General features: G+C 45.6%; 5 protein-coding genes, 1 long non-coding RNA gene and 1 pseudogene across 10 annotated transcripts; 6 read left to right on the top strand and 1 right to left on the bottom strand.

Moving 5' to 3' along the window:
- Positions 1-9,254: 9,254 nt before the first annotated feature.
- MLEC (malectin) lies at positions 9,255-25,379 on the top strand. Its single transcript, XM_035098401.3, has 5 exons — positions 9,255-9,615; positions 16,494-16,672; positions 18,180-18,356; positions 21,340-21,397; positions 22,832-25,379. Exons 1-5 carry the CDS (start codon positions 9,378-9,380, stop codon positions 23,059-23,061), a joined length of 882 nt encoding a protein of 293 aa, XP_034954292.1. The 5' UTR covers positions 9,255-9,377; the 3' UTR covers positions 23,062-25,379.
- A 7,365-nt stretch (positions 25,380-32,744) lies between these two features.
- On the top strand, positions 32,745-44,102 carry UNC119B (unc-119 lipid binding chaperone B). Of its 2 annotated transcripts, XM_035098075.3 has the most exons (6): positions 32,745-33,027; positions 34,083-34,242; positions 35,435-35,548; positions 36,495-36,603; positions 38,783-38,955; positions 40,126-44,102. In XM_035098075.3, exons 2-6 carry the CDS (start codon positions 34,170-34,172, stop codon positions 40,236-40,238), a joined length of 582 nt encoding a protein of 193 aa, XP_034953966.3. In that variant the 5' UTR covers positions 32,745-33,027; positions 34,083-34,169; the 3' UTR covers positions 40,239-44,102. The 2 variants fall into 2 exon arrangements, with proteins under 2 accessions (XP_034953966.3, XP_034953964.1); XM_035098073.3 differs by lacking the exon at positions 34,083-34,242.
- Positions 44,103-45,501: 1,399 nt separating this feature from the next.
- On the top strand, positions 45,502-58,467 carry ACADS (acyl-CoA dehydrogenase short chain). Its single transcript, XM_035098072.3, has 10 exons — positions 45,502-45,586; positions 47,974-48,137; positions 49,522-49,671; positions 51,038-51,149; positions 52,339-52,490; positions 53,829-53,999; positions 55,900-56,037; positions 56,987-57,082; positions 57,335-57,391; positions 57,741-58,467. Exons 1-10 carry the CDS (start codon positions 45,538-45,540, stop codon positions 57,891-57,893), a joined length of 1,242 nt encoding a protein of 413 aa, XP_034953963.1. The 5' UTR covers positions 45,502-45,537; the 3' UTR covers positions 57,894-58,467.
- Positions 58,468-64,447: 5,980 nt separating this feature from the next.
- On the bottom strand, positions 64,448-126,290 carry SPPL3 (signal peptide peptidase like 3). 3 transcript variants are annotated; one of them, XM_035099420.3, is made up of 11 exons: positions 125,893-126,290; positions 80,951-81,028; positions 78,144-78,232; positions 76,707-76,826; positions 74,619-74,697; positions 73,353-73,465; positions 71,223-71,329; positions 69,175-69,338; positions 68,751-68,950; positions 67,526-67,635; positions 64,448-66,331 (listed from the first exon to the last, which is right to left on the bottom strand). In XM_035099420.3, the coding sequence occupies exons 3-11, from the start codon at positions 78,220-78,222 to the stop codon at positions 66,260-66,262; spliced, it is 1,044 nt and encodes a 347-aa protein (XP_034955311.1). In that variant the 5' UTR covers positions 78,223-78,232; positions 80,951-81,028; positions 125,893-126,290; the 3' UTR covers positions 64,448-66,259. The 3 variants fall into 3 exon arrangements, with proteins under 3 accessions (XP_034955311.1, XP_088515915.1, XP_034955309.1); XM_088659789.1 differs by lacking the exon at positions 125,893-126,290 and adding an exon at positions 120,442-120,673; XM_035099418.3 differs by lacking the exon at positions 125,893-126,290 and adding an exon at positions 101,686-102,084.
- On the top strand, positions 78,642-80,867 carry LOC118076570 (UPF0449 protein C19orf25 pseudogene; annotated as a pseudogene). The gene has a single exon (XR_015947516.1). The product of XR_015947516.1 is annotated as a UPF0449 protein C19orf25 pseudogene (transcript).
- On the top strand, positions 102,138-108,985 carry LOC118076571 (uncharacterized). The gene is made up of 3 exons (XR_015947517.1): positions 102,138-102,242; positions 105,236-105,343; positions 108,525-108,985. It is a non-coding gene; the product is annotated as an uncharacterized LOC118076571 (long non-coding RNA).
- HNF1A (HNF1 homeobox A) lies at positions 118,567-140,793 on the top strand. The gene is made up of 10 exons (XM_035099417.3): positions 118,567-119,052; positions 128,632-128,831; positions 130,582-130,768; positions 133,201-133,430; positions 134,216-134,439; positions 134,770-134,968; positions 135,231-135,422; positions 136,530-136,651; positions 137,175-137,316; positions 138,203-140,793. The coding sequence occupies exons 1-10, from the start codon at positions 118,715-118,717 to the stop codon at positions 138,328-138,330; spliced, it is 1,962 nt and encodes a 653-aa protein (XP_034955308.1). The 5' UTR covers positions 118,567-118,714; the 3' UTR covers positions 138,331-140,793.
- The last annotated feature ends 1,105 nt before the right edge of the window (positions 140,794-141,898 follow it).

The following is a 141,898-nucleotide window of genomic DNA, read 5'->3' as shown; positions in this document are numbered from 1 at the left end:
CCATAAAATGCTGTTATTTGGGCTGTCATTTGTGTAGGGGCTGGGCTGTGGGTCCATGGATGCCTGGTACCTGGAAGATCATTTTTTTAAATAAAAAAACACACCCTACAACTCTGCCACCTTCACTGGGGTCCTAAATCTGCCTCGCTGTAGGTCTCCCTCCTTCTGGGGATGAGTGTGCTTTGACTAACTTTGTACCAGGATCTGAGCAAACCTGGAGGGGCTTGCTTCTGCGAACTTGAGCCATTTCCCACATCCCAATATGACATGGGTTTTGCTGCACATACTATGCTATGCAAGACTTTGTAATGGTCCTAAAGCAGGAGGAGGCCGCTTGCTGGCTTGATTAAAAACAACAACACGCCTTGAACAAGTGATTACTAAAGCCTTTCTTCAGAAATCTGCAGAGGGCATGGAGCGATTGAGCGGGATTTGTAACTCCACAGCACCACCAAGCACCCAATCTGTGCATTACAAGTACCGGCTGCCCAAATTGAATGAAAAGGTACATTAGGGAACACTCTCTTGCCCAACTTGTGCCTGTCTAGGCAGCTTCATTACAAATGCTTTGGCTCTTGTGGAGGCTTCCTTGCACTAAAGCGGCTCAGCTTTTAGGGCATTCCCCGCAGACTTTGGAAATGCTGCTGAATAATTTGCTGGAGAGTCTGGAAAGTCAAAGATCAAACACCTATTTGAAACCAGAATGTCACTGAAGGAAGCATTAAGTGCACTGCTTCACTTTCCACTCTCACCTCCCAACTTCCCTTCCCTCTTAATTGGCTCCCCACCACCACCAAAAGAACCGAATAAGTTCACCAGAAGAGGAGCCTGATTGGGCTTGAGTTAGCCTATGAATCAGCTTGTCTGTTGAAGCAGGGAGAGAAGTGCATTGTTTGAAAGTACCTGCCACAGCAACACCTTCGCTGATGCTAAGCAGGTCTGGGTCTGATCAGTGCCTGGATGGGAGACCTGTCTGGGGACCCTATGTGAGGCTGCCTTGAATTCCGCTGCAGAAAGATAGGGTGCAAATAAATTAAAAGACATCACAAGGCACCATTTCCCTAATATGGAACTCCCTCCTCATAGAGGTGCACCTGACACCTTCGTTATGCAGCTTCCAGTGGATGTTGAATATGCTTTTGGCACATGAGCTGCATATTTTTAGGACCCACCTTAGTTTTGTTATTTTGAGTTGTTTTAAACGTTTTTTGAAATTGTGTTTTAATGTTGTAACCAGTCCTAGGACCTTAGGGTGAAGGGTGGTTAATTAATCATAATCCTCTTGATGTACAATATATTTTATCCTGATCTTTTCACAGTGGCAGGAACATTTAGGGGGGGGTGTCTTATCACTGAGTAAACATGTACAGTCAAACCTTGGTTTGCGACCGCCTCCGTTTGCAACCGCTTTGGTTTCCAACCATCGTGCACCCGGAAGTGTTTACATCCGGGTTCCGCAGCGCTCGGATGTGCAGAAGCGATCTGTGCAGTGTGTGCGTGCGCAGAAGCGCTCTGTTATGTATTAGTGTATATAGTTTTCCCTCAGGTCCTTGACAGTTGTTTTAGGAGGGAACTTTAGGAGGGAACTTTGAATTATGTTTGATACATTGTTTGAGCCAGCCTCTATAAAAGCAGGCCAGCTCGGCAATGCAGTTCAGTTCTGTTCTGGCTTCCGAATAAAGAGCTTCTTGAAGAATCGCTGTTTTGTCTACCCACTATTTAATATGCTCTATCGGCACTTCGTGCACGCGCAGAAGCGTGCCTTCGGCGAGCGACCGATTTGGGGAGCAACCAGCTCCACGGAACGGATTGCGGTCGCAAACCAAGGTACCACTGTATAGGATTGCAGTGTCATCCCACTGCTACCCACTGTTTAATAGCTGTAAAAATAGAGACTCCATCCAGGAGTTTTAAGCATATGTGGCGCTGGGGTGCAAAGATCTGCCCGGAGACCCCCCCCCGGTTGCCCAGTCCCAGGCGCGCAGGAGGGTGGAGCTGGCCGGCTGCTTCAGTGTCTTGCTGGCTCGGTCGCCCCCGAACCCGCAGCAGAAGAGCCCGCTGCGGCATTGACCAATGGGCGTGCTCTTCCCCGGACTCAACTCTCGGGCCCTGGACTCTCGGCCTGGTGCCCCTGAGAGCCTGTCGCCCGAGTACCCCGCACTCCTAGCACCTATGGGTAAGACGGCCCATCTTCCACACGCCTAAAGACTACAACCTGTCGTTGAAATTCTATATTGATCCAGAGCAGAACTCCAATATATAGTTAGCAGAGTAAAAACTTAAACACGTTGCTTAGTTCCCCCAAAAAATAGACCAGAGGCAATTGTATTTCATCCAGGAGAGGTTTACTGCTACTGAAGGCAAATTAGCATAATGGTCACAAATCCAGTACATTCAGGATTGGCACTGTCCATAAGAAATCCAGTTGCAGCAGACTTAGCTTAAACTTGCAATAGCTTATAATAAGTCAAAACCTTAACACTGTTCACAGAACACCACACCAGAAGGGAAAGAAATAGAAAGTAAAACCCAGGCTTCTTCTGGCCTTGCTATTATAGTCTCTGTGATTATAAATAAAGATAGTTCCTTTTCACTATATAACCATATTCAGTATTAATAATTCCTTTAGAAGCTTTCTATGTTAAGAGTATTTTAGAACAAGTACCATGTAAGTTTGTTGTATTTTACTACTGAAAGTGTCTTTTGACACGCCCTAAGACAATTAGTCGCTTCTAGCCCTTTAAGAAATGGAGCACCACTCAGTATATAAGCCAGCAATCAGAAACACCCTTCAGCAGTCTTAGCAATGGCGTTATAACATCACAGCTAGGAGAACTTTTACAGCCCTCTACCTAATCTTTTTCAAATAGCTATGATATTTATTATTTGAACTGTCTCATAGGATTAGCTAACCTTTGGTTTAAACAAAACTTGAGTCTTATTTTGGGGGTTTTTACCCCAGACTGCGGTGTAGCTTTCAGTTCTTTTCAGAGTCTCCAGTTCCTGTCTAGTTTTTGATAAAAAAAACCTCAGCCCTTAAACAATTTTCCTAGAGATTTTTCCAGTGAAACGAGTCACTCAGCCGGCACCTCGTCAAGGTTTACTTTATTTAGAGGTTTCTTTGAGAAATTTATGTTTTTTCTATATCAAGGTTTATTTTGGGAGATTTAAGCTAATTTTGGTTTTTTGAACAATTATCAGTTTAGTTTTATTATTATTCACTTTATCAATATCTCGTTTCAGGGATTTATCACGGTATAGTTTTGTTTTTGCGCTGATTATTATTATAGTCAGCATGACCTTGACAGAAAAAGATAACAGAACCAGTTTAAGCCAGCTGAACTCAGCTTCTCTGAAGGAATAACCCAAACATCATGAACCTTCTGCTTGTTTCTTTCTCACTGAGAAGTTTCCAGAACTCCCTTTAATTAATTAGAATAGGAAACAAATCCACACATCAGATCAATACTTTCTGCACTAAGTCTGTGTTGTAAAATTTAAGCTGGTTCCTATGAACCCAGAGAAATGGATCTTGACCCAGGGAGAGCCCAAGGATCCAGGCAAGCAGACGAATTTAAGCGTCTCCTGCTCACCAAATAACAGAGACCAAACCAGGACGTACGAAGCAAGGCACTTTTATTTTTGCTGTTGCAACAGGGTCCTTCCTCTCACTCAGGAGAACAAGGAAGGAACCCCAAACAAAGATGTCTTGCCCTTAAAAAGAGATTTGAAATTGGTTTCAGCCCACCCCCCAGAAGCATCATCCATATGTCACAGAAGGGGTGTAGCCCAAGACCCCTCTCCCTAGATTCATCATAGGTACATCATGAAAGGGGAGGTCTGGTGGCAGTAATCTGAGCATCCTGGACCCTGCCCCCTGCCCCCAAAACCTAATCAACAAAATTGAGAGATATTTACATTTCCCTGTTTCCCAGCCAAGTTAATCACACCCTTTTGTCTGGCAGTCAGGTATCAGGATGCCAGGGATTATCACTTTAATTCCTGAGACAATGAGAAGGTTCCCCCCACCCCACTTCTTCCTTGCAGAGGAACACCTGGTCAGAGAGAGTCAAAATGGTGTCAGTCAGGCCTGTTTTCCTGTGCTGCTTCAGACAAGTTTCTGTACATTCATGTACATGTTTTATGAACAATTATTATATATATATATATATATATATATATATATATGACCTCAAAATTCTTATAACATCTGCAAACTGACATCTTAATTTAACAAGAGTTTGCAGATTGCAAAGTGGCTGTAGAGCTATCAAGAAAGGCAGGAGAGAGATCACCTTGATGTGAATCAGTAGGGGGCTTTTCCAATCCCTCTCCAGGGTTTCGGTTTTCCGGCAATTTAATTTTTATGAACTTTGTGTCAGAAGCTACAGTAGCAAATACTTTTTCCTCTGGCTATTAACTAGTGACGCACAAACTAAAAAAACCCAAACTTAAACAGAGGGGAAATCCAGACCCAGCCTGTCAATTTGCTATACAGCTTTTCTACTTATTCAGAGATGGTGGAAATGATTTTGTCACCTGAGAAAAAATACTATCATAAATGGGGGCTTATGTTTTCCTCTGAGCTTGCTTAAATCTGTGTTTGAACTATAATAATAACTATTGGAATATATTTATTTATATCCTGCATTTTACTGATAAGAACAGCTAAAAACATAGTGGGGGGCAACAATCATTGAAAAACAATTAAGTATTAATAAAATTAAAACTGTATAAGATCTATTTAAAACATACAGAAAATCACAACGAAAACAGCAAGGCACCAGCCTCCTCGTTAAAAGCAGTCAGCTCCCCAAAGCCTGTTGAAACAGGAAGATCTGTTGCTGCTAGCAGAAGGACAACAAGGAGGGAGCCAGTCTGTCTAACAAATCTAGGGATTTGCCAAGTCTGGAAGCAGCCACAGAGAAGGCTCTCTCCCGCATCCCTACCAAATGTGCCTGTGAGAAGGGACTCCCCCCAAAATCTCTGAGTCTCAGCATGTTTTTATGAAGGAATATGGTCATTCAAATAGCTTGGACCAAAGTCATCAGGGCTTTACAGGTCATAACCAGCATTTTGAATTGTGCCATAAAACAGACCAGTAGGCAGTGGAGCTGTTGTAACCAGTGCCAGTGAATAATCTGTCTACAGCAGGCATCCCCAAACTTCGGCCCTCCAGATGTTTTGGACTACAATTCCCATCATCCCTGACCACTGGTCCTGTTAGCTAAGGATCATGGGAGTTGTAGGCCAAAACATCTGGAGGGCTGCAGTTTGAGGATGCCTGGTCTACAGCTCTCTGAGCCAATTTGAAGTTTCTGAGCACTTTTTAAAGGCAGGCCCACATTACAGCAATCCAAATGGGATGGAACTAAGGTGTGTGTCACTGTGGCCATATCAGACATCTGGAGAAACAGGCGCAGCTGGCGCACTAGCTTTAAATGTGCACATGCACTCCGGGCCAACACAGCGACCTGGGCATCCAGGCTTCGAACTGAGTCCAACACACCTAAACTGCAAGCCTGTGTTTTCAGGGGGAACACTACCCCACCTAGCACAGTCTGAATCCCTATTCCCTGGTCTGCCTTCCGAACGACCAAGAGCACCCCTGTCTTGTCTGGATTAAGTTTAAATTTGTTTACCCCCATCCAAGCCATTATTGATAGCAGACACTGGTTTAGAACTGAGACAGCTTCCTTGTATTTAAAGCAGGGTGACATTAGCACACTGGTGACACCGAACCCCGAAACTCCAGACCATCTCTCCCAGTGGTTTTATGTAGATGTTAAATAGCATGGGGGACTGAACACAACCCTGAGGGACCACGCAAGGAAGCTACCAAGATGTCAAACAGGAGTCCCCCAGCACCATTTTCTGGGTTCACCCCTCCAAGAAGGAATGGAGCCACTGTAAAACAGTGCCTCCAAGTGCCATTCCAGCAAGGTGGCCCAGAAGGACACAATGCTCAATGGAATTGAAGGCCACTGAGAGATCCAGCAGAACCAACAGGGACATCCTCTGTCCAGTTCCCAGTATGTCATTCACCAAGGTGATGAAAGCAATCTCGTCTCATAACAAGGCCTGAAATCAGATTGAAGTGGATCTAGATACGTAATCTGTCTCCTTGAGAAACCCCTAAAGCTGAGATGCCACCGCACCTAGCCCTGAAATGAAATGTTGGAAATTGGCTGATAATTATCTAATATGGCGGGATTCAAGGCAAATCACAGGTATGTAACATTATGGAGCTCAGTCTGGTTGTGAAAATGTGCAACTGTTTCTGCCCTCAGATTTCTGTTGTTGTTGCTCTGGGGCAAATTGAAATTGATGTCTCTCCTCCCCACTGAGTCCTACTGAGCAGCATTACTTGCACACTGAAAGATCTAGAGTTGCCTCGGATATGATTCTTACAATTCCATTCTTGATGTCCTTTGCTACTTCATGTCACCCCCCCCCCCTTTGAATTGCATCAATGGGTCCATGTGGTTAATGGAGATCAGATCAGACAGGCTCTTCTCAGCTTGGAATTCGGAGTTCTACCTAGCCTACAAGCTGTCACAGTACCTCCTCCTCCTCCTCCAAAAATACTGGCAGTGCTTGTCCCTAGCCTAGGGCATTCACACACAGCTGAGGCAGAATCTCAGCATTTTTGCGCTCCCAGCGGCTCCTCAATTTACTTCCACCTGCCCTGCAGCTCTGCTTCCCAGTTTGTAAAAGGGGGCCCTATCTGTGACTATGCACAGCCCATTTACCAAACTATTGTGACATTCCTGTGTGTTGCCAGTGACCAGCCATTCCTGTTCAGCTGCTCCATTCCCTATTGTTCTCCTCTAAGTACACTGCTGCATACAAATTGCTTGGAATTGCAAGTGGGGAGAGGGCTGTTGTATTTTATTATTTATTTTAATTATGTATGGACTATATTTATTAATAATGGATTTTATACTTCAAAACTGTGTAGAAACCATTTTGGCATGCAAGAGGTACATAATGATTCAGGTGCTGCTTGTGGGCTTCCCTTTGGTGAATCTGGTTGGCCACTATAACAGGCACGTGCAACAGGTAGATCGTGATCTACTGGTAGATCATGGGGTGTTCCTGGTAGATCTCTAGCCCCTCAGTGATCTATACCCCCCCCCAAAAAAGCTCTACAACGTTGGCTTTCCTAAAAAAGCTCAGCAACTTTTGCTTCCTAGCAAAAAAGTGGGCCATCAGATTAAGTTCCACTATCCGACTGGGGATTCAGGACCATCAACTGTGTTTTATATACCGTAATCAACTTTTGATTACATTCTGTGTATATCGCAATGCTCATTCAATTCCATTCATTCATATATTCAGTTCCATTCATTCATTTGCTCCCAAAAGAAAAGCTCAACCACCTTGGCTTCCCCAAAAAAGCTCAACAACTTTGATCCATCCAACAACAATGGGTAGATCACTGCCAGTTTTTTTACACTGTGAGTAGATCACAGTCTACTGGGAGTTGGCCACCCCTGCACTATAAAAACAGGGTGCTGGACTAGCCCCCCCCCCCATCCCCTTCCTGCTTTGACCTCATTCAGAGGGCCTTTCTTGTTCTCCTGTTCTGGACCTGCTATTATAAAATGATAGCGGCAAGGCCTTTTCCATGGCGACACTTATGCTGTGAAATACCTCCCTTGGGACATGCAAATGGCCTTCAGACAAGCCCCCAGCTCAGTTCCTGTCTTTCCGGAGGCCTAATCCCATATCTGCATTCTTTGGCTAAGGGATGCGGGTAGCACTGTGGTCTAAACTACTGAGCCTCTTGGGCTTGCCGATCAGGTCAGTGATTCGAATCCCCGCGACAGGGTGAGACCCCATTGGTCTGTCCCAACTCCTGCCAACCTAACAATTCGAAAGCACACCAGTGCAAGTAGATAAATAGGTACCGCTGCAACGGGAAGGTAAACGGCATTTCTCGTTGCGCCGAAGTGGTTTAGTCCTGCTGGCCACATGACCTGGAAAGCTGTTTGTGGACAAACACCGGCTCCCTCGGCCTGAAAGCAAGATGAGCACCACATCCCAGTCACCAACAGTCCAGGGGTCCTTTACTTTTACTTATTTGGCTATTTTGCACACCGATCCCACATGAAGCTTCAACGGGGCTTACTCCTGTCCTAACAGTGCAAGTTTGTGCATGGATACTTGGAAGCCCCCCTGAGTTCAATGAAACTTCCTCCTATTAACTTCTAACCACCCTTGCTCAGAAGTCCCATTGAATTCAATCAGGTTTATTCCCAAGTATATTGAGTTAGGGGCTGCAGCTGGTTTAGTCTGTACAGTATACTTTTAAAAATAGTTCTAAGGTATAATAGTTCTTACAATTTTTCTCTCAACTTTCTGAGATCAATTCTAAGAGCCCTGTCATCTGTTGTTGTTGTTTAGTCGTGTCCGACTCTTCGTGACCCCATGGACCAGAGCACGCCAGGCACTCCTGTCTTCCACTGCCTCCCGCAGTTTGGCCAAACTCATGTCAGTCAAGAAGAGTCTAACGCTCAAGAGTCTACAGGACTATAAAAACTGGCTGGAGGAGGAGTGGAGTCGGTTGCCATGACTACAACTAGGCCTCCGAGGGCCCAAGCGCCAGCTTCCGGCTTCCTTCTGGCGCTAATTCCCCATCATTACCTGCGCTCAGCAGCCGCGCTGTAGCTTTGTGATTGGTCGATCTTGGGGTTTACCAACACGTTCAGAGGAAGGGGGGGTGAATTCCTAAGGGACCGTTCGAGCCAAATGGGTTGCCAGGAAAAAGGCAATGCCATTTCCCCTCCTCCCCTATCATGGTTTATTTTTATACAAACGCCCAGAAACAGTTTAGGCATTCCGAAGTAGAAAGCGAATTGTTTCCACCGCGTTAATAAAACGGATCACACCACATGGAACGCGCCACTCACTCTGAGAATGGAAGGCGGGAAGCGCGCGCGCGCTGTGACGATTGAAACGCTATCTCTCTTCCCCCCTCGAGTCATTGACCAAATGGTACACCCCAACCGCCCCGTCCTGCTCCTCCAGAGTTGCCAGTCCGCCAGCCCGTCTCCACTTCCCACGGCTGGTGCGCTCTCAACGCAACTTGCTTCTTCTTCTTTTTCCCTCCCGCGCGCGCTCTGCCGATATGCAAATAGTGGGGCTCCGGCAGCCAACGGGAAGAAGAGGGCCCGCCATGCCGCGCGGCTATTGGCCGGCGTCGCGGGCAGCCGGCAAAGGCTAGCGGGTTAGGGTGCCCCCTTGCGGCTGAGGCCGAAGCGGCGGTGTCGGTGTGAGGCGCGGGCGGCATGAGCAGGAGGCACCGCGGCAGCGGCTGAGGCCGCGGCGGGGCGGGACCGTTGCCGAGCTGAGGAGCCAGGAAGGAGCCAGAGATGGCGGTGGTGGCGGCGGTTCCGGTGGCGGGTTCAAGCGGGCCGCCGCTCCTGGCCGCTTCCGTCCTCCTGCCGGCGCTGATGCTCTTGCTGCTCCCGCCGCAGCCGCCTCACGCCGTGGAAGGCGCCGGCCTGGCGGAGAACGTGATCTGGGCGGTCAACGCGGGCGGGGAGGCCCATGTGGACGTCCACGGCATCCACTTCCGGAAGGACCCCCTCGAAGGACGGGTGGGACGAGGTGAGAACGTCCAGACGGGCCTGGTGAGCCTGTGGAACTCACTGCCACAGGAGTTGAGGGGGGATGGGGGACACGTAGTTCAATATCTCCCATCACCACCACCAGGAATAATACACCTACACGTGAAGGACTGTGCCTAGCAATCATAGTCTCTACGCCCACTTTTTAAAAAAGGACCTAAGCAGCCAACTGACCTGAGCAGGGAAAGGGGTTCCCCCATAGGTTTTGCATTACTGCCCCAAAATGGGGAATTGTAGCCCAAAACATCTGGACTAACTCACCCCTTCCCACCCCTTTCCTGGAAAAAGGTTGCCTTAGGTGGCTTCTGTTAGAAGCAGCAGGGAGAGATGGGGTGGTTTGTTGGGTGTAATAGCAAAATGCAGCTTTCATGCGCAGGGGTAGGATGTCTGATGTGGTAGCGGTGAGAACAACTATGGCGTCCTGCATACCAGCTCTTGGAGCATTTGTTGCAGACACTGGATGCTAGGTAGTCATCAACGTTTTTTTGACTCTGCGCCCACCTTTAATCTGGACATGTGTTTGGGGGCCCATTTCTTAATTTTCTACTGTATATTTCTATGGTGGAAGTGCTGCTGCTGTGACTCACCTTGGATCAGACTGTGACCAGGTAGGGTCACAATCCACCAGTTGAAGACAGATGAGGGTAGAGACTTATAAAGTTGTGCATGGTGCATATAGTTGTTTTTCTTGTTTGGTGCTAGAATTCAGAGTGGTCAATGGGGGCTGTTGGCAGATAAGTTCAGAATTCGAAGGAGCGCTTCTTCATATAACACGTGATGTAGACTTTGACAATCTGGTGCCCTCCAGCTGTTTGGGACTACAATGCCCATCAACCCCAATGAGCACATCTATGTATGATGCTGAAGCTGGTAGAAGTTTTAGTTTAAAACGACTAGGTTGAGGAAGGCTGCTATAATGGAACTTGCAGCTGCTAGAAGGCATGGCATAGCCAGCCACTAGGTGGTTTTGTGTAGGCAACTTCATGGATTAAGATAAATCTTATCAACTGCTGCTTGCCATGTTATAACTACGTGGAACTGTATGCAGAGGCAGGACAGCTGTGAATGTGATGCAACCAGAGTGGCTCTTACAATGGCTCCGTTGGAGGCAGAATACTGAACTAAGGGGGCTTTGGTCTGGTTCAGCAGGGCAGTTCTTTATATTATTACCCCAGCAAGTCTGCTCTGCTTCCTTTCCTAAGAGTTTTTTCCATTGGAATTATAAAGCCATGCTCTTGTTTAGCTCCAGATTGACTGAGCTGGATTAATGTCATTAGTAGCAGTAAGGTGCCATGTGGAACGTTCATGCTTGCTAACATGAATTGGAAGCACTAACTGAGGAAGAAACTACCCTGCTCTTAACAACAAAAACTCGGGCTAAATGGGGCTGTGTGACCCAATCGTTACTGTATGATGCAATGGTGGTTAATAATAGTTTAAAGCTGGTGTAGCAGCTGAGATGGTAGCCTGGAAAGTGCCTAGTTCAAATGTTACCCCAGCAGTGAACTCCCTGGGTTGCTTTAGGCAAGCTATTCTCTGATGCACAGCCAGTCTCTTACCCCACCCACCGAGGTGCAAACTTTGGACAATGGCCTGCCTTGCACAGTTGTTCTGAGGGTTCTGAGAGAATGTAGGCAAAATGCTTAGAACACTCCAAAACACTTGAGTCAATTGCAAAAAAAATCATATCACTTGCCATATAAATTCTAGTTTACTTTATGCTAGAATAAAGTATTGTCCCTGCTTTTATTTTTTTACTTGTTGAAAGCATTCTTACCCCCAATCCCCCAATTTGCAGCTTTAAAAAGCCCTCAGAGCAGCTTACAAATCAGTTTTAAAAAAGAGAGAATCCTTGTCCTCAGGGTTTTTTTTCCCCTCTGGGCTCCTGCCCTGTCTCCTAGGCAAGATGTCTTTTTGTCCCACATTCCACTTCTCCTGCACCCATATTTGCATTCACAGAACCCCACCATATTTCCTATGCTGTCATGATGTGAATTCCAACTCTCCTTTCTTTAGAAGTAGAAATTCAAAGCAGCACAATTTTATTCCAGCTTGCCACTCTTGAGCTATGAAATGAAGGGAGTGAACAGATATTTAGGGTAACCCATCTCCTGTGACCTTGAAAGGCTGCTCCCACTGTCCCTCCTGTTTGCTGCAATGGCTTGCCTCCCTTCGTTCTGCTCTTCCTTCACCCAGGACTGAGCCAGCTTCTGTCTCTTTTGCTCCACACAACCCCTCCATTTGCGTCCTCTTTTCATCCAGATCCCTTTCTAAACTCTCACTGCATTGGCCTCTCTTGCGGCTGGACTTTGTCCCTTCAAGGGCTGTCCCCTTTTCCCTTATAATCTGCATGGCCAGCTTATGAACGGGGAACAGCAAACATGGGGACTGGATACTTAATGAGCATGTGGTCTGCTCCCATTTTAGTTGGTGCACGACAGGGTGGGGTGGGTTTCCGTAGAGATGGGTGGGGTGACTGCTGACTCTTGCTAAAATGAGTTCCACGAAGGTTCCAGGTGCTTTTCTTGGGAACCGTTTGTGGTTACTGTAAGCCGGAAGCTACTCATTATCAGACTCATAGCTGCTTGTGTTACAAGACAGGCCCAACCATTCCCCCCCCTTTTTTATTTACATATTCACTGTTAACCACCTCCTTCCTTCTGTGCTATGCTGATCCTTTCAGGTGTTGGAGGACAGCATATGTTAAACCATTGCTCAGCTTCTTAAAGAGAGCCCCTTGTGTTCACTGTCATTTTCCCAGAAGTTCACTATCCTTCCCAGCTAATTTCACCAAGGTGCATGTGTGTGTTGCTTTCTCGCTTGGCTGCAGTTTTTCTTCTTACATCTAATCCAAACTCTTGGCTTACGCTGGCTCCTGGCGTCTTTGCCTGCTAATTGTCAGGTAGCCAGCCAAATCTAGGCTGAGAGACAAACTTCTGCAAGGAGATTTCAAGTGTACAGAGGACTTTGCCACAACACTGCAGTGCACAGTTGTACACTTCCGTCTCATTGGGGTGGGGAGGCATAATGGGGAAAAATTCTTAACAGACTCCATGATTGTGCAATACAGGTTGTAAACTGCAATCATGTTTCTAGTCTACCATGCATTCTAGTCTTGCTCAATACTGTATCTTGCTTGGCAGAGGTGGAAATTTCAAGGAAGCACATTTGGGTGAAATGTTAGGAAACACTTGCTAATGGTTAGAGCTGTTTGACAATTTAATAGGCTGCCTTGGCAGATGGCAGGCTCTCATTTGCTAGAAGTCTTGTAAGCAGAGGCGGGATGGTTCTCTGAGGTGTTGTAAGATTCCTATAGTGGGGTTGGACTAGATTACCTTTATAATTACTTTCCAAATTTAAAGTTCTAGGATGTGGTTTTGAAGTTTATCCTTTTCTTGTAATCATGTTGCAGAAGCTTCCTATCTTCTTGTTTCATATATTCTTAGCACCATTGTACCAAGTAAAATCCAGATTTCTCACTCAGAGCCATGCCAAGTTGGTACAGATATTGCTTAACTTCAGTACTGTAGTTACGTGTCACTGCACTGAAGCTTTGCTCAAGATTTATTTTTTCTGCAAGTACAACCTGCCTCCTCCCTTTCAAATTGCTCCGTTTGGCAAGAAATGAGGACTAGAAACAAGCAAAAGCAATTATTTACAAGCAAAAGCAATTATGATTGCTGCACCTCAAAAGTTATTGCAGGACTGGAATATGTTCAGAAAAGAGAAAACAAAATGATCAAGGCTGGAACAACTCCTCCAACATGAGGAATGTTACATTGGTTGGAGCATTAACTTTAGAAAGAAAGTATAGTGGGGGCTTTAAAAAGTTTTGCATGGTATGGAGAAAGTGGATAAGGATGACTTTGCTCCCCACTCTTATAATACTAGAACTCAGAGCCATCCACTGAAGCTGAATGTTGAAAGCTTCAGGACAGAGAAAGGAAAGTACTTCTTCACACAGTGCATAGTTAAACTCTGGGATTCGCTCTCACTAGATGTAGTGATGGCCACCAACTTGGATGGCTTTGAAAGGGTTTTAGACGAAGTCATGGAGGATAAAGGCTATCCGTGGGTACTGGCCACAATGCCAATGCTCTGCCTCCAGTGCTGCTGGAAGTCACAAGTAGGTAGAGTGCTCCTACACTCATATCCTGATTGTGAGCTTTCCAGAGGAGGCATGTGTTTGGCCAATGTGGGAACAGAGTGATGAACTCGGTAGGCCTTTGGTCTGATCCACCGGGCACTCTTTATGTTCATTGGAGTAAAGTAGTCCCTTGCTTAACTTTTAGCGTGGGTCTGTGACAAATGTCACACACACACTCTCTTTAGGCTTTTGATAGGGACTCTTCTTTTACTCTTTAGATCAGGGTGTGTATGTACTATAAAATTTGCTGCTTGCTTATATTGTAACTTTGCTGTCTGAAGCAGCATCTGTATATTCTGCAACGTTCATTTCATGCAATAAGCCAGTGTTTCTCAACCAGTGTGCCTCCAGATGTTTTGGGACTACAACTCCCATCATCCCTAGCTAGCAAGACCAGTGGTCAGGAATGATGGGGGTTGTAGTCCCAAAACATCTGGAGGCACACTGGTTGAGAAACACTGCAATAAGCCAAACTGCCTTTATTCCTTTTGCGAGATAACTTCTTGTGGGTATAAGGTTATGGGTAAACACATATTCATAACAAACACACATTGTAACTATAGCAAAAGGTCCTAAACCTCTTGGTAGTGTTTGCAGGAATACACATGAGTGCAGGACATTCATGTGGGTTCAGACACACCTTGTCACACTGGTTCTGAGCACAGCCTTCCTGGTAGCTAAAATAGCCAAACCAGCAATACATCTATTTCCAAAGTGCTATGAGGTGGGTGGGAAGGAAGGAACAGACTGTCAGTGAACTCAGAACCGTTGGTGTCACTGTGCTCAGGCAGGTGTTTGAAGTGGCATAGGGCTAGACTGCATGTAAGCCTCCTTCAAAGCTCCATCGAAGGTGGGGCTAGCGGCAGTTTCCTCCTGTATTTACAGCTGCAGAGAGGGGTTTGACTCTGTACTCAAATCTGTAGCCCAGTAGAAACACAGATCTCATACATCAGCCAGTCTTTATTCTGAAAGAAAAGTCGAGAGAGAAGAATTGGGCTGTTTTTCTTGTGGGTGATCCACTCACCCCCACCGTTTGCAGTTTGACCATTTCCCCCTCCCCAAACTATGCTACTCATGGCTAACAAAAGCAAGGAGGTGGTGGGTGGTTTTAATTTTCTATCATTCATACAGGCTTTCTTTGGAAGAGCTATGTCTGGCTGCTTCTAGAGGTATTTCTCTATGAGTCCACAGCTGTTCTAGCTGCTCGGCTTGTATGCACACTGCAGTTCGCAGCAGGCCTTTCTCAAACTGCTGAAAGCTGAGGTATCCCCCCACCCCCACCCTAGAAAGCATTACTTTTAGAAGGAAACAATACACACTTTCATAACCCTCAGAAGAGCCCAAGCTCTGTGTTACTTGGCTCATGCAGAGGTGCAGTGGACAGCCTCCCCTGAAGGAGTTGTTTGTGGTGTTTCTGCACTCGGGAGTCTTTGGATTATTCAGTTGCTCCCATATAGCTGAGTGGTCCATCCCTCAGAAGAGGCTAAAGGAAAGGAGAGCAGATTGGAGCAGCTGATCTGGCAGGTGCCCAGCAATAACCTCTACTGGTAGGGTGTTGGTGGCCCTTAAATTTGATCATGAAAATTGCAAAGACTTCTGTGGGAGCATAACAAACTTCAGGCTTCTGCTTGTTCGTGGTAACGTAGGCCCAGGTATCCGATAATGAAAACGTGGGTAGTCCAATATCATTTCTTCAAGGTACATGGAATTCCCCTAAAGTACAGCTACCTGGGGCCCCGTAACACTGTGCATAAAAGCTTTTACTTCCTGGTTCTTCTCCCCACACCCTGCCCCAAATTCAATGAGAGAGACTAGTTGCTTCTGGCATGTAGAGAAAGACTCCAATGCCCTGCAAAACTATGAAGTGACTCTGTGGTCTTGTGTCAGAGGTCTGGTTGGAAAACAAAAGCTGCTCAAAGATCATCTTTTTGAAAGAGGAACATGTAGAGGGGATTATCATTTCTGACTCAGACCCAACTGAAAGCTCAGCAAGTGGTCCCCAAAGAGGACCAGTTCACCTATGTGTTTGTCACTTGTGGATTGCAGCATCAAGAGTGTCTTTCATGTGAGGGTTTGTCAGAGCTTCCACCCAAGGAGTTCATTTGTGTTCATCTCTTTTTCAGATAGTGACATCTAGTAATGAGAAATTAAGGCATAAATGTGCATGTGTGACATAGTTCAGGGGTGGGGATCTCTTTTGAATGTCATGGTCCAGGGCCAAATTTCTTTGTGAGCAAACTTGGTGCGGGGGGGATATGCCAGTGGTGGGCAGAACCAGAGGCAAAAGTGGGCAGGCTGTATTCCATCCATGCAAAAGTCAATGGTTTCTACACACTTACACCTCCACATCCAGGTAAGCAAGAGGCATTGTTAGAGCACAAGGATACATTCCACCCAGGTAAAAACCCTGAAGTTGCAGAGCAGGGCATGGAGAGAGCCCTGAGGGCCAGGCAGAGAGACACAGAGGGCCACATTTAGCCAATGGGCCTGAGGTTCCCCATCCCTGCTGTAGTCTTTCTCACAGAGTGTTCTAGCCACCCGATCTGCCCTCTGATCTAGGACTTTTCCCTTAAAATGCTGAGTTTGGGTGGGGAGCTCTTGGTAGGGACAGGTGAGTAGCCAGAAGTTTGGGAAGGGGGGGAGGGATTACAGGATAGAGGTAAATTCTAGCATGTATTTTGAGAGTGTTGCCATTTATTTTTGGAATCCAGCCTCCGATTATGGCATGAAACTGCCGATCTTGCGATCCAACCCAGAGGATCAGATTCTCTACCAGACGGAACGCTACAATGAGGAAACCTTTGGCTATGAGGTCCCCATCAAGGAGGAAGGAGACTACGTTCTTGTGCTAAAGTTTGCTGAAGTCTATTTTGCACAGTCCCAGCAGAAGGTAAAAATAAAGTACAGGTACTGTGTTCTGGAAGGACTTCCTTGAGTAACACCCACCAGTGGTTGGGTCAGGTGCCAGAGGCCTGCTGGTATACTATTGCCATATGCTTGTGGGACTCAAGTATGCACACCTTTTGCGGCGTGGGGGTGCTTGCCTTCACTCTTCCAGCATACAACAAAACTCATGTTCCCCCCCCCCCCGAAATGAAGTATCCTGGAGTCACACACACAGATGCACTTTCGGGGGGGACTATCACCACCATTTCTGCTGGTGGAAGTCACTTACCAGTTGGTTAACTGACCTTTGTCATGGGAATATAGGAAGTTACTTTCTTATGACCCAGCCCATTTAGTTCATTAGCGTGTACGCTGATTTGCCACAGCTCTCCTGAGCTTCAGACAGGGGTCTCTCCCAGACCACCCTGGAGGCACCATAGATTGAACCAGGAATTTCTACATTCAAAGCAGATGCTCTACCACTGAGCCAAGACCCTTCCTATGCAGTATCATCTATTGCACTTGAGATCAAAAGACAACCGTGTGTCCTTCCAGCTATGAAATATGTTTTTGCTGCTGCTCTTTCCAGTCAGTTGTATTGACAGGTCATGCTTATAGAATTGTAGAGTTGGAAGGGACAACAAGGATCATCTAGTCCAGCCCCCTGAAATGCAGGAATCTTTTGGTGACTTGAACCCACAACCCTGAGATTAAGAGTCTCTTACTCTGGGGCAGCCCTCTCACCAAACCTCCCTGGCTCTGCTAGAGGCCCTACCCTTTCCCATCCTGTCCAAACTTGAGAGACCTATTTTACAAGCAAAACCCAAAGTTGCTTGTCTTCTTTATTTGGCCAGCTAAGGAAATTGCTTTTCTGCCAATCTATGAGTTCCAGGTCTTGGCACAAACACACTCCTCCAGCTTAGATACAAAATCAGTCAGGCAGCATCTCTCTTAGTTCAATGACTGTCAGTAGCATCACATCCAGGGTTTTTGAGTTACAGTACACAGGATTTTTCACTGGGCAGTATGGAAAGGCGGCTGCTTCCATTCTCCCTAAGGAGTTTGTGTAAACTTGAAAATTTGCATGCTTCTACACCCAGTTCGAAAGCACATCAAAGTGCAAGTAGATAAATAGGACCACTCCGGCGGGAAGGTAAATGGCGTTTCCGTACACTGCTCTGGTTCGCCAGAAGCAGCTTTGTCATGCTAGCCACATGACCCGGAAGCTGTCTGCGGACAAACGCCGGCTCCTTCGGCCTATAGAGCGAGATGAGCGCCGCAACCCCAGAGTCAGACACAACTGGACCAGATGGTCAAGGGCCCCTTTACCTTTACACCCATGAAAGGTGTCAGTTAGGCTGCTCTCCTGGTCGTGTACAGTAGCAAGGTCAGGATGATGTTCCTGCATTGACGTTCCTCCAATCCATAACTTGTTTTCCTCCCATCTTTGCTCCTGATCTGACTTCTACTCTGCAAGAGGCCTCATTCCTTTACCATATTTCTTTCCAAAGGTTTTTGATGTGCGCTTGAATGGCCACGTGGTGGTGAAGGACTTGGACATTTTTGACCGAGTTGGGCACAGCACAGCGCATGATGAGATTATTCCAATTGGCATCAAGAAAGGGAAGCTGAGCGTCCAGGGAGAGGTCTCAACTTTCACAGGGAAACTCAACATTGAGTTTGTCAAGGTAAGAAAGCGCCATTGTTCACAAGTGGCTTCTCTCTCTTCTCTCTCTCTCTCTCTTCTCTCTCTCTCTCTCTCTCTCTCTCTCTCTCGCTTACAGGGTGTGGATTAGGAAGGTTCACTCATTCATTATATATTGCTAAGCCCCCTGGCCCAACTATCCCCAGGAGGAGGCTTAGGCAAGAGCAGGTTTGATTCTCAGTGATGATGGGTTTTGTCACGTTCTTGATCCGGCCTCTTTTTATTCAGGTAAAGGGCTACCATTCATGCCTTTTGAGAAAGGTTAAGTGTTGAACATGGAGAAATATTTGTAGCGAGGTCAGATCTGATGCAGCCTCTGCTGGCAAAGGTCCTAAACATTAGAAGAGCCTGCTCAGTAAGGCCAAGGGCCCATGTAGTCCAGCATCCTATTCTCACAGTGGCCAACCTATGTTAAACCCCCTATGTCTATGTTAAACCCCCAAGCAGGATTTGAAACAAGGGCTGCAATAGGACTGCACCCCCAAGCTGTGTGGGCAAGCTTTCCCTTGACACACATGCACACACAGGTTTGAGATGGGCATTTTACAACATCATACTTCCCTTCCTATGTCTGTGATTCAGGAGGAGAAAAATATTCCTCTTTTAAAAGATCAGAAATCCTATTGACGATGGCATGATGTTAGTGAATAAGCAAGATTCCACAACATTTGGACTATCCAAAGTAGTCTTCCAGGGCCATATTAACAGAGATTTAAGGAATTTCACTCCTTCCCTTTCCCAGATGGATTAAAAAGAAAACAAAACAAAAATGTAAAATGTCTTAATAAAATGTGTTGACATTAAGTGACCTTACATAATTTGGTTTACAATTATATCTACATGGAATACAAGCATGACATGGAAGTAAATCTTCCTTTTGTTTGCTTGGAGTATTTATGCTCATCTACTAACCAGAGTTCTCAAGGTGGCTTTCAATATGTTTTTTTAAATACAACTCAACAAGCAAGAGGTACAGAGATGTGTACAGGTTTTGCTCTCGGATATTCCACTTTCTGCTTTGCTGAATTATTTTGGGCCACAGCAGATATCAGATGAAATGGCTACTCTATTTACTTCCATGCTGTGGAAATGGCCTGTCCTGCTCAGTAACTGCCAGCTTGTGTGTTAGGAGTTTCTGAGTACTGAGCCTTCATGGCACTTTCTTCAGAGCCTCACATGTACATAGAGAACTGAATAGTTGCCCTGAGGCTGCGGAAACCAACCCATGACTGCAGCTGTTAGGCAGTACAGGGACCTAGGACTACTGGAAAGTTCTGTGTGTGTGTGTGTGTGTGTCCACACACAGACCATATCTGGCTCCTAGATAGAGCATCACAAGGGGGAAACAATTCAACCATTCTGGCTCCATTCCACTAGCCAGAGAAGCAACAACAGAATGGAGCATGTCCCATTTCCCACTCACCCCCACCCACCGCTGCCAAAAAGAAAACACTGCCAGTAATATTGCAAAAATGAAGAGAAACATGCTCTTGCCTCTGGGACCATCAGGAACCACAGCACCCCTTTCAGCACCCATCAGCAAAGGAGAGATCAGCCTGGCTATAAATGCCTGCCTGCATCTCATCACTTTGTTCTGACATTGTCCAGCTGGTCTCCATCCTCTATCTTTCCCCTCCACATCCCTTTCCTTGGATGTCTTGTCTCCCCCACCCCCTGTAAACCCATGTTGACAAAAGCTTCTGTATATTACAGAAAGCACGTGGATTGCATGCCCAGAGGTTTTTGGCTCTGCTTAGCTGCAAATAGAAACATTTTATGTGTATCTAGTAATCAACTAATATACATGAATTTGTCTGTTAAATCTATGAATAAGTTGATAACTGGATATAAATCAATGTGTTTTTTTATTACAGTGGTACCTTGGTTTTCAAACTTAATCCATTCCAGAAGTCTGTTCCAGAACCACACAAAACAATCTCTGCTCCAGACACACAATTCCCTCTGCTCCAGACACACAAAACAATTCCTAAAACAGCAATTTAACATGAATTTTACTATCCAACAAGACCATTGATCCATAAAATGAAAGCAATAATCAATGTACTATACTATAAAATAAATAAGACAGTATTATGCATGATAAAAATGAAAATAAATTTTTTTCTTACCAGCACTGATGATAGTCATTGTTTGGATGGGGGGCTTTTATCCATTTCCGCAGTCACACAATCAATCATAAAATGAAGAACAAGCCACAGTCACAAAAACACAAAAGCCACACAAAAGCAAAAACAAAAGCACCAAATATAAGCTCCAAATATCACCTCAGAACACTGCAGTTGGAAATGGAATGCTTTGATTACAATGGGGGGGGGGGTGCAAATTAGCAGTGCAACAGTGAAAACAGGAGGAAAAAGGCTTTTACAATGAGGAAGGATGCAAATTAGCAGCGCAACAGTAAAAACCAGAGGAAAAAGGCTTTGATTACAATGGGGGGACACAAATTAGCACAACAGTGAAAACGGAAGCTCAGGAGCACATTCTGCTTCTGAAGCAAAGTTCGCAAACCAGAACATTCAAGTTCCAAGTTGGTCAAGAACTGAGCTGTTCAAAAACCAAGGTACCACTGTACTTTAAACCAGTGGTTTAAGCTGCCTTTATTGGAAGTTTTACTGAATTTGGGAACCCTTGCCTTCCTCAGTTTTGAATATTCCTCTAATATTCAAACTTGGATTCCCCCTCCCTTTTTTGCCATTCAGACCCATAGATTTCAAAGGCTTTAAACTTAACTTTGTTTTGGTTCTAAATAAAGGTCTTAATTTTTAAAGGAACTGACGACTTCAAACTATTTTTTTTATCTATTTAGTCATTCATTTCAAGTATTTATATACCACTCAATATTCAGAATTTCTAAAACCTGTATGGTTTATATGAATCAGCATTGCAGACAATTTTGGAGTAGCTGACAGAATGAAGCTCATCTCTGCTTCCTTCTTTCTTTACAGGGGTACTATGATAATCCAAAAGTCTGTGCACTATACGTCCTCCGGGGAACAGTGGACGGTAAGTTTATTTCTTATAACCCCTCTGATTTCAACCTCCTCCTGGTCACCAGTTGTCTTTTCTGTTACTGCAGTCAAAAAGTTTGCTCAAGTAAGACCAGGCGTCGGCAACATTTTCTGCCCGTGGGCCGGAGGATTCCCACGGACTATCGCCCGTGGGCCGGACATGGGCCGCACAGGCGCAGAAGCGATTTCCAGTGCCGCGCTGCCCATGTCCCAAACACTGGAAATGGCTTCTGCACATGTCCGCAGCTGCGCAGAAGCGATTTCCGGTGCTGGCTGCCCATTTCCAAAATGTCCAAAGCGCCAGAAATCACTATTGTGGCTGCATAGACGCGATTTCCGGCGCCACTCGGCGAGTCGCCACGCTGCGCCAGTTTACCACAGCGTGGGGGGGGGGGACTTGCCAAGCGGGTGGCTCAGTTCACGGGCGGCCCGTGGGCCAGATAAACGGCCTCCATGGGCCGGAGGTTGCTGATGCCTGAGTAAGACCCTATCCCTCCCTTAGACCCCATTCCGTGACACCCTCATAGGAACAAAGGAAAGCTTCAACTTGCCTCTGCTAGAGGTTCTCAATATTCTGAGTATCGGTGTCTGGGGAGCAACAGTGGGAGAGAGCTTTTGCTATTGGGCTTCCCAATCTGGGTGGCTGTTGTTGAGCAAATTAGTCTGGCATCTGGTGGGCCTTTTGATGTGGTCTAGCATGGCTCTTCTGCATCCTTGTGGATCTTGCAGGACATTCTCTGATTTGGACCAATTTCCATCTGTGCATCTTTGTACAGACACCCACATTAGACAAATGTTGCACCAACAAACACAGATTCCTCTGCTTAGAATAAATGATGTGTGGCAACATTTCCACTACATGTGGATTTATTTGACAGCATTCATGAATATTTGGTATGTTTGGTACATATATGAACCTTGAATTCTACTGTGGAATATATTTTACACCACTCATTCTTTAATCTTTCTGTGATTTTTATTTTATTGTCTTGTGGTTTTATTCTTCTTGTTTCTAAGACTTTTTTTTAAGCAAGCGATAAACTTAAGACCAAATGTTTTTAGGAAAAAAATTAAAAGATAGCTAATTAATTTTCAGGATTTACATGCAAAGTCAGTCTCGGGCAGTAATTAATCCCCAATAAGCATTTTGCTCGCTATATGAAGAGTCTCAAAAGTCTCTCCTGCTAATTATGTGTTCTTTTAATGTTTTAAAAAGTATTAAACTTCAAAAAAGAGAAAAGAATAAATGATATGGTTCGGTGTTAACCAGTTTGGAGGGCAAAACTTCAGTTTTTGCCAAATTTGGAATAATTTTGGGAAACAGAGTGGTTTTCCCAAAGTCAGAGAAGGTTTTTCTAGGACACTCCAGTTGGCTTTGTTTTGCATACATCACAGACCCTGGCATTTCTCCTTCTCTTCCCTCCTGCAGACGTCCCAAAGCTACAGCCCCACCCTGGCCTGGAGAAGAAAGAGGAGGAGGAGGACGAAGAGGAGTATGAAGAAGGCTCCAGCACTAAAAAGCAGACCAATAAGAACCGGGTCCAGTCAGGCCCCCGCACACCAAACCCCTATGCCTCGGACAACAGCAGCCTCATGTTCCCTATATTAGTGGCCTTTGGTGTCTTCATTCCTACCCTCTTCTGCCTGTGCAGGTTGTGAAGGACGAGACTGCAAGGCCAGTGGCAGGCCAGAGGGGAGGAGTTGGACCAAGCGTGGAGGCTGTTTCGGTTTCTCATAATTTAAGGAAAATTTAAAACGGTTTGTTAAGGAGCAGCAGGTACAATAAAGGGCAAGTTTGCATCAGCCTCTTTGAGGAAGGCAGCCTTCACCCACCCACCCTCGCAGCAACTGAGCCACCCAGCTGCACCATGAGCCGCTACCTTTCTGGTCCAGAGAATCTTGAAAGCAAGGAAGGCCTGGATAGTTCTGGCTCTTAAGATGCAGATGAACTATCTTCCCAGCGAACAGCAGGATGGAGGGTCAAGGGCGAGCAGCGGGGAGAACGAACAGGGAGGGGGACGTCTCCAAATGTTGGCATGAAGAAGCAGACTTTGCCATCGCACAGCCTTGGCTGGAATAATCCACGTTTGTGCTAGGACTGCTTGCGGGGGTGGGGAAAATAGGCTGGCTTTTTGACACCTGCTAAAATGTTTGTAACTCAACCCATGGTACTTCTTTTCTTTTCTGAAAGAGAGAGAGGCTTGCCCTTGCTGTTTGGGTAGAAAGTCTTTTGGTGACTGGAGCAGGATGAACAGGTTGGTCTTGTTCAGCTGCCCTGCCTGGGAGAAATGTTTTTTTCCATGGTCACTGCAGCATCTGACCAGCCACTCTGGAAAGGCTTAAGCCGCCGGAGGGCAGTTTCTTTTCTCGACACAGAACCCTTTGTTTGTCCCAGAATGGTTCCCACTTCCCATTTGCTTGTCCTTGGGGGATTTCCTCTAATGCCCCATCAATTGTTGCTTTAAATGTCCCTCTGTTCTAACACACGTGCGTGCACACACGCGTACACACCCACACCCACACCTACACCTGTTTGACACTCAGGACCCCTTTCCATCCTGCATGCCCCTGATGATAACCTGGTACGTAAAGATTGGAGCTCTGGCAAAGATTTAGGATCTTTTTTATTTCCCTGGTGGCCTTTTAATCTCTCTTGTTCCAGGAGACCTGCCACCTTTTGAGCTGAAGAAGGCATTTTTTTCATTTGTTTTTAGGAGCACCAGCGCAGGGAGACCTCTGTCACAACTTGTCTCCATGCCCTTGGACCTCCTTGAAATGCTTCAGTTGTGTTATGTTTGTGTCTTTGTGTCTTTAAATGGACTTGAAAAACCAAGTGCCAGTGTGTTGTTTGAATTATCAGGTGTGTTTCACTTTCACTGGTTTGCTGGCCACCAGTTTCTGGTTGTTTCTCTCCCCCCCCCCTTTCTGGGAGATTAACATTAACAGTCTGAAATAGCCCTTAAAAGAAAGGAGTACCATCCCGAGAACTGCAGATTGTATAGTGGCAATTCCTGTGCCGCCAGAATATTTGTGATGCACAGTGAAAGGATGAGTCAAGTAGGCATCTTCTCCTTTCCTCGTTTTGGGGAGGCGGTTTCAGAATATGACCAAGAGAGATGCCCACTTTAACCTTTTGTGGTATAGGAGAGAGCTGTTATATTGACCTGGATTGTGGTCAATTTTCAATGACACCTACATCGCAGGGCCTGTCCGATTCCCAGCTCCTGGTGAAAACAGGGAGAATTGTTTTAAATCTGTACATTGTGTTCTTATGGCTTTCTGGTTTTCCATTGCTGTGACAAGAGAGTTATAATTGGCAATCCAGTTCAGAGACAAAACACCATGGAGCAAGGCCTTTCACGAGGAAACTAAACAGAGGGCGCATCTCCAGATGTTGGCTTAAAGAAGCAGATTTCACTTTTTGTTTTGTCTTCTGCACAGTGAAGATTCTTTCATGATTGTGAACTGGGCATTAGTTGGCACTTGGTTGAATAACTGGCAAGGCTGGAGCCCCCCTTGCACCCTTTTTTAGCAGGCAGTCTTTCTCCTCATGTCACCAGCCAGGGTGGTCTTGCCTAGACCGACCATTGTGGCTGATCCAGACTATCACCTCTTCATTGTGCTCCTTCTCTGTACCCTTATTTCCCTCTGCTCCAGACACACACACAATAAACTTCCTGCCATTTCCTTACACAGTCACTTGAGGATGTCTTAGTATGTGGCTGGCAGCTTTTTTGTGTCCTCTGTCCTGCAGTCCTTGGCAAGACTGGCCTAGTTTGGGAGCCCTGAGTCCTTCACCCCTTCTTCAGAGTGCAGACGTTTGCAGTTTGTTACTATAAGTTGTCCTGCGTTAACAGTTGGGGCATATGCGCCCCTTGAGGTCCTCTGCTGATTTCCTCCCAGGTACAGTCTCGATGGGGAAATTGTATCAGAAAGGGGCCTTTGTTTCACATTGCCAATAAATGCATTAAACTCAACCAGATACTTCTTTTCCTCCACCCAACCCTTAGTTGCTTGGCTTAAAGGAGAGCCTGCCCAGATTCAGCCTCCTGCTGTGTCTTTGGCCCCGGTGAATGCTGCTTCTCCTCCTCCACCACCTGTCTGTCCAGTATTTGTTCTCCATGGTTGTTGAGCCTCATCTAAACACACAACTCAAGATGCTGGCAGAGATATGGAATAATCCCTGGGCTTGGAGGCCTGGTGTCCCATTGCACTGCCATCCTGCTGTTTACTCCTTCCATCTGCCCCTTCTCCCAGCACTAAAGCTTGCTTTACGGAGCAGGGAAGCAGCGCTGTGTCTTTTCAATCCAAGCTCTTTTCCAAGGGGTTTGATTTAAACTCAGCCACAGTTAGGTCTGGCTGGCTTAATCTCTTCACAGCAGGAAGGTGGGATGTGAGCTAAGGTACATGTCCTTGAGTGTGGGTGGCTGCTTTTGTCTTCATACTATTCGTGAGTATACCATCCTGCATATTTAACTTCCTTTTTGACAGCTGCTTATTTCTGGGCCCATTTGGGACTGACAGATAAACAGAGCCGCTAGTATGTCACGAAAGGCAGCCTGATTTCTTTAGAATTGCAGGATTCCATCCCAGGCAGGGCATCTTATGTCCTCTGAGGGTCAAAGCAGGGTGAAGTGCAGATTTAACCTCTCCCATAACAAGCCTAGAGTTTAAGAAACACTGCAGCTAGTACCGGGTTCAAGCAAAATGGTGCCACAGGAGAAGAGGACCATGCAGCAAGTCCTCTGCCTGCCAGGTAACTCATTCCTAGTGTTGGGTGCTACACTAGCCTCCCCCCACTCCCATCAGACCCAGCATCCTACGACTAATGGCTGAGGCTGATGGAAGTGGGAGTCCAGAACATCTGGAGGGCACCAGTTTAGGGCCAAGTTCCTACTACCCAATAGGAACTTACAAGCCCACTTTCATCTCCTTTTCTCTCCAGCCCTGTACCTTCTTGCTTCGAGGACACTGATGGGTACTAACTGCCTCCCTGAATGTGTCTGTGTTCCCATGTTTCATTAAGAGGGAAAGAGGCCATTTGCTGTAAGGCAGGACCTGAAATAAATGTATGCAGTGTGGTTGAGCAGGATTTGGTGAGGTCAGAAATTGGTCCCTGCTGCAAGAGCACTTGTACACAGTGAGGAAATGAGGTGATTTTGTTTCTCTCCCCTATATTCTTGAAGGTTCTCAAAGACCATAGAGCACTGGCTGTTTCAAAAGCTCTCCCACTAGAAAAAGAGGGCTGAGATTGTCTTGAGAGGGCAGTGAGAAGGCTGAGATTGTCTTGAGAGTCCCATGCTTGGGATATAAAAAATGATCTGGTCACTTTGCATACAAAGACACCCTCAGCTCCAGTTGCTGTCCAATGAAAAGTTTGGGTTTGCCAAATGCTGCCCTTGCTTTGAGAGATCTGAGAAAGAGCTCCTCTGATAAGCCTGCTCTTTTTGAATTAAGTTGCGAGAAGACAACTTGGGCACTTTCTTCCTTTCCTAATGTTTAGCATCTAAGAGGTAGCAGTGAGCTGCACTATTTTATTTTATTTTATTTTATTTTGGAGGATGTTGCAAGTAGAAACCGAAGGAATGCCAAAGTTGAATCTTACGTCTCTCCGTCTTTTTTGTGCCTTCTTTATTTTCCAGGTAGTGAAATGACAACAGGTTCTGCTTGTAAGGAAGCTTCTGTTCTAAGGAACTTCTGTTTCCTCTTTTTCAAACAGACAAATGTGTGTGGGATGGGTGGGAAAGCTGTCTCCTGTGAACCAGACATTCCTCATTTGCAAATGCAAAAACCGCAGGGAAGTTCAGGCTCTGTGCATCTTACTCCATGCATTGTCGGGAAATGCTGGTGAGCTAGGAAGAGCTTCCATTCTTACAGTTCAAGTTTAGTTGTGCTTCAGAGAAGGAAACTGGCAGGTGCCACGAAGCACATCTAAACCTGAACTGTAGAATGGAAGCTTAATTCCTCAGCAATTCCAAATGTCTTCTCAGTAGAACCCTCTGGACCAGCCTTCGCCAACCTGGTGCACTTCACACACGTTGAAATACATCTTGCATCAGTCCCCAATGGGAACTCGTGCTCCAAAACATCTGATGGGCACCAGTTAGCAAAGGTTCCCATAATATAATCCCTAACTATTGGGCAATCTGGTTGGGACTGATGGGAATTACAGTTCAGAACACCTAGAAGATATCACTTTGGGAAAGGCTGATCTGAACGGTCATTGATCGACACTCCTGATCTACAACCGGGACTTGGCATCAGTTCAGAGCATGCATATTTATATTCAGTGCCTGTCAATGGTTGGGCTTTCAGAATTGTTCTACCCCAATGTTGGATTCTTGTGTTGCAGGTACTGGGTTTGAGCAAAACGGCAGAAGAGGAAGCATGGGGCCAGCCTTCTGCCTCCCAGATGATTTGATGTTAATGTCCAGTTCTACAAGGCACTGGGATTTGCTAGCACTCCATGCTGTGACAGCAGGCAAGACTTCCTCCCCAGCACCTTGCATTGTCTTAGCACTAATACATGCCCAAACTGCGGGAGGCAGTGCAAGACAGGAGTGCCTGGCGTGCTATGGTCCATGGGGTCACGAAGAGTCGGACACGACTAAACGACTAAACAACAACAACAACAATACATGCCCTCCTGGCAGGTAGAGCGGGTTGGCGCAAATGCCCTTTCCTATGCTGGGACACAGCTATGAGAGTTTGCTGTTGTGTGAGGCAGTTTCAGACTCCTCCTGATAGGCACCATCTCTCACAGCATGTTGGGAGCATGTTGTTCCCATATCATCCTGAGATCACGGTGCAGTCATATGATTGGGTTGAAACAGAATCCTCTTTAAGCGCACCATGAATCAAAGCATCCAGAAAACGAGATGAAGCTGCTGGATCAGGCAGCCTGGCTTTATATATGCTGAAGAGAAAATGAGGGTCAGAACTTGGGAATGAAACCAGTCGCAAAAGTGTTAGGGCAAATCCACCATTTGAAGCACATGACTTCCTCCAAAAGGTCCTGAGAACTAGTCCCCCCCCCCCGAGAGCTACACGTCCCAGCACCTTTAAAGTCATGTGCTTTAAATATGTATTAGAGGTCCTTTAAATGTATGATATGCATCTGTTCTTGGTCTCCGAGACATCCATAAGGGTAAAACCCAACTGTGAGCCTCTGAGCCTAAGCTTCTTCCAAGGATAGCATTGGATGCAGATTAAAACATTGCTTCTTTCTTCAATAATGACTGTTCAACATAAGCTTGCAGGGTCAAAATACTGTCTGAACTTGCAAATGTTCTCTCCCCCCCCCCAATGGGGAACAAGAGGAAGTTTTAGTCAATAGACTATTGTCTTGGGGTCTGGCACTTCCTGATCTTAGCTTAAGGAAGAAGGAGTGTGTGTTTAAAGGCCACTGGAACTCATGACCATTGCAGCAGCAGCACCAAAACACTTTCATCATGAGCGCAACTACTGGCATTAGCATAGAGCAGTCTTCACCAACCTGGTGCCCGCCCTTCAGATGTTTGGGGCTATATCCCCCATCAGCACAGCTGTGCTAGCTTGAAGCCGATGGGAGTTTTAGTCTGAAAATCTGGAGGACAGCAGGTTGGGTAAGCTGCTGTAGAAAGGATCTCTGCCAGAGCTGGGGAGATACTTAGAGCTAAACATTAGAGAAATGGTTTTGAAGAGGTGGGATTCTTTTATGGGGTGTTGCGTATGCCTTGTCCGTTCAGAAAGGGCCAGTGTTGATCAAATGCTTTATCCCCCCCCCTTTTTTATTGCTGTCCCTTCCCACCTGTCTTGGGCAGATGTTTTATATATATTTAGTCCAACAAACTGAAGTGCTTTCCACCCTCCCATGGATGCTTTTATGTTCTGGTACCTTGACTATCTTGCAAAAGATCTCTCTCCTGAGGAGGAAATTGTGGGTATGTCAGTGTTGTCTGCAGTTAAGGAAAGGTTGTACAGAAGCAGTCTGCCTGCAGCCTGTTCCCTTAGAGGCTGACTGTTTTGCAGGGGTCTAGAAACACAGAAAATATCAGACCCAGAATTCTTAAGGTATCCTTAACCGCAGCCTCTTTCCAGAACTCGTGGGGCCAGTTGCCCCAGTCTTTGAGGTTCATCACCCGCTCCCCCACAAAGCTTCCTGGCTGCCCAGGGAAACCTGGTGTCTGAAGGACTGATGGGAGGGGAGAAAAGCAGGAAAGAAGACTAATAGTCTGTAGGGCCAGCTGGGGAGGCTTTAAAAGGCTATGCATGCCTTCTTTCACTGGATGTTAAATGCTGTTGGTGCTACTTATGTCTGAAAAAATGAGTAACTTGTGTCATGAGTGCAGTGAAGATCCAGGAGCAGGTTAGTGGCCTCTGACAGGGACTATTTTTGTCCTCCTTTATGGAACACTTCCTGGGATGCTCCTCTGCCTTTCACATTTACATGGGGTGATCTTTGGGGTGCCTTTAGGGAGTGCCTTCTGTTACTCTAGAGGAAAGGCCATTCCCCCCCTTACTTCCTAAGCAGGTACAGTAGTTTCAAAGTTAGACCCCTGTCCTGTCCATCAGTTGTTCAGCAAGATTATAATTTTTATCACTGTTAAAGCAGGTGGGAACTTAGAACTCCTGCAGTTTTCAGATGATTGTGGCCCATCTTGCTTTACCGTGCTGGGATCCTATTAATCTCCCCCGCACCACACATGAAGCTTGGATCTGTGCCCCTGCTTACTTATGAGGCATTGATGTACTTTCAGGCAGCTGGTCTCCTGGGCTCTTAGGACCAGCCAGATGTAAGCTTGAATGTTACAAACCTAAGCTGCGTGGAATCAGTTTCTGTACTGGTAGTTCTGTAACGTCGAAGTTAATTCCTGATTTTGAAGGAGGGATGTGTCTTTAACCATCTCTTGCTTTCTATGTCTAATCATCTGCACTTTTCTTTATCTTATTGGTGTGTGCTTTGTTTTTTAATAACTTTGGGCAAAGGGTAAAAAGCACAGGTGTGTGTGTGTGACTGGCTTTGCAAAAGGACAACCCCCCAAAAAAAAATTCCTGGGGAAGTGGAACAGTATGAGTGAATTATTCTTGCTTTATTTCTCTTCTCCCCATTTTCACCAGATACATTTAGCTGGCTGGGTTTTTTTAACAAATAAAATTTTTCTTGGGTTTTCTTTTCTTTCTCCCAGGATGTCTGGTTTGAGGGGAAATGTTCAGAAATCTACTGGCTGGCAGTTTTAACCAGCAGTGTGTTAAAAAATAAATAAAAACAAAATTATATTGTCACTCAAAGGAACTGGTGTTTTTCTTACAAATAAATAAATAAATAAATGAGGGACATATTCATCAGAGAAAATTTTCATAGCTCTCAGCTGTATGGAGCCAGAGGCTTAAACCGCACTGCAGCAGCTATTGCAGGCTGCCAAAGAGACTTAATTTTTAAAACCCCATCACAACTCAGAATTCTTACAGCATCCAAGCAACTCTGCTCCTGCCTCTACTGAAAACTGCCCTGTTGCTCATCCCTGTGGGTGGTGGTATCTAATTTCTCTCTATTCTATTGGCTTGTGCATTTAAACTTTCATGATCCTGAGTGGCTCATGTGTGAGTTGGGAGTTGCTGTTTAGTCGTGTCCGACTCTTTGTGACCCCATGGACCAGAGCACGCCAGGCACTCCTGTCTTCCACTGCCTCCCGCAGTTTGGTCAAACTCATGTTGGTAGCTTCAAGAACACTGTCCAACCATCTTGTCCTCTGCATAGCTGCCAAGTTATCCCTTTTTTACAGGGATTTTCCCTTATGCTGAATAGGCTTCCTCGCGAGAAAAGGGAAAACTTGGCAGCTATGGTCCTCTGTCGTCCCCTTCTCCTTGTCTTTCCCAACATCAGGGTCTTTTCCAGGGTTTGGAGTTGCCTTAGCCAAGTCCTATTCCTCCACATCAAATCCTGTTCTGTGAATGGGTGCAAGCATACATTTAATAGATAGTGTCCAATTTTTAAAAATGGGAAATGTATTTTGTAGAGGGTATGTGATAATAAAGCCGCAAATGGCTGAAATCTGTTGTGTCGCCTTAGATTGGGAAATGGATTAGACAGTACCCCAAGCATAGATAGGATTGGCAGAGAAGCATTCCTACCTGTCCCTTAAATCTTGAATTAGCCCAGTGGCTGGGCCTTGTCCAAGTCTCTCTCCTGTCTTGTGGCAAGGCCCTGGGCATGATCAATCTGTGATTCATCATCCCCTCTTCAGAAAATATTTATTGTGTTATGCACTAGAGTGGAATATTCACATAATAGAGGCTGATTCAAAGTGGGCTTCACCTGCACCTTAATTTTATTTCTAGCTTCATTTTTTAAGAAGAGAAAAAGCAAAAGACGGACGGTGAAACATTTATTCTTTTTTTTAAAGAAAACAACACCAAAACCGCCCCTGGCTGCCATGTCGTAAGGAGGGTGAGAGGTGAGTGCCCAGTCCGCAGTGACTGAAAGCCTGTGCTGGTATAGTGTGCAGAGTTTTGTTACTTCAGCCGTAATACCACATGGAGAAGAGAAATTTGCTGCTGCCGTAGATGACTGTCGTCGGTTCTTGCTAGTGGCCCAGAAGCAGCCTGCCTTGTCTGACAGAGCTGTGCCGCATTGCCTTGCCAGGCAGAGTAGCCGGCGGAAAAGGACACAAAAATGTGCATAAAGTTTGCACGTGCTGATTTGCATGTATGGACGCGAACATAGAAGCAATGACTCACAAACAATGAAATAGATCTCATCCTAGTGGGGAAGACACCTAATCCGTCTTGCCATAGCAAAAGAAAAAAAAGATGATTATGATGATGGTAATAGTTGTATTATTTATACTCCGCCCATCAGGCTGGGTTTCTCCTGCCACTCTGGGCGCCTTCCAGCACAGATAAAAATATAATAAAAAGTCAAACTAATTAATTTAATTAATAGCAACTGAATGGGTAGTTCCAAGGCCCCTTTCTGGTCCGCCTTTTTCTGGAAAGGACCCGGCAGCCTTTCAGAACAGAGGACTGTCCTCTACGCGCGGCTATGTTTCCCTATGAAGCATTCAGCTGCGGAGGAGGAGATTCCTGCAACGTTTCGGTTTCTCTGCCTAAAATCCGTCTTACGGAGATTTGCCTGCCCTGTCCAGATGCGCCCCAAACCGCTTTGCACCACCACGACTCCCTTCCAAAACCGCAGCAGCCCCGCCGAGGTCGGAGGAGGAGCTTCCTTCCAGAGTGCGCGTGCGCGCGGCGTTCTTCGCCCCCCCCCCATCCCTACCTCCCACCAACGTGCCTCCTTTGGCTCCGCCTTCCTCGACTTCCGTCAGGGGTCATCCTGGCCACGCCCGCTCGCTCCCATAGCTACGAAAGGAGGCGGCGGCAGCGGCGGCGGAGGTGGTAGCCATCTTGGCGGCGGCGGCGGCGGCGGCGGGCCCGACGGGGCGATGAGCGGCTCGAAGCCCAGGGTGGCGTCGGGGTCCGGCGGGGCGCTGAGCCGCCTGCGAGGCCGGAGAGGCTCCGGAGACGCGTCGCCCGCGGTCGTGGCTCCGCTGAGGGCCGCCGTCTTGCCCCGCACCGAGGCGGAGCTGCTGGCGCTGGACGCGGTCCGGCCCGAGCACGTCCTGGGGCTCAGCCGCGTCACTGAGAGTGAGTAGCAGGGGCGCCCCCGGAGGGGGGCGAGGAGGAAGAGGAAGAAGGAGCCCCCCGGGCGCTGAGGAGGGAGCGAACCCCGACATTGTGCCAAGCCCGCTCTGCGCCCCGGTATCGACTCCCCAGAGCCCCCGCCCCACCCCAGTTGGTGGATTCACTTAGGTGGGCACCCACTTAGGTGGGCACCCGTAGGCCAGGGGAATTGGGAGGGGAGGGCTCCCCCAAAATCTTCTGTTGCCTCTGAAGGTTGCCCCTTTTATGGACTCTCCTGGGCACCCCAACATCGATTATGGTTTTGCTCCAAGTAGGCATGTTCTTTTTCCAATCAGGGCGCAGGAAATTGGGAGCGGCGGAACGCATTCTCTCTTTACACGCCCGCTAGCATTTTGCTCGGAAGAAACATCCCTTTAATGGCCCCACCGGCTAGACCCATAAACGTGGGCCCCCAAGTACAGTATCTATTAGGTTTCCATTTCTGTCCCGTCCCTGAGCGCAGGAAATTTGTGGGAGACAGAGAGTATGCACCCTGCTTTCTTGTTTCACCTGCTGAAGAGCCAAAACATCTATCCCCCTATTTGCAACTAAGGGAAACTCAGAATATATATATTTAACTACTCAGGGCTTTGTCTAGCCCTGGCTGTAAGGCTGACTCAAATAATGATTCATTCATTCATTTAAAGAATTGATATGGATAACTTCTCACTCCTGGTACCCCTGAAACTGGGAAAACCTGAGTACACCAGTATCAGCTTGTATGTGTTGCTGCTGCCCCTCACTTCATGTGCACAACCTCTCTGCTTACTTAGCAACTAGCTAGTCCCTTTTTCTGTCAGAATAACTCCACCAAGGATGCAAAAATCTGGGAGCCCCAAGGCACCCTAGCACCACCCTGCCGCATATTAGTGTATCAGGGGTACTCTGAAGAGCAATTCCATTCTCTCCCCCCCCTTTGAATAGCTCATTCTGAGCAGTCTCTTTACTCCCTCCTAACTTAATACAGTCCTCTCAATTAACAAGATGGTAATAGCTTCCCTATGCTTTTCTCCTTTCAGAACTCTGAGCACACCTGAAAGTCTTCACTGCAGTCATAATTCTGAATTACTTCTTTTCTTTCTGCCGTCTGTCCTTTCTGGCTTAGAATGACTTTCTCTCTGCAGTCTGCCTACAATCGTGGAAATACAGGGTTGCCCAGGCTTGTATTTAACAATTCATGTAATAACCATAGGGTGTTCCAGTGTAACACTAAGCAATGTGTTCTGTCAGTGCAAGAATTTCCACTTGTGCATCAGAACTTCCCTGCTTCTCTCCTCCGCGCCACCCCCCTGGCACCCCCCCTAAATCTGTTCCTTCGGAGCAGATATAGTGAAAGCATAGGGAGATGGAGAGGGAAGTCTGTGGTGTAAACAGAAATCCTTGTGTTGATGTAATGCATTCAATGGATTCCACTCCATACCAGGAATTCCCTGCAGGCCAATGACCAGCCCATTCCTCCTCTGAGTCCTTTTATTTATTTATTGCATTTATGCCCCACCTTTCCTTCAAGGAGCTCAAGGTGACATTTTATCCTCGCAACAATCCTAGAGGTAGGTTAGGCTGAGAGTGAGTTATTGGCCAAAGGTGAGCTTCACGGCTGAGTGGGGATTTGAATCCTGGTCTCCCAGATCCTAGTCCAACACCCTAACCACAACACCACACACTGGCTCTCTGTGTCTTACACTTTTCTCCACATCCAGTATGATAAGACAGAGGGCTGGTGGAGAAGGGACATTGGAAGCTCCTCGGTCAGACAATTGGTCCATCTAACTCATTATTGTGCACACTGACAGCTTGCTCTATCCTTCCTTCTTCAGTAAGCCTGGGCAAGGAAAGGCAGTACTAGCTTGTCAAGTGGCTAGAAGCCTGTGTTTTTGTGCATGCTTTATAGGAAGCTAGTACTTGGGGGGTGGGGTGGGCAAGGAGTAGGCTAGTAACATTTGTGGGCTTATTTGCAGTGTTGCCGCAATATCTGCTCGCCTTTCTTTTATATACAGGCAGCAACCATTTCATGCAGGTGTTCCATTCCTGGCCCCACACTCGTCGATGGAGCACATTTAAGTGCGCCCCAATCCTGTTCTGCCTTCTTGCGGGTCCAAAAGGACCTGCATGTCAGCGATCATGCGTCAGTTGGACTCACCTAAAATGGCGACTGCCTGTATATAAAAATGAGGTCCTTGGGTTTATGTATGCGTGAAGCTTTATTTCTAGCAGGACTGACCCATCAGATTGGCAGTAGTACTCCCAAGGCTTTGGGCTGCAATGGCTCTTCCCAGCCCTGAAGCCCGAGATCCCTTTACCTGTCTTGTCTTTCCCAAATGGTAATCCCCCACAAGGGACTTCTCAGGCTTCCTTTTCCTTTGTCTCCTAGACTATCTCTGCCGACCAGAGGACAACTTTTACAATATTGATTTCACCAAGTTCAAGATCAGGGACCTGGAGACAGGGACGGTACTATTTGAAATTGCCAAACCTTCAGCTTTAGGTAAGTGGGCCGTGAAGAAGAAAAAATAGAGAAAGTGAGAGCTTGTACATCTAGAAATTGCTGGGATTTCAGAATCTAAATAGTTTCTTCTAAAGAATTGAATGATTTCTGCAATTCTGCCTCTTTTTCTCCTTCCCTCCCCCCTTCTGACATTCAAGTTCCCAACAAATATTTTAAAGGAGAAGTTTGCAAATTTTCCACAGGGATTAGGAAGGCAACTTAATAACTTTTATATAAGCTACTCTGCGTGATATATTGCTCACCACTAATATAGACAAGCTGGTGGGAGTTGTAGTCCAAAGCATCTGGCGGGCACCAGGTTGGGGAAAGGCTTCATTACATTTTCTCTTGCATGCAGTATACGGCACAATAGGGCCCTGATACTGTTGTATCTAAACCCCACCAGCCTTGCCCACCCTGCAGTTCAGCCCAGCTGGACTAAATCTGTCTGTAACATGACTCAGTCACCAGCTTAGCACATCACCAGCAGATAGAGAACTGATTATCACTGTCATTGTTATTATTAATTTCATTTATAGACCATCTTATCTCCATGACTTCCAGAGTGGTTTAAAATACATAAAGAATACTAAAATGCAAACGATTCCTGTTACAATCAATAACGCACAAAACATTAACACCAGTAGTGACCGTAGCGCAGCAAAAACAAACAAACAAAGACACCATAATGTGATGGATTCAGCATGCAAAATGTCACCAACCTGGGTAAATTAAACCTGTTCAACTGATGTTGGGGGCTCTGCATCAAAAGTCTTTGGTGCAGTTCTGGGAGTAGCAAGGTGCTGCCACAAGGCTCAAAGATGAGCTTGGGTGGCAGGCCATAAATTATGAGTGGCCTGATGGGAGAATCTGCTGAGGGAGTGCCAGCAGAAGGTGTGCATGATATCTCACGGATGACTCGCTTCTTAAATGTCGCTTCTTGCAGAGCAAGAGGATGATGATGGCGACGTCGGGGAGGTGGACACCAGCGCAGGGCGCTTTGTCCGCTATCAGTTCACGCCTGCCTTCCTGCGCCTCCGGACAGTTGGTGCAACGTGAGTAGGAGTTTGTGGGGTGATGGGGAAAGGGGGCTACCGTGCTAACCCTGTGGTTGCAGTCAAATGATTCTGAGATTGTATGAAGCAGGTTCATCAGCTCACAAATAATATATATTGAAGAAGCGGCTATGCCTGAGGCTCAGTGTAATCTGTGATTCATAATAAAAAAAATAATTTAAAAAAGGAATGGGTTGTATACGGCTAAGTCCTACTCGGTAGGCCCATTAAAGGACTTACATTAAGTCTGGTTCATTAATTTCATTGGGTCTACACGGAGGAAAACCAACGCTGGGTACAACCCGATATCTCTGCAACACGAGAAGTTGCAGTGTGCAAATTGTAAAAATTCACAACATGCTTGATTTCACTTCCTTGTCACAACCCAGCCATCTTCATTATTTTGCACAATTTATTTGGCTAGTTATGGATAGGAGCAAGGTGTCGGGTCAGCCGGGGGCAGGAACGATCCACAGGCACAATGCAGGAACGAATCCAGCCCGTCTCTCCCATCAGCGTTGGCCGTGCAGCCCTAGGGGGTCCGACAGCCCTTCCCGACGATTTATTACGACTCACATCTTGGAGACACTGAGCACATATTCAGAGTCCAGCAGAGATAAAACGCAGACGGAGTCAGGCTGAGGTTGTGTACTAAAAGCTACTTTATTAAGCATAAGGCAGAACAAAAGAAAAGCATGTCTCTTCTCGCTAAGTCCGAAAAGAAAAAACAAACAGAAACAGAATACAGCAAACATCCGCTCCCGTGATTCCAACAGTCTTTGCTGGTATGCATAACACAGGCATGTGACCTGCACAGTGAGAGGAATAGAAACCTAACATCCTCCCCCTTTCTATATCACTGGGCAGTGTGTTAGTACAGCCCCAGCTTCTGTACATAGGTAAAGTGTCGTTCCCTGGGAATGACCTTGGACAACAAATCTGCTGGAATCTCAGTTCCTGGCGTATAGGACACCGTTACAGGTCCATTCTGAACACATTCCCTTGCACGTCGTAATTTTAACTGCAAGTGCTTTGTGCTTTGCTTACAACTCTCAGACGTTAGCAAAGCCAAACATGCTTTGTTGTCCTGATAAACCTGTATAGGACACTCTACATGAATTCTCATGTCTTTACACAATTGCAACAACCATTCACAAAGTGAATATGACAAAGCATTGAGTTCAGCTTCACAAGAACGTAGGCTCACTGTTGTTTGCTTCTTGCACGACCAGTCAAACAGACTCTGGTTGTACATGTAGCAAACCCCAGATGTGCTTTTACCATCTGTGGTATCACTTCCAAAACTTGCATCTCTGCAAATATTTCAAGACCTCCAGATATTTGATCAGTGTATCTCAGTCTGTAGTGCATCGTACCTTTCAGGTAACGTGCTATGCGCTTCAGTGCTTTCCAATCCTTAAGTGTAAGATTGTTAGCGTGTCTGCTCAGCAGATTAGTGCTGACTGCAATATCAGGTCTTGAACATCTGGCAATGAAGTTTAGTTTGCCCCTAGAACACTTCTGTACAGTGTAGTATCAAAATGCTTCATCGGTATCTTCCACCTGAAAACCTGTTACCATTGATGTATCTACAGGGTTTGCATCAACTAAGTTCAGTTTGGTCAACACATCAACAATTTTCTGTGAATGGTGTACCAAAAATTACCTTCCTGATCTCTTTCTATTTCTAGAGAAAGATAGTTGGTTATCTCACCAAGATCCTTCATGTCAGAGTGTTCCTTCAGTTGAGCTAAGGTGCTTATGTACAAAGCAGCAGCTTTCCAAAATAAAAGAATGTCACCAACATAAAATAAACAATACAGGTTGTTATGCTGCAAACTGCCCTAGACTTGTTTGCTGCAAATAGTTGTCAGTTGCTGAGGTGTCATTAAGCTCTGCTTCATTTTTCAAACATACCTTCACAATCATAGGGACTAGGAACTTTTGATTCTATTATTCTGCTTAGGAAATGAAAGCTAGTATCTTTAGGAACAAATGCTTGTGGGCAGCCCCGTGTTTTGCTCCTGCAGGTTAGTTGCAGCTCTGTCTGTGCCCATCACAGGCAGCATTGCCTCCAGGGCCGGGTCCTTGCAGAAGCCGAGTTTTGGCTTCTAGTCAGGAGACCATCTTGACCACCTAACTGGTTGTTGTTCTTCTCTTTCCCCTCCTGCCTCTGCAGCGTGGAGTTCACAGTAGGAGACAAGCCTGTGTCGAACTTCCGTATGATCGAGAGGCATTACTTCAGAGACCGCCTTCTCAAGAATTTTGACTTTGATTTTGGCTTCTGCATCCCCAGCAGCAGGAACACTTGTGAGCACATCTACGAGTTCCCACAACTTTCAGAGGACCTCAGTAAGTACAGTACCTCTTGTGTGACCCAGAGCTGGCTCAAGACCAGCCTGGTGTCCTCCAAGTCATTTTGGACTATAAATCCCATCTGCCCCAGCCACTGCAGGCTGCAGAGTGGGGGTGATGGGGGTCGTAGTCCAAAATTGGAGGGCATGAGGCTGAAGAGGATACAGTAGACTTTGCTTCAGTACCAACTACCAGATGCCATGCATTGCTTTAAACCTCTCAAACTGAGTTGTACTCAGAAGCTGGTTGGTAGCCAGTGGAGTTCTTGTAGCACCAGCAATAGCTGTTCAGTGGTCAGTCCTGGTTAGTAACTCAACCACTGTATTCTGCACTAACTTTGCACAGCCTTCAAAGGTTGCCCCATGTACAACCTGACCTAACCTCTTCCAGCTAGCTGCTTAAGCTGTTTTTCACAAGTAAGAAGGTAGGGCCAAACAGAACCTCACACAGAAATCTTTAGTGTGAACTTGATATATTTCAAATACCATGCCTTTTAGAATTGTGGCTGCCGCAGCCTAATGAGAAAAGTGGGGAATATTGCAGTGCTGCTAATTTCAGTTTGAGTAAGCGCAGCTCGCTCTCTTCAAAAGATTCCTCATTCAGGGGAAGAATGTGGTTATGCAGAAGCACTGAATTGGTTGACTTCTCTGTTCCGGTACAAGCTCTGGGTGTTAAAAAAATGTTTTAGAAGGTCATAGCAACCTAGAATTGTTGTGTTGGAAGGGACCCTGAGGAACATCTAGTCCAACCCCCTGCAATACAGGAATATGCAGCTGCCCCATACAAGGATCAGACCTGCAACCTTGGCATTATCAGCACCATGCTCTAACCAGCTGAGCTATTTAAAACTCTCTCTTTTTGGAAATTTTAATTGGATTCTTATTGATGTGTTTGCCACCCTGGCCTCCTTAGAGGTGGGTGCAGGATATATAGTCAATAAATAAATATTTGCTATCCATTCACTGGCTGCGCTTACATGGTTCAATTGCTCTTGCAGGTAAAATAAGCAATCTCATGTAGCATGTCTCAATTTTTTAATAAGTGGTTAACGGGGGAGTTGTTACATATAGGGATCTCCTTACATGCTATGTTCTATGGTTGAGGCTAACTGACCTGTCTCTGTGTCTCTTCCTCTTTCTCGCCCTCCCTCTCTTTTGCCCTACGCAGTCCGTCTGATGGTCGAGAACCCCTACGAGACCCGCTCGGACAGCTTCTACTTTGTGGACAACAAGCTGATTATGCACAATAAGGCTGACTATGCCTACAATGGAGGGCAATAGCCCCCGCTGCTGCACCCCCCCTCCCCCCCTCCATTGGACTTTGCACTACCGCCAGCCATCCTGGTCACATTGGAGGAGAGCAGGGAAGCTGCCCTGGACTCCGAGGCCTTTTGCGGAAAGCTCTGTGAGGCTCAAGATGTGATGTTAAAGGGGCTGAGGTGGCAACTGGTGACAGTAAAGGAGGCTCCCCTGGCAAACCCCAACCCTTTCCAGCCTTGTTCCTTTCTGGTCCTCTGCTCGGTCCCCTGTGACACCTGGGTCAGGTTACAGGCCGGACTGTCTGTTAAATGTTAAACTGATGTAGCAGTTCTTGTAGTTTGGCGCACTTAGCCTGTATTTCTTGTATGTTCTTCCCCTTTCCGGTGGGCATGGGGACACAAAGCTGTTGCCTCTTCCAAGTAGCCCATGAAACGTAGATAGCAGGTTCCCCCCCCTTTGGAGGAGTGTGGCAGGGCTGGTGATTCCCTTTGGCAGAATCGGTGACCCAGCCTGTATGATGGGCTGCGAGGGCCTACCACTCACAACCAACCTAAAAACAAAACAACAAGGAGAGGTGTTGTTTTTTAAGGGATGCTCTAGATTGTGGCTTCGTTCTGTGGTCCTGAATGTTTCTTAAACTCTGTTGGGTACCAGTTTGCAAAAAAAGAGAAAAGGCCTGTGAGTCTTTGTGAGGTCTTTTGAGGCCTTTTCTGCCAACCAGCTTAGGGGGAGGGAGACTGAGATGAATGTTTCAGCCTGAACACTCCACGCAGCCCTCTATCCTGCCTTCAGCCTACGTTCCGTTCTGCATCTCTGTTTTGCTCTTTTCCTTGAAAGGAGTGCAAAAGAAGGTGGGCAAAAGTTACCAGGAGCCAGAAATTGCCTGGTGGAGTATTAGTGTAAGAAATGGTGGTGTTAACCAGCTTGTATTGCCTGCCTTGGTTTGTGCTGCCATTGAAGTGGGCTCCATAGGCTCCCCAGTGCAATGAGATGTAGCCGAATCAGCTTGGCTGTGAAAATAAGGGACTTTCCCCTCTTGAAACCTGTAGGTCTGAGCTTTTACTGGCTCCATTTAAATGTGTAGGAAACCAGCCAGCTTTTGCTGCTGAGATGCCGCTATGCCTGTTGGTTAGGCACATCTGAGGAGGGAGTACTGGATGAGGGCCTGGGGAGAAGGGTGTGTATCAGCCAGTGAAGCAGGAATCTTGCCCTGAGGCAGCTGTCGGCAACTACAAAGCAGTATTTTTGTTGCTGTCGGACTCCACTCCCGGGCCTTTCTCTCTCTTCAAAGTTAAGCTGGTGTTCAAAGGCTTTGCAGTCAGGGGCCGGTTCTGTGTCAGATGCTAATTCAGCCTGCACAGGAGAAAGCCTTCCAGGCTCTTGAGACTAGGCCTTTTTGGAGGGGGTGGAGGCACACACACATCCCATTTTAGAGAGGGGAGGGGGATAGTTACAGATTAGAGCGTTTGTGGGAGGCAAAATGCAAGAGGAAAATGGCTTGGACTCTTTAGCTGTAAGGTAGGATGTTCTTAACCACTCCCAAAATTTTGGGGATGTAATAAAGCTGAAAAGGGCAGAGCTTTTTGTCCCTGTGTAGCCAAGTTTGTGGGTTAAAAGGGGGGGGAACCCTCTGTATTTTTGTTCTTGTTTTCTTCCTAACTTGTGATGTTCCAGCTCCTGCACTGTGCGGCCCAGTTGTCTCTACTGATTGATGATGGTAGCCAGTTCTGCTGCAGTCTGCTTGATGCTTTCCACAGAAAGGTGCCTTTTCTCCCCATGTCCAAGGCCACATTCCCAGAGGAACAGTTGAGGGAAACACTTCCTCATTCCACAGGAGGAGGTGGTGGTGGTGATGATATGGGGTTCCAGAGTCAATGTGATTAAAAACACCAGGTGCCTTTTAAACATCATTCTTACTGTTGCTCAGGCTCCTTCCGAGGACGTCCCGCCTTTGCTTTCTTACGAATTTATCCCAGGAGCAGTTGGGAAGGATGGGTAGCAATCTGAGCCAAGAGCAGGTACCGTACTTTGCAATAAACTCCCAGCTGCTGGCCCCCTTCTCTGGGCTCCAGATTCTTCTCTCCTCCTCCTTCTCACTTCTTCTTTCTCAAAAAACTGAAACTCTCTGCCGCCCCCAAACCTTCCGAGTGTTGGTGCTCTGTGTGTCCTTTGAAAGCTCCCATCTCTTCAAGAAGAATCACTAAAGCAGAAATGGGGCAAGGTGCTTGCTGGTTTAATTCTGCCTGTTGCTGCTTCTGCCTTGCAGGACCAAATACGTGAAATGGGGAAGGAAGCGAGGGGCAGTGAGAGGCAGGTATCCTGATGCCCCAGAGGACGTGGCCAAATGTGTGGCTTTGTGCTCTCTGGAACACTTTGCGCCAAGAGAGAGAAGGGCTCTTTTAATTACCCCACCAGATGGAAGATGAGCCTGCCCTCGTCCAGCCAGCACTTTTATCTGTCACTCATTTGGATGCTGCTCCTTGGGATCACATACTCCATTCCTGTGTGGAAGCCTGCCTCTCCCTCCCCCACCCCCTGAGCCATCTTCCTGTCATGCTAACACTGCATCTGTGGGTTGCATATGGAAGAGGAGGGGAAGGCTCTGCTTCTGCCATGTTGACCATAGTGTTAGTGCAGGGTGTGGGGGGCTAGATATACAAGAACAGCATTTATCCAAAGACGGGGGCACCTAAATTTATAACTGGAATAGATGGGCCATCTCCCCCAAGCGGTTACTTGCCATGGGAAAGCGTCGACGATTCATTCTTCCTCCCCAGCCATAACCTGGGGGGTGGGGGCTTTCTCGTGGCCCCTGCTATGTTTGGCAGGCCATCTCCCTGGCTTGATTTCAAGCCCTTGTCTTCCTCTTTGCATGTCCTCGTCCCTCTGGAGAAATGTTAATGAAACTGAGCCCTTCCCTGTTGAATAAACCACACAGGACCCTTGAAAGCAAGAAGTGTCAATGAGGAAGAGAACTGGAAATAACATTGACTTCTGCATTGTATGCAGATTGATACTAATGACAGGTTTGCCATGAAGTATCTGCCTTAAAAGCATCAATCTGTAAGGTTCACTGTTGCCCTCCAATGGTGTTGACAGCGGCTGCTTCCATCTTATACTCGGTGGCTGTGCAGGCACTGAAGTCCTCGCATTGCTTGTCTGCTTGCCCCACCCCAACTAATGGAGAGACCTGGTCATAACGGGGCCGCTCTGTTACATTTCCCATTTGGTGAAGCACCAGCAAACATGTTTGGACCTCCTGTGTATTTTTTTTTATTTTATTAATGGGGCGGGGCGGGTTATAAGGCCATCAGACCCAGGCAAGGGGATAGTTTATTTCTCAGTCCCACTGATTTTTCAGAGATTTTCCTGGGATGGCTGGAAAAAGAAAACTGTTTTCTGGTATCCTGCGATCAGTTTACCTGCAGGAAGAGGGAGAACATTTGCAGGGCTGTGACAAAATGCAGCTTTCTCCAGTTTGTCTCTGAATTGGCCATTGGAAAGATTTCCCCTGCAAGATTTGTTTTTAAAATGGGGTTTTCTATTCCATTGTGGTCTTTGCCTGACAATAATATACCCGTTTTTGGTCTGTCTGCGTGCATCTGTGACCGTTTGGAGAGTGGCAGGTTGTTCCTTTTAAAGTTGTGAATTCCAGAAAAGAGATCACGGACGTTATATTTTTCTGTCAATGTATTTTTCCATAGAGGATGACAGGAGTGTCCCAAGAAGTCTGTGTGACCATTATGATCACCACATTGAACCGTCGTCATGCTGTTGTCATCTTGTGTGTCTCCTAAACCTACAGTATACTAGCTGACTCGTTTGTATAAAATGTTACTTTGTCGAAAGCAATAGTAATTAAAAACAAAAAAGCAAAACTAACAACACACAGCTGCTGTTGCCTTATTTGTTGCGTGACCTTAGTGCTGGGAGCTGGGTGGGTGGCAATCAGGCAGGTCTTGCGTATTGTGAACCTGGAAATCTGTGAACCCTGAAAATGCAAGTGGGTAATAAAAATGTCCAGACCACCTTAGAATAGGTGCTAGCTGTTGAAAAGAGGCTAGGCAGGAGATAGGGGCTCATCAGTGTCCTTTAATTCCTGGTTGAGGTTATGGTGAGGGCTGTTTCTGTTCTAGAATAGGAGCAGCATTTCAGAGGCCCTCTTGGTTCCAGCATCCAGACATAACATGGCTTTGTCACTGCTCCAACAACATGAGTTTGCATGATTTCATGGGAATACCTTTTAAGAGGACATAAAAACTGCATTGGTTGAAGCTCCACCTGGCCCAGGGGGCTTTTCTTGACACAAGACCAGCCAGTTGGCTCTGGGAAGTGACCAAGTAGAGCATGTAGCAATAGAATCATAGAGTTAGAAGGGACCCCGAGGGTCTTCTAGTTAAACCCCCTGCAATTGAGCCCTGGGTGGGCTCAAACCACCAACCTTCTGGTTAATTGCCAGGTGCATTGCACCACAGGAGAAGCCATCACTTGTTTATCCCCTGCATCTGTCAATAAGAGAGATTTATCACAGATTGTGTGATCTTCATGATGTGCTCTGGAATGTCAAGATTCATATTCCCCCGTCTCTGGAATGCTCTCCCCAGAGACGCTTGCCTGGCACAATTGATGCATACCTTTTCGCACCAGGTGAACCTTGCGCATACGTGCTTGGGTTTGTTAGTATCTTGCTTCCTTGCAATCAATTTTAAAACTTTAATTTTTAAAATAAACATCTGTTAGCGCTTTCCAAGAATAAAATCCTCCTTGGTGTGGGGTCCTATAAATTGTAACATTTGAAATAACCCCAAATAAAACGCATCTCATTATTTCATAAAAGTTATACACCGCTTGATAGTGAAAACAACTCAAAAGTGGCTGTCAAAAAAGAATTACCTGTAAGAAAAATTATCAATAATTTAAAGACTTTTGAAGAGGTAAAAACAACAATAGACTAAAAAACATTAAAACTTGCATCTACTTCATGGGTTATTAAACATGATTAAAACCAGCGTGACAGGCCCAGACCCTTGAGTTTCTTTCTCATCCCGTTCTAGGCGGGGGTGGGGGTTAGCTTTTAAAACATTTAAAAATGCAATAGGTAGGCATTTTTTTTCCCATTGAGAAAAAATAAATTAACCGACCGGGTGCAAAGTGCTGAAAAGTTAAAACAAAAACAACAAAATACCCCCAAAATGGAAAATCTTCCAATGGTTAAAAAGAGAGAGAAAGAAATTGGGGGCGGGGCGGGGAGCTCATTAATGCAAATAAGGAGGCGGAGCCTAATGAGGCAGGCAGGAAGGGCAGCAAGGCAGGGCCCGGCATGGCGGCGGTGACGGCTTTCCTCGCACGGCGCAGAGGCGGCATTGGAGGTAAGCAGGGGTGACCAAGTTTAATTGTCTCCCCCCGTAACTTTTGAGCGCTCCCCTTGGTACACGCCGAGAGCCGCACAGCCGTTACGGAGGGGGACTGGGACGTACCAAGAAGGGATGGAAACGGGGGCGGGGTGTTAGATGAGCGGGAGCAAAATACTGGGGAAGGTTCCTTTACTTCGTGAGGGGCAGCAGCAGTTGGGAGTGGGGGTAGGGAATCTAAGGAGCGGCTCCCTTTCTGGGGGCTTCTTCCACACACCCTGGGACCCTTCACATGCCACTGTAGGATAGCTCAGAGGACCCTCCATGGACAGGGGCAGCCTATCTCGAAATAATACCGGATGCAAACCACAGCCACCTTCATGCCCAGATTGCAAGTATCCAGAAGCTGCACCTGGGCTCAGGGGCCCACTCACTCTCTGTATATGTATAAAAATATAGATCACTATAATGCACCCTCCATGGGCCTGCCTTTGAAGACTGTTTGGAAACCTTTCCTGGTGCAAACTGTAGCTGAGCAAATGCTTGCCCAAACGCCAGTGTTGCGCCACCAGCCCCACCTGTGTGTGCATTTCCAGACTTAGCCCAAGATGCTGCCTTTAAAACCTCAGTGGCCATAAATGGCTTGGGGCCAGCACCCCTAAAAGCCATTGGTCTTCAACTGAGCGAGACTACCAGGTTGTGAGTACCAGCTCACAACCTTAGTCAAGTGGGGTTTGCAACCCCAACACTGCCACCATACAAAAACAGTATGTAGTTTAATAAATTAGGAGTCCCCAAATGCATGTTTGAGTTTAGCTCAGGACAGTCTTGTCAACACTATCAGCAGCCAGGATTTCAGGCAGGATTTCAGCCTCTCCCAGCCCTCCCTGCCGGGGATTTAATTTGGGACCCTCTGTGTGCAAGGGGGTGGTAAGTGTTGTTCGATGTGCGGAAGGCATGTTTCTAATGTAGGGTGTTAATAAGCAAGCACACCATACGGCGGACTTGGCAGGGCCAGCCAGGAAAATGGAGGCCTTGAGGCCCTGCTTGCTTTCTCACCTCTAGCAAGGGGGCTGCAGAGGGAGGGGTATGGCTCCTTTCACCTTTCCGCTCAGTTGGCCAGGATCCCGTGGGCGTCTGTCGGTTTGATTGCTCCCTCTTCTCGGATTGCAATTCATCTCCCTGCAATTCCTCTTCTGTTCTTTACAAGCCGGGTGTCTTTTATAGGCAGATAAACTTTTGCCCCTGCTGTAAAGTTGGACGCTACTACTTGTCTCCTCTGCATTGGGTGCTGTAAAATGAAACGACCCTGAGGTGGGGTGCTGGGTGTTCAGGTTCAAAGCAGCTTCTGGGTGCTTGAGTTTTAGGAGCTTGTGTCACAGTGGTCAAGTGGTTTTTTTGCCTTTCTCCCCCCTCCCCTCTGTTTTGTGCACTAAGGACTTTAACCCTGACCTCCCCAGTGGAAAGGGACAGGGGCAGATCTTCAGCCTAGCTTAGCCTAATTCTTCTGCTCACTCAGCAGCTGGGGCCGCAAGAAACCTTGCAGACCCTTTTGCTAAACATGGCTAGAGATGCCTCTTTTTTCCCTTTTTGACCCTTTGCAGAGAGCAGAACATAGACAGTGTCAGAATTGGTACATGGCGCTCAGTACAGTATTGTGTAAACTGACTGGCAACAGCTCTCCAGGCTTTCGGACATTCCCAGCCAGATAGGCGGGGTATAAACAATAAAATTATTATTATTATATTACCTAGTGATTCTGTAAGGGACCTTCTGCATGCCAAGCTTGTAGAGCTTCAGCCATTCCCAAGTAGGATTGCAGGAGGTTGCCTTATACCAGGGGTCGGCAACCTAAGGCCCATGGGCCACAAGTGACCCATGGGGGTCGTTTAACCAGCCCATGGACCCCTGCCGTGCGCTCGGTTGGCTAAACTGGTGCAGAGCAGAGCGGGGACCGCCTTCCGTGATGCTGGCCGGCTTCCCATTGGCTGCAGGAAGCTCCTGCAGCCAATGGGAAGCTGCGCACGCCTCCTCTGCACCGGAAGGAGTGCTGGAAATAGTGTTTGTGCATGCATGCATGCACGCACACACGCGTGCGCACTGAGGTCCACTGTGGCATCTGCAGGTCTGTGAACCGGCCCAAGCCACAAAAACTTTGCTGACCCCTGCCTTATACCATTGGTCTATCGAGCTCAGTATTGTTTATCCTGACTGGCAGCGGCTCTCCAGGGTTTCATGCAAGGTCTCTCTCCCAGCCCAACGCAAAACCTTGGACCTTCTGCATGCATGCAAAGCAGATGCTCTACCACCAAACTACGGCCCGCCCCCCAACAGGGTGTCCTGTTTAGCAGCACAGCTCTAGGTCTTCTGGACTGAAAGGGCTCTTCATGCTTTTCCATTTGCAGCTCGGACTTTTCAATGTCTGAGAAGGCTGCACACGGTATACCAGACGGTAGAATTGCCGGAAACTCACCAGATGCTTCGCCAAACATGCCAGGACTTTGCTGAAAAGGAGCTGGCCCCCATTGCTGCTCAGCTGGACAAGGAGCATCGCTTCCCTGCAGAGCAGGTGTGTATGTGACTCATCTCCAGGTAACACAAGCCCCCCTGACTGATATTCTGAATGACCCTAAAGACCTGTCACAATCCAGCAAGTTTGTCCCTGAGAAGAGCATCCATGTTGAGGCTGAGACCTAATGCCCTGGTCTCCTTGACCATCGGGATGTTTAGCTTGGTCTCGGCAATGCCCAAGTCAGGCACAAACTCTTAATCCTTTGGCTCATGTCCACTTGATTACAGTCAAACCTCGGTTGTTAAACGTAATCCATTCTGGAAACCCGTTCTGCTTCCGCAATGTTCAACAACCAAGACACAGCTTCTGATTGGTTGCAGGAGCTTCCTGCACTCAAGCGGAAGCCGCGTCGGGCATTCAGCTTCCGAAAAACATTCGGAGCATTTATTGCCGTGTTTTCGGCGTTCGGGAGCCGAAACGTTCCAAAACAGAGGTGTTTGGAATCCAAGGTTTGACTGTACTCTGTTTGCTTAAAATTAGAACCAGAATTCTGCATCCAGAAAAGCTGGATTCTGCAACCTGTATAATGCAGGCTGTTTACCTTGTTATGCCCAAATTTGCCTCTTTTATTCTAAGAACGTAAGAAAAGCCTGGCTGTTGGATCAGGCCAAAAGGGGCTCATGTAGTATCCTGCCTGTTTTCATAATGACCAACTAAATGCTACAAGCAGGACCTGACCACATGAGCACTCTGTTGCACTGAACCCATTCCTCTTGCCTTCTTATTCTACTACCCTCCTGGCTTCTAAGATGCTAGCTTGGTCATATGCTTTCAAGCATGTTTTCTCTACCATGAGGGCTAGGAACTTGTTTTATTTAAAAACAAACACCTCCCCCCTCCACACACACATTGAAACCACTTTGAGATTTTTTTCCTGCAACCAAGTGGTTTGTAAATTTTATGAAATGAGTAAAAAATAAAATGAAAGCCGGGATTCACAAAACTGAATTGTGCTTTCTCTCACATAACCACAGTTTTTCTGTCCTCAGAAACAGCAGCCATGCCCATTCTTGATGCCAGCTCACAAATTACCTTGTTTTGTATTGCACTGGCTTCACACTCCTTAGATTTTATTGGTAAGGCTGCCTTGCACAAACGTTCTTCCAAAGAGCAGTTTAATGTAAATAAAAGAATGAATTGCACGACATGTGGTACACTTTCTCCTGGCAGTATGTGCTGTCTGTAATTAAGTAATTGCTATGGTTCTGCAACGGAGGGAGGAAGTTATGGCTGCTGCTGGATGACTGACAAGGGCAAGCGTAATTGCAAGTGTGGAATTGCTTTAATTCGGCTTTCAGCTGGGTTGTTTCTGCCACTGGCACTGTCTTCTCCCCTAATCAGCTTTACATCATCATTTCATCCCCACCTTCCACACCTACAGGTCAAGAAAATGGGTAGCCTTGGACTTTTTGCAATGGACGTACCTGAGAAGTATGGAGGAGCTGGTCTTGATTACCTGGCCTATTCCATCGCCGTCGAGGAAATCAGCCGAGGCTGTGCATCTACTGGAGTGATCATGAGTGTCAATAATGTAAGAGATTCCCACAGATGTTAACCTTGATTAGCATTCATTCATTGTATCTAAGGCTTGTTGTTGTTTAGTCGTGTCCGACTCTTCGTGACCCCATGGACCAGAGCACGCCAGGCACTCCTGTCTTCCACTGCCTCCCGCAGTTTGGTCAAACTCATGTTCGTAGCTTCGAGAACACTGTCCAACCATCTCATCCTCTGTCGTCCCCTTCTCCATGTGCCCTCCATCTTTGCCAACATCAGGGTCTTTTCCAGGGGGGTCTTCTCTTCTCATGAGGTGGCTTCTCATGAGTGGCTTAGATAGAATCAAAACAAGGCAATCTCTGGCCTGGCGGGCTTACAGTCTAAAAAAACGTGGCACACAAGGCAAAATGGACAGGGAGGGAAGAGGAAAACCATCAAAATTCAGGCACAAATTTCTAAACAGTTGTTCCTACACTGACCAGCCAGCACAGTTGGAATGGTTGAAGTTCATGCAAAAGTGGCACCTTACCCCAGTAAAGTTATCATATCTTTATAGGAATGTTTCAGCAACTTGTTGAGAGCAATGTAGTGAAAGGGATAGCTATAAACACATCTAACAGACATGTGTCAGGGTAATCAGTGTTTCAAGTATTCAACGAAATGGACAGACTTACGTGGCAGTCTGTTAGGAAGAACCTGCCGACTTGCTCTACTAAATTTATTTGCAGATGTTAATATGCACTTGAGATATTAAACCCCCTCCTCATGGGATACTTTTTGGATCCTGCATGTATGACTGTCACCACTTTTTATGAGAATCTGAAAGGAGCTAATTTAACAGCACGAAATGCAAGGGTTCGGCAGGTAGCTCTAGTCGAGAAACATACACGTAGACTAAGAATAGTTAGAAAAATAAAATGCAGAGGCACATTTGCAAAAGGCTGGTTGAGTCTTATTGGTTTGACTAATATTTTAGGAAATGAAAGGAAATCCCCTAGAGTGTGTACTCCAGTATATGAATTTGTTAAAGGTTTGTTTTCTTTATCAATTAAAATACTGTACCTCTGCATTTATTAGAACGTTTTCCACAGTTTGTATGTAGAAACCTCTCTCTTTGTTTTTCTAGTTTCATTCAGTTGTTTGTGGTCTAGATTTCTGTAGTATTCTTTTTTCCTTCTGCTAAGCTTTGTTATGCTTGTTGTGCCACTTAATAAAAAGTTTTTTAATTGTAATAATATTAAGGCCTCCAGGATCTGTTCAATGCATCCTCCTCCAGCGTGTCATCTCTCCCTTGCCCCTCCCCGCTGAATAATTCTTCTGAGGGGTGGAGCTGGTTGCTTGGCATTCTGGTCAGGGCAGTGTGTAAATCAGTATAACTTGTCTTACCTCTCCTCCCCATTTAGTCCCTCTATTTAGGACCAATTTTGAAGTTTGGGTCTGAAGAGCAGAAACAGAAGTGGATTGCACCTTTCACCAATGGGGTCAAAATAGGGTGCTTTGCCCTAAGTGAACCAGGTAAGTTAGGCACACAGGTAATACCTTGGGGTCCTTAAAAAGAAATTACTCTGTACTCAGACAGCTTACCTTAAGAGGGAGTGATGGCCACCATCTTGGATGGATTTAAAAGGGTGAGACAAATTCATGGAGGAGGAGGCTATCAGCAGCTACTGCCTATATTCTGCCTCCACTGTCAGAGGCAATGGACCCCTCTGATACCAGCTGTCGGGAATCAAGTGGGGAGAGTTCTGCTGCCCTTATGCCCTGCATGTGGGCTTCCCATTTGGACATCTGGTTGGCCACAGTGAGAACAGAATGCTGGACTAGACGGCCTTACCCATCTGCAGAGCTACTCTGATGCTCTTAATCTAGAATCTGTGTCCTGCATACATTACACAAATGAGCATATTTTGCTTTTTTAAAATGCTTTATTGATTTAAAAAAAACTATGTAACATATGTAATCAACAGAAAAAAAGATCATGTAAAAAAAACATTCATTCCATAGTTAGTGCTTGTATGGAAAGGAGACACTATCCCATCCAAATCAGACTGGCAAAATAATATGCAAAGCTAGCCAGATTATCAGCAAGGTTCCGAGAGGTTACCGATGAAAAAATTAATAGAGAGTGGGAAGTGTACAGAGTTTATCTAAAAGAACATTGATAGGAGAATCTTACAAAATTATTGTAACTGGAATAACCTAGAGGAGATAACGCTTAGTGTGCAACTAATATGGGAACCACAAATGAGCATATTTTGCATTCATTTTGTTCCCCGCAAGTTGTTATCCATTCCCTAGGCATGTGGAGCATTAAGGAACTTGTGTTACGACATTTAGTCGTGCTAGCCATGGGTCCCCAGAGGTGGTTGAACTAGTGACTCCCATCACTCTCAACCAGCATAGCCAATGGTCAAGGATGGAGGGACACACACACACACAAAAACCACAAAAAACCTGGTGGTTTCTCTAGCTTGGGATGGTTGCTTATTCTTACCAACAGCAGCTAGAAAGTCTGGTCTGGCGGAGAGGGGTGGGCATGTTAAAAAGGCTTATTCTGCAATTGAAATACAGCTGGAGGATGGGGGTTCACGAGGAGATGGGACTCCTCTGCTGAGTCAAGAATTGAGTTTTCACAGTCCCCTCTCGGAGAGGGAGCAGCACCAGGTCTTTGGGCCAGAAACCCTTTTGGTTTTCTCTTGCTAAGGCAATGGCAGCGACGCCGGAGCTGCTTCAACAGTCGCACGGCTGGTTGGGGACGAGTGGGTCCTGAACGGCACCAAAGCCTGGATCACCAACGCCTGGGACGCCTCTGCGACGGTGGTCCTTGCCACCACAGACAAGTCTCTGAAGCATAAGGTGAGGGCAGCCCTTGGGGGTCAGCCTTCACAACAAGGAAAGCTGGGGCCGAGCCAGGTCCCCACACAAAGGGGCTCTGTCCCATGGGTGTATTGGTTTGTTTTTAAATGCAGCCTTTCCCAGTGATGTAAGAGCAGGGGTCTTCGGGTAAGCCGGAGGGCGGGGGAGTGTGCGCCAGTGCGCATGCGCACACCCATTTACTGGCGCAGTGGCGCGCTTCCAGGCCGGAAAAATCGCCGGAAATTGTTTGTGCGCATGCGTATGGGCCTCCCCCGACCCGGAAGTGCACCTCCCCCGACCCGGAAGTGCACCGGAAATGACCTCTTCTGGGTCGGGAGAGGCCCATACGCATGCGCAGAAACGATTTTCGGCAATTTTTTTCAGATTTGGAAGTGCGCCGCCGCGCAGCGGGCGGCGGGGGGCGTCGCGGGCCGGATTGGGAGGCCAACTGGGCCGCATCCGGCCCGGGGGCCGTAGTCTGGGGACCCCTGTGTAAGAGGGAGCTAGAAACTTTTGACTGTGCTGCTAGCATTTATTCCCTGCTCTGCCCAGCAGAAGTAGAAATGGGATAGATAGATCAGGCACATCCAACTCCCAAAAGACTGTGATCTACTCCCAGTATAGAAAAACTGGCAGTGATCTACCCATTGTCATTGGAGGGAGGAGGAGTGTGCGGGGGTAGAAGGGGGGAAAGGCCAAAGTTGTTGAGCTTTTTGTGGAGAGGGGGGCGCCAGTATAAAAGATCTGCCTTTTGGAGACAGAGTGAGGGGGGGGCAGGAGGTGGAAATATTCATTGTACATTGCTTTTAATCCAGCAATCGATAAGGATCCTGCAATCACCTGTCGATTGCGGTCAACCTGTCGATTGGTTGTCATCGCTGGTCTAGATGCATTGGACTTACAACTTCCATAAGAGTATGGCTCCCGTGCTGGCTGAAGCTAATGGGAATTGTAGTCCACAATACCTGTAGGGCGCCAGGTTGGGGATGGTTGGTTTATAGCCAGCCAGGTGGTATAGTGGTTAGAGTGATAGGACTAGGATATGGGAGACTAGGATCAAAATCCCCACATGGCCATGAAGCTCACTGGGTAACCAGTCACTGCCTCTCAACCTTGATAATCTCGCATGGTTATTGTGGGGATTCAGAGCTACCTTGAGCTCTTTGGAGGAAAAAGTGGGATTGCAATGCAATGCAATACAATACATAAATAGCCTGCCAGGGATCCCAGCTCAGGCAGGCAGGAGAGACTAGTCAAGCCACTGGTGGACCACCGGTCATGCCAGCAGACCTCCTTCTGCGTGGGCAACCGCGAAAATTGTTCTGTCTTGTCGTGCAGGGCATCAGTGCCTTCCTCGTCCCCATGCCAACCCCTGGCCTGTCCCTAGGAAAGAAAGAAGACAAGCTGGGGATACGAGCCTCCTCCACTGCCAACCTGATCTTTGAGGACTGCCGTATCCCCAAGGCCAACCTCCTGGGGGAGCAGGGGATGGGCTTCAAGATTGCTATGGTGAGTAAACTCTTTTAACGGTGAGGAAGAGGGGAGGGAATGGGGTTAAACAGCACTGTCTGCCTGCACTGGAAGCACAAAGGGTGGCGGTTCTGGCCTTTGCGCCCTCTTCCCCTCCATGCCCTGTTTTCAGCCTTTCAGGAATTCGGCTGATCACTATGTAGGGGTTTTCCTTTAAAGTGTGTGGTGGAGAGGATTTGTGTCCTTCAGGCCTTCTCTGTCTGGCCCACAGGCCCCTCTTCAGACAATGCACCCCTCTCACTGCCTGTCCGTGAACTCTTAATAAATGCCTCTTGCTTGCCTGGTCATTGCCCAAGTGTGTGTAGGAACTAGCCTATGTCTATGAGATACATCTGTGGTTTTTTAAATCTGATTTTCTGTTTTTGCTAAAAAAAATTATTACGCCTGGTGTTTTTTATTGCTATTTTTAACAAATGTTTTATACAATTTTGTATAAAACTCCACTTAGAGAATTAAACTCTGGAACTCACTCCCACAAGAGTAATGTGGATGACTTTAAAAGAGGTTGGCTAATAGCCAATAGTCATGTTAGCTGTGTTTTACCTCCACAGCTGGAGACAACAATGCTTTTGAATACCAGCTGCTGGAAACCACAGGACGGAAGAGGGCTTTTGTGCTTGGGCATGGGGCATGGGTGGCGCTGTGGTCTAAACCACTGAGCCTCTTGGGCTTGTCGATCAGAGGGCCGGCGGTTCGAATCCCCGTGACGGGGTGAGCTCCCGTTGCTCTGTCCGAGCTTCTGCCAACCTAGCATTCGAAAGCATGCCAGTGCAAGTAGATAAATAGGTGGCGGAAAGGTAAACAGCATTTCTGTGCGCTCTGGCTTCTGTCACGGTGTCCCATTGCACCAGAAGCGGTTTAGTCCTGCTGGCCACATGACCCGGAAAGCTGTCTGTGGACAAACACCGGCTCCCTTGGCCTGAAAGCGAGATGAGCGCCACAACCCCATAATTGCCTTTGACTGGACTTAACCGTCCAGGGGTCCTTTACCTTTACTTGAGGACTTTCCATTGGGGCATCCAGTTGGCCACTGTGAGAAGAAGATGCTAGATCAGATGCGCCATTGGCCTAATCCAGCAAAGGCACCTTGTGTCCTTATTAAGCATCCTTTCATTGAGACCATTGGTCCATCCAGCTCAGTATTGTTGGCAGTGATTGGCAACAGCTCTCCAGGGGATTTAGGGATTTCCCCCCCCCTTCCTTGGCTCTACCTGGCCATGCTGCCAAGGGACTGAGCTTGGGGCTTTCTACAGGCAGAGATTAAAGCAGTGGGAGGTGATGGGAAAGGTCCTCCAGTACCGGTATGTACCCCTTCCCAAAAGGTTTGTAGTTCTGGGGGAACCCAAGAGCTGCGCTGTGGTTTTTTTAACCCATTTAAGACAGTTCTTGCTTCGCAAAGTGGTTCATATCATAAATAATAGCAATGGAAGGAAAGAAAGGGAGGCCTTGAGATTAGTCTCTTGTCATAGATAGGAGATAAGGGCAGTTGGATCATTCTGAGACAGCAAAGCCTAAAGCCATAATCTACTTACACTGGTATAATACTGCTTCCACCCCAGGGATTGTGAGAACTGGACTTTTCTAAACATCTTTGCCAAACTGCAGTCGCCAGGAATCTTCTGGCAAAGCCAGGATAGTTTTAAATTAGTGTAAGACAATATAAGTTTGTACTGTGTGCATCTCTTCATTGTGGCTCATCTGGAGGTAGTAGCAAAACTGCCTCACTCCATGCTTCACTAACAGCTGCCTGTATTTACTGGATGCTGGGCTTTGCAAAGTGTGCCCAGTCATTCCACAGTCTTAAGATTGTCTTCAGTTAAAGTCGGCTCAATGGTTGTAGTGCACAAACTCATTTTTTGTCTTTCCACCTTCCTTTCAGCAAACACTGGACTCTGGGAGGATTGGAATTGCATCTCAGGCATTAGGAATAGCCCAGGCAGCTCTCGATTGTGCTGTGGATTACTCTGAGAAGAGGGTGGCTTTTGGCTCCCCCATTACTAAGCTGCAGGCCATTCAGGTACATAGATAGAGCTCTCTCTTACAGGAACTATTCTCTTTGTAGTTCCAGGACTCATCAATACTTTAAATATATATATCAGGGAGGCTAACCTGCAGCTCCACTGTTTTTGCTGAACTAGAGCAGGAAGGCTTGCCTGGTGCCTTCGTTACATATATTTAGGTGGTGAGCAAAAACATTTCTCTTCTCCCAGGCCTTTGGCTAATTAAACAATCTTTGGCATTTTAAACTGTGGGGGGTATATTTGTTTTCGTTTCTTACTATGTTATGTATTTTTGTGTTTTTACATTGTAATCCTCCCTGTAATCTTTGGATGAAGGCTGATACAGAAATATTATTATTATTATTATTATTATTAGCTCCTGAGCAGCATGGGAGTTGTAGTTCAGCAGCAGCTGATGGGCTGCAGGTTTGCCACCTTTTTTTAGAGAAACATGTCAAAACAGCAGAGCTGGAATTCATTATGTACTTGTTGCACAACTTGATTACTTTGGGGACATCAATATCTTAAAAGTGAAATGGTTTCCCTGACCAGGACCAGCCCAGAGGGCACACCTTTCCTCCTATAATTAACATAGGGCACAAGGACATGGGGGAGGTCATTCAAAGAACCATTATCCCCAGTGTATGGTTCCAAATGAGATGAATTTCTTAGTCTTCCACTTGATGTTCCTACAAGACATTCAAAACTAGTGAGACAAGGCTTTGCTTTATTCACAAACTCGATTGTGGTTGAGCTTCTGTTAAGTACTTGCTGTGTTGATTTTGATGTGTTGCATGCAGACCAGCCTTGCCTTTAGATGTTTTGAACTGCAGCTCCCATCAGCCCCAGCCCCAAACGGAAGCTGTAGTTCAAAACATATGGACAGCCCTGGCTTGGGGAAGGCTGGTGCAGAATATCTAGGTCCACTGGAGTTATTCTACCAACCATGGCGTTTTCTGTCTGTAGTTCAAGCTGGCTGACATGGCACTGGCCCTCGAGAGCGCCCGCCTGCTGACATGGAGAGCCGCCATGTTGAAGGACAACGGAAAGCCCTACACAAAGGTAATAGTGCTTGTCTTCACAGATAACGGACAGGTTGCAGGCACCCTAGAAATGTGTGCAAAGGCAAAAATTAAAAAAACGTTCCCTGGGCTATAGAAAATCCCCCACCCCACCCTCTTTTGCAAGGCGAGCTGGTGTGCTATTTGGGCTGGTGTGTTAAGTGACTCTCACCACCACCACCACGCAGCACTCAGGGCTGTGGGGGTAGGCTTGCCTGCACTGTAGCACTTTTCTCTCCCCTTCTCCAAACAGGAAGCTGCGATGGCGAAGCTGTCTGCTTCCGAGGCTGCAACTTCCATTTCCCACCAGGTAAGCCTTCTCTTGAAGTCAGCTGTGCCTCTTCGTGCCCATGAGCACAGAGGGAGAAGCTCTCCCCTTCTGTACAGCTGGCACACTGCTGGCTTACATGGAGCAAGAGACACAGCCAGAATCTCTCTCCTTGGACCATTGTCACTGTGGCTACAAAGGAGTCCCTGTAGGTGTCTTAAGTGACTGTGGCAAACGAACAGAGCATGCGGTAGGGGGAGCTGGTGGCGTACTTGCTTTCCATCTCCTGGATGCAAGTGCACCCCTCCCTATTTTTCATCTCTGTTGCCGTGCTGCAGCCACAGCATCCAATGCAGATGCCCTTGTAATGTTTTTTTAATTATTATTTCAGGCGATCCAGATCCTGGGAGGGATGGGCTACGTGACAGAGATGCCAGCAGAGCGCCACTACCGGGATGCTCGGATTACAGAGATCTACGAGGGAACTAGCGAGATACAGAGGCTGGTCATTGCAGGGCAGCTGTTGAAAGCTTATCGAGGCTGAGGGGCAGAAGATCTCTGTTTCAGCGCCTCCTACCTCCTTGCAGAGATGCACGTGCGATTAGAGATGGTAGACCCTGGGTCTGGTTACAAGCCAACACAGAGCCCCATTTGCCAGAGTTTGGGCAGAGTAGGAGACTTGGGCCACCATTTGCTGCATGCCACAGCATTCACTGTGAGAGTTGAACAGTAAGCCAGAGAGGAGAGTCTCACACAGCAAGTGTCCTCTGCCTTTAAGGTGCCTTAGATAAAGATAATTATATACATACACAAAATGAATAAATTGCACTACCAAGGGTTTGATTTCTCTCTCCTCACCCCACTTTGCACTACAGCCTCAGGTTGCGTTTAATGGACATTCATTTGTGTGATGTTTCTTTAAACTACCTCTGTCTGCAGCGGAGATCAGGAGTGCAGAACTGTTGTATGGATAAAAGGATAAATTAAAACTCTTCTCCAGCATGAGATACTGCCCTGAATATGTTAGCAGGGTGCAGGAGTGGGCATTCACTAAGAATACCCACTGAGACCTGTGGGTGTAGAGGTTGTATACAAATTTAATAAATAACGATCTGGAAGCATAGTAATTATTGCCATGGACCATAGGCAATATATGGAAGATTATGTTCATGTTTGTTAATAGTGGCAACTGATAGGAAATGTCCTGCTGGTTGGTGAAAGGCAGCCTCCTTATCCTCTCTGTGATCTAAAGTGTCTGGGAAAGAAACTGAGATGCCTCTGCATCTTTTTCTCACATACAATAAGGAATCTTGCCAGCGTTCCTTCTGCCGGGGTCTCCGCTATGTGGGCTCTCGCTTGCAGGGGGAGAAAGAGACCAACCTTGGACTCTGCAAAGCTTTCCACAACCGGATGTTGGGTAGAGCACAGTGCTGATAATGTTCATTCCCCATTTGGGACAGTTGCATATTCCTCCATTGCAAGGGGCTGGACTAGATGATCCTCAGACTCAACAATTCTACCGGTATGAGTCAATCAAGGCAGTGTAAAGCAGGGGTTGGCAAACTTTTTGTGGCTTGGGCCGCTTCACGGTCCCGCAGAAGCAGCGGTGGGCCACGCAAACACTATTTCTGGCATGGAGGAGGCGTGCGCAGCTTCCCATTGGCTGCAGGAGCTTCCTGCAGCCAATAGGAAGCCGGCCAGCATCATGGAAGGCAGTCTCCACTCTGCTCTGCACTGGTTTAGCGCAGCGCACGGGAGCCGACCGAGCGGGCGGCAGGGGTCCATGGGCCAGTTAAACAACCCCCTGGGCTTTAGGTTGCCGACCCCTGGTGTAAAGAGCAGTTAAGAGTACTGCTATAGCAAATGCTCTCTCAACTAATGGCTCTTCTTCAGTTGGGCAAGGAGATTCAAGATGTAGGCCACTTATTCCACTCTAAAAATACTCTAAAAATACAGCCAAACTTCACCTCCTTGCCCAATTTCTAAAATAAATGTTTAGAATTACACACAGCCACCTGTGTTGATTTCCACCTTTCCTACCATGGATAACAATTATTGCAATACAACATTGTATATACAGGATGAGGTGTCATGGCTATTCAGTATGATAACTAAATAGAACAAACTTCAAGCAGCAGCGGCACTCTATACCTCTTACTATAGGATTTTAGAACTAGACAACTGAGGAGAGAAGTCAGCTTTTTAACCTTTTTTATGAATATGTCGAAAATATCTTGCTGGTTACAATGGAAACTGTTCTGGACTTGTTGGCCCTTTGGTCTGAAGCAGCAGAACAAGTTCTTAGTGGAAACATAATACTCTCAGCACCACTTGCAGTAAGAAGCCAGGGTAGAAGGCAATCCCTGTTCTGTAAGCAAGTCCTACTTCCTCCACACCAGAAACACTCCTTTGGGGAAACTCACACCCCACAATAACCTAGAAAGGCCATAAACATGCTTTCTTGTTTACTTGGGGACATTAGTCTGCAAGGCCTCATCTAAAGTATGAATGAAAGATATGGCTTCTGGCAGAGTGCATTGTGCTCACAAGGCAACTTGGGCTCCCAGTTTCAATTAAAAAAACAAACCAAACTTAACCCAACAAGTTTTTCTTAATTTAAAGAGGGCAATTAGCAACCAGCGTAACTTATTCAGCATTTTACCAAGCTTGCCAGATCTGCAGTTTGGTTTGTGGTAAGTGAAGGTCAGTGAATTCCCTCGCCTCTTTCCTGGGAACTACACAGCAAGCAACCTGTCCATTTATTTTTATTTTTTATACCACCCTTCATCAAAACACAAGTAAAAGCACAAATAAATAGAAAAAAACACACCCCAAACACAATGTTAATCATTCAAAGACCTGGTTGAAGAACATTTTCACAAGGCACCTAAAGATATATAATGAAGGTGCCAGGCAAACCAACTTAGGGAGAGCATTTCACAAACGGGGAGCCACTGCAGAAAAGGCCCACTCTCATGTTGCCACCCTCCAGACCTCACGTAGGCACACAAGGGCTTCAGAGGAAGAACGCAGGGCAGGGCTGGTATCGGTTCATATGAAGAGAGGCAGTCTTTGAGGTATGGCGGTCCTGAGCAATTTACAGCTACTGCTTTGCTAATATAATGCTTGTGGGGCACGTCAAATGATTTCTGACAGTTTTTGCTCCTCAAAAACTTTTGGGAGACATTTCTTCCCCCAAATAGTTTACCGCCAGCTCTCAGTGCTCTTCACCTGCACGGTTTTACTTTCAAACACCAGCCTCTGCAAGCAACAAGCCCATGGGGAGATAATCATGACAGAATCGGGATTCAAGATTACCTTAACTGATTGGAAAACTGGACCCAAACGAAAAAGATGAATTTAAATGGGGTCAAGGCTCTACACCTAGGCAGGAATAACCAGCTGCACAAATATTAGATGGGGGACACCTGGCTTGCCATTATTACATGTGAAAAGGATCTAGGGGGTTCTTAGACCAGTGTTTCCCAACCTTGTGCCTCCAGATGTTTTTGGACTACAACTCCCATCATCCCTAGCTAGCAAGACCAGTGGTCAGGAATGATGGGAATTGTAGTCCAAAAACATCTGGAGGCACAAGGTTGGGAAACACTGTCTTAGACCACAAGCTTAACATGAGTCAACGGTGTGATGCAGCAGCAAATAAAGCTAATTCTATTCTGCGCTATTCTATGGTTTTGACCTATAAAGTTTTATACAGCTCAGGACCTCAATACCTCAAAGACCACCTTTCCCCATATGAACTGATCCAGACTCTGCAATCATCATCTGAGGCCCTTCTTGTTTCCTCTCCCCCCCCCCCCGGAGGTTTGAAGGGTTGAAACACGGGAATAGGCCCTTTTTTTGCAATGGTTGCTTTTGGGGAATGCTCTCCCCAAGGAGGCTCACCTGGTGCCTTCATTACATATCATTAGGCACCAGGCAAAACCTTTCTCTTCACCCAGGTGTTTGGCTGATTTTAAATGTTTCTGTAGGAGAGGTGTTATTGTTTTGCATTGCTTTGCTTTGCTTTGGTTTTATTAGGTATCTTGTGTTGTGAACTACCCTGTAAACTTCAGATGAAGGGCGGCATACAAATTTAATTAATAAATGATGAGGATGGACAAGCACCCTCATCAAATCAAGAATTTCAAGGAAGCAACAAAAAAAATCCAAAGCCATTTTTTGTCCACTGCAGACTGAACATTTCACCACTCCTCCTAATTCAATACAATGCTGCTGCAGCCACGGTAGAATTCATGGCACTCACTAGGGGTCGAATCCAACTTGGTGCCACTACTGTCAACCTAACGGCGTAAAGATTTCTTGTTGCAAAATTAAATGTTTCCCCCCTCCATGTGAACACCCACTAAATGTGGTCTGTTCCTCCAACCTTCTGGAAGAGTTCTGCGGAGAGCACAAGGGAGGCAACGCGGCAGTTGAATAGGTTTTCAGCAAAAGACATTTCAACAGCACCGTGTGCCCTTAATTCCCCAAGGTGGTGCCAGTGAAGCAAGCAAAGGGCTTCAGGAACTGCACAGGACTGCTGAGTAAAGCCCTAGACTTGTCAACACAATACAATGGGGTTCGGCAGGCACTACCCTGGCCAACGCCTCCTGGCCCAATCCCAAATTACACAACAGTGGGATTAAACAGCTGCCACTTCCACAGGAAAACCTGCTTTCCAAAGATAGCCAGGATACTCAACAAATGGATTACGGTGAAGTTGGCATCATGATAGCTCGTGTGGCAAAATGGCTCCAAAGACTGCTGTGAATCGGGGAGCCTCCTGCTTCAGTTCCACCAGCCACGAGGACACAGCAGACCACTGTCCCCCTCAGCAGGAGGGCACATAACAGGGTGATATTGCAGCTGTTCAGGAGTATCACTAGTAGTGGAATAAATGAATCTGTCTCTTACAGAACTAGCTTAAACCCAGTTAAACCAGACAAGAATTTTAAGTGATCATAAATGCACAGCAGGTACGTAATGTTGCAGGTTGTGGAAGATGAACTATAAAATCACACCTTCCTCCTGCAGTGGAAAGTCAAAGCAGAAAATGCTACCTGTGTTAACTAAGGGCTGTTATTTATCCCATCAGCACAGCCTATCGTACAGTGTTTCGCCTCCTTATATGCTGAGAGAGCTGGTTATTACAAAACGTTTTTTTAAAAAAAGAATTCTGGGTAAACCGGGCCTTGAGAGTCAATGCCTCAATTACGTATAATTTCCACACAGTTGGTTTTGGGGGATTTTTAGAGAACTACAGGCAGCAAATTAATAGGCACCCTGGATGATGGTGGGGCATTAATTACTGCACCACGGCAGAGTCTGATTCCACTGCTATATTATCCAATTTGAAATTGCTGAGTTTTAAAGTAAGATTTACACGGCATGGAGAGCCTTTTCCACCAGTTTGCACTGCATGTAATCTGGGTTATAATGAAGGCCACCAACCTTGATGTCTTTGAAAGATTAGACAAATTCATGGAGGAGAGGGCTATCAATGGCAACTAGCCATGACGGCTATGCTCAGTTGCTGGAAACCGGAAGTAAAGAGTGCTTTTGTGCAGGAATCCTGCCCGGAGGTTTCCCACAGACATCCGGTTGGCCACTGAGAACAGGATGCTGGGCTAGATGCGTCCCCTTTGGCCTGACGCAGCAGGCTTGTCTTAGGTACTGAAGGCTGCTTCTACCGAAGGTGGCCAGACCTGCTTCCTGCATGCTCTGAAGTGTGCTTGACACATGCAGCCAGTGGAGGGACAGGGCAGGAGGGCCACAGCAAATTACTATCCTCTTTGGGTGGGCCCCACTGGTGCTTTCGCTACTTGACTCAAAACACAGGCATCTTGCACCAATTCTAAATTCACCTGAAAAGCCCATCCTCACAGAAGCACCGATTGTTTGGTATATACATTTAAGCAACGAACAGTTAATTCATACTGACAACTAGGATGCTAAGCAGAGAATGAAATATGATATGATGCTATCTGAAAAAGTTAATGACCAGAGCTTTCATTTTAAAAATTACAAATATATCCTTCACAACTGCAAGTAACAATTTGTAATTATTAGGACAGCCATCAATAAAAGTTCCGCCATTTGGAGGGGGTATGTTGGCTGTTTGGCCGTATTAATAAAACATTCACATTCATTTAGGGGGCCTTCAATGCCCCTTTGTCCTGCCCCCTAAATCCCACTGCCAGACCTCCAACCTAGTATTGTCTTTCACATACCCAAATCTGAGAACAGCTGGCTCACGACTCTCACTTCCAAAGTCTAGGTACTTTGGTTTAGGGGTGCTCAAGTTATGCAAAGCAAGCACGTTAGAATAAATTAAAAGGAATATTTAGGATACAGAACTCCCAGCAGAATGTAGGAAATGGGTGCTCTTCATACACAACTGTGATGTTCTGTTCCTTTAATAAAAATATTACCTCTCTGCAGGTGACCAAACAGAATGGGTCTTCAGTATTGTTGCATATAAGTGGACCTTGCCAGTCCCCACAAATGAAACTTTTGAACACAGCCCTCCTTTTTTGCAACCCAAGTCTCCTGCTCTGCTGGCTGAACAAACCAACATGAACATTATTTTAAATATTTGTGGCTTTGCAATAGAACTTTACACTGTGATCTGTTCAAATGAGGTTCCTCAGCATGTCTCCTGAAACAATGCATCTTAAAATAATAATAATAATCCTAGTGTCTACAAGGATGGTCAAGAACTGTTCTTGGCAAGTATAAAGCAGGGCTTAGTTAATTCCGTGTGGAGTCGTATGCAAGAATTGTATGCAACTGTTCCCTAAATAATTTAGGAACGACCCAACCAATCCCAACTTTTCAGCTCATACTACTCCCTTTGACGCGTAAAAAAAAGGCAGCGGTAGATGGAGGTGAAAGCATTTCATTTAAGCATTTTCTTCCAAGATTTTGCTTGCCCTCAGCATGGTATGAGGGCAAATGAAAAGAACTCAGCAGGTCTCAGTCAATGCATGGGTGGAGCAAGGAGAAGACCACCTCAGGATCCCACATTTGCTGCCCTGAGCTCCACGATAGAAGAAAGGGTAAGATATAAATGTGGTAAATAAACAAATAAAAATATGTGGTTTCCATATTTATTTATTATCTTCTGGTCCTGTTTCCTCCCTCAAGGCAGCTTCTAATTCATAAAGCATAAGACCAGCCCTGCTGGATCAGGCCAAAAGTGCACCCAGTATCCTGTTTCTCAAGGTAGTCAAGCCAGATGCTCCTGGAAAGCTCTCACGGGACATGAAGACACAGCCCTCCCCAGAAAGAATTGAGGAAGCAGCAAGAAAAGGGGGGAAGGGGAGAAAATATTCAGTAAAATGATTCCCTAATCTGGTCTAGGACAAGGGTCTTAAAACCATCACCTAATGCCAGGAATTCCCAGAATCAGGGCTAAGCTAGCACACACCCCATTACAGGGGCAGGTCTTTTAAACCAGTGGGCAGAAAGGAAACTTTCATTTTTGACAGGAAAGATAAGTTCATCTTAGGAACCTTTGAAACAGTTAAAAATAACATAGCCAGGACAATTTGTTTAGAAAAGTCCACGTTTTAAGAGACTCCCAGGTACAAAGCAGTCATCACAAACTTTGACCAATCACAACAGCAGAGGACAGGATTCTCTCTCTTTCTCTATCCCTTTTTTTTTTAAACGTAAGGGAATGGGGGGAAATACAGCACACTAATCAAACAATGCAAAAAAAATACAAAAAATAGAAAATAGAAAAAATGTATTTACAAGTCATACATTACTATGATCAGAACGCACAGAGACAACAGCTGCTATAATACATGCACGGGGTCAAGAGGGGAGCTACTAAAAACTTGTAATGGATTAAGTTGTAAAAAACAAACCCACAAACAAAAATAGGGGTTCGGCCGGGGGGGGGGGTTCAAGGGCTTCAGCTTTCTCCCTCCCCTAAGTCTGCTACATTGATTGAAAAATCAAAGAATCCCCTAAAATCCAGGAGCACACTAAGTACAAAATACTACACTGTTGTTGTTTTTTAACTGAAGCTTCACTCATGGAGGGAAGGGGAAAAGACAGCAGCATATTTGCAGATCCATATACAAGAAAGCCCAGAGTAAACTGCTCTACATGCTAAAAATTACAGCAAGCCCGTCAGCTACAAAGCATGATCCTAGCAGGTTTTCCCATTGCATGTGTGTGTGTGTGTTTCTGTGTATGCATTCTGTGTGTGTATAAAAGTCGTGCCCTTGTTCACTGCAACATGACATCTGGGTGGAAATGTAACTTGTTTACAACAAAGTCTTTATATTGTGTACTGCAAGAAGTCACTCAAATGTCTGTGGATTTAATAAGTCACCTCACACCACAGAACATATTTAATAAATTTGAATGGGGGGGGGGAGATTATAGCGACAGAAAAACCTCTGTCTCAGTTCTCTCTGAAACCGGAGTCCAACAGAAAACTGGTCCCAAAGTACTTGTAGGGTTTCCCAAGAAACTCCAAGCGCAGTGACCATTTGTCTCCTCTTAGTGTTCACGGGTTCAATGACTCTATGCCGTTTTCACCAGAAAGTGTCTGTCTGCCTCCTCCTCCTTCTCCCCTGAGGAACACCGGATGGCCTAGCACTAATCCGTAAGGAGGAGGAGGAGGGGAAGGAAGAAGAGGGAGGTGGCTGCCATGGCAAACTGTCTCCAGTTCCAAGCAAGGGGGGGGGAGAAGCCCCCACTCCCCCGACCACCACCACCAAAACGCCTTTGCTCTTTCCTCCTTTTCCCAGAAAGCAAGTCCATTTGTACAAGTTCCACGAACTGGTAATTCTCTCCTGAGTACCAGCCCAGCCACAGGGACGGACAACCAAGCTGTGAGCCACAAAAAAAGGACCAGGCAGAAGTTCCGGTCACTTTCCATCCGTTCCATCATACCTCCAGGAAACGTGAGCTGCTGGTCTTGGAGTGGAATGGTTCAGACCACATGCGACGCAGATCTCCCTAAGGAAAGGGACAGAAGAGTGAGCAACTAGTGTGCACAGACTCACAGAGTTCAAAGGGGCTGCTCCTGCACCCAGATTATAACAGGCTGCTAAGGCTCCCTTTTGGGGCAAGGGGCTCAAGGATGGCAGAATTCAGAAAGCAAAGCTGGACCATGACTATTTCGCTCTGTAACATTTACACCAGGGGGATCCAACATGGTGCCCTCCGGATGTTTGGGGCTGCAACTCCCATCAGCCCCAGCCCACAAGGAAGGGCCAGGCCTGCAGTGCTTCCATGGTATCAAGTGCCCTCTGGCAGCTCAGGTTGATACAGCAGAGACCCTCTTGGGATGCACCAGCTGGAGGTAGGACAGGCAGCAACAGGTAGTGGCTCACCCAACTAGCACCCATTTTGGCATCATTTCATTACCAGACAACTGTGAACTTTAATACCTGCTAAGTGGGCATTTATGCTGACTTTCAGGTCTTTATTTTATTGTATTTGTTAGTGTTGTTGTTGTTGTTGTTGTTGTTGTTGGCAACTCCCCACTTACGCAGGGATTACGTTCCAGAACCCCGTGCACATAAGCAAAAGGTAAGTGGGGAAAGGTAAGTGGGGGACCTTGTCAGGGCGATTTCTTCTTCTTTTACAACAAAAAATTCAGAGCTCTTTGGAACCCTACATAATAAAAAGCAACCTATACTGTATCTTTGCCTCCAGATCGCCAGAATGGACAGGGAACAGGACTGAGCACGCCACATTACAGCTTCCCGCCCAACAGCTGTTGAGCGGGCTAGCCTGGCAGCAGCGAGGGCTCCCGTGCACTATTTTGGAGCCCACAAGTTTTTTTCTGCCTTTAAAACCTCTTCAGGCTCTGGGGCGGGTTTCCTTGTGGGTCACAATGACTTTCCAGCTTTCTTCCACCATTTCCAGGTTTGAACTGATTTATATTTATTTATTTCGTGGAGTTGCCCTATATGCGGTTGTCCCCAAGTCAAGCACGTGTAAAGGGGGGGGGGATGTCTGTATATAGTGGTAGTATGTTGTAGGATGCATATATCCTAACAAAAATAACTTCTTTTTTGCTGCTTTCAGTGGCTGTGCACAACAATTCAAAAGGATGGGCCTCGCAGTAGCATAGCAGATGCTGGGGAGGGGAGGAGATGTGCCCAAGGAGATTCCCACAGACTTGACTCCCAACACTCCTCTCACCTTTAAATAGGCCATAGTGAGGAGTGGCAATAAGGTGAAGGGTACCAAGTAGAGGAGGGCGGGCTGAGCTGCCCGGTGGATGCGAGAAGCGACCGTCGCAGTTAAGAGGCCTGCAATATAAGAAAAGACAAGATGACATGAGAGCACCCAGGTGGGCGCCTTTGCTTGCTTGTTGTCTCTTGAGATGTATTTGCTTGCTTGTTGTCTCTTGAGAGAGAGACACTGTGTATCATGGCAGGATGATTCCACAATGCAACCTGCACCAAGGTCAAGTGAGCGGCTTCTTGAACTAAAGTTCTGTTAACAGCTTTTTAATAAGAAGCCCCTGCTTTAACTTTCCAGAGCAAATGGCTTCTGATCTCATGGTAGCAAGGAAAAACTTCAAAGCACAGAAATGATCTCTGTGGCAGGCTTGTAAAGAGACAGAAGGCCTTGCTACAAGTTTGCCCCTGTGCTCTTTTGCTCCTTCCTTTAATTGCCCTCTGCACCCCAAAACCAATTTCCTCTTTGCAAATCCCCCAAACACACATGTTTTGTACACATACTTTGCAAGCAGCCAACACATCAAACTTGCATGGCTATTCTCAGTATTTTGCTTTCAGAATCTAGATTTTAAGATACCCTTTGTTGGAAAGTTTTTTTAAAAAAAAAACATCAAAACCAGCATGTAACAAAGAAAACTTCTCTAAATAAAAACAAGTTTGCTTTAATTCCTGTTCCATGTCTATAAATGGAGCTCATGTGTTTACAAAATAGTTCCCAATGAAATTTTAAGTATTGCAATTTAACCATTCCAATACTTTAACAGTCACTGCCACTGGAAGACTTCTGTCCTCGTTTTTCCAATACCAGCCTGATGCCAAGTGACTGGACTCCATTCACTCTTTGGAAAGACAACTTTAGCACACCCCAAAGTGCAACCGTTGCTCTTTCCCTCAATCCCAGAAACTTATCCTATAGCACTTTTAAAGCTTTCTCTTCTATCACTCTTCAGTTCAGGTTTATAAACAGCAACTTTGTCTACTCGCTTCTGGCAAATAAAACCAAATGCTCCAAACCAAGTTGTCTGCGTGAGCACCTTCCAACCTTTAGGAAAAACATTGCAGTTAAAAGCATCTGGCACACAACTGCAAGCTATATCAAGCTTTAGGGCGGAGGGGGGGGGGAGAGATCCATCCAGACTGCACACACCACATCAACTTCTGCACACATCCCTCCCCCTTACCTACGAAGTATCCAATGAGTGTGCAGTGAAAATAAGAGACTTTCTGCATGCGGCCAGAGATGTTCCCTGGTCCTGGAGCACCACAGGCATCGCTGTTGGCTTGCTTCTTGTAGTTATCATAACGCAGGACAAAGCAGAGAAGGAGGCCAGGCATCACAATGTCTCCAATTCCCAGCATGGAGAAGTGGCTGCCTGTGGAACTGGAAAACAAGGAGCTAGGTTAACTTGGGAGCCAGCTCCCCTCCCCTCCCCTCAAACTTTTCCAGCACACAGACCCTCGGGTTAGGGTGCAAGCAAAAAGGAAACCACTTTCCTAATTGTGGCCCCAAAGCTTCTTGGGTTCTTCTTAAAACAGCATATCTACCACAAAACAATTTCCCAAGAAGCCTCAGTAAAGGATGTGAGGCAAACGGGTGACTCCTACCTTGGAAATACAAGTTTGCCAGGCAGCGACAAGCGGGGGACATCTCGACCTACATTTGGTCCAAGGTGGAGCTTCCGTGATAAAACATCAAGCGGATTATCAGCTGGTTGTGTGGCCACTTTCACCATAACATTGCTATTGAAGATGTAGGCGGAAAAGAAGACCTGGGGGAGCGGGGAGAACACAAAAGCTATTTTTGAGCAAAAGTTATGCACCTCTCTCATTATCCAGCCTAGGATCAAGAGAACTTGTGAATCAGGAGACCAGTAAATGAAGGAAGTAGATGAAACGATACAGGATTTGCAGATTTGCCAGTTCCCAGTGACATGGCACTAACTCTTTTGATTAGTCTCAAGAGGGGCTGATATACATGATAGCATTATGTTCCTTAAGAGACAGAAGCCCACCTGCATCTATAGGAGATGCAAGATGGCAGCAGTGGCCACACCCACAAGGACACTCATGTTTGCTGGCTCAACAGGGACCTTTCGATACCACCCACCATAGCTGCCAAGTTTTCCCTTTTCTCGCGAGGAAGCCTATTCAGCATGAGGGAAAATCCCTTTAAAAAAGGGATAACTTGGCAGCTATGCCACCCACACAGGTGAGAAACAACCCCTGCCCTTTGGGGGCACCAACCAATTGTGCCATTTATTTATTTTTCATATGCTTTTTATTGGTTTTCTTACTTAATAAACACACACAAGAAATTAACAAAAATGAAAAAATAATAACGAAAAAATACATACATCCATAAATCCATACATTCTTACAAAAGAACCTATGCCACCATGTTCTTAATTCCCAATTCCTTATCTTCCCCAATAAACTTCCATCTTCCTCAAAGCGGGTCTGTCTTATCTGTTTAATAAACCACTTCTTTAATCATTTTGCCACTTCTTCTGTTATCTGAATACTATACTTACAATCCATATTGTGGTTTGTGAAAATTATCAAAGCATGTCCAGGTTTTAACTTGAGGGCACTGTTTTTTAAAATATTCTTTATAAATTTCCCACTCCTTTTTGAACTTTTGGTTTGGCTGTCTCCTAACTGTCTCCGTCATTTTTGCCAGTTTGAGATATTCAAATAATTTATCCTGCCATTCCTCTTTTGTTGGTACTAATTCTCTTTTCCAATCTTTTTGCAAGCCCACCACATATGAAACAGTGTCCCTTCTGCCTGTTTACACCTCCAGCATGTATTAGATCTCGTTTTATACATTTTGGATATTTTGCTGGGAGTTATATATCACCTGTAAAACATCTTCAAAAGATTTTCTTTTAGTGTATATAGCACCATCTAGACCTGGTGGTCAATAACACATTGCCAGGATGATTGGGGGGGGGGGCACTGCGCCCACAGCAAGCCTGACAAAGAAGTAATCAATAAGAGGACAGGGTGAGAAGTTTTTACACCAGTTCCCCCAGAAGCTCCAACGGCTTCCACCACAAGAGTGTTCAGAAAACAAAGAGGTGTTGATATCATCTGACCATTGTTGTCAAGATGCAATGAAACGTGAAAATCAAACAGTGGGGATATATGGTTGCCTTGTTGCATTTTTTAATTGAAAAGCCACATATAAATATTCTAAAGAGGCAAATTTCTCTGACTGCCTGGGGGGTGGCTGCTGGGTGAGACCAAGGTGGTACCCTCTAAGGTGTGCCAAGGTGTGTAATCTGCCCCTTCTGAACAGTGGGGGGGATCAACACAAGTTGAAGTGAATTCATCAATTAATTAAACTTATAGGCTGCTAGATTGTAAACAAACAAACTTCAAAGAAGTTTATGAAAAAGATAAAATTGAGTTGGGGAAGGTCCCAGGGAGTGATATGGGGAAAATACAATGTAAGTGAAGGGGAAAGCCTTTTAGAAAGTTATGGCTGACAGATGCAGCAACAAAATGGGGTGTGCCTATAGAAGCCCCCTGGTACCCAGTGACAGTATTTCAAGATGTCCAAGGTGATGGGTGCTGCAAGCCTGCCTCCAAGGTCAGAAGAACTCTTTGTCTGATTATAGGGATGCGTAAGAAACTAGAAAAAAACTCACCCAGAAGACATCATAAATTAATAGCCCCGAGAGCAGCAGACAGGAAACCTTGAGGCTGGGCAATCGGACAAAGGCGATCATTGCAACGCACAGGCCCATGGCCAGAGCTACAAAACAGAAATGCAACAAAAGAGTTGGATCACTATGCAAGGTGACAGTTGCTAGTAAACAAGCCTAAGACTACAGACAAAACATCTACTGTACCCAGACACACCAGAGTAGGGATACTTCTTGGAAATGAAGTGGCAGCTTGAAAATGGAGGAAAGTTGCCAGTGTAGACTATGGACATATGTGTATTTGCCCCCCCCCCAAAAAAAGTGAAATTTCTGCAAGGCAGACATCCTGTTTCATCCTCTGAATAAATTTGTATATCCAAGCAATTAATCTGCATTCATAGTTTAACATGCTTCTCTAGATCAACCTCTCAAAAATTCTAAATTGCTTTGGAGAGGGAACAAAATGGGGGAACGCAAGGGAACGGTTTATCTCACTGGATCTTAAGGCCTAGAAACTTGCTCTTTCAGTATCTGTGTAAGCCAACTATGTCAGTAATATTACACAATGTAACATTTTCAAATCCTAAGAGATTAAGAACAACTACTTTAAAAGCAAAGAGAGTAGAGGACGAAAATGTACACAGAATGTACACAGCACTCCACGATTCATTAGCCAAAATTTACTGACATGCTCCATATTGGCAATAATATTTTGGTAATTTTGACATGAGATACACTGTTCAAGACAAGAGAGAGCAATGCAAAAGTGCCTTTGCCAATTCTTTGTACAGGTTGGGAAGACTCATCTGGAATAATTATCCACGTGTAGGAAGGCAATCAACCAAATGGTAAATGTTAATGGTTTGATCACAACCATGAGAAGGGCTGCCTGAAGAGAAACATGTGTGACTTTCAGAATTAATTTTCAGAACAATAATAACAACACTCTCCCCAAGCTACTTGTAAAACTGAAATCCTCCCCCACAACAGACAGGCTTGAGCTAACATTAGCATAGACTTGAACTAAAGTTTCGGCAGAGAGAACTCTTTATTTTCTGTTTGCTGTTCCGCCCCTTGGGAAAGCGGCTGAGGCCTGTGTGACGAGTAATGGAGGCTGCACCCTTTCTGTATCAGGTGCTTTGAGTCTCAGACATGTACTGGAGACACCAGCACTTCAAAAGTGTTTTATTTTGCTAAGCTTGTTGTTGTATTTGAGCCATGACTCATCTCATTATGTGTGTGAATGTGTTCTGTCTCTGGGCTGCACAACTGTCTACTCCTCCATGACACCAGTGAGGCTGTTGCCACACCTAAGAACCTGGAAGTTCTGCACTTCTCCTTGTAAGGAAGCTGGTCTCTGCAGTCTATTACATAATGACAAGTGTTAGATTGACTAATTCTAAACCCACACCCCACTTCGGACAGAAAAGAGCGCTTTTCTTTGGCTCACAGTAATTGTATGAGCCTTTTCTGAGCATTTCCCAAGCTTCTGATAGCTTGGACACCCCCTTTTTCTAAATTAAAAGTGGAATAACTTCATTCCTACTTATATATTTGGTCTATATGAAAGTCACTAAAATTATGTCATACTACAGACCTCAGTGTTTCTGCCTGCTTCTTTCCAAACCCTGAACAGTTTCTGCTGCTGACATACAACAGGCAGTCTCCTCTGAGGGTGGACCATTCTGCTGCTTGCCTGCATCAGGAGCAATTGAATGATCAAGATTCTATGATTACTCTAAGATTCTATGATTCTATATGGATGTTTCAGCTGAGATTCCGGCACTGAAGGAGGTTGGACTAGATGAGCCTTGGGTGCATTCATCACATCCCATGCAGTCAAAAGAAAAAGCAGTGAATCAGGCAGAGGCACTACAGCAGCATACTCTCTGGACGGGGATTTTCAGTTTATTAATTTCTCTTGCCACACTATTTGGGGAAAAACTGCCTTATACAATGCACATGTGTGTGTGCGCACACACACACACACACACACACACACACACACACACTTCCATGGCAAGTACAGAGTTCATTTTGAGTAAAGAATCCAAGAAAAGTTTCCACTAACAATTTTTCAACCTGTCACTGTTACAAGCAAGTAACCAGATCCACATATTCAGCAGCACTTACCGTCCATGAGGAGCCAGTGACCAGTTAGGACCCAGATAAGGACAAGCATCACAGAGAGGGAGAAAGAGAGCAGCTCAGCAGCTGTAAAACGCCCACAGCAGCCAAAAGAAATCCTGGAAAACACCACCAGAAACACAAAAACAATGAAGGCTCTTCTCTGCTATGTAGCGAGAAGGAGGATGGGGGGGGGTCTCTGGCGGCTCTTATTTGGACAGGGTTCAAGAACACCAGAAATGCCCTAGTGACAAGGCTTTTGTCAAAGGAAAGGTGCTGAAGGCATGAACTCAAGGATCTCCCCCACAAACCTGACTCATTTGCCAAGATCCTAAAATTAGATGAAAGGTTATTTTGGCTACTCTATTCTTGGGCTTTCTGCTGAGAGGGTGTCAGAAGTGTTCTACTCCTTAATGCCAATTTGGGGGTGGGGGTTAGTTTTAAGATACGGCTTTCCATCCATGAAGAGAATGATTTATTTCAGAAGACATTATTCCAAAGCTGTCATAAAAGCTGGCCTTTAAAAAAAACACGTTCCATATGATCTCTAGAGCCAGTGCTTGTGATCAGAGTTCTTCCCTCCCCTGCAAAAAAAGGAATTTCAACTGTGTTTCTGCCCCCCCCCCAGCTAGAAAAGTACCACCACTCTGATCCAACCCTACTGGGGTCAATCCAAACAGGTCATTATTTCTGCCTATTATCATAGAGTACATCAGTTTTGGCACGGTGAAGTGGTGATTCCTGAGAAGCAGCCAAAAAAAGAGAAGTACAGTGGGTGGCACTTTTGCCCCCACCCCTTCTGCTGTAAGATCAAAGGCAGGGGTGGGAGCAGCACATTGTACTGAAGACCTGGTGGAAACAGCTGTCTCAAGCCACCGTGAGCAGGCGAGTGGGAATTGGGCAGCTGTGACTCCCAAGGCAAAGCCTGCTTGGGTGCTCTTCTGAATATGAAAGCCTTGAGATGAAGGAAAGTTGTGCAAGCTCCTCTTAGTTCCTGTGCTATTTGTGCAGGAGAACTTCCCAGGAGAGCGTGCCTCACATTAACTGTGGGGAGGTATCAAATGTGGGTCAGCCCTGTTTAGAGCTCACCGCAGAAGAATTCTGCAATACCCTCTTTGTGCATTATAAACACAGGTGTGGAAAGCAGTGGCAGGACTGTTTTTGTACTTCTTCTCAGAGCCAAAAGCTCGACCAGCAACAGAGAGGCCCGTCTTGTTGAATCAACAACAGGTTCTTTGCACTGCACAGAACAAAACAAAAAAACCTCCTTACTTGTTTTGAGGTGAACAAGGTCGTGTTAAATACTGGCACATTGGGAGCAGAAGGAAAGCAAAGGCTATTGTTGCGAGAACTGGAGAAAAGGAGAGAGAGAGAAAGAAAAGGCAATGTTAATACAGACCAATGTTGCAAAACCTCCAAGACAAGCACAGAAAACTAACACATGTCAACATCTGCGGCCAAAACACAAGCTGAACTTTAATTAAAACGCCTGTGAAGGGCTTTTTGCATTTTGTTGGAAAACATCTGAAGTCCAAACAATTTACCAGTAAATTGGAACTGGTGTGTTCCTAAAGTGGGGAGAGCCCACACAGAATGCTTTGGTCAAAAGACTGACCCAAAACATTTAAGTCTGGCTAGGAAACTCTTCTGAAATGCCACATTTTTGTCAGTGGGCCAAAGATGTGGCACGCAGAGACTAATTTCCATGGGTAATATTTAACCGTTGCAAACGTATGAATGCATCAGCACATATTGAGCACAACCCTGCAGGACGTCCTCCCATGCAAATCCCACTGAAACCAACAGGGCTCTGGGCCCTTGCATGGCACTTGTTTATTTAAATGGGTATTCTACAGAACTTCTCAGAAGCATGTGCCCATTGGCTTTGGAGAATTCTGCAGTTCTCTTTTTAATTAACCTTCTCATGAATTTATACTGCACCTCTCAACAGGGTCACAGGGTGACTTGCAAATAATTCAAAATATAGGGGAGGAGGCAAATGCAAAGACAAAAACATTAACACGATAGCAGAAATAAAACAAATACAAGAGAGTGTGAAAGCAATCGGCAGAGATAAAAGAGGCAAGATAAAAAGCATGGGAAAATAAAACTCTCTTTGTCTGGTGCAAAAATGAGTGGGAATCATTAAGCTGAAAGTGGCTTCAACATCCTCTAGTCCAGGGGTGGCCAACTCCCAAGAGACTGCGATCTACTCACAGTTAAAAACTAGCAGTGATCTACCCACTTTTTTGGGTTCAGGTCAACAAAGTTGTTGAGCTTTTTTTGAGCTTATTGAGGGGGGGCAGTGATCTACCACAGAAGTCCAGTGATCTACCTGTTGGATGTGCCTGCTCTAGTCCAACCATTTGCCAAAGTACAAAAAAAACCCACTCCTACAAACCCCTAAATTAACATCCAGTTTCTGCTTGAAATCCTCTAACAGAGGAAGTATTGGGGTTAGCCTCCCTAGGGAGAGGATTCTATTGGGAGGGCACCACCACTGAGAAGGCTCCTCTCCAGGTAACTACCTACCAAATCTGATAGCTTGACAGATCACATCTAATAAGTTAAAGTCTATTATAGACACTGACATTTGAATCAGCAACTTGAGTTTATTAAATAAATCCTCCAAGAATTTGTTTAATCCGTTTTTAAAACCATTCAAGTTGGTAGCCCTTACTAAACCCTGTGGTAGAGAATTCAATCATTTCTTAGAATGAATTTTTGTTAAAGATGTTAGTCAATCTTCTCTTATCAATATGCCCATTTCTATTTGTATTTCCTGTGAAGGAAGTTCAACCAATCTTAATGGTACTTCTATGCAAATGTGCATGGGACCGCCAGTTTATTTATTTAAAATATTTTTAGCCACTCCTCATCACAAAAGCAATGGCTTTTGTGGTAGGGCAGGAAGCTGACCAATGAAACCTGCATTATGAACAAACACAATAGTTCTGGAGAAACCCCCCACCATACTCTGCTTATAGGATATAAATCTTGGAAGATTTATGCCCCTGTGAGAAAAAGGAGGAAATGCCTCTAAGAGGATCCGAGATGCCTGTGGTTTTGCAAGTACGTTGAACCAGACTTGTTTTTAAAAATCTGCTGCTCAGCTAAAGTGGAGAAAGTTGTAACAGAGAAAAAATATTAAAGCAAGTAATGGACAAAGCACTGCAGCCTCTATGTGCTTGATTTTATATACATTGACAGGTAGTTTCTAGCTGTTATATACACAAATAGAAGGAAACCACCAGTATTACTACAAGCAGTTTCTTCATATGACATCCTCAAAACTGTGTCAGTTTTAAGCAACAATGAGTCCCTATGTAAGATGGGAGAAAGTGAAGAGAAGGCAGTTACCTGCTGTACATATTGTAAAGACAACTTGAACCGAGTCGAAGAAGAAGAACATGACTAAGAGAGACACAGATGCCCCAATGGGAAGGAACAACGCCTGTGTTGAATCAATGGTCTGGATACCTGCAGGAATTTTATTTTATTAGTTTTTAAAGGAAAGGAAACATTTGTTATTTGGCATCACATGGCACACATTTAGCTTCCACATGCATTCCTACCTGATGTTCACCCCTCCACCTTTACAACCAAAGCTTATGCCTAACTAGGCATGTTATACTTTTGCAGTTGCTGTGCCTGTGCTTTGTGAGGAGGGGAGCTGATAATAATCAGAGATTGCAACAGGCAGAGGAGTTAAACCATTTCCTTTCTTGCTGCAGTCCCAAAGCTATTTGCACTGGGAGAAAATTGCCTCAGGGTGCCAAGGGGAGCTCTCCTCTCAATGCAAACTGCAGCTGCAAAGGGGAAATTTTTGTCAGGATTGTGGCAGGAGAGGAAAGGAAAAAATTCTGCCCCCTTCCTTCTGCAATCCCAATAATACTCTCCACCATGCCACCGAGAGAGAGAGAGAGAGAGAGAGAGAGAGAGAGAGAGAGAGAGAGAGAGAGAGAGCACGTATGTGCACAGAATCCACCCTCTACCCACTTGCTCACCTTCTCTTTCTTGGTAACACCAAGTAGAAAACTGAGATAGCTGGGAGGGCAAGGAGCTGACCACCCCACCCACCCACCCACCCTCAAAGCATACTGTCAGTGTTCATCAAATGCACAGATTGGGTCTTGCTTGCATCAGATGCGCTTAAATGTACCTCTCAGACATGTTTAAATTGAGCATAAGCTCCACAGAAGACAATGAGTCTTGCTTCAGAGTAAAGGTGCATAGGATTGCACTATTAGTCTCTACTCTAAAGAAAAGGCAATGGAAATAGGAGAAGCAGAAAAAGCACACAGTGCATCTTGAATGGAAAAATAGATATAATATTGTATACTGTACTGAAGTGGAAAAAATGTGTGTGCTTTTGAAGGGGGGAAATCTGTGACTCATCAGAGGACGGATTAATGGAGAAGAACAGCAGGTAAAGAAGGACAAATGTGCTTCAGAACTAAAGGAGGTAGCTTTGCCCATCTCTACCAGTTTAGCATTACCTGTCTCAAACCGAACTTTATACTACAGGCACCAATGACAGAACCACTCATCTACAGCACATACACAGTGCAATGTTGAACTTCAAGTCAACCTTAATGCAAAACAAAATGAATTATTACAAGACTTTGTAGTCAATTATCCACCCTTCAATCTGGCAGGGCTTGTGCAGGACAGCCATGTTATGTGGTTCACACCCAGAAGGGATAGACATGTTCCAACAGCGGATAGAATGGCCTCAATCACAAGCCTGCAAGACCAAGTTCTGCATCCTCAGCTTATGGAGCAAGAAGTCCTTACTGTTATTTGTGCTGTTGCCATTGAAGGGCCCAGATGAGCCGCTGCTGTCTTTTTCTTTGTCTTGATTCTCAAAGTCCATGTTAAGGGACCTGCAGACAAAAGAATACATGTAAACCTTCTACTTTATATTTCCAGTGGTTACTGAAATTTAATACATAGCTTTGATACAATTTAATGTAAAATTTACTGAGTGTTACTAAGAGGCTGCCCAAAAGTGATACCCCCTGCTTTTCTGCAGAACATTCAGAACAGCTTACAAACATGAAGCAGTAAGCAGAAAAAAATACAAAGGCAATGTATAAACAGCTGCAACAAAACCTTAAAAGCAGCAAACGTAAGAACAAGCTTAGAAGCAGAAGTCAAAAGGAAAAAAAAACCCACTGAATTCAGAAGAACATTAAAGGCCTGCTGAAATAAAAACATGTATTCAACATATATCTAAAAGCAAAGAGAAGGGAAGTCTAAGCAGATTATTTATTCATTTCTTTATTTAAATTGTAAGATTTATATCCTTCAAATCTATAGACCGTCAGAAGTGGAGTCAAGAACATGATTCCATGAAGTAAATTGATTGGTCGAGTCCAAAGCAAGCATTGAACACGCAGGGATGGAGTGAGTCGCTTGTCCCAAGAGTCTCTCCCCCACTCCCCCAGTTGAAAGTCATCCAACAACCAAAGGTGGAGATGATGCATCTGCATTCACATGAAATTGCCTTGGAGAAAAAAATAGCAAATTTAAAATGCTTTCAGTAGAGGTGAGGAGGAGGAGGAGGGAGGAAGAGCAGTGCCCCCCCCCCGGCACCTGTTTCTGAGCAATGACCTCCAAGGCCAAGAAGCGGGTCGTGCTGCCCACACGCCCCGACCCCCCCAGCACGGAGCAGATTCTCGAAGATGTCTTCGTCCTCCTGGCCGAGCCCAGCGAAGATTTGCCCTCCCCAACCAAGAACGAAGACCCCGAGGCCAAGCACGAGCGCCTCTACCGGCTGACCCAGTCGTACGTGGAGATGAACCACCGCCTCCAGGTGGCCTGCAGCCTGCTCAAGGAGAAGTGTGAGGAGCTCAAGTTGGCCGGAGCCACCCTCGAGCAGGGCATCTTGGAGATGAAGCAGAGAGCCTTGTGAGATGATGCCCGCTCCGGGAGGCGGGCCAGCAACGAAGCACTCCAAGCGGCCGGCCCGTATTGCGCCCCTGCTGCGTGTGGCGGCGGTTCCAGCATGCATAAGCTACGCCACTCAAACACTGTCTGTGTGCTTGGTCTTGTGAGTGTGTGCCAGAGCAGCAGCCCACTCCATGCCCGACTCCATTCCACTCTGTGAAATGCCCGACGATGGTGTGGTCTGCCTTCCCAGATTTCGCGACATTCGCTCTCCGTTCCGGGGCCTTGTTTCATTCCGTCTGCACAGACTTAAGGCAAGCTGTCACCCGTCGGGCACTCTCACTCCTAAGCTGGGACAAGTGGACTTTTGAGGGTAGGGGTTCGCCAACAGGGTTAGCCCGCCTTTTTTGCCGTTTTTGTTCATTTCCCCATATTTTTGCGTCGTTTCGGCCGTGACATCCCCCTTGCCCCATTACGACTTCTCCCTCTGGTACTGCCTGGATGACGATGCCGTCGCCACCGCCATCTGCCAGCTCCTGGCAGAGCACGGCTTCCGCGGGTACGTTGAGCACCAGGACCACGTGGCGGGGCAGCCGGAGCTCTCCACGGCGGGCGAGGTCATTCAGGCGAGCCGCGTGGCCATCCTCCTCCTGACGCCCCGCTCGGTGGCTGACCCCCGGTGCCAGCAGGTGGCAGAGTGGAACCTCGCCCATGCAGTGCACCGGGAGGGGGTGAAGGTCATCCCTGTCTACGCGGGTGTCTCGCGAGAGGAAATGCCCCTGGCGCTGAGGCACCTGAATGGACTCGAGTACGGCGAGAGATTCTTCAGGCAGAGGCTGCTCTCCAGCGTGCAAAAAGCAGGACCCCGTGTGCGGGCCCCACGCCCCTCCGGTGTGAGCGGCGCGAAGAAGAGGGCCGGCTTCTGACGGACTCGGGGAGGGAGCAGAGTTGGGGGAGCGGTGGCTCAGAGGTTCCGCTGCCCAAAGCGGCACTGGATTCATTTTGGTGTTTTGACGTAGGCCCCATCGTGATGTGGGTTTGGTGACTGTGAGCAGAATTCCCCCTAGATTTGTGCCTAGAGCTGATTTGTCAGGAAAATGAAACAGAAGTTGTCCATGTCTGGGGGTCCGGGTGGGGGACAGAGAGGAAAGGGGGGGTGTCATTCGTTCATTTGTCGGGTTGGGTGTTTCAGTATCGAAAGAAGAAAAGCTAGCTACCGAGGCTGCTGGTTCTCACCTCTGGTTTAACTTAAGGAGCTGTTATTAAAATGCAGTTTTCGGACAAAAAAAATGCTTTCAGTAATTTTGTAAAAAAAAAAAAAAGAATACCCAGTCTTGCCTGGCAGCTCCGGATGCTTCCCTTCTGGGTCCATCCGCCAAATGATTCAAAAAACATGTCACTCCATCCCCCTAAACAATCTTAAACCTTCCAGAATGAAAGTGATGTGTGGCTAGAAAGCAAGCCTCCATGTTTTAGGATGAGAACAAATTGGCAAAATGTTCATTTTTTCTTTAAAATACTGCTTTAGCAAGTCATGATGAAACTGAATGTTGCTTCACCTATAATTTCCACCCCCTTTAGGTATGTAGAATATACCTAATATATTATGGTTCTACAAGATTACCTTTAGGGAACATTGCATCAACATACGGCCAGCAATTCATTTCTTTTGGGGACGGGGTTGTTATATATACCAAATAAAATAATCGTACCTGAAGCTACCATAAACTATGAGGAGAATAGAAATTAGGAACGTAGATACTTGACTGGAATCCACAAGGGAGTAAGCCCTGGAAAGAAAGACAGAGAAGCACAGTATATTATTATAGAATCAAACTGATAAACATTTGTTCAGTTTTTCAAAAATCCAAACAGGTGTCTACCCATGGAAACACAATAATAAGTTAAACAAGCCAGGAATTTACTCTTCAACTCATTGTTCACCCACTCACATGACTGGATTATCACCAAAGACAAATAAGCCAGAGGCACTTTGTTTTAATTCCAGAGAAGCAACCTCAAATAAAAGGTGGGGGCAGGATTTACAGGAGAAGCCTTGTGGCCTGAGGCTGGGACACAGCCATGTGAACTATTCCAATCCACCTTCAGGCACAGAAGGGAAGAAGAACAAGCAACAGCAGCTCCTGCAACTGACAAGCAAGATTTCAATTTGTCTAAGTCTGAGTAGGACTAGCTTTGGATACAACTAGGGTTGCCAGACTCAATAGTGGACAGGACTTCTGTGCCTTTAATTGCCCTGCTCTCTTTTGAGTCTGGAAACCTTAAAGAGAAACCAGCAGGCCCTTTGCTTGAAAATTAAACAAAGGGTCTGCTGGTTTCTCTTTAAGGTTTCCAGACTCAAAAGAGAGCAGGGCAATTAAAGGCACAGAAGTCCTGTCCTCTATTGAGTCTGGCAACCCTAGATACAACCCACAAACCTGAACCTAGGGGAAGAGGGAACGACACCAAGTTACAATTTACGACCAGAAATCTGAACAGTTTTTGGAAAAGATTACTTGTTCTCACCTACATAAAAAGGACCACCAGTCTTTAGCCTAGGCTAAAGGAAGCTTGCAGAGAATTGGAAAATTATGAAATGGAATAATGAAATATAAGAATAGGGTATTAATAAGAAAGAGATGTATATGGAAAGTGAGATTGGAATAATGCTGCTGACAGAATGCCTGCCTGCTTGCTAAATCTAGATATCTAGTACTTTGGTTATAGGGATCAGTTCTCTCACATGCATAATACAGAAAGGTAACCCATTGGACCAGAGGAGCTCCACATTAAGCCTAAGCTTCTCTTGCACAATACAATGCCCATGTGTACACATGTGTTTCAGTTCTAAGTACCCAAACATCTGACAACTCAGCCAACAACATCAGGGCTGCCAGAGTGCCACATTAATTCCAAAGAAGTGAACAGCAATAAAATAAATTCTAATACACTCAGTAATGCAAGTGCAGCATGTTTATTACAAAATATACAGTTACAGGTGGGTAGCCGTGTTGGTCTGAGTCGAAGCAAAATAAAAAAATTCCTTCAGTAGCACCTTAAAGACCAACTAAGTTTTTATTTTGGTATGAGCTTTCGTACCATGCACACGAAAGCTCATACCAAAATAAAAACTTAGTTGGTCTTTAAGGTGCTACTGAAGGAATTTTTTTATTTTACAAAATATACAGTAGACATAATGCCAAGCTTCAGAAGTATGTGCTAAGCTACTTGTTTGGAAACCACTGTAGTGAAATTACATCATGGGTTCTCAGCAGGGTGACCTGATAACCTTCTTTTCTCTGTAACTACATGGGAAAGAAGCTTGATTAAGCCTCACCTGTCAGCAGAAGGGAGTTATCAGGAAGAGGCTGAGCCCCTAGAAACACACAGCCTTCTGTGAGCTGGAAAAGAACTAGCTTAGCAGGAGATAATGACTGAGGCAACCTGGGCTGATGATGAATTGGTGGGTTGCCTATTTGAATGCAGGAGCAGGCACAGCAAGGAATGACAAAGTACGCTTGCTTGTTTATTTCTCTTAGGCAGACAAGAAAGAAATCATAGGATGGTTACAATCACCCTGCAAGAGCCACAATACCGTAGTAAGGATTACTGTGTTTACAATAAAAAATGTATATTACAGATTGATGAGCAATGACATAGAAAACAAACCCATTGGTTAAACAACTTCTATTCAGCAGAGATGCAACATTCTTTAGAACATACTTCATAGCCCCCCCCACTCCTGCTGGCTTTCTACCTGCATACCTGTTGTTTTTATTTATTGAGTTAGTTTATTTAAAAACTTTTGATTGTGCAGATCAATAAGGGGGAGCGTTAACTACCCTGCCTCTTCCACATTTTGCTGACCTTGCACAGGTGCCTTACTTGCTTATTACCAAGACACTTTGTCACTTAAGCTGAAACAGTGCTTCAGCTGGGCGTCTCCACACAAACGAAGAAGGAGGTCTCTTTGTACTTGCACAGTTGGCTCTCTTGCTACCTTACGCTGAACATATAGCCATGGCTAGCTTTTCCCACCTAGTACTGTAGTAAGAATGAGGGGTTCATATATGGAAATGAAATGAGCAGAAATTCAGAAGAGGCAATTAGGTCAGTTCAGTCAATGTGAATGTAAAGTTTTGTCAGAAGTGGAAGTGGGTGGTGATTTAGTGGGTATTAAGGCGAGAATGTGGGCGGTTAAGGCCCTTCTAGGAATGCTATGATCCAAATCCCTCTAAAACATGCCTCACACCCTAGGTTGTTTTTTAAAACAGGAAAAAAACTGAACTAAAAGTTGAACTTTTAACTTGGACTGAGGCCTACACTCAAGTTTACATGCTGCACTTAATAACCCAAACAGAGCCAACACTGAGCTTGAACAGAAAGCTAAACCTACATGTTTTTATTATTATAAACTGGCTTTTCCACTAGCTAGGTTTGCACAGTTTTTACCCTAATCTTCAAAATTGAATTTAATCTAGATTTCTGGTAGCTGCAGGCACTCAAGATTGCAATTATGGGACTATCTACTGTACAACAATTTTGCAACTAAAATTCAGCTCCTGAGTTGTAATTTTTTAATGGGATTATCCCCGCCCCGCCCCACCCCCCGGATTTACCTGCTGGAACAACACCTTCCCTGTGGAATTGCTTCAGTTTCAGCTAATGTTTTAATAAATAAATAAATAAATAAATAAATAAATAAATAAATAAATAAATATATAATATTTACCTTCTCACAGGGGTGCCTAACTCACTTGTTACACCTTGATATTTTGTCACATAAACAAGATTCTGCCTTTGATGGGGCTCCCCATGTGCTTGAAGAACACTCTTTTCTTAAGCAAGAGTCAGGGTCTTTTAACAATTAAGGCATGCACACGAAAGCTTATATCAAGAACAAACTTAGTTGGTCTCTAAGGTGCTACTGGACAATTTTTTTATTTTTTTATATATTTCAACTGCATCAGACCAATACGGCTACCTTCCTGAAACAGGATTCTAGTTAAGAGTGGCTAAAACTGAAGTGTAAAGTCTGCCCACCTCTGGTATTACAGACTGTTAGCTACTTTGTAAAAAAAAAAAATGTTCTGTGACCTTATAAGAGCTTTAATGTATTCCTCTCCTCCCACCCTAAATAGTGCTCCTACCCTAAATAGTAAGTGTTTCTCCATAAAAGGTGCCACCAATGGCTGCCTGGGCAAAGAATAGCTGAACAGTGAAAAGAGAAGTTCACAATGTGCTGCTCTATCCCAGGAAAGACCCCCTGGATGATGGTGGCTTGGTAATGACAGAAGGGGGGAGAGTGCTACACAGCCCCCGTGAGGGACATGCCCAGAAGCACACAACAAGCACTGTTCTGCAACAGCTCCGGGTGTCAGCCTCCCATGTTTTACAATGACCTCATTCTTGTCTACACAACAACAAACCAAGCAGTTAGCTCTCTAGCCTGTCACAGACAGCTCCGCAGATCTTTACCTACAGAACAATTCCAAGAATGACTGCTTCTCACATTGCACAGCTACATGGCTCCAAAGTTTTCCAACATGAAAAATATGTCCTTCCAGACATTCCAACTCGACCTTTCTTGCAGTGCACAATGAAAATGGACAATGTCAGAATGAATGGTAGGCAGAGAAAGAGCAGCTGCTAGGGTCAAATAGCTAGCCAGTTAGCTAGCTGGTGGGGGGCGGGAGAGAGCTTCCAGAACAAATTAAACCATGTTACAGCCTTACAAATAAGTTCACTGAAGTTTCTAGCCCACAAATGTTTTTACTGATGGGCTGAATTGTAGGGAGAAACAAAACAAACACTTCTCTCATTTTCAATTGTCTCCATGCCTACTCAACTAGAGGTAAAACAGTCAACTGAGCAAGTAGTTATTTACTTGTTTGCCACATTGGAAAATATCAATTTCCAAATTCCCCCTTGGACACACAGAACTATCAGTGCTCATCCTGACCCTTACTAGCACTAGTCATCCGAACCACCACACAGGGGATAGTAACTGGCAGCCCTGCACCAAATCTGTTGGAATCTGTGTCTGACAGTCACAAGGGGTTTTCTATTACAAATAAATAAACAAAGGGGGGGAATCCTATGCAAATAAGGGCAATTTGAGGGGGAAAGGTTTTGCAGCCCATTGTGACAGCAGCCTGAGAGGTTAAGTGGACCAGCTGCACCAAAGGGGTTAAGAAGTTCCACCACTTCTCTAAAAATTAACTATTTTGCAGATATTGTTCATTTGTTTTCAAGCATCTCTCTGAAACCATGAAACCTTTTGTTTTGTTTTTTAATGAAAACAGTTTTCAGGTTTTGGTAACAGTTGTCAAACTCTGCAGATCTGCTAAATTCTGCAAAGCATAGTTTGGGGACTGGGGAGAAGATCCCATAAACTTTTTCATCTCAAGGCAAACAAAACTGAATGGGGAGGCAAGTCTCAGATTGTCTTACATTTTAGATATCCATTAGCAGCTCTATCCTGGCTATCCAGGCAAGTTGGTCCTTTCAAAGAAGTCCTGGAATCCCATTCTCCCTCTCCACACCCCTCCACCCCACATTTTTTGTCCCACATTTTGGCCACAAGGATGATCCCACAAGGCAGCTACAAAAATCCAAAATTACAACAATAAAATAAACAAAACAAGTTAAAACCAGACAAACCAGAAATTTGGTCATGCTGTGGCTCATACATTCAAAGCCATATTCTAAGAATAGCAAAGTAATTAATCCTACAAACTCACGGGGGGGGGGAGTGCCACATGTAGCAAAAAATAAATAAATTACAATTATATATTTGCAGGCTTCCCATGGGCTTCTGGTTGACCACTGTGAGAACAAGAGTGCCAGCTGGGTTGGACACCCTTTGGCTGGATCCAGCTGAAGGGCTCTTATGTACGTCTCTGTATACACAACCCACCTCCATTGGTAAAGGTAAAGGAACCCCTGACCATTAGGTCTAGTCGTGACCGACTCTGGGGTTGCGGCGCTCATCTCGCCTTATTGGCCGAGGAAGCTGGTATACAGCTTCCAGGTCATGTGGCCAGCATGACAAAGCCGCTTCTGGCGAACCAGAGCAGCACACGGAAACGGTGTTTACCTTCCCGCTGTAGCGATACGTGCTTTCAAACTGCTAGGTTGGCAGGAGCAGGGACCAAGCAACAGGAGTTTACCCCATCACGGGGATTCGAACCGCCAACCTTCTGATCAGCAAGCCCTAGGCTCTGTGGTTTAACCCACAGTGCCACCCATGTCCCCACCTCTATTGGTACTTGCATTAAAAGTCATTTGTGCAGAACATTCTCACTTAAATGATTACTATGGGTTATCTTGAGACATGGGAAATTATTGTAAAGACAACGACCAATTAACGTTCATCCAAAAGACGCATGATTGCGCACATGTGGACAGCGCTGTAGTAACCCAAAAACATCACTCACAAAAAGGGTGGAATGGGGGCAGGGCTGAATGGAGCTGGATAACGCACACAGGGCCAGGAACAGAACTCCTGCACAAAATGGTTGTTGACTCTATTAGTGTAGTGGTGGACTTGTAGCCTTCCCCATGCTGCTTGACTCCACTCCTATCACCCGACCACTCACCATGCAGACTGGGGCTGATAGGAGTTGGAGTCCAATTAATATCTGGAGACCAGACACAGCCCCCACCCCCACCCCTGTTGAAGATTTCTCATATTTACTACATCACCTTAGAACTGTTCCTATATACCCAGCATCATTAATGTGTGTTGTGCTTTACAAGTATAACAGCAAAACAGCAGGTGCCCATCTATGCTTTGACAGTGAGAAGGACAACAAAGAAGGGAGAGAGATGCACAGCAAGAAGCAACTATAAGAAAATCCAGTTACACTTACACACTAGGAATATGTGAAAACTACTGTGACAGTAAATCTAATGTGCAAGCATAAATGAAGGCTTTGGGCTTTGTTATAAGTGAGCTGCCAAAAGTGGGAAATGAATATTATAAATACTTAAATCAGGGCACTCCAACTTTTCATACCAAGTGGACCTCAAGAGTACTTCGACACGGGACCTGTGGGCCACACACTGCCTTGTCACATGGAGAGGAAAGGCCAACATTTGATACACACCCCAGCCTTCATGCTGCCTTCCCAAAGTCAGCTATGCGAGGTGCTGAGCTTTGGGAAGGAGGTATGAGGCTCTGGCAGAGTCCTAGAGTCTTCCCATCTCCTTCCAAAGCTGGGAAAGCACTTTGGGAAGGAGGCAGAAGGACTCTAGGACCCTGTAAGAGACCTTACACCTCCTTCAAGGGCTACACAGGGCAAGGCTAGAATATCCCTCAGCTAGAATATCCCTCAGAAAGATGCTATAGCCGCCATTATCTATGGTCAGGTCTTCAAGCTTCCTGTCTTTCTCCTGCTCTCCTGCAATGGCTACCCGGTAGGTTGCTGTAGTCCAGATGAGACTCCACCACCCTGCTAGGAGAACAAGAGAACAGAGCCAAGACAGTTGCCACATCAGGCACCCCTGTTGCTGCTTCTACACACCCATCAGCCTCAACCACAGCCCTCAACCAGCTAGAACACAATCTCAATTTCACTTAAATATCTGTCACATCAGGCAAATGATGCAAATACAACTCAGTGCTCTGTCTCATCCTGCACTTTTTGTACTCATGGAAGGAGTGGGGCCAGAAGGCAAAAAGTTTCAGAAAATACAGCAGGAGCATATCCATTTGTCAAGTGCTTGGGTAACCAGCCTCTACTCCTGGGCTAGCAGCCATCTGAGTATCTTTCCATGTGGTGCACAGTCCATTTTCTCTATCTGTAGAAGGGGAAAGGATAGCAATGGAGCACACAGGAAGGTGCTCAGGCAGCTACAAGTCTTTGAGCTCCCCCTTGCCCATTCCACTGTCATAGAGGAGAGAGGGGGGCTGACTTTCTTTAATCTTTGAGCTGTAGCTGGAAGTACTGTAGTGTGAAGGGTCCCAAGGGGTATTTCCAGAGAGACACGATCTACCTAAGAAGCAGACTTAAAGAGCCAGTAGCTTTTTAGAACCAGAATGGGGACTCATCTGGTTGCCAAAGACAGGTGGCTACTGTACTTGCAAGTCTCATAGCTGCCAAGTTTTCCCTTTTCTCGCGAGGAAGCCTATTCAGCATAAGGGAAAATCCCTTTAAAAAAGGGATAACTTGGCAGCTATGGCAAGTCTGCATTAGCCTAACATACCACCCTTTGCCATAACTATTCCTATTGCTTAGGATGAAATACACAATGTAGCCAGCCTATGTTTTAAAATGAATTACTGGGAAAAGAAAGTGCACACACAAAAACTTTCTCCAGTGGTTTTTCACTTTAAGGATACAATTACAATATGTTTTCACAAAGCTCTGGTTACCATATGCACACACCAAAACCTAGCATTTGTGCTTAGCCCATCCTGTCAGTACAGTTAAAAATATTTTGGTGGTTTTTACTGTCTATTCTTGCAACTGACTTCTTCAGGACAGAGTTCTTTTCAGTGGAAGTCAGACACTGGCAATCTGATATAGCTAGAATGGGAGGGAAGGAGGAAAAATCTTAAAGGTCACAAAAAACCTCTTAGGAGGGGCAAATGCAAGCCACAGGTTATGCACCTGATTAACAGTAACTGCATTTTGAAATAATGACTACTGCATCTGTTTTCATGGGGAAATAGTGTTTGTTAGCTGATTGGCAACATTATAGAGAAATAGCATACACAAAGCTAGTAACAAATATAGCACACAACACAGGCTCACAAGATCATGCTGTACTTTCTCAACAGATGTTTTAATTTCTAAAAAAATAGGAACGGACAAAAACATGAAGGGACAGCTAATTATCTAAGGCAATTACCATGGCATTCTAAAAATAGATATCCGGTAGTTATCAAGTTCAATGAAAATTCTCTGATCATTTTACTGCATTCTGCCATTATCTATTACAGGAATTCATATCTCACCCTTTCAATAGATCCCAATGGCGGCTTAAAATACTACTGGACTGCGGCATCCAATAGCCTTTCCTCCAATGACTGATCAGGTCTATTGTTTCAGCTTCAGCAACCCTTCTAGCTGCTCTCAGTCTGGCCACGATTACACTGCCCATCTCTGCTCTTAACTCAAACCATCATACTACAGTCAGTCTCATCACACATATCTCTTTATGAATTCTGTGATTCTCTGTTTTCTGTCAAAGGTTCTCATACATCTCTATTTATATAACTCATGGTAAGAATGCCCAACAGCAGGACATCTCAATGCTTGATTATTCATTTGCTTGAGGCTGCCTTTGGTACACACTGCCTTTGGTACACTGTCAGTCGCTGGACATCTACCGTAGTCAACCAGGTGATAGCAAATATGTCTTCCCTTAAATGTCAGCCCTGGCTAAGGTGGGAAGAAGCACACATGTGCTTCATTCTAACATGCCTGGCAATTTGTTCTTCTGTGAATGGTACAGAGCATCATTTTGCTGGCATGGTTTTCTAAAGAAATGAAAATGTTGTGAGACAGACTGACACCCCATAGTTATTAGAGTCAAGTCACATTTTCATTCTAAATCTTTATGGCACATTTTTTCAATAGCTTGATCACATGCAATTGAAGATGTTATACACCTTCTCTGACTCTGAAATGCTATCTCCAGAAAATGGAGTTTATTCACAGTCAGGTTTACATTTCCAGACAATGTGATGGAATACACCTGACAGTTTAAAAAAATATCAATCAATAATCATATTATAGCATTGTAAAGGTATTCATTCATACAATTTATATTCCATCCTCCATCAATACCATTGTTCCCATCAGAATGCTACATGACACTATCATGAATAGGAGAAAAATGCAAAGTGCAAGTGGAAAAAGACAAAAGGCAAAATGATTTCAAGTGCCGTGTTAAAAAACACAAAAAGTTTGGTTCTCTCACCAGATGATGATATTTCAGAGGTTGAAACTAGCACTTTAAATTAGGCCCAGAAAAGGACAGACGGAATGTGATCATGAAGTCTAGCCTCAGTTAGTAATCTAAAAGACACACTTGGCACTAACTAGTTTCTAAACAGTCTTCAAAGGCAGTCCCATGTTAAGCACATTACAGCCTCTATTCCAGAGGCTGGACATGGACAACTGAAGCCAGGCTCCCTCTGTCCATGTATGGTTGCAACTGGTATACTTGCCCAAGTCTGAAATGCTATGTACTTACTTGGGAGCAAATCCAATTGAACTCAATGTGGCTTACCTCTGAACTAACGTATGAAAAGGGTATTCTGTGCCAAAGAAGCAACTTGTACTTCAAGATTGCCACTGACTTAACAGCTGAAGAGCTGCTTCTTTCACATGAAAACACATGGAAATGTAATTATTTTAAAATGTTACTGTAAATGCTCAGACATTTGCCTCCAAATATACATGCAAAATCTAAGGAAGCAAGCACTTCTTCACATGATATACACATTTTGCACTGTTTATTATATATATATATTACATGATACTTCCACTAAATAGAATACTGTGAGATCTCTTTTAATCATATCAAGCCTTTGGAACTTCCCAAACTAGGTAAAAAGTGTAGACCCAAACTCGGCCCTCCAGATGTTTTGGGACTACAATTCCCATCATCCCTGACCACTGGTCCTGTTAGTTAGGGATGATGGGAACTGTAGTCCCAAAACATCTGGAGGGCCAAGTTTGGGGGTGCCTGGTATAGACACTACAGCCACAGTCTCTCAAACCATCAGAATGCAAACATTTGTGTTAGGTCTGTGCTTTAATGAATATAGACAAAAAACTGCAGAAAATTTTGTGAAGAACTTCAATGGTCAGCAGGGCTATTCATTACCTAAGTACAGTACATTGAGGAGCAAGTAGTTTCCAGCTGATGGAACAAACTCAAAAACAAGTCTCATCCAATGTCCTAGTAGACCAGACATCCCCAAACTTCGGCCCTCCAGATGTTTTGGACTACAATTCCCATCTTCCCTGACCACTGGTCCTGTTAGCTAGGGACCATGGGAGTTGTAGGCCAAAACATCTGGAGGGGCCGCAGTTTGGGGATGCCTATAGTAGACTCTGTAGGCAATACTAGCATAAGATTCCATATGAGCAAACACAAGAATGACTGCAAGGCAATTAAGATTTAATACATTAGTTCTAACATAAAACTTTACTCAACTTTTAAGTACACAGATTTCTTGTTTTATTATTTCCACCCACCCAATGAAGTTGCACAACATATTCAAGTTATTATAAAAGCCAACCATGAGATTCTGTCAACAACCAGAGTTCTAATCTTTAAACAATAACCAAGCAGGTGAGCAATTGTTAAGTTTCGCTGCAGGAAAGACAACCATTTGCCTTTGCTTGTTCTTTGCCAACCATGCTTTAAGTTGCAGCCAACATGTGGGAGGCTGTCTGGAAAATGTCTGAGTTCAAACACAATTCCTTCTCACTTCCAACGCCACAGCACCAAATGCTTCATCATAGACACAATTGTAAGGAGATTCAACAATTATTCTATTGTTTTCAGAATAGTTGCATCAAAATATAGGAAAAGATTTCTTTTTTGTTCACAACTGTTACTCTAGAAAAGTCCTCCAGCATTTTAATCAGTTGTGTTAATATGAACATTCTGAAAGAGCAAATCAAAAACACCCCAATAGTTACTGCAATCTTATCTATGCAAATCATCCTATCCATGGACACCTTCACTATTTTCACACAATGGAATCTATCCCAACCTATACAGTGTACACTGTCCTTGCAAGCCCAGTGATCATACCAATCAAGGCAGAGCAACAGGTCTATTATTTGCAAGCTAGGTAAGGACTGTGGCCTGGAATTTCCAGCATCATAGTAACCCTGAGCTACAGAGGCTGGAAGCCTTCTACATAGAAGGATGCTGCTCAAGATGGCTGATTTACAGGCTGCTGGCTTATTTACATCTTACACACCTTTTAAATGTGTTTGTGGGAGGAGTGGGAGGGGGTTTATTGCTTTGTGGGTTTATTTTGTTCTTTTGCTTTTACTATGTATTTCATATTTCAATATTGTATTTTTATGTTATGTATCCCTGAGATCTAGGGATGAAGAGCCGTATACAGTGCTAGAAACTCAGATATATAACCTAGGCACCAAATGGCTCCTTAAACCAAGGTTACAGTAACAAAAATACACCCAAGCATCTTCACTTGGTTGTAAGTGGCCAATAGCCAGGTTCAAAACGCACCTGGCTAATTTTGAACACTGGTGCTACACTAAATAAATAAATGCAGATTCATGGCTCCCTACTCATATTCATTCATATATATATATATATATATATATATATATATATATATAATCAGCCTTTAAGTGGTCAGTACCTTTTGCAATCAAGTATTCACATTTTCCCATGGTTCTATGGGTCTCTATGTGGGATATGTGTACAAAACAACACATAAACTAATAAATAATATCACTTTTTATTTGCTATGCTTGTCATGACAACTGTGCTGTCACTTTATGCCAAACAGGACAAGCAACCAGATTTCCTCCCTTCCTTGGGAGTCGTAGAAAAGGATGGCCATCATCCCAGCAGTTACATGGCAATTTCATCTCCCTCCCAAATACAAATGCTGGGAAGAAAGATGGGGAGTTGTTTGGTTGTTTAATTGCTGAGGTACCCAGCACACATTGCAGCAGTCAAACCATGGTTCAAAATTAGCAGGGCACCATGCACATTTTGCACCTAAAGGTTCTCCATTTGCAAACACCTCAAAAAGTCTGGGTGCCATTTTTTTGCACCTGGATGACACTCAAGGATTGAAATGTATGTGCTTTGAAGCCTTGAAGTATATGTTAAGGATAGACAATAGGTTAAGGAGTTTAACAATAAAGTGTGTTTTGAAAACTGAAGTACAGTACCAATATTTTTATTGTAAACACCATATTAAACATGTATTAACAATTTCTGCTTAAAATGTCATATTATCAATGTGTCGCTTATGTGAATTACATATTAGTTCCTCCTTATCAAAAAAATAAATAAAAAGTGTTGCTGACACCACCACTGCCCGGCGACTAGACATTCTGTTTTGGCGCCCACAACCCAGGTCCCAGGAGCCATTTGGCTCCTAGCTTTTGTATCTCAGTTTCTAACACTGAGCCAAACAGGCATAGACTTTCCTGGTTAGTCCCTATGCAGGACCAACACAGTTCCTGGTGACTACAATGTTGGACATGCCTAGCAAAGGTAGACAAAAATTGTAGATCCCTATACAACAGGCCATATAATGTATTTAGGATTAAATATTCACAATTCACGGCACTGAAGACGCTGAATACCAGAGTTTTCTCAATTAATAATTTTCTAGAAACACCCCCACACTAACATACACATGCAACATCTTTTTAACAACATGACTTGAGGGAGGCCATTTCTCAGAGGACCAGAGAATGACATTTCCTGCATCTCATGTTTAGCGATTGAAGACAAGTCAAACTCAAAGCTATTTTCTGGCCCTTTATAGGGCTTCACAAATGGGCATGAGGTACCATGAAGTTTCATCACAAGCTGCATTAACTAGCATTCCCAACAAAGGCAAATAACTTTCTTAAATTAATGAAAATATTTGCTGCAGTAAATCTCAACACCCAAGTCAAAGCCTATTAGCAAGCCCTTATGCCCCACTGCATCCCATGTACTGTATAATAATTTGAATGCAGAAAATAAATGCCTCACTGAGCTTTCCCCTCTTTTACAATGTTGCTTAGGCTGTAACACTGAAGCCCCAACCCACAAAAGCTCCAATGCACAGGATAGGAAAGTAATTTATTTCCACTACAAACTAATGAAACTAGATCTAACAACTAGAAAGAACAGGGGTTAGCAGCAGCAAAAGAGGAACTATTCATCTTTGTGAAATCCCATCATAAGGTTATTTGTATCAGAAAATTTTCTGGTGCCCTAGAAAGTGATCTAATCTTGTAAACAAAGATGAAAACTTTAAAACTGCCAATCTCACCTAATATTGTATTTGCAATTAGCATCCACTCATTTTTTACTAAAGAATTCATGAAATGGAAAAAATTTCATGGAAAAATAAAGGATTGGTATATGTTCTGTTCCATATCACTGTACACATCTGTATCTTTAAAAATGCAGGGTTTCATAGGTTAAGAGGAGAAATAAAGCAAGAAAACAAAGTACTCAACTTTTTAATTAGGTTTGTTGCAGGTGTGTATTTTTTACAGTCATACCTCGGGTTGAGTATGCTGCGGGTTGCGTACTTTCGGGTTGCGTACTTGGTGGACCCGGAAAACACTTCCGGGTTCCACCGCGCACGCATGCGCAGAAGCACTCTATCAGTGCTTCACACATGCGCTAAAACGCTGCTTGGGTTAAGTACTTTTCGGGGTGTGAACAGCACCCCGGAACAGATTAGGTACCAAACCCGAGATACCACTGTATTTCATTTGCCCCTGCATACAGGAATTGAGGGCCAGCAAGCCCTGCATCACAGAACAAAGGAGAGGCAATCAAGTACAAGGCAAGTACAGGTGAAAGTCAAATACAGATTCCTCCATGGCTTTTTTGACCACTGTCTCATCAATACAAAAGGAATTTAAGCTTTAGTAATCTACTGAGTATTTAGAAACAATGTAAATCCAAGCTGACCGTTATCTTCCTTTGCTCCGTGCATAGACGATTGAAGAGCTTATCCTCTAGAGATTATAAATTTAGAACCAGTGTTTAGTCTATTACATTAAAAACAGTACCTGAAGCACCCATTAACCTTATTTTAAAAAATTCAAAAGGAAGAGAAAATGTTTTAAGACACCTAAAAATGCTTGGTCCATCAGCTGATGATGAGTTGAATTCTGCTTGACCACTATCTCCATGGTGCGCCAACTTTGGAAGGTGGGCAGGGCAACCAACATGTCAATCACCTGATATTACATCAGATTATTCATAAGCGTGTTCCAGCCCAACTGTCAAATGCTGGTTCACAGGTAGCAGGAGATAGATGAAAATCTGGCCCACAAGGCCAAAAAGGTTTCCCGCCCTTGATCTAGTGAGCTACTTCACACGACAGATGTCAATAGTTAGCTAAGAATATTATAAATCAAAAATTTTAAAAATTGCAGTTGGGAATATTATCTTAATCTTTTGCTTGAGGCCTAAAGCAGGAGCTCAGCTTCAAATGCAAAAGTAGGGTGAGACTAAGGATTACTATTAGCCCTCTTATACACATCTTAACTTTTAAATATTAATTCTCCAACCCTTAAATAACATTTCTCCCTTTCCCCACTAAACTGCACATGGTGCCATCATACTTTAGACATACCTTTAGATATGTCAAAATTTTAAAGGCAAGGAAAACTCAACAACTGTTCCACAGAGCACTGTAGTGATTTTATATTTTAAAATTGTACAGTATAGCACTTTCAAGTGGTCAAAACACTTCAGGTGCATTATCTAACTGTAATCCTTACCATAACTCTGTAAGCAAGTCAGTATGATTTTACATGGTAACATAATGGTTAACTCTTTTCTACATACTGACACTATCATTTCAACAACAAGCAATTCTCTGAAACTAGTATGTACAGTCATAACTTGGGTTACAGCCGCTTCAGGTTGCGTGTTTTCGGGTTGCGCACTGTGCCGAACCCGGAAGTCCCAGAACTGGTTACTTTGGGGTTTCAGTGATCACGCATGCACAGAAGCACCAAATTGCAACCCGTGCATGCGCAGATGTGGCGCTGCGGGTTGCGAACGTGCCTCCCACATGGATCACGTTCGCTACCCGAGCGTCCACTATATTTGTTCTGTGAAAAACTATACAGTACATATCAAGTGTGCTGCCACAGTTTAAAAGAAAATCTGGAGTGTTATATTAGGCTGTGATACTCTGGAATTAGTGTTTTCACTTCCAAAGTCACAACTTACTGGCTAACCCTAGTCTGTAAAATACTGCTAAGCAGCATTCTGAGGAAAAACAAAAATATGAGACACAAAAGCTCATTAAGTATTTGGAGGAATCTGAAATAAGGAACATCCGTTCTTTTCTAATCCTAGCCATCCTGTTACATTTTATCCAGTGTTCGAAATTAGCCAGACATCAGGCACATTTTGCACCTGGCTGTCAGCCACTTGTGACCCAAGTGAAGATGGGCACCAGGATAGCATCTGACATCTCCACCATCTGGAGATGCATGCCTGAGGATCATTGTATCGTGACTGTTTTCAAACACTAATACCACAGCCTGTAGAATTCTATCAGTTATTTTTTCTTCTCACAAACAGAATGTATTTCAGGAACCAAAATGTTTTTTTCTATGCAGTCTGAGCAGGAGCAGTGAACATTATAGTTACTTGTTGAAGCTTGTCTTCACTTACCCCACCCCAATGCTGTACTATCAGTTGTGAAGAATATTCTTACGTTATGGATGGTCTTTGTCACCATTAAGAAAAAAAGGTAGGAATAGGCCAATATATAACTGGACTGTCCCAGGATCAAGCGCCTTTTTTTCTTTAAATTCTCCAAGTTCTTAACCTAGCTGTTATCAGGTTCTTAACTGATAATCAATCACATTCAGTCCATCATTTAAAAAATAAACTTTAGAGCTGTCTTCGCCAAAAATGGCAACTAGATATTCTGTTTTAGCAACTTTAACCTTGGTTTAAGGAGTCATTTGACACCTATCTTATAATATATGAGTTTCTAACACTGATTTTATCTGCCTCAAAGCAGTGTTTCAGCATAACAATTCTACAAAGTATTTTAGGCTGAGATTTAGATATCAAGAAGAAACCAGTTTGCCCAGCAGGGTTAGGCCTCAGATTTATGCATTCCCTCCTGTCTAGTTCATGAAAATGATAATTGCCATCTGATAGAGTGGATTCTGGTCCACAAAAGCTTATACTGTACCATAATATATGATAGTTTTTGAGGAGCTACATGAGTCTTTGTTGCTTTTTGCTGCAACAGACTTAACACTGTTACCTCTCTCAGTATTAATTTGCTAAGACATCCAAATCATGCAAACTATGGCTACTGCAAACTGTAAGTCCTTTTCAGATGACAAACTGAGGATAATGAATGCACACTTGAATGGAGGGAAGTGGGATCATAGCAACAGCTCCCACCCACTACTTACATTCAGGTTATAAATAGATCCTGCACGTGTAAGAGGTGTATGTGCATAAGGACCAGTGATGTAAGGGGGTCTCTTTTTCTGGAAGAAAATTCATTGCTATATTTTTGGCAAAAAAATATCCATGTCTATTTCAGGAAATCAGTTAGTAATATAACAAATCAGACTGGGCAACTGAAATGCCTACAATATTATATAGATCTAAAACTACAATTTTAATTAATGCTTTTCACGCAACTATCCCTAGATATCATATATTTTTCTGTGAAGAGCTATTCAGGCTTTCTAATATTATTATTTCCCCAGTTTATATGCCACTTAACGCTTCAGTCATGTACAGTAAACAGATACAAGAAAAATAAAACAAGTTAAAACTAACCTTAAATTTCCTTAAGCTGCCTACTCCATGTCTCCCTTAAGCTGAGAGAGCAGCCCAAGGGTGCCTTCATAGGTAAAAAACTGCACTCAAAAGTAGGGGTGCTTCATGCACAAGCTCCTTGCAAGTTAAAAAAAAACCTGACCTGACCTGCAGTTTTTGGACTGGTGGCTGGACTCGATCATATCTGATTTTAGTACACTAACAGTTTTCAGTGTCTTTAATTTTTGATTTAAAATCTAAACAATGTAAGGGACGTATAAGCTATTACATCTTAGTATTCCAATAAAAAAAACCTCACATAAGCCTATAGGACTGCAGCACAAGTGAACATTACTGAGGGAGGGAAACCTAAAATTTCAATTCAGCTATTTGTGCGGGAAGCTTTTCATGCGTTTATTAAGGATGCAAAATTAGCATGACCTTATTTCTTAATTTGGTTTATGACTTTGCCTCTTTTCCATTCCTCCTCAAAACTCAACCTTCCTGGTAAAGCTTTTCATCACCCCCCTAGCACATGTCATTAAAGCAATCCTGTGCCTTCCATTTCCAATCCCCTTCCTTTGTTGTTTCCTTGCGTCTATTTTAGACTGTAAGCCCCTTTGGGCTTGGGACCTGTCATACCTGTTCTTTGTAAAACAGCATTTACAGTAATAGTGCTGTAAATAAGTATATAAATGCAAGTCAACTAAACATGCTCAACAAGGCCCACTTAGCTCTGTGTAAAATTGCTTGAAGGCTTTCTAGAAAATTTTCTAGAAAACCCACATTACTGGGTTTTCCATACCATCAGGAAACCTGCTTCTTCAGCACCTCCAGTAACACTGGAAAAGCTGTGCACACATATCCTTCCTTCTACATTCTATTTAATCCCAGGATGCACATAAGAGCTATTCGGACACTATTCAGAATATACGTCAGTCAAGGGTAGACTGTCAATGAAATATCACATCTCCCCTTCAATTATCCCTGGTTTGTTACAGCTATTGGTTTGCTTCCACACCAAAACAGAAACTATAGTTTGAAATCTGATTTGGAAGCAAACTTTGGTTTGTAGTAACCATAGCTTACCTCAAGGTTGGCTCACCTTTAGACCTCTAGATGTTGGTCAACTATCAACTGTCAACATCCCTGGCCCTTGGCCATGTTGACTGGAGCTGATGAGAGTTGGCATCCAGCAACTTCTGGAGGGCCACAGGTTTCCCATCCCAGTTTACCTGATTTGGACATTACAGCAAACTATAGTTAGTGGTACCTCGGTTTATGAACACAATTGGTTCCGGAAGTCTGTTCATAAACTGAAGCGTTCATAAACTGAAGCGAACTTTCCCATTGAAAGTAATGGAAAGTGAATTAATCCGTTCCAGACGGTCCGTGGAGTAAGCGTTCATAAACTGAAGCAAACTTTCCCATTGAAAGTAATGGAAAGTGGATTAATCCGTTCCAGACGGATCCGCGGAGTACTTAAACTGAAGCGTTCATAAACTGAAGCATGGGTGTAATTGGTTCCGGAGGTCTGTTCATAAACTGAAGCGTTCATAAACTGAAGCAAACTTTCCCATTGAAAGTAATGGAAAATGAATTAATCCGTTCCAGATGGGTACGCAGCGTTCATAAACCGAAAATTCATAAACCGAGGTGTTCATAAACCGAGGTTCCACTGTATAGCAAAGCAAAGCAAGAAGTCCAAAACACAAGCCTCACCATCAAACATGGATTGGCGGCTGTTTGTAACATCTGAACCAGGTCACTCCCACGTGCCCAAGACCAACCAATAAAGTTCAAAGTTAAAAACTGATTTGACCATTATTTTCCCCATCTAAGTCATCATCCAGGATTCACACACCATTTCTTGGATGATCACATCACTTTAAAACCTAGCTCCCTGTAATTTTATTATGAAACACTATATTTAGAAGAAGTGTGCTTGTGGGTACCAGATTCTAGGAGGAAGAGAGGATGATACTCACATCACACCCTCTTGCGCGATTTCAGAGGCATCTGGCTGGCAACTGTTGGAAACTGAAAGTAAAGTCTAGCTAGCCCTTTAGTTTAGCAAAGGGACTAAGAATATGAACCAAGACCCTAGTTCAAATTTCACTTGAGCCAGAAGTCCCTGGACAGTCCAACTCAGGTCATTCACTTAATCTCCTAATGTGGGATAATAACAATGTCTGATAAGAAACCAACTCCATTCTATATAGGTTGAGAACTTTCAGTCAGCGCTCATGAGATCAACCTAACCTGATATAGTAGGTTGTTGCAACGATCACAAAGATAATGTATAATAGAAGGCACTAAGTAGAAAACACTGTTATTTATCCAACAACTGTTTTTTCTTCTTAAGCACTTTGTGTGGCATTAGCTCCAATGTTATCCATCCACCTTGCATTCAAGCAAACCTGCTTCAGATCAGGCTGTAACTATGCATAGCTGCTCAGGAATAAGTCTGTGATACTTACTTTTCAGTAAATATGCAAAGAAATAGGAATGCCTTTTTTCAAACACAATCTCTTCTATTACAGCCGGGAGAGATCAGAACATGACTACATCTGCAAGGTATGTGTCAAACTAGAGAATATTTCACAATCACCAAAAGCTGATATTGGAGTTGCCACCATAACCAAGCAAATTATAACCACCACATCATCAAGAGAACGTAAGCTTATAGTATTTGTCTTCTTCCTTTAATCCAGGTACACTGCACCTGGACCCTGAGAAAGATGCTTCTACACTTCTGCATTTTTAATGTAAGAAATTATCTTCTCAGAGACTCTTTCACTACCAGGCTTCTAAATAACAACTGGTTGATGGCAAAATAGATTGCACCATACAGGCAGGTGTCTCTAATTCAGCCTAGCAAGTGGTGAAATACATCACCACCCCAATGTTGTGCACCTGGGATTTTGTGGCACCTTAAAACCCAAGGACTGTAGTTTATTGTAACAGGATCTTTTGTAGCAAGCACCGCGGGGAGAAGTGAAACTAGTGTATATATACACTTATATTTTTTTTATGGTATGAGAATCAGATTTTGCAAGATGCATGAACACATACTGAATACACACCAGCCATGCACCACTGCCTACTTACTTCATGCATCTGAATCAGGAGGCTCTTCACAGTAATTTGTAAAAAGTTCAAGTTATCAAAAGATCATTATTACGAGGCTACTTTTCAAGAACTTGGGAATTAAGAGACAACTATGAATGAATCCCACCCCCATAGTATGCTTTGACACTTCCAAAACACAAACAACCCAAAAAGCTGCAAAAGGAGGCAAGTGAGGTTGCCAAGCCAGTCGCAGGAACCAGCAAGGGCAGCTTTGCCAGGACTGCTCTCTCTCTCTCTCTCTCTCTCTCTCTCTCTGACACAGTGTCAAGTTGGGACAAAATAAACATAGGGTTGGGGGAGGTGCGCAAGGCTGCCAACCTCTCAACAGGTTGCTGCAGCTCGGCCTTTCCCAAGGGCAGATCTTTCCTGCTTGTTTACGTCCTATCCCCTCATGCACACAGCAATGAACGTCCATTGTAGGAGGCATCCTCCTGGTGGGTTTAAAGCGGGGTAGGTCAGGAAAAGGAGGGGGGGAGAGAAAGGAGGGGTGGCGGCTGCTAGATGCCAACTTCCCCATGGGCCTTTACTCCTGTGCCTTTAACAGCAGCAGTAGTAGAATACGTATAGAGCCACCTCGCTCAGGGGGGTTGTGGGGAGATAACTATTCCTATGGAGGAAAGACCTGCCCCGCTCTCTCTTCTTCCCTTCAGCCAAGGGCCGGGGCCTGCTTTTGAGGCCGAGAGCTCTCGCTCCCATGGCGGGAGGGAAGAGGCCGAGGCGACGGTGATGGGCATTCCATGGAAGCCCCTCCATAGGCAGGCAGAGAGAGGCTCCCCCACTCGGGAGAGGCCTAGCAGCAGCGGTGCCTCCTCACCAGGAGTAGGTCTGCTCCGCCATGGCGCCGGCGCCGGCCGCTCCTCTCCCTCCTCGTCCTTCCCGTCGTCGTCTTCGTCGTGTCCTCCTGGCTCCCTCTCCCCTTCTCAGAGGGCTCAGCGGCGGCCCCGCTGCGGCTCCCGGCCCAACATGGCGGCCTCGGCGGCGGCGGCGACTGAGAGGCGAAGAAGGGAACCCCCTCCGCCCTGGCGGAGACGCCTCAGCGGCAGCCGCGCCACACAAACCGCAGCGGCGGCAGCTGGGCCGCGCTCCAGCGACGGCGGGCGGGCCTCATGACCGACGGCTACGACTACAAGGAGGTGGCGGCGGCGCTGGCCAAGGTGTGCGAGGGGAAACGGGCGGCCAACGAACAACTCCGAAGGCGAGACCGCGCGTCCTCGGGCGGCGGGGGGGGGGAGGGAGAGCGAGGGGGCGGGGCTTGATAGGGGAGCGCGCGCGCACACCAAACCAGGCTAGCGGCGCTGGCGGATCACGTGCTCACAACAGGCTCACGTGTTTCGACGCAGCGGCCTTTGAAGAAGGAGTCGAGAGAGAGAGGTAGGGGTTTTTTTTGTCTTTATGTGTTTGTTTGGAGGGCCGGCGCGCAGCACGCTGTGGGATATTGTTGAGATGAAGGTGAACCGGCAGATGGAGGCGAGTTTAAGGAGAAGAGGGGGCGGGGATTATTAAGATGATCTCATTGCGCCTGCGCGGCTTCCACCAGCGGTGGATTCTTTTTTGTTTCCTCCGCCGGGATCTACGAGTGCGACGAAGCTCCTTCGGAAAATGCAGGCGGGCCTGGCGGGCGGTTTCGCTCACTCGCACCAGCGAATATTATTAGTATTACTTTGTTATTAGCACGTGCGGTTTATATATGAGCTGGCAATATACACATATACATTATATAGCATTGTTACTCTTATTTATTAAATTTATTAGGCGGTGTTTTTCTGCCATAGCAACTTAAAATATGTTAAGCAAAAAAACCACACTTACATACATTGAAACCAGCGTTTTTAAAAAATCAATTGTGTTTTGTAAAAATTGTTTTATATTTTTTCTTTATTTTTCCTTTTTAGGGATAATCGTTTTTTGTTATTTTCTTATAAATGAGTTTGAATCTTAAGTTAGTCTTTAAAATGCTAAAAGAACTTTCAATAAAATTGCTATATATATATATATATATATATATAAGAAACCAGAATTTAAAAAGAATCTAGGAGGAGGATCTAAAACAATTACAATAATTTTATAGCATTGTGCAGTATTGTGTTATATTTGTTACTTTTGCATCCTGCCTTTTCCTGAAAGGCAGCATACATGGTTCTCTTCATCTAATCCCTACAAGAAGCCTGCAAGGTAGGTTGGGCTGAGAGTTCACGACTGGCCCCCAAGGTCGTCTAGTGAGCACGTGGCGCATAGTTAAAACTACAGAACTTGCCACCAACCTAGATGGCTTTTAAAGTGGGTTACACAAATTCATGGAGGAGAGGGCTATCGATGGGTACTAGCTGTGATGGGTATTCTCTGCCTCCAGCGGCAGCAATGCTTCCAAATACCAGGTGCCTGAAATCGCAGGAGGGGGAAACGCTCTTGTACTGGGGTCCTGCTTTGCGGGATTCTCCATGGGACATCTGGTTGGCCACTGTGAGAAAAGGATGCTGGACTAGGGCCATTATGTCTGATCCAACAAGCTCTTCTTATTGCCATCCACAGCAGCTGAAACATCTGATTGTAGGCTTTGGAGATGTCCATATGTGGGATTTTGTTTTTAAGCTTCAATTTGGGTTTCTATTCAGTTTTATTCTGTTCTAAGAGTTGGTGGGTGAACAGTGGAGGCTGGTCCATTAGGGCAAATGGGGTACTGCCCCACCAACCTTATTCTGCCCTCAGCCAGCTCCCACCTCCTGCCTTCTCTTTTGGAACTGACTGTCAGCCTCCTCCTCCTCCTCCTCCTCCTCAGTTTCAGCATTCCTCTTGTTGAACTCAACAGGAAAGAGGATTATAAGAAACCTGTAATTTGCTGTCTCTGCCTATTTGTTTGGGTTCCTTTCGTTTCACAGCCATCAATGAAGACCAGTAAACTGTTTTGTCCTTCCTCCCTACCGGTACTTGTGCTTCCCAAATATTTTTCACACTTCCTGGAAGTACAGAACTATTATCTAAAGATGCTGCTGGCATACAAAGTGGACGAGCTGTTCCTGCAGCCTATGTATATTATGCAATGGTGTAGTTCAAACGATGGGAACATAGGAAGCTGCATTATACAGTGGGAATGAGGAATTTGGAAATATGTAGACCTTTGGTCCTGATGCCCCTAAAGCTCTCTAGAGTCCGTGACAAGAACTCTCCAATTAAGAAGACAATAAGAGCCTGCTGGATCAGGCCAATGGCCCATGTAGTTCAGCATCCTGTTCTCACAGTGGCAAGCCAGATACATGTGGGAAAACTGCAAGCAGGACCCAAGCACAAGAGCACTCTCTCCTCATAAGCTTTCCAGCAACTGGCATTCCAAAACATTATTGCCTCCGACTGTGGAAGGAGAGCATAGGTAGCCATTGTGGCTAATAGCCTATCAATGCCTTACTGTGGCTCACTATTTGAGCGACCTGACGAACCCTTCACAAAGAAGGGCCTTCACACTTGCCCACTTCCATTCCATTCCCACAGCATTTTTACAGGGTATATTTTCCAACACACACCCTGATCTCCGACTATGCCCGTGCAACAAGGGAAAGATAGAGGATTTTATCCATTTTTTCTTTCACTGCCCTCTATACGACGCAATAAGACCAAGGCTCCTCATACTAATTCCTTCGCTTATTGCCTTGGAAGACGACCGCATGAAATTTCTATTGGTGGACGCTAACCCCAGGGTTACCCGCAGAGTGGCCATCTATATCTTGCAGGCCCTGAAACTCGGAGCTCTCTCAACTGGCTAACTTTCTCTAGACGCGGATCTCACTAAACATTCCCCAGTGGACAAAACACACATGATGCATCCTAGTTTTTACCAAATTCTGTTTTATATTGCATGTTTTTATACCCAATGTTTTGTAAGTGTTTGATATATGTTCTGTATAATAGCGGTAGGTTACCACTTATTATTATTATTATTATTATTATTATTATTATTATTATTACTATTACTATTATAATTAATGTTTTATGTGTTATGTGCTATGGCCAACCGGCTAATGCAATAAAATTTTGATGGTTGATGCTTTACTGAATTTGTCCAGTCTTCCTTTAAAGCCATCCAAGTTGGTGGTCATCCCAGCCCCCTGTAGGAGCAAGTTCCATAATGTGCTTTCATCTGTCCTGAGACTTAACAACATTCAGTTTCGTTTGATGTCCATAAGTTCTACTGTTATGAGAGAAGTAGAAAAAACATTTCTCTATCCACTTTTCCCATTCCATGCATGATTTTATAAACTTCTATCATGTTCCAACCGCTGCTATCTTTCCTGATAGGGGAGTTGCTCCATCCCCTTTATCCTTTTTATTGCTCTTTTCTGAACTTTTTCCAATTCTGCAATAACCTTTTTCAGGTGAAGCGACCAGAGGTATACACACACAGCCTTGTTCTGGATCTCTGGACACCCACTTACCGTAGCTTAAGAGGAACAATTGCAATGACTGCTTAAAACATGTTACAGGTAGGTAGCCGTGTTGGTCTGACGTAGTCGAAACAAAAAATAAAAAAAATTCCTTCCAGTAGCACCTTGGAGACCAACTAAGTTTGTCATAGATATGAGCTTTTGTGTGCATGGTATCTGAAGAAGTGTGCATGCACACGAAAGCTCATACCTATGACAAACTTAGTTGGTCTCTAAGGTGCTACTGGAAGGATTTTATTTTTATTTTTTGCTTAAAATATGGTTAGTTATTATTGCATTTGTATTCTTCCTTTCCTCCAAGGTTGCACACGTAGTTCTCCACCTTCCCATTTCATCCTCACCACAACCCTGTGAAGTAGGTTAGGTTAAGAGGCAGTGGCTGGCCCAAAGTCACCCTTTGTACTCTTACAATGGTGGACATTTTCTACATTGCCATTATAGTCAATCACCAAGTATGTAATCATATTCTGCCAATAAGCAGAAGTATCATCACTCTTAACCATTTGTACAGAGGAGGTGTTTTCTTTAAACGATTGCACTGTTATTTGACAGGTGTCAGGTGGTTTAAATTTCTCGGTGATGCATTTGATGGTACAAAAGATGCCAATGCAGATAACATACAGCCAAATACAATTGGAAATTGTACACTGGGCAGCACCTGCAAGACACCAGAAAGAAGATCAGTTCTGACAGCTGTTAAGACTTCCCCAAAAAGTTATATGGCTTTAGCCATGGGTTTAGTTTCAGGGATAGTGCAGTTTTAACTCAGGTTTTGCCTCTTTAATTTCAAAAGATGCAAACAGGTATCCCCTTTTGTTGAAGATTCTCTGAATTTCAATTGGGGGGGGGTTATAAGGGGCTGTTGTTGTTGTTTAGTCGTTTAGTCGTGTCCGACTCTTCGTGACCCCATGGACCATAGCACGCCAGGCACTCCTGTCTTGCACTGCCTCCCGCAGTTTGGTCAAACTCATGTTCGTAGCTTCGAGAACACTGTCCAACCATCTTGTCCTCTGACGTCCCCTTCTCCTAGTGCCCTCAATCTTTCCCAACATCAGGGTCTTTTCCAAGGATTCTTCTCTTCTCATGAGGTGGCCAAAGTATTGGAGCCTCAGCTTCACGATCTGTCCTTCCAGGGAGCACTCAGGGCTGATTTCCTTAAGAATGGATAGGTTTGATCTTCTTGCAGTCCATGGGACTCTCAAGAGTCTCATCCAGCACCATAATTCAAATAAGGGGCACTGATCTCCAAAAAGATGCTTTTCTTTTATGTACATGGTTTTCCCCCACAATGATGTATCTACTGGTAAGATAAAAATAATATACTTCATATATCTAATTGAATCAATTTAATAATATAACTAATATTAATTATTAGTTATATTAATTGCTTGCACCCACCAAGACCTTGACTGCTGTTATAGCAAATGAATCTCATGGGGCGTCCAGAGCACAGTCTAGTCCTGTTGTGTCGGATGAATTTCAGCTGGTAAGGCTCGAGAATGTGGACAAGGTGCTCAGATCAGTCAAGGCAAGCACTTGTGCTCTAGACCAGTGTTTCCCAACCTTGTGCCTCCAGCGTTTTCGGACTACAATTCCCATCATTCCTGACCACTGGTCTTGCTAGCTAGGGATGATGGGAGTTGTAGTCCCAAAACATCTGGAGGCACAAGGTTGGGAAACACTGCTCTAGACCCTCTTGGCTGATAAAAACCAGCAGGGAGGGAACAGCTGGCTGGGCCAGGGAGGTGATCAATTCCTGTTTAAAAAAGGGGGTGGTCCATGCCTGTTTGAAAGAGGCAGTGGTAAAACCACTCATTGAGAAACCTTCCCTGGATTCGGACAAACCTAACTAACTACCAGCAAGTTGCTAATCTTCCTTTCCTGAGCAAGGTTCTGGAACAAGAGGTCGCAGACCAGATCTAGGCACTTTTGGAAGAAATTGATTTTTCTGGATCCATTTCAGTCAGGGTTTAGGCGTGGTTTTGGCACAGAAATTGCCTTGGTCACCCTTTATGATGACCTCTGTCGAGAGAGAGACAAGGAAACCACGTCCCTGTTAATTCTTCCCGACCTCTCAGCAGCTTTTGATACCATCGACCATGGTATCCTTCTGGAGCGGCTGTCCAAACTAGGCGTGGGTGGCACCGCTTTGCGGTGGTTCCAGTCCTACTTGGATGGACGTTTCCAGAGGGTGTTGCTTGGGGGATGCTTTTCAGCCCCGTGGAACCTACAATGTGGGGTTCCGCAGGCCTCAATCCTATCCCACACATCGTTTAACATCTACATGAATCCACTGGGTGGGGCTATCTGGAGGTTTGGAGTACATTGCCAGCAGTATGCTGATGACACTCAGCTCTATTTCTCCTTTACATCTGCAGGTGAGGCAGTGGAAGTGCTGGATCAGTGTCTTGCCTCGGTAATGGACTGGATGAGAGCCAACAAACTGAAACTCAATCTAGATAAGACTGGGGCACTTTTAGTGGGTGGTTCCCTAGACCAGATGGCTGGGAGGTCACCTGTTCTTGAAGGTTACACTTCCTTTGAAGGAGCAGGTTCGTAGCTTGGTGGTACTCCAGAATCCTTTGCTGTCGCTCGAGGCTCAGGTGGTCTCAGTGGCCTGGAGTGCCTTCCATCAGCTTCGGCTGGTGGCCCAGCTACGCTCCTATCTGGACAGGGATAGCCTAACTACTGTTGTCTATGCTCTGGTTACTCCAAGGTTAGATCATTGCAATGTGTTATACGTAGGGCTGCCTCTGAAGACGGTTCGGAAACTTCAGGCCAGGTTGCTCACCGGAGCAAGACAGTTTGAGCATATTACACCGATCCTGGTCCGACTGCACTGGCTACCAATTAGTTTCTGGGCCCGAATCAAAGTGCTGGTTTTGACCTATAAAGCCTTGAATAGTTTAAGACCACAATACCTCAAGGGCCGCCTCTTTCCATATGAACCTACCTAGATCCTGATATCATCTTCCGAGGCCCTCCTTCGTGTCGAGGGTGGCAACATGAGAACGGGTCTTCTCTGCAGTGGCTCCCCATCTGTGGAATGCTCTCCCCAGAGAAGTTCGCCTGGCACCTTCAATGTACACTTTTAGGTGCCAGGCAAAAAAGTTCCTTTTTAACCAGGCCTTGGGTTGATTTGACTGATATCCTATGTCCTTTTAAAATGTGGGTGTTTTTTGGAGGGGCAGTTATTGGGTTGTTTTTATTTTGATTACAGTGGAACCTCGGGTTACGTACCTCTCTGGTTGCGTATTCTTCAGGATACGCACACGGCGAACCTGGAAATAATGGGAAGGCTGTCGGCAGCCGTGCCTGCACAGAAGTGGGCTACCACCGGCCGCACATGCACAGAAGCGGGCTACCGCCAGCCGCACATGCGCAGAAGTGGGCTACCGCCCCGTGCACATGCACAGAACAGGTGCCTCTGGATACGGATTTTTCAGGGTGTGCACGGACCCCCGGAATGAATTAAATTTGTATCCAGAGGGTCCACTATATATATTTTGTGGTTTTATATTTTGATTTTGTTCTGTGAACCGCCCTAAGGCCTCTGGGTATAGGGTGGTATATAAATTCAAATAATAAGAAGAAGACATTTATAATATCATATCATATCATATCATATATACAGATTTATATTACGGTATCTGTAATGAAATAAATATTTTTCAATTTAAACAATGTATTGTATTTTTTAAAAAATTAAAAACCTTTTTGTCATTTCTCTCTCTCTTTACACTGACTTTCACCAAGGTTGATAATACTAGGAAACAATGCTTCTGAATACCATTTGCTGGGAATCACAATTGAGGAGAGTAGTGCTGATGTTCTCTGGTCCTGGTCAAGGACTTTCCTTTGGGGAATCGGGTTGGCTACTATGAGAACAGGGTGCTGAGCTGGGTGGGTTCCCCTTTGGCCTTAACCAGCAGGCTCTTGCGCTCCAAATCAGCTTTCATTGTGCACCCTTAATTTGCTGGAATACAACTGAAGATAGTGATAGTCAAGTGTCCTAAGGGTAGGTCCACTGAAATTAATGCTCAGACTAATTTAGGCCCATGAATTTCAATTGATCTACTCTGAGAAAAAAAATTAGTTGGATAAAACCCAGTGAAACTGCCATTTCTGCAGTTTTAATAATACAGTGGTACCTCGCAAGACGAATGCCCTGCAAGATGAATTTTTCGCAAGATGAATGCATCTTGCGATCTGATGGTGACTCGCAAGACGAATTCATTTTGCGAAAAATTCGTCTTGCGAATCGCGGTTTCCCATAGGAATGCATTGAAATTTAATTAATGCGTTCCTATGGGCAAAAAAAAAATTATTTGCATTCCTATGGGAAACTGCGATTCGCAAGATGAATTTTTCGCAAAACGAATTGACTCGTGGAACGAATTAAATTCGTCTTGCGAGGCACCACTGTACAGTGGTACCTCTACTTACGAATTTAATGCGTTCTGAACACACATTTGTAAGTCGAAAAAAAATTGTAAGTCGAATCCCATAGGAATGCATTGGGAGAAAAAATTCGTAAGTAGAAGCAACCCTATCTAAAAATTCGTAAGTAGAAAAAATCCTATCTAAACCGCATCCAAGATGGCGGACGGAGCTCCATTCGTAAGTAGAAACATTCGTAAGTAGAGGTACCACTGTACAGGTAAATAATGCATTTCCCACACCCACCAAATGATTCTGTCTATCAAAGAGAAGAAAGAGGAGGGACTGGAAAAGATACTGCAACACACACACAGAGGATGCACACTCCCTATCACTCCAGAACCCTGAAGTGAATACATTAAACACAGTCTCGTCCAACTTCTTACCCTTGAGAAGTGCCCAAGGGACTTTAATAAGACTACTTCAGAGTAAGTGGTTTGAAGATTGCAGCCTGTATGACCACAGAATCATTATCATGTGTCTGCATTACAGCACTTGCTGGCTCTCTTGGGAAAGTTGCTAGAAAGGTTAATGGCATAATTACTATTATTATCATAATGATAATGAGTGGAATTGCTTCATCTACTTTAAACACTGTTAAGCCTCCTCATCTGCTCCTCCTCAGCAGTCTTTTCCCCCCCACTGGGACAGGACAGAAACTGGGCTAGTCGTGTCTGGCCTATGGCAAATGAATGTTTCCCACACTGAAGGGAAGATGGGGGGGGGGGAAGATGAAGTGAAACAGGTTGGAGCCCAAGTTTCACAATTTTTGCACATGACTTTTAACTGCTGCTCATTTTACACTTGTTTTACTGCTGACGTAAGCAGGGCTTCTTTGAGAGTAGTTCTGGAGGAGATAGGAGATAGCAAGCTTTCATTGGGGCACCAGCTACAGGTTGATTAATCAGTGGGAACCAATTTTAGTGGTTTGATAATTAAGGGCACATGGGTTTTTTTTGAGGCTCCTTTGGTTTGAAATGATTCCTCTCCTAGGGAATGAAAAGGTCAGTACACAAGGTGGCTTCCTTTTTTAACAAGCAACTGAATCGAACACTTGAGTAGCAGCCTTTGAGCCCCTCCTCCAAGGTCCATTTTATTGTGACTTGTGCATCCATGATGGCATTGAGGTGATACCAAAAGACCCATCTGCTTTCAATGCTGTCTGGACCAGGTGTCAACAAACTTTTTCAGCACAGTGCCAGTCCACTGTCCCTAAGACCTTGTGGGGGGCCGGACTATATTTTTTGCAGGGGAAATGAACGATGCCCCACAAATAACCCAGAGATGCATTTTTAAATAAAAGCACACATTCTACTCATGTAAAAACACCAGGCAGGCCCCACAAATAACCCAGAGATGCATTTTTAAATAAAAGCACACATTCTACTCATGTAAAAACACACTGATTCCCAGACTGTCCGTGGGCCGAATTTAGAAGGCGATTGGGCCGGATCCAGATTAGTTTGCCTACCCATGGTCTGGTCTGGACCTTTGAAAGTTTAACTGCATACATAATTGTTTCGAACTGGGCATGTCCTGTCGCTTCCTAAGAAGAGCCTGCTAGATCAGACCGAAGTTCCACCTGGTCCAGGATCCTTTTCTCACATTCAAAAGGCATCCCCCCCCCAAAAGGTATTATGGGCATAGTAGTTTGTTAAGGCTTGTTAGAACTGTTAACTTTGTGAGGGGAAAACTACAGTGCCCAGAATACTGGGGGGGGGGGAATTTCCTTAACATGTGCTTTCAAGGTGCAGAAAAATGTAAAAAATATGACAGATCTACACAATTTTTATATACATTTATTCATTCATTCATTCATTCATTCATTCATTCATTCATTCAAAATATACCTCACTATCTAGGGGGGGGGGGGACAAACAAAAAACAAGTCTTTCAAAGTGTTGTTAGAGTCAATAGGCGAGATCCAATTATATCCACAGTAGGACTGGGCGATATATCCTCCAAAACCGTTTTGAAGTCCACATCATGATATTGGTTTCATAGTTTTCGACCTAGCAATAGTTTTTGACCTGGCGAATCATGATGTGTTAGGACTGGGTGATAGATCGCCCAAAGCCGGTTTCAAGTCCATATCATGATATTGGTTTCATAGTTTCTGACCTGGCAATATACTGTATTGTGAGACTGTGTGTATGCAAAAAAACAATATGGGAAAAACTGTGAAGCCAACCAATGCCTCTACATAGCTCCATCCTTTCAGACATGGTGATATATAAGTATATTGCGATCTTTAGCTGGTGATATATTGCGATGTTGAAAACCAGGTATCACCCAGCCCTAATGTCCCCTTGAATTCTGATCATGCCTCTTGCTTGTCTGGGTGGAGGAGAGAGTGAGGTGTGTAGAAACAAGCCTACTGTACAAAGGCAAAGTTTGCACTCATTGTTCCACCCACTTTTTATTCTGCCTCTGGCCTTGGCCACTTTTGGCATGTGGCCCTCGAAAGGTTGCTCAGAAGGGAATGTGGCCCTCAACTTGAAAACGTTCCTCACTCCTGCATCCGATGCACCAAACAGGCTGTTTTAAAGTAGTGCAACAGGTCAGTTTGGCCACTAAGTGGCACTCTTCTTTCCGATACCAACAATGTGCACATCCTATCCACATTTTTCTTCGGTCTTCTGCCTTTCCGTCCTGGATAAAAGAAGAATCAGAAAGCCGGCAGTCAAGGACAGAAACCCCCAGCCCTGTGTTTCTCGGATTTGCTCACTGCTTCTAAACTTCTCTAGCCCCAACTCAGCACCTACGCTGAAGCAGTTGCATGTGTTCGCTTGGCTGAATACACCTCGTACATTTAAAGCATCTTTTGCACTACAGCTCCCATCAGGCCCTGCCAGCACAGCCGTACGATGCTGGAGTTAATGGAAGCACAGCCATGCTGGATGGGGCTGATGGGAGATGTAGTCCAAAAAACATGGGTGCGGGCATGCACCAGGCTGTTGTAAGTCGCCATCATAGAATGTTAGAATTAGAAGAGACTCAAAAGGTAATTTGGGACCAGCCCCCTGCAATGCAGGAATCATAACTAAAGAATCCCTGACAGATGGCTATCAATATAGAATGCCTTGAGGACCACTCGGCCAAAAACCTTCTGAACCATAAGCCAAGCCCTGGACATGGCAAGTTTCCCTGCGGAAAGCTGGTTCTGGCCAGGTTGTATAACTCACTCGAGTTACCTGTCAGCTGCTGAGGACAGGTGGGCGTAGAAACTTTGGGTGGAGCTATCAGCCCAGTCATCAAGAGAGAGACACCTGGCTTTGTCTTATAATGGGATAATCACAGGCCAGGAAGTAAAGGGGCAGGATGAGATCTGTCAAGATCTCTTTCATTTTGCGTACCTGAGCTGCCAAATAGAAGTATATGTAATACACAGATAGTCTATTAAAGCACCAGGAAAAAGGTTTTCAACCAGTGTGCCGTGGCACCCTGGGGTGCCTTGAATGATTGTCAGGGGAGCCATGGGGCAACACTAGCCTCTGTCCCTCTTTCCTTCCTTCCTTCCCTCCCTCCTCTGATGTCCTCTTGCCTCTCTGCCTCCCAAAGGCTTGTGCGGCTGTTAGGGTTGCCAGACTCAATAAAGGACAGGACTTCTGTGCCTTTTTTTTTAAGGTTAAAATATATATTTACTAGTGGATTTTAGCCCGTTTAAAAACGGGCGCTAGAGAAAGCGGCCTGCCGGGACTGGCTTGGCGGTGGCGGGTCTTCCCGCCACCACCAAGCCAGTTCGCAGCGGGGGCTTTTCGCCGTTTGCCTTCCCCTGAGGGGGAGGCAAACGGCGAAAAACCCCGCCGCGCCGCAAATCGGCTCCGGGACTGGCTTGGCGGTGGCGGGTCTTCCCGCCACCGCCAAGCCAGTCCGCAGTGGGGGTTTTTCGCCGTTTGCCTTCCCCTGGGGGAGGCAAACGGCGAAAAACCCCGCCGCGCCGCAAATCGGCTCCGGGACTGGCTTGGCGGTGGCGGGTCTTCCCGCCACCGCCAAGCCAGTCCGCAGTGGGGGTTTTTCGCCGTTTGCCTTCCCCTGGGGGAGGCAAACGGCGAAAAACCCCGCCGCGCCGCAAATCGGCTCCGGGACTGGCTTGGCGGTGGCGGGTCTTCCCGCCACCGCCAAGCCAGTCCGCAGCGGGGGTTTTTCGCCGTTTGCCTTCCCCTGGGGGAGGCAAACGGCGAAAAACCCCGCCGCGCCGCAAATCGGCTCCGGGACTGGCTTGGCGGTGGCGGGTCTTCCCGCCACCGCCAAGCCAGTCCGCAGCGGGGGTTTTTCGCCGTTTGCCTTCCCCTGGGGGAGGCAAACGGCGAAAAACCCCGCCGCGCCGCAATTCGGCTCCGGGACTGGCTTGGCGGTGGCGGGATGTTCCCGCCACCGCCAAGCCAGTCCGCAGCGGGGGCTTTTCGCCGTTTGCCTTCCCCTGGGGGAGGCAAACAGCGAAAAACCCCGCCGCGCCGCAATTCGGCTCCGGGACTGGCTTGGCGGTGGCGGGAAAAAGGGGAGGAATTCCTCCCCTTCTTCCCGCCGCTGCCAAGCCAAAGCGGGCCTCCCTCCGCGCCCGCTGCCGCTTCGGCTTCCTCGGGTTCCCCGAGGAAGCGCCGTCCCATGCCGGAGGTGTGCGGCAAGGCTGCCGGGGGGGGGGGAGCGCTTCTCTCCCCCGCCGCCTCACCGCGCACCTCCAGCATGAGACTGGGCTTCGGAGCGGCGGTTGGCGGAGCGGCAGTTGGCTGTTCCCTGTGTCCCGAGAGCACGGGTCCAATCCCTGTGTCCCTGGTTGTCCCTCCGTCCAATCCCTGTGTCTCTGGGGGACATGCGCAGTACCCCAGGGACACACGGGACATCTGGACGCAGGGACAACATGGACATTATTATATAGGATGATTTCTTTAAAATCAAAGTACAAATATGAATATCAATCACACTCAAATCATAATAAAAGAGGTGTACAAAAATTATAAAGCAATACATAATGCATCCATTCTCTTCTTACAAACCAATTTCTTGAAAAGAAAAAAAAGGGAAAAGGAGAGCATACAAACATACAAAAATACAAAAAAATATACAAGAAAAAAGAAGAAGAAAAAAAAGAAATATACAAAAGAAAAGAAAAGAAAAAAGAACACTTCCAACCATCTATCACACGCTTCCCTCTGTTTATTCTCTTTCCCTTGCTATACCTCTTACTTTTCCAATCTTAAATCCTTTCCGTATTTACCAATTAATCTTCTCCCCTTATACCTTCACTCTAAGCACATCACTATCTTATTCTCTATATTTTCTTTTTCCAAGTAATCTTGGACATATTTCCATTCCCCCATTATTTTCTGTCTTGGTACATTCCTAATTATTGCAGTCATTTTCGCCATCCTCAAATATTCTATCATTTTTCCCTCCCATTCCTGAACCGTTGGTAAGTTTTCCCCTTTCCACTTTAGTGCGATTAGTGTCCTGGCTGCTGCGCAGGCATAAAGCAGAATATTAATTCTGTCTTTTGGTATTTTGCTCGGGATCATACTTAGCAAGAAAATTTCTGGGCTCTTTTCAAATGTGAATTTCAGCATCCTTTTCAAGTTGTTGTATACTTTATCCCAGACTTCTGTGCCTTTAATTACCCTGCTCTCTTTTGAGTCTGGAAACCTTAAAGAGAAACCAGCAGACCCTTTGCTTGGAAATTAAACAAAGGGTCTGCTGGTTTCTCTTTAAGGTTTCCAGACTCAAAATAGAGCAGGGCAATTAAAGGCACAGAAGTCCTGTCCTCTATTGAGTCTGGCAACCCTAGCGGCTGTTTGTGCAACAGCCCTGGCTACAAGCTCCCCAGGCAAATGGTGCCTCTGGGGCTGGCAAGGAGGTGCTGGTTGCCAGGAGCTGAGGTGGCTTTGGAGTAAGCAAGCAAGTGGGTGAGGGATCCCAGCCAGTCCACCAGCCCTTGCTGCTGGGAATGGACAGACAAGTCCCAGGCCCCTGTGGGGCAGTGGGAGGAGGTGCCTCTCTTTGGGTCTAAGAGACCAGGGGTAACAGCAGCAGCGGCTGCCCCGAGGAGTCCCATGGAGAGGGGAGAGGAGGAAGAGGGAACACTCCACAAGGGAGGGTATTCGAAAAAGGGTGAGAGGCTGCCAATTCTGCAGGCGAGGGGTGACATAACTGGGCTCCTGAGCCCCCCAGGGGTCCCGCAGAAAGAATGTAGTTTTGCAAGGGAGCCATGGACTCAAAAAGGTTGAAAACCTCTGCACTAGGGTATCCAAGGGCAGGCCACCTCCCTCAATATCAACCATCTTGGGCTTTATGATCAGCAGGGGAGGCCCTGTTGGTGGTGCCACAACATGGAACTGTCCAGTTGGTGCTGATTAACTACAGGGTCTTCTCAGTGGTGGCCCCCTGTTTGTGGAACACCTTCCCAGTAGAAGATGAAAATCATGTTCACCCAGGCCTTTGAGGGCTGACAGATACTGCTACTGGCAACCAGGGCTTTTTTTTTCCAGCCGGAACAGAGTTCCAGCACCTCTCGGGTGGGCACCATTGTCATTCTAAGAGAACAAGGGTGGAATTCACAGTGAGTTCTGGCAGTAACACCTCTTTTTCTAGAAAAATAGCACTGTTGGCAGCCATTAAATTATTTACTGTGAGGATACTGAATTGCTTTGAAATGTTTTCAGATGTTCCGAAATGTTTTTTAAAAGTTCTGCTGTTTTGCTGCTTTATTTCCCAACCTGGGCTCTTTTGCAAAAGAGGGGTGGAGATGTTACCAGGCTACGTTCAAAGTGTTACTATAATAATTATAATAAATAAATAATAAGATTATAGTAAGATTATCAATAAGAATAATTAGCAACAATAATTCAACACTTTTGAAAAGTTAAAATAACAATAGACTAAGAATAAAACTCTAATCAACTTTCTAAACATCTGGATAGACTTGTCTAAGCCAAAATGTTGTAAGCAGGTGCCAGAGAGTACTGTGAAGGTGCCTGCCTAATAACAGAATAAAAAATAATAATAGAATTATTATTATAATAGAATAGAGTTGGAAGGGATCCTGAGGGTCATCTAGTCCCCCCTTGCAACACTGGAATGTCAACTAGAACATACATGACAGATGGCCATCCTACTTCTGTTTGAAAACCTCCAACAAAGAAGAGTTTTACCACCTCTTGTGGGAGTCTGTTCCACTGTCAAATAGAACTTCATGTCAGAAAATTCATCCTGATGTTAAGTTGGAATCTCCTTTCTTGTAACTTTGAATCCATTGGTTTGGGTTCTAGCATCTGAAGTAGGAGAAAACAAGCTTGCTCCATTCTCCATGTGAAAACGCTTTAGATATTTGAATAGAGGGCTATCACATCTCCTCAGTGTAGCTGCAATATATACTTGTCTTTTATCTTATTTTTTAAAACATGGATGGAAACGTGTAATTGCAGAACCGCCCTGGGATTTGGATTACTCAGGTTTGTTTTTCATTGGAAGTCATTTTAGTTCTCCTATAAAGACAGACCTACTGAATTTGCACTTTCTGAAACAATACACAGACCGAAATGCAGAACCATCCTTCAAAATTTGCACTTTTCCAAATTTTGCAGTGCAGTTCTCTAGCTAGCTAACAAATGTGAAAAAAAATGTGTTGACTGGGATAAAGTGTGCATAAACATGCATATATTAGAAGAAAATAACATAGGGACATATAACATATTATGGAAAATTGCATAGAAATGTGCATATTGTTTTAATTTATTAGACACTCAGTCTAATTACTTTTAAACTATTGTCTTTTTAGCTTTTTGTATTTCATCTCTGTTGTTTTAATTTGTGTAAGTCCCCTTGAGTAGGAGTCTGGGGAAAAGGCTGTTTATAAGTAGCAACAAGAAGGATAAAAAAATGTGCAAATTAGGAGAAATTTAGGAGACTTTAAAAACAACAACAAACTGATATGGAAACATGAAGAACTGAATTTACACTTGGAAATATGAACAAGTGAGGGAAACCCAGATTGACAGATCCACCCATCCCTGGTGGCAGCAGAGTGTGGGACAGATAGGTTGTCATCCTCAAGTCAAATCTATCACCAACAGCGTGGCCATGCCCTTCCGCAGCTTATTTTCATTGCAACAGTGCTTCTTCCAGAAGACAACCTCCTGATGGACCCAATGAGTTAGGAGCTGAGGGAGAGAACCATTTGAGGAGGACAGGACCATTTACGTCCCAGAATGTGCTGGGCCAGCCCTTTTGAGACTTTCCAGCCACGTCCCAAAGGTACATAGGAAGCTGCCTTATACCAAGTCAGACCATTGGTCCATCTCGCCCAGTACTGTCTACACTGACTGGCAGCAGCTCTCTGGGGTTTCAGGCAAGAGTATTTCCCAACTCTACTTGGAGATGCCAGGGACTGCTTCTGCTTATGAGCAGGTGCTCTAGCGCCACTGAGCTTTGTATCATTCCATTATGTACCTTTCTAGGAGATGCCATTAAACTTCTTCCCATGCCCAGATCCTGCTCCTCTCCACCACCACCTTGTCCCTTCTTTTTCTTCAAGAGGTGTCTCCTGTGCGGCCTCATCTCCTTTTCCTCCACTCTTCTTCCCCCTCTTATTTTTCCTCCCGCTCTCCCTCCCTTCCTGGGCACTTTGTGAACTGCTGTTGCAATGCCGAAGTCCAAAGTTCAGTAACTTGCCTAAGCACACAGATAAATATGAACCTTGGAGAATTTGCATCGCTCCAATGTAAACAGATAGGCGAGGGTCCCTTTATCAGCACTGACTCAGGACAGTTGTGGGGGGTCTGAAGCTGCTTTTTTTTCCTCTTGGGGAATTTTTTTTTGTGGGGGGGGGGGTTTTGCAAAGGCCGAACCTGCTGCCATTTCTATTCTGCTCCGACGGGTGACTTCAGAAACATGGTGTAGCAAACACCGGAATCTGCGTCGGGCACGTAAAAAAAACAAAACTCGGGCCTTAGGAGAAGCGGCCAGAACTAAAAGACCATGGTTTCAAAACTCACTCATCTTCAGGTGGAGCTGCTGGGGGCTCTCCTGGAATCTGGGCTGAGCAAGGAGACACTGATCAAAGCCCTGATGGAATCGGACCCCTACCCACAGCATGGCGACAGCCAGCAGCGGACTGCCAGCACGATCCAAGTTGAGAAGAGAGAGTCCTGCACAGAACTCACGGCTCTTGCCAATGGGATGGGGGAGTCCAGGATGTCCGAAGAGGAGACCTCTGACGATGGAGAAGACTTCACTCCGCCAATTATGAAGGAGCTGGAAAACCTAAGCCCAGAAGAGGCTGCACACCAGAAAGCCGTGGTGGAAAGACTATTACAGTAAGGGCATATCTCTCTCTCTCTCTCTCTCTCTCTCTCTCTCTCTCTCTCTCTCTCTCTCTCTCTCTCTCTCTCTCTGTGTGTGTGTGTGTGTGTGTGTGTGTGTGTGTGTTTGTGTGTGTGTGTGTGTCCCCTTTTATCCTCTACCTTCTCAAATCACCCTAACCCTTACATTAGTGCTAGCAGCCGATCTAAAGGCATAGAGATTCACGTTATAGCACAACTACTGGACAAGAACCCAGCTTCCCTGTCTGAGATCATTCTAAATAAAAGGTACAGTTAAAACCTAAAATTTCAGGCCCATGCCACCAGAGTGCCCCTAAAGTCCAATTCAGATAAGAAGGTACTTCTTTAGGTGAGGAATAACTTTGGAACACACTCATCTTTGGAACACATCTCTCTCTTTTTTTTTTATCCTGTCCGCCATTTCAGATGTTGCATGGGAGGTAGAAGAGTTAGCCTTGTAGAGCCCAGAATCATTTTTCTAAACCTGAGCAAGCAAGAAACTATCTTCGGGCAGTTGGGGTTGATGAGCATGGGGAACTATCCGCATACTTCTTTCTAAAGCAGAAGTGTTCAAAGATGTGAAATAAAGCGTCATAGAGTTGCCATCCTGAGACATGTTCCCCAAACACACAACACTCTTGCCCTCAGTATTGAATAACTCAGATAAGCCATCTTGTTGTTACTGGCAAAACAGACATGTTCAAAGTATGTGCTTCCAGCCTTGGACAAAGACAGGATTCCCTAGGAATTCATGCAAATGTTCCTAGCAGGAAAGTTGCGACCATTCTTTCCCATCTCCCTTACTTTCTTTCCCACTCTTGCTGATCATAATATATCCACAACCTACTTATAAATGAGCTCCATAGGGGGGGGGAGAGTAAAAACATTCTTTTAAAATTCTAGGCTGTTGTCGAATCTAATAATATTTATATGGGGCTGGGGGAGAATCTCTGTACGCAGGGAGGGGATTTACGTGAGTTCCTTTGGAAGGGCTCCTCGGGGAAAATATGAACGCAAAAACAGCCCCTTCTGTTACTGATAGGGACAGCTTGTGAAGACCACAGCTCTGATTTTGGAAGCAAATGGAAGGCGGGTCAGTGGGGAATCTGTGGGATAGCTCATTCGGTAGAGCATGAGACTCTTAATCTCAGGGTCATGGGTTCGAGCTCTACGTTGGACAAAAAGATTCCTGCATTCAGGGGATCCCCTGTGGTACCTTCCAACTCTATGATTTATGACAACGTTGTGTTCTTTTTGGGGGGGGCAGGCCACAGAGCAAAATCCCACCCAAAACTGACGAAAGCTAAGCAAGTTCCCAACTGAGTCACAATAATTAGCTATACTGCTTTTGCTTCTGAGCCCAGTGTCACAAGCTCTTCTTACCTGTGAGTGGAAGGAAAAAGGCCTCAAGACTCCAAAAGTCCTTTTCTTCCACCATTGTTCCTTCTTGTCTTGTAGTTTCTTTCTTTCTCCCATTTTTAACCGCATCCACCCCCTCAAATCATCTTTCTTTGCTCATTTCCCCTTTTCGGGGTCGATCTTTAAAGTTCCCCGGCTCCCAAATGACCCCTTGCATCACCCCACCTTTCCCCTCCACCTCTCCCAGAGTCTGTGTTGAGATCTAGGGTCAGTTTGATTTCCAAAGCCTCAGGACTGAGCTGGTTACTAATTATCCAGTGGCTTTATTATTTCTCTTTTGTCTTATAAATTTATAAACGAAAAGGCTCAGATAAGCTTTTTGATCATTAACTTTTGGTGATTTGTCAGGTGTCTCCTCTCAGAGGAAGCCAAAGGAGTCAGGAGAACACCTGTTCTCCTCTCCTCTTTTGTGATGGACATCCATGAAAAGGTGAAAGAGGGGGAGGATCATGCTATTAGGATTTGGAAAGGAGCATTGCAGGTGGGTTCACACTGGGCTCTCAAGTGATGGCAAGTTTAAAATTCCTCCGATGCTTAGTGGGCTGTCGTAAAGGCAATTCAACTAATTCATGAAAAATGGATTGCAACTACGAGGACACAACATTTCATATGGCATATTTGAGCATTCAAAGCACTTCACAGGCATTATCTCAGTAATCCTTCCAGCAACCCTATTAGGTAGGTCAGTACTACTACTATTCACACGCATTAGCTCCAGCAGAATATAAGAACACAACAAAACGTCAAACATTAAAAACTTCCCAATACAGAGCTGCCTTCAGATGTCTTCTAAAAGTTGTGTAGTTCTTAATCTCTTTGACATCTGATGGGAGGGCATTCCACAGGGAGGGCACTACCAACCAGAAGGCCCTCTGCCTGGTTCCTTGTAACTTCACTTCTTGCAGTGAAGGAACCACCAGAAGACCCTCAGAGGTAGACCTCAGACCTCAGCTTATTGATGGGGGTGGAGACACTCCTACTAGGTAGGCCAGTAGCATTACTATTCTCATATGCAAAGGATCAAGGCTAAGGGAGTGGCTTGTCTAAGGGGCCTCCCACACGTCCTTTAAATTTTGGGTGAAGCTGAGGCTCCAATAATTTGGCCACCTCATGAGAAGAGAAGACTCCCAGGAAAAGACCCTGATGTTGGGAAAGATTGAGGGCACAAGGATAAGGGGACGACAGAGGACGAGATGGTTGGACAGTGTTCTCGAAGCTACCAGCATGAGTTTGACCAAACTGTGGGAGGCAGTGCAAGACAGGAGTGCCTGGCGTGCTCTGGTCCATGGGGTCACAAAGAGTCGGACACGACTAAACGACTAAACAACAACAACAAAAATTTATGATGGGATTGGGGCAGTTATACCGATCCTGCTTTTAATACTATTTGTGCCTGCAAAGGTTTTAGGCACAGCTGTCAAGTTCTCCCTTTTTTTAAGGGAAATTCCCTTATGCTAAATAGGCTTCCTCGCGAGAAAAGAGAAAACTTGACAGCTATGGTTTTAGGGTGGGCATGCTGATTCATTTCTATTCAGTGGATCTCCAGTAATGTCCTGGTAATATCCTATAACCTTTTATACCACAAACGTCCTGGGTAGGAGAGGAAGGGTGTTGCACTATAGTGCTAGAGTGCCCCTCTGGAAAGCAATAAAGCAGCAGCAACACAAGGGAAGCAGAGTAGAACAACCAATAAACTGGAATGGTTTAGTGTGGATGGTCCAGTATAAATCCATCACTGGTGCACTGTTATTGCATCAGCGCCATGTTGCAGAACACACACACACACACACACCAGTCTGGACAGACCCTCTGCCCACTGATGTGAAATCTGAACCAGAGATGAACCAGTTCACACTTGTAGCCACTCCACCAGGTTTAGACAACCAGCTCTTAGTTCTACCTTTATCTGCTTGGTGCATTTTAATGAGAGGCAGTGTGATGAATTGGTGAGAGCAGCCTCCACGAATTTGGTGCCACCCAGCTGTTTTGCACTGCAACGTATCTACATGGCTGTGTTATGCTGGAGTTGATGGGAGTTATAAAAACCAAAACATCTGGAAGGAACCAGGTTAAGAACATAAGATGAGCCTGTTGGTTCAAGCAAATATCTCATCTAGTCAAGCATCCTGCCCTCACAGTAGCCAACCGAGTGCTCCTACGGGAAACCCTCAAAGCAGGACTCAAGCACAAAAGCACAACCGCCTTCGTCCGTTTCCAGCAGCTGGTATTCAGAAACATTACTGCCTCTGAGTGTGAAAGCAGAGCTAGTAGCCATCAACAGCCTTCTCCTCCATGAATTTGTCTAATCCTCTCTTGGTGTCATCCGAGTTGGTGGCCATCACTGCCTTCTGTGGGAGTTTAACTATGTGCTGTGGGAAGATTTGGGGAAACTGAGTTAGAGAGGCAGAGTAGACCTGCGTTCAAATCCTCACTCAGTGACAAAGCTCACTTGGTGACCTTGGGCCTGTCACCAACCTTCAGCCTGGTCTATCTCAGAGGGTTCTTGTGAAGATGAAGTGGAGAGGAAAGGGGCTATGAACTCTGCCTTGAGCTCCTATTTTAGGAGAGAGTGGTGTGGTACTCAGAACCTGCTTGTGGGCTTCCCGCTAGGGGCATCTGATTGGCCACTGTGAGAACAGGATGCAGGACTAGATGAACCACTCTTCTGATCCAGCAGGCTCTTCCTATCTTTAAGATGTATACAACAGCTTTTGGAGGATGCATCCAAAATGCTATGGGACTAAGGGTGGTAATAGTTGAGGGTGGCTGCCTCCTCGTTGCCCTTCTAGTGGCAGGTGAATACTCTTTTGTCCCAACTGGATTTTAGGAACTGACTATTTTTAATAGGTTAGAGTGGCTGCCCCCTTTTTTGTCCTTTTACTCAAAAGTGAAGCGTTTGTTGTTCCAACTGGCTTTTAGGAACTGACTGCTTTTAACAAATAGCTGGCACCATGCAGTTTTTATTGTAATTATCTGTGTATATATATATAAATATATTTTTATATATACAGTGGTACCTCAGTTTAAGTACACAATTGGTTCCGGAAGTCTGTACTTAACCTGAAGCGAACTTTCCCATCGAAAGTAATGGAAAGTGGATTAATCCTTTCCAGACAGGTCCGCGGAGTACAGTACTTAAACTGAAAATACTCAAACCGAGGCGTACTTAAACCGAGGTATGACTGTAGATTTAATTCTAACAATGTTTAATTTTTAATTGTTTTTTTTTCTATGTTTTTAGTTGTTATTATTTTTATCTGTAAGCTGCCTCTAGTCCCTGCCAGAGTAAAAGGCAGAGTATAAATAAATTAATCGTTAAGTTCAAGCCAACAGGGAATTCTGCTGTGCAAAGCGCATTAAGTTAACAAGGATAAGGCAAGAACATAGCAATGCCCCAGAGGTCTTTCCAAGGTTCTGCTTATGATAGCATTCAAAATCTGCCACTTGAGGTGGCTGCCTCATTTTGCACTATGTGTCTCAAGCCTGATCAATCATGCCAAGTATGATGTTTTAAGTTCACGATCCAGTTCTATCCCAAACTTGGGTCTGTAACATTAGCAGGCCAACCTCTGAGTTGCTTCATAGAAATTTCATGTTCTATAGCTAACTACCTTGTGCTTCCCACAGGTCAGGAAGAGAGCAAACACATGCTCAGCCATGCCAGACAATTAGTTCATTCAATCCTCTGAAGCAGTTTGGACTTTGGCTGTAGCAAATGTCCTGATAACGCCAAAAGTACCTAGGCAGGTTTTACAGCTGAGTTAACTCCCCTCACCAGGCCTTCCCCCACCCTGTGGAGAGGGTGGAGTTTTTCTCCCCATAAAGGAAAGGGACAGAAGAATAACTGGTATCAGGCATAGCCTCATTTAGGAACCAGCTGCCTTATACTGAGTCAGGACTTATCAGTCCATCAAGCTTAGTGTTATTGACACTAACCGGCAGCTGCTCTCTGGGGTTTCGGGCAAGTGACATGCCCAACCTAGCCTGGAGATGCTGTCAGGGATTAAACCTGGGACCTTTGGATGCAATACAGTTGCTTTACCCCTGAGACACAGCCCTTCCCCTGAACAAGTTGTTGCCATTGCATTCACAAAGAGCACCAGGACCATAGCTGCCAAGTTATCCCTTTTTTTAAGGGAAATTCCATTATGCTGAATAGGCTTCCTCGCGAGAAAAGGGAAAACTTGGCAGCTATGACCAGGACGTGTTTGGAACAATCCTAACAACATCAGAAAAGCTTGCTGGATCAGGCTAATGGCCAGCATCCTCTTCTCACAGTGGCCAGCCAGATGCCCCATAGGGAAACCTACAAGCAGGATTTGAGCACAAGATCCCTCTCGCCTCCTGTGGTTTCTAGCAACTGGTAATCAAAAACATTGCTACCTCTAACTGTGGCGGCAGAGCACAGCTATAGTAGCCATCCATAGGCCCTGTCCTCCACAATAGTTTTTGTACTGATACAGCACAGAAAGGAATGAGGGCAGCATTTCCATTGGAAGAGTCGAGTATTCTGACAAGTGAAGCTAAGAATGTAATTTAAACATCAGTGGGGAAACTGATATAGCCCTCTTAAGTGCTGTAAATCTGCTACGGCAGTGGGGGGTTTTCCCCAAAGAGTGCCCTTGTATAGAAATATTAAAAGCTGATCAAGGATTCCTCTCTGGTTGGCCAAACCAATGTGATGCTCGCCAGATGGGGCTGATGGGAGCTGGGCTCAAAAAACATCTGGAAGGCACCCTGTTGGCTACCTCCCCTCCTCTTGGGAGAGTATCAGTAAGGGCAGACAAACTTCCTAGGAAGCATGTTTTGCTCATCACTACCAATCTTACCCTACAATGTGCAGCCTCAGCTCTGCACTGGTAATTGCTGGTAGACTAGCGCTGAACAGAATCCCAAAAGCCTGAAAATCTCTGTGCTACAGAGAACAATCATTTTCTGTTGCTTCTCAATGCCATTATTACTTTGTTCAAATTACAGAAGCAGAGAATTAAAATTGGGTGTTTAACATCACTTTTTAAAATATGTTAGGATTGTGTTTTTTTCTAAGAGGAAAATGTGAAGCTATTATTTCCTTGAAGAGCAAACTGAAAATTGTGTGTGTGTGTGTGTGTGTGTGTGAGAGAGAGAGAGAGAGAGAGAGAGAGAGAGAGAGAGAGAGAGAGAGAGAATTTTAAAATTACAATATTTGGGAAGGCAGGAGTAGGAACGTGGATCGTATTTTCTAATGCAGTGGAGGAGAATGCATGCTAGTTTTAAAAAATTTAGATTCTGTTTTGCTGCGAATGGCAAAAGCTGTTGGGGCTCTGGGCTCAAATTGCAACATCATATTTGTTGTGTCACACAGTACACAGGCCAGCCTAAAGGCCAAATTCAACAGGGGGTGGGGGGGATGTTGCCACGAGGAACAGTTCTTACCTTTTTTCCTCCTCTGTCCTTTCCAAGTCCAATTTATTCAATGAAATCAACAAAGATGCAGGCTTCAGGGTTCAAAGACCAGGGATGGTGTGAACAGCAGTGGTGATATTGAGTCCAGGGCTTGGTCCGAAGCAGGAATCCCAAATTACTTTTCAAAGGGATCAAAGGTCTTCTTTCTTGTACCAAGAATGGGTCTCAGAAACCCAGCTCAACATTGTTCAAGGAAGTGGCATGGAATAATGGGGTGGGGAAGCAGCGTAGAGAATGAATAGCAAGAAGGCAGATGTTGGAAAGCGGGCAAGTTAAACCAAAATTTAAAAAAGGAAAATAACATTTAAGCGAAAGGCTCATTACGACTGGAACATCGAGGCATTCCCCCCCATGAATGTTGCTTCCCCGGTTCTCCGGATTGGGTTTTCTTTTAATGCTAACAACTTGATATTTACTTTCCATTTAAATTTGAGATGCTGCTATAAATTATCAACCAGGCTCTTGTTCCCTTTGAGTTTATAACTAACTACCTGGGTTACTTATTGTTCAGGTAACAAAAGGGAGGTGAGAAGCCCTTAAAAAAAGTGACCTCAGAAACCCAGCAAAAAGGGAAGCTTGAACTGGCGCTGGCAAAAGGGTCAGAGAGGGATAATATGGGGCACCAGGCCTAGCGGGTGGGAAGCAGCCTGCGAGACAGTGAACATTGAACAGGACCACTTTGAACTGCGCTATGAAAGAACGAGCCAGTTCATGCTTCGATCATTTGAAAGAAGCTCAGGATTTCCCTTAACTCCATGGTGTGTTGTTTTTTTTAAGTGTTCCGCTGCTTTTTGAGAAACTTCCTCCACAAAGCAGCTTCACAATCTCCACTAAAAAACCCCCAACTCCACCGAACAACAAAATATAAAAATGCAAAATACAGGAGCACAATAAAACAGCAATATGGAGTGGAGCACAGGAATACAATACAAAACTACAGTATTCAATTCTTTATTATGGTCAATGACCAGTATTCATAGAATACAAAATGTAGAGCATGAGTGGGGGAGGGGTGCTCTGATGCTCGAATCCTGCTTAAGGGAGTGCATCTTGCTGGCCACTTTGAGACCAGGACTATAGACCCTTTGGCCTGATCCAGGAATAGGATAGGAATGAGATTAAGGTATGGAGAAAGGGCGGATGGGTGCCATAATGTTCTAAAGAGGTTCACTCAACAATCTCCATGTTGTGCCTACAACTTAATAGCTACAGTGGTACCTTGGTTCTCAATCTTAATCTGTTCCGGAAGTCCGTTCCAAAACCAGGGCGTTCCAAAACCAATGCGTGCTTTCCCATGGAAATCAATGCAAAATCGAATTAATCCATTCCAGACTTTTAAAAAGAACCCCTGAAACAGCAACTTGACATGAATTTTACTATCTAACAAGACAATTGATCCTAAAATGAAAGCAATAATCAATGTAAAGGTAAAGGTAAAGGGATCCTTGACCATTAGGTCCAGTCATGACCGACTCTGGGGTTGCGCGCTCATCTCGCATTATTGGCCGAGGGAGCCGGCGTATAGCTTCCAGGTCATGTGGCCAGCATGACTAAGCCGCTTCTGGCAAACCAGAGCAGCACATGGAAATGCTGTTTACCTTCCCGCTGTAGCGGTTCCTATTTATCTACTTGCATTTTGACGTGCTTTCAAACTGCTAGGTTGGCAGGAGCTGGGACCAAGCAACGTAAGCTCACCCCGTCACAGGGATTCGAACCGCCAACCTTCTGATCAGCAAGCCCTAGGCTCAGTGGTTTAACCACAGCGCCACCTGGGTCCCTAATAATCAATGTACTGTACTATAAAATAAATAAGATTGTATTGTACATGATAAAAAATAAAATTAATTCTTTTTCTTACCAGCACTGATGATAGTCATTTGTTTAGATGGGGGGCTTTTGTCCATTTCTGCAGTCACACAATCAATCAATCAGTAGCTGCTGAACTGGGTTCCACACAGTCACAAAAACAAATTAACCGAAAAAGCCTCAACAACAAAAACGCAAAACAAATAGCAAAAACAAAAGTGCCAAACTTAATCCATTCCGGAAGTCCATTTGACTTATGAAATGTTCAAAAACCAAGGCTTCTGATTGGTGCAGGTGGCCCGGAAACAATAGCCGACAGCCACATCGGACGTTTGGCTTCCAAAAAAGTTTAAAAACCGGAACACTTACTTCCGGGTTTTCGGTGTTTGAGAACCAAGGCGTTTGAGAACCAAGGTACCACGGTATATAATAATAATATTACTATTACAATTAATTTATTAACCACCTTCTAAACTACCATCTCAGGGCCTTTTACACATAAGATAATGAAAAACACTTTATAAACACAAAAACGACAAATAAATTTAAAACAAGACTAAAACCTTAACAAGTAGACACTCATGGTAAAGATAAATTTATTCAGCTGGGACAGCCTGCTGCACAGAGGAGACTGAACAGCATCTACTACCATAGCTGTCAAGTTCTCCCTTTTTTAAAGGGAAATTCCCTTATGCTGAATAGGCTTCCTTGTGAGAAAAGGGAAAACTTGACAGCTATGACTACTAGTGTTGACCCAAAATCTACTACTGTACCAGAAATGTCATTGGTTGATTCTCCTTGCTTCTCAGGACTCACAGGGAGAAAGGACACGAAAGGTCATCTACTGTAGACCAACCCTCTGTAACCCTCTTTCATGTAGAGTGTGCTTTCTGTTCCTTCCAGAGAGGATCCCTGGAGGGTAGCCAAGATGGTGAAATCCTACCTACAACAGCACAATATTCCCCAGCGGGAGGTGGTAGACACCACAGGCTTGAATCAATCCCACCTCTCCCAGCATCTCAACAAGGGTACACCTATGAAAACTCAGAAGAGGGCTGCCCTCTACACCTGGTACGTCCGCAAGCAGCGAGAGGTGGCTCAGCGTAAGTACAGCAACCAGCAGCTCTTCCCTAGCCCCAAAGCACATACCAGAGCAAGGCCATTTTCTACCTGCTCAAGAGCAGCAGAGCCGGTCAGCCCAACATTTGCAAGGGATTCTGGGCCAAGGTCCAACACTTGTGTGCCATGATGCATGCTGAATTTCCATGTCTGCAAAATGTTGCTCCTGTTAGTTGGACGAAACATGGCTGGCAAGCAGCTTCAAATGTGCTGCGAGAAATAAATGAATTCAGTGACTGAAAGTTGCTGCCCGGGGTGTGCCTAGGGGTTGGCCAGTTTGGCCCCTGTCAAGGGTGCAGGCCCAGGGGCCACAAAAACCGTGCCTCTCCACTCCTGCTTGGAGTGACTAGGAGCCCGCCAGCCTACTCCACCGTTGCCCTGGATGGCCAGGCAAGGAGGGTAGGCTCCTCTGGTTTTCAACATGGTGCTATATCAACAGTTAAACACCGCAATATATTGATATATCACCATGTCTGAAATAAGGAGGGAGAGGCATTGGCTGGCTGGGCATTTTCCCCCACATTGTGATTTCTGCAAAGTGCGCACACACACACACACACACACATCATGATTTGCGATATATTGCCAGGTCAAAAATTGCTAAACCATTATCACGATATGGACTTCAAACTAGTTCTGGATGATATATACCTATCACCCAGCCCTACTACCAAGGGTGCAAGGGATGGGGAGGCACTGATACAGGTCCTTGCCAAGGGCACAAGGGAGCCTCTGGTTGCTCAGAACCCAAAGGACCCGCTCCGAAGTCTCTCTCTGTTTGATGAGGCTGCCTGTTGCATATCTGGATGAATGATCTGGCCCTGGGGAGCATCCTTCAACCCAGCCTTAGAAGGTACGCAGGGAGCAGCAACTTCCTGTAGGGTGGGATTCTGTCTTTGGGGATGCTAAAAATAGTATGAACCAGGAAATGACCTAGCCCAGGCATCCCTAAACTTCAACCCTCCAGATGTTTTGGACTACAATTCCCATCTTCCCTGACCACTGGTCCTGCTAGCTAGGGATCATGGGAGCTGTAGGCCAAAACATCTGGAGGGCCGCAGTTTGGGGATGCCTGACCTAGCCAGACAATGAGATGGGTTTTTTTTCTACCCTTAACACATACTTTTATATCTATGTTTCTATGCAGTGCTTTTTTTTCCTGGGTGTACGCAGGGGTACACATACCTTAAACATTTTGTGAATCTTTGTATACTTTTGTCCATTTACTGTATTTATTTGCCCCTGATTTGAACTATAAAATGGTGATTTTCCTGAGTCAAAATGAGAGTAGGCCTACCCCTAAACATTTTTAGAAAATGTTCTAGTGACTCCATTTCCCCCCCCCTCCCACCTAGGTGTCATCCCTGCCGCCAACTCAATCAACTTTCTGTAATTCCATTGAGTTGCTTTTTAGACGCCTTTGTTTAGTTTGCCCCCCTTTGCCCCCTCCCATCTGGTTTCTTCAAGAAATGGACAGTATTATTATTATTGTTATTAATAATAATTATTATTATTATCAGCCTTCAACCTAAGGTCACATAACAATTTAAAATACAACATTAAAAACTGTTTAAAACAATTTAGAACCACAAGGATATGGTGGGTCAGGTGCTAAAGTCCTGGACAAAGAGATGTGTTTGACCCCCCCCCCCCAAAAAAAAGAAGAAGGAGGGAGTTCTACAACATAAGGGCTGCCCCAGAGATGGTTGCACCCCACCCTTTCTGTGGTTCCAGAATTCACCCACGCTGGCCAGGGCATTATGGTAGAAGATGCGATGGGAGAGGACCTGCCAACGAAGAAAGGCAGACGCAATCGCTTCAAGTGGGGCCCAGCTTCACAGCAAATCCTCTTCCAAGCCTATGAGAGGCAGAAGAATCCCAGCAAGGAGGAACGGGAAGCCTTAGTGGAGGAGTGCAACAGGTGAATGGAGGAAGGTCCCTCTTTTAAGAACATAAGAACACCAGAAGACGCTGCTGGATCAGGCCACTGGCCCATCTAGCCCAGCATCCTGTTCTCCTAGACGAAAAAACTCATGCAGTACATAGCACTTATCCACATTTACCTTTTGCCCTGCTGTTTCCAGGCACAAATTCCTTGTGCTTAAAAGTTCCTTGTCCGAGCATGGGTTTGTTTGTTTGTTTGTTTGTTTGTTTTGCCCCAGAGTTTTCCCTGCAAAAAGCCCACATTTTAGCGCTCCATTGGAGAAAAAGTCAATTCTGGTTTTTCACAGATTGCTGTTTGCTCTGATTGAGCTTTAAAGAGTGGGTTTTCGCAGGGCAAGCACCAGAGCGGAAAGGAAGGCGCTTGGACACGGAGCTTTAAGGTGCGGACTGTGCCTGGAAAGGGCTGGTGAAAGGTGAGGTTGGATAAACTCATAGTTAAACTATGGGGATTGCGCCCTCTAAAGGCAGTGATGGCCACCAACTTTGATGGCTTTAAAAGAGGATTGGACAGATTAATGCAATGATAACCCTATCAAGGGCTACAAGCCACAGTGGCCATGCCCTGCCTCCATAGTCGGAGGCAGTGATGTTTCTGAATACCAGTTGCTGGAAACCACAGGAGAGAGTGCTCTTGTGCTCAAATCCTGCTTGCGGGTTTCCCACAGGCATCTGGTTGGCCACCGTGAGAACAGGATCCTGGACTGAATGGGCCACTGACCTGATCCAGCAGGCTCTTACTTATGTTACACAAAGTAGGGGGTGGGAAGAAATGGGTGGAGGAAGTAAATTATTGGTTTTGGCTGAGCTGGGGCTAATAATTCCTTTCTCATTCTGCCCCCAGTTTAACTATTTCACCCCAAATGAGACCTACCGTAAACATATAATCAGATATGAGGTCTAGATGAATATCAGGACTAAAAATGCAAAAGTACAGAGAGATCTGAGCCAACTATGGTTAGACTATAATTAATGCAGAGGAGGCGCCAAAAGTAATTACAGTGGTACCTCTACTTACGAATTTAATGCGTTCCGAACGCACATTCGTAAGTCAAAAAAAATTGTAAGTTGAATCCCATAGAAAAAAATCGTAAGTCGAAGCAACCCTATCTAAAAATTTGTAAGTAGAAAAAATCCTATCTAAACAGCATCCAAGATGGCGGACGGAGCTCCATTCATAAGTAGAAACATTCGTAAGTCGAGTCATTCGTAAGTAGAGGTACCACTGTACTTGAAAGCGCCTCTACAGTCAGGGACGATGGGATACTTTTGCACCCTATACTGGGATCTTATGAAATGCTTCATAGCTCAGGGGCTGTCAGCCGTGTGCTCCTCACACCTTTAAAATACACCCAAAGCACATTTTTTCCTCCTCAAATAATTCTGGGCACAGTAGTTCACCCTTCACCAAGTTACAATTCGAAGCAAGAACTCTTAACAAACTACAGGGCTCAGAATCCTTTGAGAAAGGGGGGGGGAGTAGCTGAAATATCGCCCCAGATTTCATTCCAGGCCCGTCCTAGCCATAGAGGCTAGTGGCGCAGAGAACCACGGCGCCAGGCGCTGGAGGGCGCTGAAAGGGCGCCAAGTGAGCGCAGGGTTCCGGCGATCTGGCCAGGACTGCGCTTCACTAGCTGAGAGGCTGCGCCGCGTCTCTCTCCTTCTCCGAGGACTCCGCGCTGCGCCTCCTTCTCGTTTCCCCAGCGCTGGGTTCTGCTCAGTCGAGCTTTGCCACCAGCGTGCACACAGCGCCCAAGCAGCTCTTGCTGGTCCCGCGGTGCGCGCGCTGGTGGCGAAGCTTGACTGAGCGGAACCCAGCGCTGGGGAAACGAGAAGGAGGCGCAGTGCAGAGTCCTCGGAGGTGGCCTCCCGCTGCTGCCGCGGTCCGCTTGGCACTCCCGGGCCCTTGGAGAGACTCTGGAAGGGGGCGTTGGATGGGCTTAAGACGGCCCTGTTTCATTCCATGATTTTCTGGGGAAGCGGGAACAGACTTATTTTCCGAACATGAAAAGTTCACTAGATTCTGCTAGGTTTCTGGAAGTGGCCTTTACGTCAAGTGAAGGGTCGCATTAAAGGAGAAAACTCTCAGGGAAGAAAACATCGGGAAAACGGAACAAAACGCATTCCCACAGGAGGCAGCGGTGGCCTCCAATAGGCATGGCTTTAAAAGCGGATTAGACAGATTCATGGAGGAGATTCATTGTGAGAAGAGGATGATGGACTCAATGGGCCACTGGTCTGGTCCAGCAGAGCTCTCCTTACAGTATGTTCTTCATGCAGCTCAGATCTCTTTGGAAATGGTGCAACAGACACACCACTCCTTTGATTTGAAGGGGTTCCCTTTGGAGAAATGGCTTCGCCTTAACACAACCCCCGTCCCCAACCTGACAAATCCATGGCCTTTCTCGGTAGGGCAGAGTGCATCCAGCGCGGTGTGTCCCCTTCCCAGGCCCAGGGTCTGGGCTCGAACCTGGTGACTGAGGTGAGAGTTTACAACTGGTTTGCCAACCGCCGGAAGGAGGAGGCTTTCCGGCACAAGCTCGCCATGGATAGCTACAGTGGGCCGCAGCCCGGATCTGTGCCCACCTTGGGCTCTTCCTCGCTCCAGTCATCAACGCCCCTCTCACCAAGCAAGGTCCACGGTGAGTGTCAGGCATTGTTTATTTATTTTAAATCTCTCCCCACCCACACAGCTCTTAGACTTCAGCCAAAATGACTCCCAGAGTAGCTTACAGATCAATCCCCATCACCACCTCCGAGTTCCTGCCCTCCAGTTTAGAATCTAAAGGACACAGCCCAAAAGGAAAGAGCAAGGAGCAGGGAGGGAGGATGGGGGGAAAGCAAAGTCCGGGACAAGTTGTTACAAGTTACAATTCACACAATGGCCAGTTGCAATGGAAGCATTTCAGATTATTATTATTATTATTATTATTATTATTATTATTATTACTCCGTCCATCTGGCTGGGTTTCCCTAGCCACTCTGGGCAGCTTGCAACAAAATATAAAAAATACAATAAAGCATCAAACATTAAAAACTTCCCTAAACAGGGCTGCCTTCAGGTGTCTTTAAAAGTCAGATAGTTGACATCTGATGGGAGGGCGTTCCACAGGGCAGGCACCACTACCAAGACGGCCCTCTGCCTGGTTGCCTGTAACCTGGCAGTGAGGGAACCGCGAGAAGGCCCTCGGAGCTGGACCTCAGTGTCCGGGCTGAGTGATGGGGGTGGAGACGCTCCTTCAGGTATAGACCATGACATGTGGTCTCTCAGCAGAACCAGTAGAGGAAGAAATTAATGATTTAAATAAACTGCCTCACTCTGCCTAAGGGTAGGGCCGGCCCTGTCTGAGATCAGAGCTAAACGTCCTCAACTTAAGCACAAATTACTAAGAATTATCTCTCCCCCATTTCTTTTGTTTGTTTGTAGAACAATCCCCTTTGCAGCAGCAGCAACAGCAGCAGCAGCAACAACAACAACTCTCCTTTTCCGACTCCGGCATGAGGTACAACCAGCAGCCCGTCAGTGAGACAGATTCCTCAGACGGCAACCAGCACGGGGGAAACAATTCCATTGTGACCACCCAGACTATCTTGCACCATGCTTCTTCCCCTGGCCTGTGCTCAGTTAGTTCTGCAGGAGAGGCAAAGCTGGTGAGTCAAGCACTGCCTGGGCTCGTTGGCACCACCTAGTGTTGGGCTCCCTGCCTTGCGCCCTATCAGTCCCAAAGGGGAACTAGCCTCCACTGTATGGTTGGGAGCCATTTTGTTGCTGCTCTTGTCGAACAACTGGGGAGCAGAAATCCTTGCAGATCTCCTGAAAGTCATCCATAAATCTGCCAGTGGTTCTACTTTCTGCCAAGCTTGTCAATAAGTGCATTTAATATCACACCACTTCTAAGCTACCCCAAATGTATATCCCACAATCCTGCAATTCTCCTCAAAAAGCATGTTTATACTCTTCCCTGTTTCTCCTGTGCACAGATCTCCGCTCCGGGGGGCTCTCTCCCCCCAGTTAGCACCCTGACAGCCCTGCACAGCCTAGAGCAGAACCACACCCTGAGCCAGCAAACCCAGAACCTCATCATGGCATCACTCCCAGGTGTCATGGCAATTGGGCCGGGAGACACGTCTTCGCTCACACCAGCCTTCACCAACACAGGGGCCTCCACGCTGGTCATCGGTAAGTGAGGGAAGGCATGCCATTTGCACACAGTAGCAAACAGCTTTCTAGTCCTCATTGTGCAGCAAGACCTACTGAAGTAAAGCTGCAGAACAGTGCCAGGATGCTTCAAGACGACAAGCACTGGTTCTCGCTTTCCACCGCTGCAGATTTCCTGCAAAAAAAAAGGGAGACTTTGCTCCCTGGCTGGCTGGAACTAGCTGGTGTTTTTTTGGAGAGAGAAAAAAGTGAACCACTGAAAATGCTCTATTCTGTCTTCCAGGCTTGGCCTCCACCCAGCCCCAGAGTGTCCCAGTGATCAACAACATGGGCAGCAGCCTCACCACCCTGCAACCAGTCCAGTTCTCCCAGCAGCTGCACCCATCGTACCAGCAGCCAATCATGCAACAGGTCCAGGGCCATCTCAACCAGAGCCCTTTCATGGCCACCATGGCCCAGATCCAGGCACCTCATGGTAGGTTGGGGAGCCAGCAAGGCAGGGAGGGAGGCTCCCCGGAATTGTGGGCCAAGGACTCACGGCCAGCCTTGTTCAACTCGTTGCAGATGCTTTGGATTCCATGTCCCATCATATCCAGCTAGTCAGCACAGCTGTGTTCTCATCATACAGCTGTGTTGGGTGGGGCTGATGGGACTTGTAGTCCAAAGCACTTGCAGGACATCAGGTTGCGGGTGGTGGGGAGGCTGGAGTGGAATGTTCCTGCTGCAAGATGCGGTGGTTTAGAGAAAAGGCACATGAACCTACCCTTGGCTACTAGACTTGGCAGCTAAACTGAGCCTCCTTGGGCAGTGGCAGTCTGCCTCCGAATATCAGATGCTGCAGTGTTTGGATGGAAGGAAATGGAGAGGCTCCTATAAGCCACACAGAGGAAGATCAGGCTGCCCATTTAAAAAGGAATACATGGATTGTGAGGAAAGTGTAGCTAATTGCCCCCGCCTTGTTTTATTATTATTTTTCCTTACATTTAATCCCACCTTTCCTCCAAGGAGCACAATGTGGCGTACGCAGTTCTCTTCTTCGTTCATCCTCACAACAATCCTGTGAGGTAGGTTAGGCTGAGTGTTGGTGACTGGCCTAAGGTTACCCAGTGAGCTTCATGGGTGAGTGGGGATTTGAATCCAGCTCTCCCAGGTCCTAGTCTGTTACTCTAACCGCAACACCACACTTCTTCCACCCTTCTTCCACCTCCTCTTAACCCCCACGCCTTTGTACAGCCATCTTGAAAGCGTTCCCTTCCTTCCCCTGGTCGCCTTCTAAAATAACACCCTCCTCCTTTTTCTGTCAGCCCCAGGAGGACAACCTCGGAAGAAGCTGTGGTGGTGGTAGAGAGAGGGAACCTACCCTGCAGGGTTGTTGTTCAGGATGAAACGAGAAGGGCTCCCTTACTAAGAGCATTGAGCTTTTTTGGACAAAGGAGAGCAGGGTACAACGGATGTTTAAAAAGTAAACAAGGGATAATGGTCACCCTACAGATGCTTGGACGCCAGAGTTAACTCCATGGTTCCCTTCTCCCTCAAGAGTCCCCCATACAACCTCTGTTCTTATGCCTTTTTGGTCCCCTAGCTCTCTACGGCCACAAACCAGAGATGGCTCAGTACGCCCACACTGGGCTGCTGCCGCAGACCATGCTGATCACAGACACAGCCAACCTCAGCGCCTTGGCCAGCCTGACGCCAACCAAGCAGGTAAGATGGGCTGATGGGGAAGCCGGGAAAGAAGGTACCTGGGAAAACACTGAAATCCGTTTAAAAACCTCCAAGGAAGGATAGTCCACCACCTTCTGAGGCAGTCTGCTTCACTGCTGAACAGCGCTTACCATCAGAAAATTCTTCCTAATATATAGCCAAAATCTCCTTGTCATTTGAATCCATCAGTTCAGCCATCCATCGTGCACTTGCACTACCCTCTGGAGCAGCAGAAAGCAAGCTTGCTCCATCTCTCATGCGACAGACATTTGGCTATCCTATCACCTCTCAATTTTCTCCAGGCTAAACATACCCAGTTCCCTTAACTGGTTCTTCATAAGGCTCGGTTTCCAGACCCTTGATCATCTTGGTTGCCCTTCTCTGCACACTTTCCAGCTTGTTGATATTCTTCTATTCAATCAAGATGATGATGATGATGATGATGATGATAATAATAAATCTGAAATTTCCAGTTTCCAGATTTCTTAATGTGTTGTTAATCTCTCCCTCCCACATTTTACAGGTGTTCACATCAGACTCTGAGGCACACACAGAGTCTGGGATCCACACGCCCCCCGTGCAGGCTTCCACCATACACTTACAGAACCAGGATGCCACCATCCAGCACCTCCAGCCCAGCCATCGACTCACCTCTAGCCCTGCTGGTAAGTGGGGGTGGGGAGCCCTGCTTTGAAGAATGCGGCAACTGAAGCTCCTGCCAACATTGAGGGCTTTCCATTCTTTGGTGGAACAGGGGGATTTCATAAACATTGTACCCTCAAGACAGTAACATGCAGTTTTTATCGGTTAGTGTTGGGCCAGCCCATGTGGACTATGACCCCCATCCGCCCAATCAGTATGACCATTCATCCGGGATGATGGGAGTTGTAGTCTACTTCTGGTTGGCTATCCCTGGAGTTTGCCCAAGCCGTCCTCCCTCAATCTGATGCCTGTCCAGATGTTTTGGACTGCAACTACCATCAGCCCCAGCCACCACATCTGTGCTGTGGGAATACAGAGAACCACCTTATAGGTTGGCCCATTGAGCTCAGTATTGCCTACACTGACTCGCAGCTGCTCTCTCTTCAGCTCCAGTATCATATAGTTGCACTGGCCTGGGCCAATGGGAGTTGGGGAAGGTTGAACTAAGCACTGCAACCCTAAAATGCTTGGGAGGGAGGGGTGTGTGTGTGCATGTGTGTCTATTCCCTTTTGCGGGTGTAGGAAGTGAAGGAAGGGCTGTAGCTCAGTGTCAGAGTGCCTGCATTGCCTGCAGATGAGACGATTCAATCCCCAGTATCTTCCAGTAGGGCTTGGAGCAACCCCTACTGGTTCAATCCCCAGTATCTTCCAGTAGGGCTTGGGGCAACCCCTACGTGAAATAGGTTGCTGCCTGTAGTGTTGACCCTGCTAAACTAGATGGACCAATGGTCCATCGCAGTGTAAACCAGCCTATGTCCCTAAGGAACTGAGTGATAATCTCCCCCTGCGTACACTCACATGTGCTTATGGGTGTTTCCCCCTCCCCTCTTCTCCTTTCCTTCCAAACAGTCTCCTCCAGTAGCCTGGTGCTCTACCAGAGCTCCGACTCCTCCAACAGCCACAGCCACCTGCTGCCGTCCACTCATGGTGTGATAGAGACTTTTATATCCACCCAGATGGCCTCTTCCACTCAGTAGCCTGATGACCACCCAAGGACCCAAAGTGCAGAGAAGCCTCATTCGAAGCTGCCGCCACCTGCTGATGTCTGCCTGCCTGCCTGCCTAGAATGGAGGGGGCAGCCAGCTTGGGGGGCTTTTTTTCTCCTCCAGGACGTTGTGCACACACACACACACACCCTTGTTCCACACCCCAAAACCCTGCTCAAGAGGTGAAAATATGCACACAAGGAACGGAACGGACTCCCTTCGAAGGTGGTGGACTCTCCTTTGTTGGAAGTTGAATGGTCATCTGTCAGTGATTCTTTAGCCATGATTCCTAGGTTGAACTAGATTAGCCTTGGGGATCCCCTCAAACTCAACTGTTTTATGAATGCCAAGAGGAACTTTGTGTCTTTTCAAACAAGAGAGGAAAGGCTGGCTGGCCCATGCTCTTTGACTCTGCCTTCAGGACAGGACTGCAATAGAAGCTGTAGCCCAGCTTAGACCAGGCAAGAGCCAGCCAGCCCTACAGGCAGAAGCAAGGAGGGCTGGGCTCCAGCAGCAGCAAGAGACACATGTCCTATACATTTCAGCTGACGGGTTCAAGCTTCAGGCAGACCCTGTGCAGGTAGGCGCATCTTGGTGCAAAACGAGAAAGAAAATCATCCTCTTACTCTTTGCTCCTGCTGGTCATCAAGATTCAAGCTTGCCCTGTGTCAAGCAAATGCCCCTGAGGAGGAAACTCAGGAGCTCAGCCAGGCCACAAAGCCAACGGGTCAGAGCCAGAAACCCTATGAAGTCTCCTGCTCCTTGGCCTGAGAAACTAGGACTTTGCTCTTGGCAGCCACAGATCGCCTTACAGGAGCCACGTGTGACACCTTTGCAGGAAAAGGGAGGAAAAAGAGTGGCCCAGCTTCAGCTGTGATTTCTGCAATGTAGGGGGTTGGACTAGATGAACTTTTTCTAAAATAGTCTTTCATAGGAAGAACGTATGATACAGGAAGCATTTTCAGAAGCTCAATGTTGGGTGTGGCAAGAATTTGCATGGGGCAGCGGAAGTGCCTCTTACTTTTTTGTGATAGGTTAACATTTCAGCCACACACAGAAGTCCCTCCATCAGCCAGCCAATCAAGGGCCTTTAGTGCAGTTCAGAGACACATTCCAGCCAGGCAAAAACCACTTAAGGGCACTGAGCAAGGCCAGTAAGGAATGTGACCTGACAAGAATTATGAGGGCCAGAAAGAGGAGGTTGGAAGTCCGCTTTCCCCTGTCCCTGCTACTGAACAATGCATTCATACAGGCAAGCTGTGAAACCTAGAACATGCGGTTCAGGTGCAGAATCTGGTAATGCGTGCTGCATTCTAAGAACCTCACTTTGCTCTTACAAAACACGCAAACCAAGTTGCCAGTCCTCATGGTAGTTAGAAAACAACACCCAAAGCAAAGCCAAAGATTGTGTGAGCAAGGGCATTGTTGAAGCTTCCAATAGTCAAAGGAGCAGGTCTTCACACACATGGAAACCTCGACCTCCCCAGTTATCTCCACAGCAAGACCCCCTACACCCTAACCCAGTGTTTCTCAAACTTGAGTCCCCAGCTGTTGTTGGACTGTAGCTTCCATCATCCCTGACCACTGGTCCTGCTAGCTAGGGATGATGGGAGTTGTAGTCCAACAACAGCTGGGGACCTAAGTTTGAGAAATATTGCCTAACCCGAAGAACCCCTAGCCTCCTTTCCCCGCCTATACAGAACCCCTTTTGCGGCATTAACTGTTCAACACACCCTGATAAAGACATTTAAAATGCATAATTTGCACCAGAATCAGGAACCTCTTGCCACTGAGATGTTACTTTTTTAAGTACGGGATTTCAGTTCCTCCCCCCTCACCCCAGTATCTCTCATCGTTCCTTAGTTTGAAAAGAGAGAGAGCGCATCTGAATCCTTGGCCTAGCAAGAGAAGGAGAAGATCTGAAATGTGAGCACTCCTTCCTGTCCTAAATCATGCCAGCTGCAAAGTTGGCAGAATTCAGTTTTCCTCCCTGTATAATTTCTTGAGTGTGGGGATGGCACCCCTGGGGCTCTGTGATAATGACCGATTTCTCAAGTGCCATGCCAGAGTAGGTAAAGCCCTTTTTGGTGGCTAAAATGAAACCAAAATGTGCCACAGCTGAGAGGGTGGGGGAAGAAGTGAAATCAGTAGTATCCAAGCACTGCAAATGGGAGGGGAAAACAGCACCCAATGATACCCATCCAGTAACCCCCGGGACCTAGTTTAAACCATCACCCTGCTTATTTGGAGTCTCAATAAAACAAGCATCTCTGCCCAAAGTGTTTGCTGTCCCACGCAGTGCCAGAGGCCTCTTCCAGCCACCAATTGCCTGTTTGGCTCTATCTTGTAAATATATTTAAATTGTCAGTAAATCAAACAGAGGGTGGGGCAGGAATTGTTATGTATAAGACTTCTGTGTCATGCTGCCTGTTTATAAAGCTAAGCAAAGCTGTGGCTCAATGGACTTTTAATAGCTCCACCCCCTCCCCCCCCAAAAAAGTGCAAGTATAATCAAGGTCTGGTAAGATCCTTGCCCAGAGTTCCATTCCTAAGGAAAACAGAGGGGGAAAAATTTTTTTTGCCAGTTGCCAAGAGACCGAGAGGAGCCATATTTTAGCATTGCATTTTTTAATTTATTTTTTATTTTTAGCAATCCTGGTGGCCTCCAGATCTCCTTGGACTACATATCCCATGAGCCTCGGCCAGCACGGCCATATTATTTATTTATTTCCAGCACTTTTTCACCCCACTGTGTATAGCCAAAGCGGCTCTCAGAGAAGTTTACACGCAATCAAAACAAGACTGTCCCTACCTACCCTTAGGCTTACCATCTAAAAAAACAACACTCCAGGGAAAAGGTACAGTACAGGGAAGATAGGGTGATCTTTGCCTGGTGAAGCTAGCAATTCTGGGGTTCCATTTCCCCGCTGCCCCCGCCCCTGCCCCAAACAGCACCATAGAGGTGATCACTGGTTTGCTTCAGGAGAACACAAGAGTGTCTAAGACGCCTCTCCAATGATGTGCTCAAGCCAGGAAATTACAGTACCTGGCACAGCTGGGAAGGTGTGTGTGTGTCTGTGTCTGCTGCTATTAACTTCACGGCATTTGGGGCTGAAGACCAGCAGGAAACCACTTTAGTTCCACTTGAGGGAACCTGATGCCTGGGGAGAAGATCCTGGGAGAGGCTTTCACCATGTTTTCCTTGGCAATCCTCCTGCACTTTTAACTTCAGACAGGATGCAGAGATTCAGTAAGCAAAGGGGGCTGTCAGAACTCCCTCATGTGAGGTTTTTTATTTTAAAAAATTGTCTTTTGGTTTTGCCTGCTGTGCTGCAGCTACAATAGGAAGCTGATGTTTGAGATGGAAGAATCAGACGAAAAGGTTGATGCCTGTAACACTCATTGCCTCGATTGGTGCCCAACAACTACGCTGCTCGGAGGGGGCACTGCTGAGGGCACCTCATGTCCCAGAGGTGTCCTTCGTTTAGGTGGGATTTCTGCATTGCAGGGGGTTGGGCTAGATGACCCTTGGGGGTCTCTTCCAACTCTAAAATTCTAT

Source organism: Zootoca vivipara, chromosome 16, assembly GCF_965207765.1.
Source record: "Zootoca vivipara chromosome 16, rZooViv2.hap1.1, whole genome shotgun sequence".
Taxonomy (NCBI): domain Eukaryota; kingdom Metazoa; phylum Chordata; class Lepidosauria; order Squamata; family Lacertidae; genus Zootoca; species Zootoca vivipara.
The sequence above is the reverse complement of the archived record's forward strand: the minus strand, read 5'-3'. Positions and strand labels throughout refer to the sequence as shown.

What these genes read in the sequence shown, in the direction of transcription:
- SPPL3 (XM_035099418.3), bottom strand. Translation starts at nt 101,708, where the DNA reads ATGGCGGAGCAGACCTACTCCTG. An exon ending in TGGCAACAGCACAAATAACA is followed by an intron (nt 76,827 to 78,143) that starts GTAAGGACTTCT and finishes AAATTCCTGCAG; the next exon opens with GTATCCAGACCATTGATTCA. An exon ending in ACTCATTGGATACTTCGTAG is followed by an intron (nt 67,636 to 68,750) that starts GTAAGGGGGAGG and finishes CTTATATTGCAG; the next exon opens with GCCTCTTAACTGCGACGGTC.
- HNF1A (XM_035099417.3), top strand. Translation starts at nt 118,715, where the DNA reads ATGGTTTCAAAACTCACTCATCTTCAGGTGGAGCTGCTGGGGGCTCTC. An exon ending in CTGCAGGAGAGGCAAAGCTG is followed by an intron (nt 134,440 to 134,769) that starts GTGAGTCAAGCA and finishes TCCTGTGCACAG; the next exon opens with ATCTCCGCTCCGGGGGGCTC. An exon ending in GGCCTCCACGCTGGTCATCG is followed by an intron (nt 134,969 to 135,230) that starts GTAAGTGAGGGA and finishes TCTGTCTTCCAG; the next exon opens with GCTTGGCCTCCACCCAGCCC.
- MLEC (XM_035098401.3), top strand. Translation starts at nt 9,378, where the DNA reads ATGGCGGTGGTGGCGGCGGTTCCGGTGGCGGGTTCAAGCGGGCCGCCG. An exon ending in TTGCACAGTCCCAGCAGAAG is followed by an intron (nt 16,673 to 18,179) that starts GTAAAAATAAAG and finishes TTCTTTCCAAAG; the next exon opens with GTTTTTGATGTGCGCTTGAA. An exon ending in TCAACATTGAGTTTGTCAAG is followed by an intron (nt 18,357 to 21,339) that starts GTAAGAAAGCGC and finishes CTTTCTTTACAG; the next exon opens with GGGTACTATGATAATCCAAA.
- ACADS (XM_035098072.3), top strand. Translation starts at nt 45,538, where the DNA reads ATGGCGGCGGTGACGGCTTTCCTCGCACGGCGCAGAGGCGGCATTGGA. An exon ending in ATCGCTTCCCTGCAGAGCAG is followed by an intron (nt 48,138 to 49,521) that starts GTGTGTATGTGA and finishes CCACACCTACAG; the next exon opens with GTCAAGAAAATGGGTAGCCT. An exon ending in TGGGCTTCAAGATTGCTATG is followed by an intron (nt 54,000 to 55,899) that starts GTGAGTAAACTC and finishes CCTTCCTTTCAG; the next exon opens with CAAACACTGGACTCTGGGAG.
- UNC119B (XM_035098073.3), top strand. Translation starts at nt 32,826, where the DNA reads ATGAGCGGCTCGAAGCCCAGGGTGGCGTCGGGGTCCGGCGGGGCGCTG. An exon ending in GCTCAGCCGCGTCACTGAGA is followed by an intron (nt 33,028 to 35,434) that starts GTGAGTAGCAGG and finishes TTTGTCTCCTAG; the next exon opens with ACTATCTCTGCCGACCAGAG. An exon ending in TGCCAAACCTTCAGCTTTAG is followed by an intron (nt 35,549 to 36,494) that starts GTAAGTGGGCCG and finishes CGCTTCTTGCAG; the next exon opens with AGCAAGAGGATGATGATGGC.